General features: G+C 41.5%; 3 protein-coding genes across 4 annotated transcripts; 2 read left to right on the top strand and 1 right to left on the bottom strand.

Moving 5' to 3' along the window:
* Positions 1–12,716: 12,716 nt before the first annotated feature.
* On the bottom strand, positions 12,717–25,734 carry LOC124135049 (actin-related protein 2/3 complex subunit 2-like). Its single transcript, XM_046500215.2, has 11 exons — positions 25,584–25,734; positions 23,974–24,008; positions 22,862–22,920; positions 21,245–21,298; positions 20,632–20,677; positions 19,086–19,272; positions 17,650–17,743; positions 16,920–17,046; positions 15,978–16,078; positions 15,293–15,393; positions 12,717–14,892 (listed from the first exon to the last, which is right to left on the bottom strand). Exons 1-11 carry the CDS (start codon positions 25,655–25,657, stop codon positions 14,868–14,870), a joined length of 903 nt encoding a protein of 300 aa, XP_046356171.1. The 5' UTR covers positions 25,658–25,734; the 3' UTR covers positions 12,717–14,867.
* A 7,810-nt stretch (positions 25,735–33,544) lies between these two features.
* LOC124135048 (peroxisomal carnitine O-octanoyltransferase-like) lies at positions 33,545–75,500 on the top strand. 2 transcript variants are annotated; one of them, XM_046500213.2, is made up of 16 exons: positions 33,545–33,633; positions 36,356–36,406; positions 45,631–45,747; positions 52,733–52,857; positions 53,851–54,032; positions 55,131–55,258; positions 58,242–58,447; positions 60,561–60,674; positions 65,896–65,997; positions 66,404–66,487; positions 69,890–69,997; positions 70,767–70,897; positions 72,133–72,256; positions 72,443–72,615; positions 73,625–73,744; positions 75,093–75,500. In XM_046500213.2, exons 1-16 carry the CDS (start codon positions 33,600–33,602, stop codon positions 75,223–75,225), a joined length of 1,932 nt encoding a protein of 643 aa, XP_046356169.2. In that variant the 5' UTR covers positions 33,545–33,599; the 3' UTR covers positions 75,226–75,500. The 2 variants fall into 2 exon arrangements, with proteins under 2 accessions (XP_046356169.2, XP_046356170.2); XM_046500214.2 differs by lacking the exons at positions 33,545–33,633; positions 36,356–36,406 and adding an exon at positions 37,841–38,044 and having other exon boundaries at positions 75,093–75,499.
* Positions 75,501–86,017: 10,517 nt separating this feature from the next.
* Positions 86,018–113,829, top strand: LOC124135127. Its single transcript, XM_046500324.2, has 5 exons — positions 86,018–86,169; positions 92,721–92,835; positions 95,200–95,346; positions 97,886–98,080; positions 113,500–113,829. The coding sequence occupies exons 1-5, from the start codon at positions 86,050–86,052 to the stop codon at positions 113,577–113,579; spliced, it is 657 nt and encodes a 218-aa protein (XP_046356280.2). The 5' UTR covers positions 86,018–86,049; the 3' UTR covers positions 113,580–113,829.
* Positions 113,830–116,837: the final 3,008 nt, after the last annotated feature.

Below are 116,837 nucleotides of genomic sequence, written 5' to 3'. Positions count from 1 at the left end.
CCTGATTATGATTTTTGGTTTAGCAACAGTTTAAAAGTTTAAAACATAGACCTGCATCACTTCGGGTTTTCCTCCCACATTAAACTGACACACTAGATAAAACTGAAATGCAAAAATGTACTTTTGAAAGCGGCGATAACTGAACCCACCCACTCAATGTATTCATCATATAGATCCCACGTGGATTCAGAGCAGAATGGGTGCGATTCCCCCTCATGGGTACAATATCTGAAGCTCATCTATGGTGTCCCTCGCCGTGATATTGTTGGAATATGGGTTGGTGTGTTGTTTTACGCCGCACCCAGCAATATTCCAGCTATATGATGGCGGTCTGTAAATAATATCATAATAAATTAATATCATGAGCATTGATCCACGTTATTGGGATCGATGACATGCATCAACCAAGTCATCGAGCCTGACCACCCGGTCCCATTAGTCGCCTATTACGACAAGCTTCGTGTTAATGTCATATTCGTGTTAATGTCATACTATGTTTGGGTAAAAATCTCAAAACCGACAAATTTTCTGATATCAACTTGCAAAAATAAAAGTGTCCCTAATATAATTTTTCTCTTGATATTAGAGAATATGATACTTGAGAAGTACTTTCTAGTTCAATGCAGTGCAGTGATGTGTTTTATTAATTAGAAAATAATTAATGAATTAGCCTAATCTGCTAGGACATTCAACTCCGTTACGGATCACAAAATGAAAAGTAATTTTAATAGCGATAGGTTGCTTTGAAATATAAAATCGTATTCAGCAATTACCATTAAGTGTGAATACAATTCAGTGTTAAACAAATGCAAACTGGCTAAATAAAATGTATGATTGGACATTTGTAAGTGCTCGCTCCATATTTCAAAAGTTTGCCTAGACAACAAAGTCATTTACATGAAAGACGGTATCCAAAATATAGTATTTTTCATCTTTTGTCACAACATATATTATCATTAATCCTAATCTAAAGTTAAAACTCATAAAAACAACAAAGTTTTTCGTCAGTTGTCAAAAGAAGTCATCTATTAAAAAAATCCTGATGTAACAGAGTTGAGTTTGTTGTAACGGAGTTGTAACTCATATATTTTGTTATTGCTCTCTAGCATAAAATAACAACCTTTTCATCCCTTTTGAGATGAAATGTGAAAATACATGCACTGTGTTGTGTTACTTGTCAGGACTTTGATACTCATGGTTTATGAGCCAGTTACTGCAGTAATGGCATACAAAAGTGGGTCTACCAAATTACTAATGTTCAACCCTTTGTATAGACGTTGAAATAAATAAGCACAAAGTTGCTTAAAATGCCATTTTAGATCACTATAATATAGTTACAAAACTTCAATATCAAATTTCAGATCAATCATATCATCAACACTGTCAGAAAATATGTTGTTTATACATGCATAATGAAATTGCTTTCTGCAGCCAAAACACAATAGCCAGGCACTCCCATCAATGTAAAAGACAGCAGTTCTGTCTTCAATAATTAGTCCACTGTCTGAAAGAGCGCTATCAATAGTATCAAATCCACATTTTGCATAGGGTCCTAACATCTTGTTCATCCGAAACATCAGAGCAGTCTGAGTGACTATTTTAAAAAAAAGTTCTTACTACAGACTGTGGGAAAATTATTTGTCAGGTATAGGGTTAAAATAAAATAAAATATTCGTGAAGAACAAAGCTATGTACTGACAATAACTATCGAAATTGTGCAGATGCACAAATATTTCCTCTCCGTTACGCTGTACAGCATTACAGAGTTGAGTGTAACGGAGTTGAGAAACCTTACTATAAATGGCTCATATCCCAGCATGCTTTGCTTTTTATGGAAATTAAAATACTCACTGCTAACATGGTCTTGCTAACCAATTTCTCTTGGAAAAGTGAAGGAAATTAGAATGAGATATAGATCTATAGACAGTGTTACAGAGTTGAGGCTCAGAAAACATACTGTACTTAACAGACATATCTTGATGTCATTGGCTTGAACATTGTACATAAATGTGGCATCTATCTATCACCAGCAGATGAACTTCATACACATGTTTCCAAAAGAGGAAGCGTATGAGAGTTATCTCCCATAGCACAGTTATTTTTTTAGTATTGGTACGTTGTAACGGAGTTGAGTGCCTTTTGAGGGACATCTTTTTTTTCCTAATTTATTTTTTTTCAATTAGGTTTTAGATAATAATGATAGGATACATGTAATTAATGTTCATTTGAGAGTGTGAAAAACAAAATGTGTTACATTTTTAGAATATTTAGATATAGATTAGGTATTATTTTTTATTCTGGTCCAGCTGAGGGACAGCCATGTTTTTAGTAAATCCAGAAAATATTTGCTTATAAACAAACAAATATTAACTTGAAAGTAAATTTTTTAGCATTTTACATTTGAAGAAAGGTAATCTACTTGTAAATAGTCTTGAAAAGGAAATCAAATATTTTAAAATACATTTCTGCAAACAAACTACTGATGTACAGGTCAAGTGGGAAATTGTTACGGTGTTGAGATTTTCACCCGTTTACGACACTCGTGTATTGAACGTAGTATGACATGAACACGAATATAAAGTTCTATTTATTACCGAAGAAGATGTCTCAACACAGAGACGAACTTTAGTGTTTACCTGTAGACAGCAAGTCGCAACAGCAGCGGAACCACGATGACGTTGTTTCTACTGTGACGTCATTCCGACCTCACGTCACAATATGATTCGAATGACGTCAACAATGTCGTCTGGATGACGGAAACAATGCACTGTTGTCTCGAGACGTGATATGACCCTAGGGAACATATGGTTTTTATGAACCCCGATATGTTTGCCCTCCTAGGTAATAAGAGTATTTCTCATCTCAAACTGGCTTACTAGATGTTGCTACAATGGAATTGCATCACACTGCTTTCAGACCATTGTGACGCCATCGGTTACCATGGCACCACCAGTATCCCCCACTGGAGCTGGTTAGCTGTACATTTTACACCCAAGGCACTGGTTATTTAAGAAATAAACGACGTGTGGGAATTGTACATTATAACTAAAATGGATAGAACTATCATTAAACCACCCGCATGTTATCAGAAATGAGCGGGCCACTGTAACTTGATAATGCCCTCGTATTGCTTGACGACGAGCCATTATCACGCCCGTTGTTTGGTGACGTCATAGGATAGGGATAGGTGACGTTACGTTCAATATTGACGTCATCCGGTTTGTTCTATGACGTTGTCATATTTGTAAAAGTGGGTCAGTGACATTCGTGTTGATTGCAGTAAATGTTTCAAAACCGATATTGTTGTTTCTTTTAATTTGATAGCAAATTCCATCCATTTTAGCTATAATGACGTTAACGCTATTTTTCAGGGCATTATCATTTGTAGAAGCCCGAGGTCTCCCATTAACTGGCCGACGAAGGAGTATCTTAAAGGGCAAGTTCACACGGAAATGAACCTAATTTTCTTGTACTTTTTCCACAATAAAAGTGTTAACCTAGAAGTGTCATAGACAAAAATATAAAAATATCACAATTAATCAACATATGTTTTGCATTAAAACGATTTATATTTTTCACATTTACCAAGTGTTCTTTTTCCATAACAAAAACACCATGGCTTATGCCCCTTGCAATATGACGTCATTGGTGCCAATTGATAAACATTATGACGTCATCATGCTTTGTTAGAGCTGCTTCACGTGGTGTAGGTACAGGTGTGTGATTCTAGCGTCTCAGATGCCAGCCAGCATAGTGTTATGCAGAGTCACCACTGCGCCGGAGTGTGTCGTAGGCCATGTTGTTTTACCGAAAACTTGAACTTGATATCTTTTGCGTTCAGAATAGACAGGGACCCAGTTGAATTGGCACCAATTACGTCATAATCTAAGGGAGATAACTCAGGCCTGTTTAGCTCGAAAAACGAAGGCCTCATAACGGCATATCATTTTCACACTATTGTGAGCTTCCTACTTTCACTGTGAAAAAAATGAGTGTATATTTTCAAACACAGATACTAACTAATTCTAAAATTGCGTTTTGTTTAGAAAAAGAAAGAAAGTAATTTTTGCGTGTACACTTCCCCTTTAAGAATAAAACACTGCAGGGAGCATAAACCATGACAGGTCTTGCCAAGTAATGTCTACAAAGTCTGTGCATTCTACGACCGACCCGTGAAGATACGGGGTAGAATAGGTCTTCAGCAACCCATGCTTGCTGTAAAAGGCGACTATGCTTGTCGTAAGAGGCGACTAACGGGATCGGGTGGTCAGGCTCGCTGACTTGTTGATGAATGTCATCGATCCCCATTGCGTGGATCGATGCTCAGAATATTAATCACTGGATTGTCAGGTCCAGACTCGTTTATTTACAGACCGCCGTCATATAGCTGGAATATTGCTGAGTACAGCGTTAAACAACAAACCAACCAACCATTCTACGACCCGTTAGACCAGCCACGTGGTTTTGCAGGGGCTGTTGTAAAAATGTGCCTAATGTGAAATTAAAAACAATGAGGAACAAAACAATTTATACCTCTCCCCTCCGTTGACTTTATCATATGTTTGATTTTAAATCGAAAATATGTTACTTTAGGGATATCATATAAAGAGATGAACTGTACCAGAGCTTAGTCAGCACTGAAAGAACACTTCTGCATGGTTTATATTATAAAATCTAATTTGATTTAAAACATTTTTAAATTAAAAATGTTTTCGCAAAATACACCACTGCTGATGGGTAGTCAATACAGTTACTTTGTTAGGCACAAATTTAAAGGCGTGGTGGGGTAGCCTTGTGGTTAACGCGTTCGCTCGTCACGCCGAAGACCCATGTTCTATTCCCGACATGGGTACAATGTGTGAAGCGCATTTCTGGTGTCCCAAGCCGCGATATTGCTGGAATATTGCTAAAAGCGGTGTAAAATCATACTCACTCACTCACAAATTTACATTTCAAACATGGTAGAGGTCATGTGGTTGCAAATTCATTTCTTACCCCAGTCTTCATTGAACCAATTTGTTATTACACAGATTTACCAAGCCATATATTACTTTTTACGAACTGTTTCAGGAATGAGTGATGGTTTTAAGACAATCAAGTTTAACAACAGTTATTTCAATTTTCAAATACATAAACAATAAACAAACAAAAACACACAAAAAACTCGCTATACTATTTTTGCCCCTCGGTGTATTTTCATTCTTCTGTTTACAGATTCAACCGTCTGAAGCAAGAGTGAGTGAGTGAGTTGGGTTTAACGCTGCTTTTAACATTATTGCAGTTATATCACGGCGTGTCAGCTTAATGTGGGAGGAAAGCTCAAAGTCATGCACAGAGCTCCAGATAAGCTTTTGGTGTTACGGGTATTTTACCCATGCATTTTAAAATCATTGGGTATCAGTAATTCTATTTGGGTATTCAAATTTCTTTTACCCACTGGTTTTACACATGTGGGTATTTAAGTTAAATATTTAAAAACACTATTCATCTCTAGTCCCTGCAAACTGGTGTCGTGTGGGTTCGTGAGCTTTATAGGACTCAAAAATACCACGATACTTCCACAAGAAAGTGTGATGGCAAATGATCATGATGTGACTGTCATCGTGGAGTTTGGCAAGGTTGACGGAATGCCCGTTTATAATTTCAAAATAAGTTGGAATACGCAGTGTTACTTCACAATATTTTGATGATACGCACAAGTTTTATTTTTGTAGCGTATCTGTAATGTTCGTTGCGTATTTGATACGCTTGGATTTTATTTTACTGCGTATTTCTGCATTTCTGATGCGTATATTACGCAGATACGCAGCTTATCTGGAGCTCTGACTGATGCAGGTCTCGGACGTTTACCAATTCGGTGAAACCCACGAGCACGGGTATGATGCTGAAAAACCTAGAAACATAATTCGATTCGAACCCACAATCATAGGTTTCTGGCGTGCCCAAGGGACGCAACTCTGCACAGCGAATCGCGGCGCCTTAGACGACTGGGCCACCCGTGCCCCTCTGAAGCAAGAGGCCACGTCATCATGAATGACCACTGTAAACACCTTGACACAACACAACGTCCTTTAACAACAGGTAATACGCTTACAATATAAAACATCAAACAAAAAGCATATATTTTCTCCCACTTAACAAATGTATACTAATAATCCCCCAAGAAAACAGCGTTATCACTATCCCCTGCCATGGGACACATTGTTGTTTAACGCCGCATCCAGCAATGTCTCAGCTATATGACCGCGGTCTGTAAATAATTGAGTTTGGACAAGACAATCCAGTGATTGATACCATAAGCATCGATCCACGCAATTGGGATACGATGACATGCATCAACCAAGTCAGCGAGCCTGACCATCCGTAACCCGTTAGTCGCCTTTTATGGCAAGCATCGGTTGCTGAAAACCTATTCTACCCTGGTGGGCAATGATGCTGTGACAGCATAATGTATGGAGAGAAATTCCACAAGTCAACTCTTTCTGACAGCCCTCCGAGGAGGTTTTTCTGGATCGGTTGTAAATATTCAATGTGTAATTTCAAAATCTGATTTAGCACTCAGATGTTTTCAAGCACCAGAAGATGACTTGCCCATCCGTGTTGGGTTCTCGATGTCCTGGTCCTCAATGAAATACTTGTACAGCGAGTGACAACAAACGTTTATTAAAACTACAGCACTATCACCGCGGGGGACACCAGAGTGAGTGAGTGAGTTGGGCTTATCGCCGCTTTTAACAGTATTCCAGTCACGGTGTGTCAGTTTGATGTGGGAGGAAAGCCCGAAATGATGCAGGTCTCTGACATTTACCACTTTGGTGAAACCCACGAGCACGGGTATGGTGCTGACAAACCTAGAAACATAATCGGGGCGAAACTGGGATTCGAACCCACAATCATAGGTTACTGGCGTGCCCTAGGTACGCAACTCTGCACAGCGAATTGCGGCGCCTTAGACGACTGGGCCACCCATGCCCCGGGACACCCGAAATGTGCTTCACAATCTATCCATGAAGTGAATCGAACCTGTGGTGACGTGAGCAAGTTTTAACCACTAAGCTATCCAACAGTCCCTTCCTTGTACAGAGTAACCTCCCCCGTTGACAGTTCCCAGCATCACCCACCCATTTTAATGATTTATCATAGGACCATGGAGATAAACATGGATTAAGCCTTACTATCAGAGCACTAGCTGGTCGCAAAAAATGTTTTAGCCTTAATGAAAATGAACTAAATAAAGCTCTTCCCAGAGATATAGATCACCCAGACCCGTAAAGATCAGGGTTAGAATTTGTCTTCAGCAACCCATGCATGTCCTAAAAGACAAACCTGACTGACTCGGGTGGGTGGTCAGGCTCGCTGATGTGTCATAGAATCCTAAATGCATAAGTCGGTGCTCATAATGTCAATCACTGGATTGTCTGGTCCAGACTCGATTATTTACAGGCTGCTGTCATATAGCTGGAATATTGCCAGTGCAGTGTTAAACATCTAAACAAACGTCCAAGTAGAGGAAAAATGAACTTTTTTCCCCAAATGTGAAAATAATAAGTAAGTCTGAACCAGGCAATCCAGTGATTGACATGAGCATCAGTCAACACAGTGGCAGAGCTTGATCACTGATTCATTTAGATGTCTCTCACCACAAACATGGGGTGCTGGGGACCTATATTGTTGCCCATATCCCCCCAGTGTCAGCTTAGGAAGAGTATATCGCTTTAAACAGTATTCCAGTTATAATACAGCGTGTCAAGTTAATGTGGGAGGAAAGCCTGACTGATGCAATTTCCGACCACTTTGTGAGACCCGTGAAGATTCCGGGGTAGAATAGGTCTTCAGCAACCCATACTTGCCGTAAAAGGTGACTATGCTTGTCGTAAAAGGCGACTAACGGGATCGGGTGGTCAGGCTCGCTGACTTGGTTGATGCATGTCATCAATCCCAATAGTGTGGATCGATGCTCATGATATCAATCACTGGATTGTCTGGTCCAGACTCGATTATTTACCGACCGCCGTCATATAGCTGGAATATTGCCGAGTGCGGCGTTAAACAACAAACCAACCAACCAACCGGCCACTTTGTGGAACACGAGAGCACAGGCATGGTGCTGACTAACCCAGAAGCATTATCTGGACGAACCGGATTCGAACCCATGAACATAGGTTTCTGGCGCGCCAAAGGGATGCAACACTGTACAGCGTGACGCAGCGCGTCACTCAACTAGGCCACCAGTGACCCCCCCAGGCTTGTGAAGAACAGATGTGACTGAGGTCGTAGACATGTATCACACACAAGAAGACACCATCTCATTAGGCACTGGTTTTATTATGATATTATCAATATATATATACAAGACAGTATGTTCAATATAGGGACTACGGGTTAGACAGTGAACATATTCTGTAACAAGTTTATTATATTAAGCTATATCTTATTGTTTACAAAGGAATATTAAGTTAACAAAACCTTAAATTGGGCAACATTCCAGTGTTCAGAAAAACTGTTTACACGGGGAAAGAAATAGGTTCTTTTTTTCACTAGTCTGTAAAAAAGCGCGGCCAGTAATCCACCTATTGTAAAAGTGGTGGTCCACAAGAACATATCACTCTCCTTGAACTTGTCTAGGACAAGGAGTTCTGTTAATTTTGAACTCTGTTAACAACATCTCATGCAGGGTAGCTGCAGGTCAGGGTGCCATTGTACAAAGCGATCTTAGCGCTAAGGTGATCGTAACTCCCATACCTTAACATAGACTTACGGGTCGTAGCGCTAAGGTTGTTTTGTGCAATGGCACCCAGGTCACTAGTTCTGAGGAAACTGAAACAAAGTGAGATATATAATTCAGGAAAGTATACTCTGAGTCTGGAGTGTGGTGAGGCGAGGTGAAATGGGGTTTAACGCCACATTCAAGATCATGTCACTAACACAGTGATGTGCATGCACTGATTTTGTGACTGTTTGTACTAGTCCGGACAAATGCCAGTCTCATAGCTTGCCCACTGAGATACCGTACTGCAACATGAATACCCCACTCAGATAAAGTATTCAGACTCCGAGCCAACCAGTTAAGGAATGAGGCAAGAATCAAGCTAACAGAGACCCCAAGTTCGTGACACACACACAAATAATCGTATTCCGGGTACATGTGGGACTCAAACCAACGACTAGCAGATCCTGGCAAGACCTCAGGATGCTATACAACACTGGTGAAGGCAACCTGTGCCCCTTGATCAGCTTGTAATAGAGAGCTGATGAAATGTACCGGTAAGGGATAACATGGGTGGATCAGGAGGACCTCCCCCCCCCCTGAGAAAAGACCCCTCCCTTTTACAAATGCAGGATCCACTGATAACTGTGGTGGCTAACTACTCTATTCAGGGTTAGAACTAAACTTTAAAGCTTTATTAGCCTGAGTGAGGATAAAATGCCCATGTAATGTTAAAACAATGGGGAAATTTGTACTAGCCCTGTGTTAGCGTAAATTTCTAACCCTGCTGTTAGATGTGTATAATCATATAACAATTGGAATTTAAACGGTCTTGTTTACACCAAACAAAATAGAGGCAGCATGATTCATAATCTACAGACATTTAGTGATGTGTACTCACTCAAAAGTACTGGCAAGTCAAAATATCCTGATTTCATGACAAACAAAGCCTAAAAGAAATCCTTATTTGGGACTACAAGGCTTGTAAGGTAAGCAGATAGATTAAAGAGTAACATTGTAAAAGGCTACTTTAGAGAACCATGTATAAAATGGTTACATCTATGACCAATAACGAATCTGGTGCTACTACCAAGGGATGGGATAAACCCAGGGTCACCCATATTGGACTGACCAATTAACAGACACAACATGATTCATGTTGAATAAGTACAGTTATAACCTGACCATCTGGACAAAATATTTTTAAAAAGTTATACTGTGATAAATATATCATACAATAAACAAGTTAACATAATCGTGAGGTACACTTCCATCCTTTAAAAAGCACCCAGAACAATGTTAAAGTTTGCCTTCTAGTAATGGTTGTTATCTAGCCATCTTTAAGTATTTCATGTAACATTTGCCTATTTTGACCCATTCAAAAATTTTAGATTTAGGACTTTTTTTTCTTGTCTAGAAATATACCAATATTTCATATATTGTAAAAACACAAATCAACCTGAACCCAAACAATATGTCACATACAATTATTTCAATTATATGTTTGGATTAAGAAATAATTTCTGAAACAAAAAATTGTCACCAAACAATAAATGCATCCTTTATCTTGACCAATGAGGTCCTGCTGCTTGTCACACAATATGAGAGGAAATCTAAAGAACATGTAGGTAGCAACCCTTCGGGTATAAACCATTGATTAATGCTGCGTTTGTTGGTTAAACAAGTTTATTGCCGACTGGAGCATACATACAGGAGGGTCTGTGTTAGTGAATACATACTGATGGAGTAAAATAAGGGAACAGGAATAGTGCAGATCAAATACAAATATCTACAATGAATGACTGTGTTTGTTTGTTGTTTAATGTCACACTGAGCAATATTCCAGCTATATGACCGCAGTCTGGAAATAATCGAGTCTTGACAATATAATCCAGTGATTGATACCACAAGCATCGATCTAGGCAATTGGGATACGATGACATGCATCAACAAGTCAGCGAGCCAGGCAACCTGATCACATTAGTTGCCTCTTACGACGAGCATAGTCGCCTCTTACGACAAGGATAGTCACCTCTTACGACAAGCATAGTCGCCTCTTACGACAAGGATAGTCACCTCTTACGACAAGCATAGTCGCCTCTTACGACAAGGATAGTCACCTCTTACGACAAGGATAGTCGCCTGTGCATAACAGTGAATGAAATGTTTGGCCATGTATGTATTCACATGGACTTACTGTATTTCCTTTAATAATCACCCTTATTCTTTGAATAAACTTCAAAACCTGAAGAATCATTGCTAAATATTGCTAACTACAGTGTTGCCTAAGTTAATCACTTATAAATTGACATGAGCAACAGAATGTCAGGTTCTTGATCCAAAACTTATTTTAAGTGAACATAGTTATCCAACACACACACAACCAGGCCTCAAGATTAAATTTTTACCAAGTAGCCATATGGCTACAAGTATTTTTTCCAGGTAGCCAGTGGTAAAATCAAGAAGTCAAGCCAATATTGTAGGTAGCCAAAAGCATTTGAAATTAACTTATCAAATAACTTTTATATGTACAAGTCATAGCACTAGTCTTGGAATTGTATCTCAGTAGAAACTGCACATGCTGTACTTGAGTTATGTTATTTGAGACTCGAACAATGATGCAATTTATTTTACTAGATTATATGGGTACATATATCCTTGCTTATCCAATGAACTATCAACTAAAATAAAATAATAATTACATTAATATTTATGCATTTCGGTTCATTGTTGACTTTAGGAGGAATTATTTGTAAGTACAATCAGAAGCAGACATGTTTATTTTTGTGTCTACATATGTGTAGCAATAGAAGTAAGTCGCCACAAGATATTTTTGAATGTAGTCATTTGGCTACCTGTGAATTTTTGACAGAAGACAAATTTAAATTTAGGTCGCATTGGCCACCGTTTTAGTCGCAACTTTGAGGCCGGACAATGCTGAGTGGAAGCCAGCACCTAATACAGACCCAGCACGTAGAGGAAATATGGTATCTTCAGGGAACATACACACACTTCCTTCCAAATAGTTCCCTTATTTCTATTCCTCAGTACATATGTACCCAGTGACTAGCCAAAGGTCAATCAGCTGTATAATGCACATCTTCCCGAGGCAAGAGAGTTAACTGACTATAAAAGTTCAGTTTCCACCCTTGCCGAACTAGACTGGTATTATGCAGTTACATTTTGGCTGGACTAACGAGTCTATGCATAGTCCAATCAAAATCGCGCACCGAAATCGAAATCCGTTTGGTAAACCGTCGTGCAGATTTCGGTCGATTACAGGATTTGCAAAGCATGTGCACCGCCAACTCGTTGTCAGCAGATATTTTCCAAATCTTATGTTTTTAATCAAGGTGCTCACGTGATTTGATGCATTTCGCGATGTAAGACCCGTTTTATCACAATATAGATCTTGATTATTGATCAGTTCTTCCTGAATGGGCGCCACCATTTTGTGTGAAGCAAACACTAGTGATACGAGAGGTGGAATCTGATTGGTCCATAGGAGAGGCATAGAAGGGACATAACTGGTAATAGCCACTGGTGGCGCTACGATCGAGCCCAGTAATTCCAGCCTAGTTCGGCAAGGGTGGAAACTGGACTTTCAAAGTAAGTTAACTCTCTTGCCTCGGGAAGATGTATAATGCATTGATCTGGTAACATGGTAGCAACATCAGTTGGTTCAAGTAGCAGCAATATAAACCACAGCAATCACAGGATAGAATGCTATATAAAGATGTTGGCTTGCTTAAGTATACTCACCACCAAAAGAAACATGATCAATAGAAACATATGGAGAAGTATGTACGTTAAGCGAGTGAGTGAGTACGTTTTTATGCCGCTTTTAGCAATATTCCAGCAATATCACGGCGAGGGACACCAGAAATGAGCTTCACACATTGTACCCATGTCGGGAATCGAACCCGGGTCTTCGGTGTGACGAGCGAACGCTTTAACCACTAGGCTACCCGACCGCCCCATGACACTTAATGACAAAACTAACAATCAGTCAAGTGTTACCAGAGTGTCTTTATTCTTATCATGATATGCTGCACGTAACTTCCAGACTTTACACGCTTATCCTATACGAGACAAAATGGTGCATCTCGAGCCATGGATCTAAGGCAGGACATGTGCTGTGTTATGCTTATCAGTATGTTCGATTCAGCAGCAAAACAATCTAATATCTCTAATAAAGGAGTAATTCTTCGTATATTAACATGTATGGTGGTAGCGTTTCTTTTGGTAGTGAGTATATATGCAACCATCTTACATATTATTTAATAATACCAGGCCATGGTTACTTTGATCACACCTCTGAAGCTTTATATGTGCAAGCTTTGTTATAAACATACATATATATATATATATATATATATCCTTTACATTGAAACAAAAATAAAACTTTTTTCCTTGAGAAAAAGGAGCATTTTGAAGCTTGTATTTGTGAATGTACTATGCAATAACATTGAAATGATGATTTTGTTAACAAAATAAAGGCTCTTTTTCAAAAAAGGATATTGTGGTTGGTGTTATTTAAGATATTTATTTACAATCAAGTTTTACATACATGTTTTTAACACAAACACCAGAAATGTACACATATCAACAGTTCCGATCACTTTCATGTACTGTTTGTTCAACAAAACTAATGCATAGATTCTGTGTGAGAAGAAAGATTAAATGAAGAAAATCAACAATTAAAATAAGCTTTTAATCTCTCAGCATAGGAGAGACACGACAAAGGCTGAAATAACAAACAAATAATCTGTCTCTGCGTTACAAAGACGCCAAAGTAAAAATAGACAATTGCAATTTACCTTATACAAAGTTACCCGAGGTCTTGTAGAGAGTCGAATGTTTGTATTTATTCATGGCACCAACATGTGACCCAGCTAGAACACCATGTTCATTTGAAAATCAATCTTGTCAAGTACCAGCCTTAGAAATTCATTTTTCTTAAGATAGGGCTTGAGGATCAACGTAAGCCTTACTTTAGGTCCCCGAGATTGTTGATGGTCCTGTTTAAGTGAGTGAGTGAGTTAGGTTTAATGCCGATTTTAACAGCATTCCAGTTATATTGCGGCGTGTTAGCTTCATGTGGGAGCAAAGCCCAAAGTGATGCAGGTCTCAGATGTTTAGAACTTTGGTGAAACCCACAAGCACGGGTATGGTGCTGACAAACCTAGAAACAATCGGGGAGAACCGGGATTCGAACCCACAATCATAGGATTCTGGCGTGTCCGAGGGATGCAACTCTGCACTGCTAATTGCGGCGCCTTAGACGACTGGGCCACCCGTGGCCCCTAGTCTTGTTTGAAGACAGAAGTATTGACTATGCTTACATTGTCTGTCAGATTTATTCTGTTCAATTTACAGCAAAACTGAAGTATTGAAAACTGCTTCAGAATGATAGCCCTCAAATGCGGCTGGTCAATAAAGACAACCATCACTGGTTTATTATTTGTCCTCGCACAACGTAGTAATCTTGGGCTAGTGGAATAGCATGAACTTTGAAGGCTGAGTACCCGATTGTCTGAGTTGGGTTCTTTGTCTATGTAAGTGACACCCATTATACAACAGTAGGGTACACAAAAGGTATCTTCACCAGTACCAATATGGGGATTCAAACCTGATTTTTTGGAATGGCAGTTGAGTGCATGAACCGGTGAGCCAACCTTCAACACAGAAATCCCCTGCCTGTGTCCATAGATTATACATGATTATTTTAAATATCAAAACACACTCTCACTTCCAATTTATTCAAGTATAAACTACGAAAGTTAAACACCCAATTCTTTCATATCACCATAGTAATCTGTCATGGCCTGAGAGATTAACTAGAGTCATATTAAAATGTCAGTGTCCTTTAACTTCTAATAAAAATGTATATATCGTAAATACTTTTAGTGAGAAAATCTTAACAGAAAATTAAATGTCAGTTGCCAAGAATGAAATATCAGCAAACTGGTTTGTAAATTGCCCTCCCAAAAGCAAAGTATAATAATCCGAAGAGGGCGTTGAGCTACAGGATGGAAGCTCAGTAGTAACTATGGTAACAGAGCACTTTTCATGTCCAACCTATGCGGAACCTCAATCATACAATGATGTGTATATTATTATCACTATGATTGGAAAAATGGCTTAAACAAAATCTTCCTTAATTGGCCTTGAAGGTTCTACCCCTGAAAGAAAAGGAAAACCTTTGTTAGACCACCAGTTCAAACATAGAACATGAACTTCACATTTGCATATTAGTTGCATCAGTTTGTGCATCAATCCGGTTTTGGGAGAAACACTAAAAAACAATTTGATTTTTTTGCCTTAACGTGTTTTGAGAATCACAATAATATCAGAGTGAGTTACGTTTCTAAGCGTGCCAGCTAAATGTGGAAGGAAAACCTACAGTGATGCAGCTCTTTCACCTCTTGGTGAAACTTTAAGGGAGCTCAGAAACCTATAAGGGAAATCTGAAATTTAAACCCATAATCACAGGATTCTGGCACGCCTAAGGGAGGTAATATCACAAGAAATACAAATAGCACTTCAGTTGTGTAGTAGTAACCATGGTAACTGTTCACATACGTTATTGTCCTCTTTTCCTTGTCCTTGTTCTCAGGCCGGGCTCTGTTCAATACCTTCAGGAAGTCTGTCGTCTTGGCTCGCATCCTCTGGTGGATGTATGCCTGAAGGTCAAGGTCAGATCAAGGGAGGTAAAATGAGAGGACTTTTGAGAGGAATGTCTTCAGGAAGTCAGATGTCTACTCTTGCATTCACGAAATTAGCACAGAATTTTATCAAGGATGGTCAAGGGCCGTATGTTAATAACATAAGATATATGGGGTCCCTTGATTGTAAACAATAGCAGCCAACCTAAAGGACCCACCACCATATCGAAAACTTTTGACATATTTATGCCGCCATAAATTCCTCGCCTATTTAAACACTCTCTGAAATAAGGCTTAAAAAATATATAGGCAATGTTTCAAGCTAGTGTGTAAATGAACAGTTGTGTACCCACAACCTGGGAAAGGGCCATCCTACAAGCATACAAACTCCTATTGCCACCATGACCATAACACAAGATGTAAAGGGAAGTAACTGTGTGTTATATTGTTTGTTTCTAAGTGTTAGGATTTAAAAAAAATAATTACATGGAAATAAAAATGTAACATGCGGCGAACTTTTTGATGATGTGGGTGGTGTGGTGCCTGAGTATTTTTTAAGCCTAATATACGTCAATTTAAAACCAATGCCAGCTCCAACTCACCTTAGAGCACTTGATATGATAATGCAGGTAATCCCTAAGTGTGTGAATTAGGTTGATGGTATTATCCCGAGCTTTCTTGTTGGTGTGGCGAGGGAACAGAACTGAAAAAAACACAAGGAAACAAGTCAGTGAATATCATAACAAATAGACAGGTGTTAGCAAGTAATTGAAATAACAGAAAAACTGCTAATTCTCAAAAGCCCCAGAAATCATTATCACGCATTTCATGTGTCATACCAGGGCTCGATTGAAGCTACTTGATTTAAGGTGCATGTTGACATGAAAACCTAGTTGCACCAGACAACTCCAGGTTGTACCCTGGTCCCATAAATTTATCAAATTTGAAACACGTGCAGATAATCAACAGTTTGTACCAACAGTTTGATGACATCATGCCCCCAATAGCATGACAAATTAGACACAACAGGGATTGTTGATGTAGTATGGTAAATAAAGCTAAGAGATATTGAATGTGTTCAAAAAATCAATGTTGTGTGGACATGGAAGGTCTAACCGCAAATTTAAAAGATTTTGACATGCACTTAGTGTGTGTAGACATAAATCAGCTTCCATTTTCTTTTCTATTAGTGTTTTTAAAAATAAATACCTGTTACATAAAATGTGCTTCCGCCCAAGGTAGCAGAAAGCCCATGATATAAAGCACAACTGATCAGTACATATTAGTTGTTTTTTTACAGAAAATAACATACTTTCACTCACACATTTACTCTAGTAATACAAACATACTGAATATATCAAGTATGCATAAGGTTCCATTTTTAATAATAGGTTGAACTGGTGCATGTTTTATATCGATAAACCGAGCCCTGCATACAATTACCTTAACATTTCGCAATCTGATAAAATCTTAGGGCTTGCTACATAAAGATCTGAGGACATTCAATTACAGGTCTTGTCAGATTGTCCTGGATGGCCACTCACCGAAAGTGATGTATCCTATATTATCACCAGTTCTAGCGTCAGTGTTCTCGAGTTCCTGGGGCGGTTCCTTGTGGCTGAACAACACCTGAGGCGCCTGCTGGTATTTTCTACGACCTTCCTTGAATTCCTTGAAAATCAATTAAAAATAAGTATGTAGTGGTGTTAATATGGATATTGGTGCACATTTCCCCATACTCTACGTATCCCACAAGTCAGCACATCCTCAATATAAGATAACTCACGTATCTTACCTGAAGTCAGCTCTACAAGTTTGTTTGTCGGTTGTTTATTATTTAACACCACAATGAGCAATATTACAGCTATATGACATCAGTCATAACCAAGTCTTGGCCAGAACAATCAAAGAACAATATAATTAATACAGTTTAAAACATGGGCAATGGGCCACCAGTAACCAAAGCTAGGCCACATCGCTGGGGATCATGGGGACTTATGGTACCTCCAGTTATCAAAGTAAGACACATCTACTCTCATAAATATCTGGGATTTTAACCTACAGTATATCCTTGTGGTACAACAAAGTAAATTTCTACTTGAATTTGAGCCCGAACGAGACGGTAAGTTTCAAATAGGCTACCTACAAGATAAGAAAACCTTGATAGATTGTCAGGTTTGCTATTAGAATACCACATGAGTAATATATGAACCTAGATTGATCGGCTTATTTTATATGAGATATTACCAGATATTAGGTTGATAATGTCCTTACCTGCATAAACACTTTCCCTATCACAATGTCGTCGTCATCTTTGAAGATTGTACTGAAAATTACGGTTGTTCTATCTTTTTTAGCTTCTACATACCTGTCAACAGAAACAAAGATAATGAGTGTGTGGCACTCAGCTATATGCAACGGCCTGTATATAATATTGTCTGGGCCAGACAATCCAGTGATTGATATCATGAGCAATGATCCATGCTGTCAGGGTATGATGACAATCAACCAAGTCACTGGGCCTGACCACCTGATCCATTAAGTCGCCTCCAGGAAGGGAAATTAATCAAGAATGTCTACCAGCCCTTAGGCTACCTTGAACATTGACAATACTCCAGCAATATGATGGCTGTCTTTAGATAAATCTGGACCAGACAGTCTTGAAATTGACAACATTTGCATCAATCAACTCAACTGGAATGCATCAACCAAGTCAGCAAGCCTGACCACCCAATCCCGTTAGTAGCCATTTACGACAAGCATGGGTTGCTTAAAGCCAATTCTAACCCGGATATTCACAGGGGGAGACAAGCATGAGTACCTGAAGACCAATTCTAACCCGGGTCTTTATGGGGGAGACGAGTATGGGTTGCTGAAGGCAAAAGCCAAACCAGATCTTTACCATGTTTACTGGGGGAGACAAGCATGGGTTGCTGAGGACCAATTCTGATCCAGATATTCACAGGGGGAGACAAGCATGGCTTCCTCAAGACCAATTCTAACCCGGATCTTTATGGGGGGAGACAAGCATGGGTTGCTGAGGACCAATTCTGATCCAGATATCCCTAGAGGGAGACAAGCATGGCTTCCTCAAGACCAATTCTAACCCGGATCTTTATGGGGGGAGACAAGCATGGGTTGCTGAAGGCAAAATCCAAACCAGATCTTTACCATGTTTACTGGGGGAGACAAGCATGGAGTGCTGAGGACTTATTCTAACCCAGATATTCACAGGGGGAGACAAGCTTGGCTTCCTCAAGACCAATTCTAACCCAGCTATTCACAGGGGAGACAAGCATGGGTAGCAGCGGACCAATTCTAACCCAGATCTTCATGGGGGGAGACAAGCATGGCTCCCTCAAGACCAATTCTAACCCAGATCTTCATGGGGGGAGACAAGCATGGCTTCCTCAAGACCAATTCTAACCCAGATATTCATAGGGGGAGACAAGCATGGCTTCCTCAAGACCAATTCTAACCCAGATATTCATAGGGGGAGACAAGCATGGCTTCCTCAAGACCAGTTCTAAACAAGATCGTCATGGGTACATAAGCATGGCTTCCTCAAGACCAATTCTAACCAAGATCGTCATGGGTACATGAGAATGGCTTCCTCAAGACCAATTCTAACCCAGATCTTCATGGGTGCAAGGACCAATTCTAACCCACATCGTCATGGGTACATGAGCTGGAACACAGCTAGCACCTACATTGTTTCATCCTCCCTGTACTGGATGACAGCTCGCTTCTTGCTCTCTTCCCCCTGCTCCTGGAAGTCAAAGTATTTCTCAAACACCGACGCAAAGCAGTTGCGCTTGAGGAGTGCTGCCTTCTTCACCTGTTCTTCATGATCTGACGGAATGTTGTCAAGGTCAAACACAATTGACACGTTGTAGCCTGTCAAACATAACACATTGTGCTCTGTGAGTGAGTGAGTGAGTGAGTTGGGTTTAATGCTGCTTTGAACAGTATTCCAGATACATCACTGTCAGCTTATTGTGAGAGGAAAGCCTGAAGTTATGCAGGTTTCAGATGTTTACCACTTAGGTGAAAACTGCCAGCAAACTGACAAACATAGAAACAATCAGGGCGAACCGGGATTCGAACCCACATTCACAGGTTTCTGGTATGACCAAGGGGCGCAACTCTGCACAGCGAATTGAGGCGCTTTGACTGGACCACCCATGCCCCTCTCGTCCTATAAGTTAGAACATCATCATATCGTAGTCATTACGCGTCAGCTCATGATCATTACTTCATAAATGTTTCTTATCATACATCCAAAAGGAAAACTCAATAAAGTACTTTAAATAACAAAATAATTTCCCAAGTGACAACCCTTGTAAACCGATACATATGATACATGACATTACAGGTTATATTGAACGGTTATTGAACAGTAAATGAATGAATTTTGTTGATGTCCTGGCAACATCATTGTGATAAAAACGTAAACGAGTTTAAAGTGTTTGTCGTGTCATAAGCCTTGATTCAGGGTATTGATTCAACTGTAAAAAGTACTGTATTGGGATAGGTACCATATCACACCAACAGTATTGGGATATGTATCATATCACACCCACAGTATTGGAATATGTATCATATCAATCCCACAGTATTGGGATATGTATTGTATCACACCCACAGTATTGGGATATATATTGTATCACACCCACAGTATTGCGATACGTTTCGTATCACACCCACCATGCCCACGGTATTGGGATATGTATTGTATCACACCCACAGTATTGGGATATATATTGTATCACACCCACAGTATTGCGATACGTTTCGTATCACACCCACCATGCCCACGGTATTGGGATATGTATCATATCACACCCAGAGTATTGGGATATGTATCGTATCACACCCACAGTATTGGGATATGTATCATATCACACCCACAGTATTGGAATATGTATCATATCACACCCACAGTATTGGGATATATATCATATCACACCAACAGTATTGGGATATGTATCATATCACACCCACAGTATTGGAATATGTATCGTATCACACCCACAGTATTGGAATATGTATCGTATCACACCCACAGTATTGGGATATGTATCATATCACACCCACAGTATTGGGATATGTATCATATCACACCCACAGTATTGGAATATGTATCGTATCACACCCACAGTATTGGAATATGTATCGTATCACACCCACAGTATTGGGATATATATCGTATCACACCCACAGTATCGCTAGACGTCTAGTGACTATTCCACCTACCTGCTTCGGCTGTGGTGAGGTACGATCCATATACTCTCTTGATCAACTGGGGACAGAAAGGACTGTATTAAGCAAAAACGTACAGTGAAATCAGACCTGATCCAATCTCTGTCAATACAGGATCAAGGAAGGAGGTAGGATACAGGCCCCTCAGGGCCGACTAGAAATGTCAAATTTGAGTGTAACGGAAATCTTTGTAATAATGGTATCAGAATTATCAGAATGTTCAAACGGTTGAGAACTAGTCTTCTTTCCAACAAGTTTGAACTCCAGGAAAGAATGGCTAAATTCAGCATGATTTTTCCAAATCCAAGCGATAATCTAACTGAGCAAGTCTGTGACACAATATGAATTAACTATAGGGCTTTAAAAAAAAAAGAATTGATCCTCAGGCAATGACTTTTGATAGAAGTGTGGGCGGATGTTTTTTGTTTGTTTGTTTGTTCAAACTAGTATGTAAACAATAAACAGCAAAACAAGCAAACAAATTCCTTGGAGACTGAGAACCAAGACTATTATGTTTTTAACCTAGATTAGCAGTATCTAGGAAATCGGCCATTTCTTTGCCTCATTTGCAAGAATGGGTACAAGTGTTGAGTGTAAGGAAACTTACTGTGTCAGCTCCATGTTCCTGTAAATCCTTGTAGAATTTGAGGGAGATGCTGATCTGTAAATAACATGGAAATAAGTAATGTTATTGAGGCACATTCACCTCACAGGGGACACATTCAACACACACGGGACACATTCAACTGACAGGGGAGACATTCAACTGACAGGGGAGACATTCAACACACAGGTGACACATTCAACACACTTGGGAGACATTCAACACACAGGGGACACATTCAACTCACAGGGGCCACATTCAACTCACAGGGGAAGACATTCAACTGCACAGGGGAGACATTCAACTCACAGGTGACACATCCAACACACTGGGGAGACATTCAACACACACGGGACACATTTAACACACAGGGGACACATTTAACTCACAGGGGACACATTTAACACACAGGGGACACATTCAACACACAGGGGACACATTCAACTCACAGGGGACACATTCAACACACAGGGGACACATTCAACTCACAGGGGACACATTCAACACAAGGGACACATTCAACTCACAGGGGACACATTCAACTCACAGTGTACACATTCAACTCATGGGGAAGACATTCAACTCACAGGGGAGACATTCAACACACAGGGGACACATTCAACACACAGGACACATTCAACACACACGGGACACATTTAACTCACAGGAGACATTTAACTCACAGGAGACACATTCAACTCACAGGGGACACATTCAACTCACAGTGAACACATTCAACTCATGGGGAAGACGTTCAACTCACAGGAGACACATTCAACACACAGGGGACACATTCAACACACAGGGGACACATTCAACTCACAGGGGACACATTCAACTCACGGGGAAGACATTCAACTCACGGGGAGACACTCAACACACAGGAGTCACATTCAACACACAGAGTCACATTCAACACATAGGTGACACATTCAACACAAAGGTGACACATTCAACACATAGGTGAAACATTCAACTCACAGGGGAGACATAAAACTCACAGGGGAGACATTCAACACATAGGTGACACATTCAACACACAGGTGACACATTCAACAAACAGGTACCACAATCAACAAACAGGTAACACATTCAACTCACAGGTGACACATTCAAGGAAATCGTCATTATGGTTAGGGCATATTGACCTCTACAATTTCCAAATAAAATCCAAAATGTATGACTGATTAATATTCTTGTTGATAAAAACACCAGGAAACATTGAACTTCCCTGAAAACAATCCACTTTCAAAGCCATTAAACATGTTAAGCCATGTTAAACATGGAAACAGTGGGAAGTTTTATTTGCCATTTCAGTTGTGACAATATTGTAAGGTGATCCTGTTTTATTTGTTCAGTATATGGAATCAAATTCCAGAGCCAAACGACACAATAAACACACGTTGTTTTGATTGATTAAAATACATATACATGTATCCATAAATCTATAAACATCCTGCACATGACCTGCATAAACAGAATGAGTTCTTCACAAAACAACTGACTTAAAATACAATATAAAAATATTGAGGTACAAAACTTAACTGGTCAGCAAAATATTTCTTGAATGCAATCCATGTCATTCTGATATTGAAATAAAGATGATAAAGATGAACGTACCATGATTTTCCCCTTGTCTCCATCAGGGTTTGATATGTGGTACAGCACGCCATCGAAGTCTGTAAACCGGGTCAACACAAAGGATGAACATTTCTACTTTCACATTCTGTCACACAAACTTCAAGGCACATGCACTCATACTTTTGTTAGATAGAACTAAGAAATCAACTTCAAGGCTTGTAGATTACCAGGTACAGCCTTAGCAATCGTTTTAGTGCAAATGATGATGAAGCCTCCGGATTATATACGATTAACATATACCGTCTTCGGCGCAATAAGCGCCCAGGGCGCTCTCAAAATTAGAAATAGGGGGCTCTTATTAGAATATTATTTTGAGTTGAAAGATCGTAAATTTTTTGGTTTATGCTGACAGCCTTAAATGTTTATACAACAGATATATTTTTCCAGGATTTAATTGCCAATAATTAAGGGTGCATATAACATACGAGTGCGTATTATACATAAATAAATAGCGATATGACGACGGTCTGTAAATAATCAAGTCTGGACCAAACAATCCAGTAATTGACATCATGAGCATCGATCCACACAATTGGGATATGATGACATGCATCAACCAAGTCAGCAGGCCTTACCACTTGATCCTGTTAGTCGCCTTTTACGGCAAGCATGGGTTGCTGAAGATCTATTCTACCCCCGATCTTCACGGATCACTTGTTAACATGGTTAATGCAACAGAATTCACATATGTGATGCTTGCATTCATCACTGAAGAAAGATCAGCATGGAACAGTCCCAGACAAATTCTGCGATTCTATGATGGCGGAAGGATTTGCTCTTGCAGAAAATGTGACTTAGACAAATTCTGTGATTCTGCGAATTGCAGAAAATAAGTTGAATATGCCTTTTTTTAAATAACTTAAAACACTATTTGTCATTTCTTTCGCATTTTGACTCTAATGACGTGATTGAAACTTACAAAATCTATATTACCTTGGTAACTGATTAATTTTTGCATAATGTATGATCAAGATAATGTTTAGGCATATACAAAACTAATATATCATGTCTATTAGCACTGCCAAACCCACTAATTTTTAGAGTTATGCCAACATGTTAACCTAACAGCCATGATTTGTAGACACACATACCTGCAACTGTTATGTCCACACCATCAGGCTTCCCTCTGAAAAGACAACCAAAAATATGTTTGTGGTATTGTTGGTCTCCTTGCAGCTGAAATCGTTCAACAATTGTTTGATGAGAGTGAGTGTTGTTTGGAGGGTGCTGAAAGGATGTCCCATTACCAGGGATTTATCAAGACCTGCTCAGAGGCTGATGTTTGTTCCCAAGTGTCTACAGCAAATCTTTGTAACAGTGAGTGAGTTGGGTTTAACGCCGCTTTTAACAGTATTCCAGTTATATCGTGGTGTGTCAGCTTGATGTGGGAGGAAAGCCTGAAGCGACAGCACTTCGGTGAAACCCACGAGCACGGGTATGGTGCTGACAAACCTCGGGGCGAACTGGGATTCAAACCCACAATCATAGGTTTCTGGCGTGCCAAAGGGACGCAACTCTGCACAGCGAATTGCGACGCCTTAGACGACTGGGCCACCCGTGCCCCCAAATCTATGTAACAATTGTGAATTGAACACTTCTTTGCTAATCATAAATAATGTGATGACTTGGTCAAGGGGACTTATAAAAAAAATAATAATACACATATGGTCAAAAAAGAGGAAGAGATTTTAATGCTTATTTTAACAAATAGCCTTATGATCGCTTTATGAAACCGGGCCCTGTCGCTGTTCTTAGGGCGATGACATCTACACTCCAAATATCGGACTGGCTTTCTGGTTCACCTGACAGGACTTCCTAAGGAGAGGTATCGAACATGTCAAACTCCAGTAAACAAATCTTATTGGGATCAATTGTGAATTCAGCAAATTCACATTGATAGTTGTGTATGCAAATAAACCACACGATAGTACACTACTGAAAATCACACAACCACATGACTGTTTACATAAATTCACAAATGCACTGCTCCCCTCTGTGCCCAAAACTTTTGAGTCTACTACCCCAAACTTGGCTCTTGTCACCATTTTCAGTAGATTGTATTGGTGTGGAGTATTATTAGCAGCGTATACCAGACAAAACAGAATTTGACTGGACTTGGGACAAGTGACTAAAGTCACCAACTGTGCTCCAGTGCATGCTCTGCAGCTGGCAAACACAACACTCCATGAACCATCCCTGTGCCTCACAGGAAGCTGAGTCACAGGTTACTCCCCAGACTGTTAGTGTTAACTTCCAACAAACTAGATCCGACAGGAGGCAGTCTGTACCTCATCCGACAAGGACCATCGTTACAGACTGATAACGTACTCGTAAATACTTTTGACATAGAGGCTACACAGTCCATTTGTTAGTTTTTCTTCATGTTGATTACTGGGGCGTTGCGACACGAATGATAAGCGGTGCACGAAATACATAAGGAAAATGTATGTGTTATCGGTTAAAATATGCGATATTACGCAGACAAGGGTTCAGCAAGAAGCCTTAACTTAACAAAAGGAAACGTGCTTGCTTTTAAACACGCTAGTGGAAGAAAACTCCTAACTAAAGATCTTGAAAACTTTGAAAACCCTTGCCTTTAGCAATAATTGACATGCGGAAGTGGAATGAACGGGCACTGCCTCCGACCGTGTGACGCCGGCTACGACTTGTGTTGAATTTTAAAGCTTTGACAAACACTTACCCTTCTAAAACATTTCTGAATTTTGTTGCCAAAGTCTCTTCGACTATCCTATTGCTTATTTCGAGTAAAATCATCGCAATTTACGATGTTGAACTTCTTTCCACCCTCGCTCGTGCTCTCCAAAGAGGAAGTGACAATAAAAGATGGCGGAGTATCGGCAATTTTGATTGGCTGATGGCAGTTCACGTGATTCAAGAGAAACTCGCCGCTAAAACTTTCCTCCTGACACAAACAAAATGTATTTCGTATCACTCGTATCAAGTAAAAAGAACGGGACAGTGTAATTTTAAAGCAAGTTTTAAAACAAAGTAAAAAGTAACGATACATCTGTTAACTATTTTGACTGAGAAATCTAGTTTGACGTTTTTAGTGAAAATATCAGTATAATGACCATTCCATGTATATTTCAGTTCAATAGGTGTGTGATATATACAATACTGTTGAGGTAATTGCTGATTTACCGAAACCGTTATGTGAGTCAAGGGCCACAACCCATGTGTTGGCGGAAGAGTAAAAAGATTGACCAAGTTGAAAAAAAATGTGCTATCCACAGCTTCTGATCGACAGTGTCACGTATACGTGCAGACTGTTGAACGTACAGTAACTCAATGATAACTCGGTGTGTGTGTGGTTGTCGTTGTGGGGTGGTATGGAAGTGATGGGTGCCTGGTCTAGTTATGGGCGTTGTCATCTTTACCTTTTTTTCGATACCTCCCATTTGTTTGTTTGTTGTTTAAAGCCGCACTCAGCAATATTCCAGCTATATGACGACGTTCTGTAAATAACAATCCAGTGCATGATTGATGTCATGATCGAGCACCAATCAACGTATATTCGGATACGATGCATGGGCGGATACAGCTATTTTGAAAAGGGGGGTGCACAATTAAGATCTATTTATTGTCTTTGGTGGTAATTTAAACAGAAATAAAGTTTTTTTTCGAAATAAAAAGGGGGGTGCGCGACCCCCCCCACCACCCCTCTGTATCCGCCCATGCGATGACATGCATCAACCAAGTCAGCGAGCCGTACCACCCGATCCCGTTACCGTCGCCTTTTACGACAAGCGTGGGTTCTGAAGACCTATTCTACCCCGGATCTTCACGGGGCAACCATTTGTCATACCCCCAGAACTTTGGGATCTATATATTTGATCTTACAGCGTCACATACTGTACATATTTACACGTCAGTCAGTTCCCACTGTGTCCCTGAAGAGAATTAACAATACCCAGCGTCCTAAGGGCAATGGCCGGAGCACTTATTAAAACAATAAATGAACCATGTAAAATATATGAAAGACTAGTTATTATGTTGAATTAACATTGAGTTCTTCTGTTATTGATAAAACAGACCCCATTGGGATAGTCGCTCGCAATATTAATCACTGGGTTGCCTGTCCCTCCAGAGTCGATTTATTACAGAACACGTTGCTGAGTGCGGCGTTGAAAAGCAGCACATACACACACATACCACACAACCACACACACAACCACACACACGCACACATACACACATCACTCACCCACACCACACACACGTACACACACAATAATTAAATGAAGCACCAGTAAAATACACAGTGTCGACATGGAAAGTAGCCAACTTTTTGTAGAAATATTTTAAGCGTGATAAATTACGTATTGACTAACCTGTTGTTGATAAAGCAGATAGACGCGCGAACCACCAATAACTGTACAATACCCAAATACCCGTACGAACCTGGGTTATATTGTCATTTTATTGAGTACATTCTGTATAGACAGTGTCACATCAGACCCGTGCAGATCTGGGTTAGATGGTCTTCAGCAACCCATGCTTGTCGTAAGAGGCGACTGTGCTTGTCGTAAGAGGCGACTCACGGGATCGGGTGGTCAGATTCGCTGACTTGGTTGATGCATGTCATCGTATACCAATTACGTAGATCGGTGCTCATGATGTCAATCACTGTGTTGTCTAGTCCAGATTAAATCATTCACATTCCGCCGTCATATAGCTGGAATATTGCTAAGTGCGGCGTTAAACAACAAACAAAACACATGTCTTTTAGAGATGACGGTGTTCATCTTTCGGAGATGGAAAACGATATATTTCTTAACATCTTGTGAAGGGGATTAGAGACGTTTGTTTCCAGGTCTGACGTAAGTTTTAAGATCTAGTGGATGGGATGAACTTGCTATAGAGCGGGTTCATTGGAGAAGGTCATGGCGGGACTATCAGATGTGTGCGAAAATCCTGATTCTGAATACAGGACTAGTTGGATCACACGACATGTGTCATAAGCCACGGAGGTAATGTAGTAGCCACAATCTTTGTACGTGTGTGTAACCACGGAGGGTTCAGTGTGAGTAATTTCTGTCGTGAATAATGGGGGACATATAGGAGATAGTTACGCGATAAATCGCAAAGAACAATCTCACACGCACGCACGCACGCACGCACGCATGCACACACACACACACACACATACATACATACATACATACATACATACATTTAACAATCACATTAGAAAAACGAACCGAAAGGTTCACTCTTAGACCTTTACCTATGTTGTACAGTACTGGGGTGAGACGGTATCTGTCTGTCCGTGCCTTTGCCCCGCCAGCTCGTAACGTTGCTTAAATGGCCCAACCCCTGCAGGCCCCCGACTGGCTGTGCCGTTCTCTAGGTTTACCCCCTTGTAATAGGATTAGCTGTTAAGGCTCGTTAGTTTAGCAGCTTACGCGAGTTGGTCAGTTGTGGGTATCAGACTAAGTAAGTAGTAATAAGTAATTGTCATGGATCACTGGACCGTTAAGCTCTGATAAATCCATGACTATGTGGTCAGTATATGTGGAACCTTTTTTTGACATGATACACCAAACACTGACCATCATGTTGAGGGTTACCACACTCATTTGATGAAAAAAGCCTTAAAATCCAATCCAACTTGCACATTTGCATATATCATCAGTGAAGAGGCATCTTCTATGTTGACAGAGACATTAAACTTGTTTTTTTTGTGTGTTTTTTTTTGGTTTAACGCCGCACTCAGCAATATACCAGCTATATGACGGCGGTCTGTAAATAATCGAGGCTGGACCAGACAATACAGTGATTGACATTATGAGCATCTATTGGGATACGATGACATGCATCAACCCAAGTCAACGAGCCTGACCACCCGATCCCGTTAGTCGCTTCTTACGACAAGCTTAGTCAACTTTTACGGCAAGCATGGGTTGCTGAAGACAAGAGTTGCAAGCGTACCCTTGCATCCTAATCCTATACAGTCAATGGTTTGTCCACACTTGATTATTTATGGGGCATGATTGGTCCAGTCGTCGAAGGCGCCGCAATTCGGACACGCCAGAAACCTATGATTGTGGGTTCGAATCCCGGTTCGCCCCGATTATGTTTCTGAGTTTGTCAGCACCATACCCGTACTCGTGGGTTTCATCAAAGGGGTAAACGACTGAGACCTGCATCACTTCGGGCTTTCCTCCCACATTAAGCTGACACGACGCGATGTAACTGGAATACTGTTAAAAGCGGCATATTGATGACTGCGGTTATAAACAAAATTCACTCACATACTCATTTTTAGATTGCAACTTTATACAGCTGGATAACCTGAAAGTGGCAGATCTGTGGTCTCTAGTTCGTCCCTTTTTCATTAGACAAGTTATGTGCAGCCTTTGCAGTTATATGGTGAACAAACGACATGTGATTTACATATTGAATGTCAAATTAAATTTCCCAGTCGATTGTTCCCATCAATTATGGACTGTGCGCCGAGGACATGTGTAATGACTCGTAAATTACTGGTGTGTGTCCCGGTCCCAGCTTGGGTTGAGTGATTGTATAAATCGAACACCCAGGTACTAAAATATAGCATAACATCAAAACTCTGTACTAACGCAGGCGCAGGTGTCTTAAAGTGGGTCATATAATGTTACATGATCTCTTTTCACAATTCCTAGCCGCAACTCATTCCACCATGTACAAATTGCAGAGTCCACCCCTCCTAAGTGCCACTCTCTTTCCTATCACGTTGTAATCTATTCATAGTTTCATCTCAGTTATTACTTATTCTGTAGTTAAATCATTTGTGTGTATACGTGTTTATTATTTTTAATAGTATTTGATAGTTTTATGTACATTTGTGTTTCGTAAGCCTCATGAGCTAGCTTTTCCTATGTAATTATCATGTTTTCTATGTTATTATCATGTTTCCTATGTTATTATCAAGTTTCCTATGTTATTATCATGTTTCCTATGTTATTATCATGTTTCCTATGTTATTATCAAGTTTCCTATGCTATTATCATGTTTTCTATGTTATTATCATGTTTATATACATTGTAAAAGCAAAGTGTGACACAATGATAAAATAATTATCTTCTTCTCTTCCTCTTCTGCCATTTCGTTGGTTGGTTGAAGCACACTGTAGGAGCACTATGGTCTTGATATCATGTGTAATAACTAGTGGTTGGTTGAAGCACACTGTAGGAGCACTATGGTCTTGATATCGTGTGTAATAACTAGGGGTTGAAGCACACCGTAGGAGCACTATGGTCTTGATATCATGTGTAATAACTAGTGGTTGGTTGAAGAACACCGTGACAGCACTATGGTCTTGATATCATGTGTAATGACTAGTGGTTGGTTGAAGCACACTGTAGGAGCACTATGGTCTTGATATCGTGTGTAATAACTAGTGGTTGAAGCACACCGTAGGAGCACTATGGTCTTGATATCATGTGTAATAACTAGTGGTTGGTTGAAGAACACCGTGACAGCACTATGGTCTTGATATCGTGTGTAATAACTAGTGGTTGGTTGAAGCACACTGTAGGAGCACTATGGTCTTGATATCATGTGTAATAACTAGTGGTTGGTTGAAGAACACCGTGACAGCACTATGGTCTTGATATCATGTGTAATAACTAGTGGTTGGTTGAAGCACACTGTAGGAGCACTATGGTCTTGATATCATGTGTAATAACTAGTGGTTGGTTGAAGCACATCGTGACAGCACTATGGTCTTGATATCGTGTGTAATAACTAGTGGTTGGTTGAAGAACACCGTGACAGCACTATGGTCTTGATATCATGTGCAATAACTAGTGGTTGGTTGAAGCACACTGTAGGAGCACTATGGTCTTGATATCATGTGTAATAACTAGTGGTTGGTTGAAGCACACTGTAGGAGCACTATGGTGTTGATATCATGTGTAATAACTAGTGGTTGGTTGAAGCACACTGTAGGAGCACCATGGTCTTGATATCATGTGTAATAACTAGTGGTTGGTTGAAGCACGCCGTGACAGCACTATGGTCTTGATATCGTGTGTAATAACTATTAGTTGGTTGAAGAACCCTGTGGGGACACTATGGTCATGTGTGTACTAACTGTTGGTTGGTTGAAGCACGCTGTGGAAGCCCTATGGTCATGTGTGTACTAACTGTTGGTTGGTTGAAGGACGCTGTGGAAGCACTATGGTCATGTGTGTACTAACTGTTGGTTGGTTGAAGCACGCTGTGGAAGCACTATGATCATGTGTGTACTAACTGTTGGTTGGTTGAAGCACGCTGTGGAAGCACTATGATCATGTGTGTACTAACTGTTGGTTGGTTGAAGCACGCTGTGGAAGCACTATGATCTGAGATCTAGATTAAAAAAATAATGTGCGCTTTTGAAAAATTATGTCGAATTTTTGTTTTCACGCGTAACTCATCGAGGGAAAAGGTAGAATTGTCATAAGACGGAGGCACGATGTGAGATATGACATAAACATTTTTAAAATTTAATTTCCTACTGATCGTTACGATCTTTCTCCATAGTGTCATTGAGCATTGAGGCCGACTGAAAGTAGCTCCGGCATTTCACTCGACCGGGATATCAATTTTATGTTTTCAGAGAAATTGTTGGTTGGTTGAAGCACGCTGTGGAAGCACTATGATCATGTGTGTACTAACTGTTGGTTGGTTGAAGCACGCTGTGGCAGCACTATGGTCATGTGTGTACTAACTGTTGGTTGGTTGAAGCACGCTGTGGAAGCACTATGATCATGTGTGTACTAACTGTTGGTTGGTTGAAGCACGCTGTGGAAGCACTATAATAAACAAGGTGTGAGATCTTGATTAAAAAAATAATGTGCGCTTTTGAAAAATAATGTAGAATTTTTGTTTTCACGCGTAACTCATCGAGTGAAAAGGCAGAATTGTCATAAGACGGAGGCACGATGTGAGATATGACATAAACATTTTTAAAATTTAATTTGCTACTGATCGTTACGATCTTTCTCTGAAAACCATAGTGTCATTGAGCATTGGGGCCGACTGAGAGTAGCTCCGGCATTTCACTCGAGTGGGATATCAATTTTATGTTTTCAGAGAAATACAGTATTTTATAATAAAATTCATAATAAATAGTATAATTTAATTGTTACTACATTGGGGGTACATTGTGTATGTACAGGCTCTCTGATAAAACCGAGGTAAAACATATGTAGCTGGAATATTGCTGAGTGCGCTAAATGAGCAAACAAACTTGTCTACACAGTGCTTCAAGCATGCCCGGGGTATACTGAATGACCCTAGATGCAGTTTCTGTCCAAGTGAGATTATAGTTTTCAGGAGTGAAAATATAACATATCTGTTTCTCATATACAGACTCCTACATGACCAAATATGTACGTTGAATGTGCATTTTCGTTCAGAGTTTGAAACGTGTCGTGCATATACAGATATTTACACGTTTGTTTTTGCATGTGTTTGTGATGGGTGCTACAGGTGGGTCAGAACTTTGCGCGAACACCTGGCATCAATCTTTGATAGTGATTATAAACACTGCTCTTGATATAGTCGGAATCATACAACCAACTCCGCTTTTTGGAGAGATTTCTTATGAACATGGAAATGGTTTTGTCGCTCTTATTTTCGTTTGTTTTTGGCATCTCTCGAAAAACTAAAATATTCTCTTCTCGGATTTCATTGACAGGAAGTTCACTCATCCAGTTTAAGCTATTTTGAATACATGTTCTTCTTTTAACACATGTCATGTACCCCTTCATGTCTTTACATGCACTTCGAAAAACCGCTGGAATCTTTCAATGTTATGATTTCATAAGGTTGAAGAACTTTGAAAAAACTGTTAACGGAAGCGTTCATATATGACCAGGGAGTGAGTGAGTATGGATTTACGCCGCTTTTAGCAATATTCCAGCAATATCACGGCGGGGGGCACCAGAAATGGGCTTCACACATTGTACCCATGTGGGGAATCGAACTTCAACCACTAGACTATCTCACCTCCCCATATGACTAGGAAGACTGTACAAAGATACATAGACTCCCTGATATGACTGTCAGAACTAGCATTAGTTGAGTTCAGCTCTTAAGATTATGGATGATAAAAACATAAGTTAAGATCTGATTTATTTTCAGCAACCCATGCTTGCCGTAAAAGGCGACTATGCTTGTAAGAGGCGACTAACGGGGTCGGGTGGTCAGGCTCGCTGACTTGGTTGATGCATGTCATCGAACCCCATTGCGTGGATCGATGCTCATGATGTCAATCACTGGATTGTCTGGTCCAGACTCGATTATTTACAGACAGCCGTCATATAGCTGGAATATTGCTGAGTGTGGCGTTAAACAACAAACAAACAAACAAACAAAAAGATTTCAACGGGAAAACTATTAAAACATTCTAGAGCTAAGGAGACGGTTCTTTAATTCTCTACAATGTTGTAACTTACAACAATGGCTTACTTATGTTAAAATATTTATACAGCGTTATACCAAATATCCCCTCAAGCGTCCTCCCTGACGCATTTTAACAAATTTCTCTGCAACAACACAAACAAAACACAATTTTACAGGCACGAACGCGCGCATGGATAAATAAGTTGCCTGTGCTCATTGGGTCTTTAAAGTTTAGCACTGGTTCCAGACAGCCACAACCGGTCTTATCTTGTCTGTGTTGTGACCCTCACACCTGTATAACGGTATTAGGACGGCAGTCGGGATGGCGGAAATATGGGTCAGCACGGAGTTACAAGGTATGATTGTGCCAGCAATCGAATAACGTGTTTCAGACCTCTATATAAACACCTGACCATGCTTACCTCAAAGAGACGTGAGGCACCCGTGCACCTCGGCATTGGTCAGTTCGCGACATGTGTATTACATCATAACATAAATCTCACCTCAATGCATCGAAACGTTATTTAGAATTTGCTTCGCGTTTGCCAATGCTCCAATATCATTGTGGCGGGGAAAACCAAGAATGGGTTCATTGTATTCAAACATGAAGGGAATCTAACCCGACTCTTCAGTGTGGTGAATGAACGCTTTAAACACTAACCTACCTCATGGCCCTAAAATGCTGTTAAGCATGAGTGAACGCTTTAAACACTGACCTACCTCATGGCCCTAAAATGCTGTTAAGCATGAGTGAACGCTTTAAACACTGACCTACCTCATGGCCCTAAAATGCTGTTAAGCATGAGTGAACGCTTTAAACACTGACCTACCTCATGGCCCTAAAATGCTGTTAAGCATGAGTGAACGCATAAAACACTGGCCTACCTCATGGCCCTAAATGCTGTTAAGCATGAGTGAACGCTTTAAACACTGACCTATTTCATTGCCCTAAATGCTGTTAAGCATGAGTGAACGCTTTAAACACTGACCTACCTCATGGCCCTAAAATGCTGTTAAGCATGAGTGAACGCTTTAAACACTGACCTACCTCATGGCCCTAAAATGCTGTTAAGCATGAGTGAACGCTTTAAACACTGACCTACCTCATGGCCCTAAAATGCTGTTAAGCATGAGTGAACGCATAAAACACTGGCCTACCTCATGGCCCTAAAATGCTGTTAAGCATGAGTGAACGCTTTAAACACTGACCTATTTCATTGCCCTAAATGCTGTTAAGCATGAGTGAACGCTTTAAACACTGACCTACCTCATGGCCCTAAAATGCTGTTAAGCATGAGTGAACGCTTTAAACACTGACCTACCTCATGGCCCTAAAATGCTGTTAAGCATGAGTGAACGCTTTAAACACTGACCTACCTCATGGCCCTAAAATGCTGTTAAGCATGAGTGAACGCTTTAAACACTGACCTACCTCATGGCCCTAAAATGCTGTTAAGCATGAGTGAACGCATAAAACACTGGCCTACCTCATGGCCCTAAATGCTGTTAAGCATGAGTGAACGCTTTAAACACTGACCTACCTCATGGCCCTAAAATGCTGTTAAGCATGAGTGAACGCTTTAAACACTGACCTACCTCATTGCCCTAAATGCTGTTAAGCATGAGTGAACGCTTTAAACACTGACCTACCTCATGGCCCTAAAATGCTGTTAAGCATGAGTGAACGCTTTAAACACTGACCTACCTCATGGCCCTAAAATGCTGTTAAGCATGAGTGAACGCTTTAAACACTGACCTACCTCATGGCCCTAAAATGCTGTTAAGCATGAGTGAACGCATAAAACACTGGCCTACCTCATGGCCCTAAATGCTGTTAAGCATGAGTGAACGCTTTAAACACTGACCTACCTCATGGCCCTAAAATGCTGTTAAGCATGAGTGAACGCTTTAAACACTGACCTACCTCATTGCCCTAAATGCTGTTTAGCATGAGTGAACGCTTTAAACACTGACCTACCTCATGGCCCTAAAATGCTGTTAAGCATGAGTGAACGCTTTAAACACTGACCTACCTCATGGCCCTAAAATGCTGTTAAGCATGAGTGAACGCTTTAAACACTGACCTACCTCATGGCCCTAAAATGCTGTTAAGCATGAGTGAACGCATAAAACACTGGCCTACCTCATGGCCCTAAATGCTGTTAAGCATGAGTGAACGCTTTAAACACTGACCTACCTCATGGCCCTAAAATGCTGTTAAGCATGAGTGAACGCTTTAAACACTGACCTACCTCATGGCCCTAAAATGCTGTTAAGCATGAGTGAACGCATAAAACACTGGCCTACCTCATGGCCCTAAATTGCTGTTAAGCATGAGTGAACGCTTTAAACACTGACCTACCTCATGGCCTAAAAATGCTGTTCAGCATGAGTGAACGCTTCGAGAGGTCAACCCTCGCCCAGTGTTATATACCTGGTTTTCAACTGTATCAAGGCATGTCTTATAAACATTAGCAGGTTTTGCTTATTTCAGAGCTCTTTACTTGGAGAACAAAAAGCTCAATAATTTAGAGATCTCAAATCAAGGACGACATGTCTCACAATAAGAAACCCCCTTTTTTCCAAAATTGTTCCGAGTATCTCCAATATTCATGCAAAATAAAGCTTTGGTTATAGCATATGTATAAAACGGGGGCGGTGGGGTAGCCTATTGGTTATTGCGTTCGCTATTCACACCGAAGGCCAGGGTTCGATTCCCCACATGCATGGGTACAGTGTGTGAAGACCAATTCTGATGTCCCCTGCGATTATTTTCCTGGAATAATGCTAAAAGCGGCGTAAAACCATACTCGCTTACCTTGTCGCATCTGAGAGATATGTTGGCATCGGCAGAGTCTGATGTTTTAGAGAAGTTGTCCATTCGAGTTTTGGAATCACCAATTACGCAACATGCGCATAGAACTACTTTGAATACGCAAACATAATGAAATTTGAGTATACGTGTTAAGCTGCAATTTGCCTTCTCCTCAAGACAATCTGAATGAGGTACAGGCGAAATATTTATTATAATCATATAATTAATTATCTTACAATGAACAATATGAATTGTTTTTACAGAATATATCGGCCATCTCATGGAACAAGATGTGACTTCCAAGAAATACTCATGTGCGTATATTTACGGGAAGACTAACGCGTAGTTTATGAAAATATATAAGTTTGATAGAAACTCCATTTAAATTAAATAGAAGCTGCAGTAAGATGGAGATTCCTGTGGAAAAGTTAGACTTGATTCATTTAGAATTACAGCATTACAGTAAGGGCTGGGCGAAAGAGAAAATAATATTGTTCAGGGACTGTGAGACAGTCTAGTTTACTAGTTCAGCGGCATTCGTCACCACTCGCCCCTTTCCGTAACCTGCAAGTCGCTATTCGGCTTGTCCCGGAATAACACGAGTTGGTCACGAATGGTTCAGCGGAAGTTATTTTAGGTCCTGTCGTACAACTATCCTGGAGGCATTTCCTGTTATCGTATCGTTACTCTGAGCTAACATCCGCCCGAGGCAAGGGAGTTGACTGACTCTAAAAGTCCAGCTTGCAGTTAGTTAATTCCTTTTCCTCAGGAAGCTGTGAGCTCATGACTACCAACATGTCAAAGGTTATATATAGATAGTGCAGTCATTGCCAAGATCGACAGAAAGAGCTCTATGGTGATGTGAAATAGGGTTTAACGTCACGTCCAAGATTATTGCACTTATATAGCGATGTGCATGCTAAGTGTGTGTGTACTAGTCGGGACTGATTGCGATTTATAGTGCTAGCTCACTGAGATACCATGCCGCAGTTTAACATGAATACCCCACTCAGACACAGTATACTGATTCCGAGCCGACCAGTCCTTGTTTTAGCCCCTTAATGCCGAGCGCCAGACAGGGCAACAACAAGTTCCTTTTGGTATGACGCGGTCGGGGATCGAACCCCGGACCTTCCGCTCTCCGGGCGGACGCTCTACCATTAGACCACGGAGGCGGTCGTAGAGCATTATGGACTCGATGATAACAGTGTACTAATCTACGTCGAGACGTCGCTAAATGCAATAAACCAGAAGTTGTTATCCATAAACATGTATATTGTTTTTACTTACACACCAACTTGTAGAATGCTAGCCAGATATGTATTTTGATAAAACATGTTCTAAAGTAACATATTGATGTAGTTTCCACTTCGACGCAAATGACAAGACAGTTTGGTTGATCAACATTTGTGTCAACAAAATGTGACAAAACAACGACTTGAGGTCTTACATGAATTATTCTTTCTCTCTCTCTCTCGTGTATAGGGTAGCGTGAACGATGTCATTACATCAGCACTGACAAATTAGTTGTATACACATGGGATAACTATAGCAGGCCTGAGGGTTTATAATGCTAGAGTGGAGCAGGGATTTCGCAGTCGGAAGCCTGTAGTTACAAATATTTAGATGGTCAAGTGAATTCCCGACAAGCTGTGTTTAAAATTTATCATACGCAAGACTGGTTCGAACTCATGTTGAAACAGGCCGTCTTGATAGGGTTTCACTGAACGTGTGTGCATTGTTTAGAGTTACCTCCCCTGAAAAAGGAAGTAGACTTTGACCCACAGCTGTCGACTGTCAACACAAAACATGCCTGTTTATTAATGTGTTATCCGAGTAGGATACAGGTGAAGAGTCTACACAGTCCTTGAACGAGATTGCAGACACTTCGCTGATAATACTCCGTACATTCTTGTGACTTAGAGCTTCCCCTTGCTACAACAAATAAACAGGTAAAGTTGCATATATATTTGTCTATCAATCAAGTCGGTTACCATTGTTCATTTTTCATCATGCCGGTAAAAATTAATATGCGTGTATTTATTATCGACTTGTATGTCATGTACTAGCTAAAGTAATTTGGCATTAATCATCGGTTCGTTTGATCTTCTGTTATTTATTCAGCGATTGTGTAAACTGAGTAACTTGAATTATAATGAACTTCACGGCGAATGAATGATTCATGATTCTGTAAGGAATATGTGTATGATACTCTAAACTAGGGCTGGGACGGGTAACTCGGGTACTCGGGTCGGGTGGGTACCCACATGACTACCTGGACCCGTGGTTAGTTAGGTGACATACTGTTTAATGACCTTAACAATAAAACTCAATGGTTACACTACAAGTATGATCAGATTGTTTTATACATGTATCTAAATAGTTTTTGCCAGGGCTGCAGTAAAACAATTCCCATTCGGACATTTTGTACCCAACTCTTGAGACATATAGCGGGTATCCGGGTTGGGCCGGGTAATAGGGTGGCGGGTACCCGGGTAGTAAATTTGGACTTGTCCCAGCCCTACTTTAAACGATGTCTGAGTATATTACATACCCCAATCGCTTTAAAGCAACAACTAATATATGATATTTCATTTTGAAAATTTGTGTCGTGTGATTATTTAGTGAATTTCTCTCTACATAATTGCTACTGTACAGTGAATCTCACCTCTTAATTATGCAGGGTTTCACAAATGCTGCGATACCATGAATGTCGCGATACCACGGGGTCCGAGTAGATCTATATATGGTGATTGGGGGCAATACAGCAGATTTTTTAGGTTAAACCTTGATTGATTTTGAGTTCAGTATTTGCAGACAGATATGCTGACCACCATGGCGATTCATGCTTGGCTTGAAGATTATATTTTCACTACACAGGGATCTATCTGGGTCTATTTGCAAGTCCAGGATATTCTCAGTTGTCATTTTGGGGTTCCTTGGCAAGAACATGGGGATGCCAGGCAGGCCACATTTGGCAGGCTCCACTTGTTTACCAAGCATTTTACATCCTGCTTTGCATGTCATAGATTTGGATTTCAATGTTGAGTGTATTTGCAGGATAGAAATGCAAGTTACCTTATTCGACGTAATAAGCGCCCCGCTCTAATAAGCGCCCACAGGGATATTTGCTAATATATTGGCAAGTGAACAATCCCAATTAGCACCCCTTCTGATTTATCAATGTACACAAGACTTATTTATTCGTGTATAATTCGCACTCCTGTGTTATATGCACCCTTAATTATGGGCAATTAAATTCTTGAAAAATATATCTGTCGTATATAAACAGTTCAGACTGTCAGCATAAACCAAGAAATTTATCTTTCAACTCTGTTTTTTCCACCAAAATAATATTCTAATAAGAGCCCCCTATTTCTAATTTTGAGAGCGCCCTGGGCGCTTATTACGTCGAATATGGTACATATACAAGATTGTAACATGCAATCTAGAGATTTGATGGGTCTAAATGGCACAGACATTATGGAATTACAAGAAGCTGTTCATAAAATTTTATAGAGACTGTTTCAAATTCCTATGATTCAAACTGCCAGATGTAATTTTGTCCCCCAGGACTCGCAGTTTAAAGTATCTTTACCAACACAATTTGTTGCGTCTAGGATGCAATATTGTGCATCCTGTAAAACCCTGTACATATTACAATATATTGACTATGTTGTCTATGAATGTCAAGCCCTGCAGTGGATCACAAATATTTTCTAAATTCATTATTTTGTGGCAGCAGCAGTGTTTGAAATAAAATACATTGCCAGGCTGCCACCAGGACCCACCGACTTTGAACCTGCAGAGCCTGAATCAACTCTTCAGCAACCCATGCTTGCCGTAAAAGGCGACTATGCTTGTCATAAAAGGCGACTAACGGGATCGGGTGGTCAGGCTCGCTGACTTGGTTGATGCATGCCATCGATCCCAATTGCGTGGATTGATGTTCATGATGTAAATCACTGGAATTTCTGGTCCAGACTCGATTATTTACAGACCGCCGTCATATAGCTGGAATATTGCTGAGTGCGGCGTAAAACAACAAACCAAACCAAACCAAAACCAAAGGTTCACATTAAAAAAACTGCAGCTCATTGTGACAAATAAATCAACACATAAATTTTCGACAAATTTGAAATGAAGGGTCCGACATGAGATGTCACGGGCCATCAGGCAGGCGCTCATTTCGAACAGTGAACAGCAGGCATCATCACTACAACAGATGGAGCTGGCACTAGTGGCAGGTTCTGGAAACAATATTTATAACCAATATATAGTATCTTTCTGATCATGCTTGTGGGATATGGTACTTATGTATGCACACACTGTATGGTCACTGTAGTTTGATCATGACAGTAATGAGTTAGACATGTTCAGGGCTGTGGATGTATCATGTCAACAAAATGGATTGTATTTGAAAGTAAATTCATCACTTCATTTTATCACAAAATGAAGAAGACCTAGAGTTAAACCTACTTGTTATTAACAAAAAAAAACAGCTTCAGAAAAGTTCTAAAACTCGACGCAACGATCACTGTCATGCAGATATTTTACAAGTTCGTCAATCTGAAAATGATGTGTGATACAAAGATCGCAGAAGTGTTGTAGTAGCCAAGTTTTTGACTCCTCAAATGTCAACTGCCATTTTCATGATGAATAATGGTCCAGAGTTGATTATGATGTCATATAGCTGGAACATTGCTCAGTGATTCAACAAACAAACAAACAAACAATCAAACACTGTTCAAAGCACAACATATGTTTACCAGTAAGCTGTTTTTTTCCTAAACCAGTAGACAGTGATTGAGTGACTGGTGCTCAGTGATAATCGAAGTACAGCTCCCCCAAGTGCGTGTAGGTTCACCATGTTGACTGACCTCAATTATGATTTATCTATTTGACATTAGTAATGTAGGCCTTATGTCAGGATGTGAGGTGATACTGCAGATTACGTTTTTTTCACAATCTCATTAAAATCAGACCTTTTTTCTCGCTACCGCTAAACAAAGATCTGAGGACATCCCATTAGGGGTCACGTCAGAACGACCTTTCATCCGACTTATCAGAGCGTCGCTTACCAGATTATGAAAGTGACAGTCGGAATGTGATTTCTAATCTAGGGTTGCGACGGGTACTCGAGTACCCGATAACATAACAGGTCGGGTAGCTTAGGACTCGAGTCCAATTTTCAGGACTCGAGTACCCGTTCAGGGGAGATAACTCTAATCGCCTTTCGTAACTCGTAAGTCAATTCAAAATGGACGACAAAGCGGACAAGCTTTCAAATGTTTGGGCGTAAAGAAAAAGACCAAATGCCGTCTCTGTGGCATATGTATCAGCTACACAGGTAGTTCGATGAGTTCCATGAAAAAGCATCTAAGTTTTAAACACAAGAGCATTTCTCTTGCCGGCAGCGACAGCACGAAAGCCAAGAAACAATCAACTTTAACGCAAGGGGCGTTTGGATTGGATAATCTTAAACCGATGAATCAAAATTCTTATGAATTTCTCACTAAAAAGGCAATGCTAATGTGTGTGAATGACTTGCTGCCACTAAACCTCGTAAATGGCAGTGGATTTCGAGATTTTTGTCATGCCATGAACCCAAATTATGTTGTTCCCCACCCTTAAACGTTACACAAATATCTGATGAAAGAATATGATGACTGCAAATCTCTGTTGATTGAATATTTAAAGAAATGTTCAGCAGTCGCATTTACCACGGACATGTTGACGAGTTGCGCTACACATGGCTATATAACAGTGACTGGTCATTTTCTTACCGATGACTTGAACTTGCACTCTAGCATCCTGGCAACACGTCGTGTAGAGGAGTGTCACACAGGGGAGAACATAGCCGTCATTCTGGTACAAATTCAACATGAATTCGCGATCCAGAAAGTTTGTGGATTGACCACAGATAATGCCAGCAACATGTCAGTTGCAGCCAGGGTGACAGGGTACCCTCACATCAAATGTTTGGCACACACGCTGCAACTAGCGGTCAACGATGGACTCAAACTGGAAGCTATCGACAATTTGATCATCCATGCCAGGAAACTAGTGAGCTTTTTCTCAAAATCATTGGTGGCCTCTCAAGAGCTGGAAGATGTTCAAAAGAAGCTGGGCAAAGACATCAGACACCTCATTACTGATGTGCCAACTAGATGGAATTCGATCTATTACATGTTTGAACGTCTCATCTATCTGCATACTGATGTAGTAACCGTTCTTCATGATGAGAAGTTTAAAAAGCACAGATGTCTAAACTTGAAAGACAGGCACTGGGCACTTATGGAACACCTTGTACCAGCTCTGAAGCAACTTGTGTCTTCGACAGAAGTGCTCTGTGGAGAAGATTTCCCGACGTCTGCAGGAGTTTATCCATTGGTCTTTGCCCTCATCCGCAAGCACCTTGTACCTGGAGAACTGGGCACCAAGATAGTGTCTGACTTGAAACTAAGGATCAAACAGGGCCTTCAGTCATGACTTCAAGGCACAGATTTTCACTTGACGGCTGCAATGCTAGCTACTGCTGTTGATCCATGTTTTAAGCACTTGCGGTTCCTGGATGAAGATCAACGTTTAGCTGTCAGAAAACACCTAGTTGATCAGATAAAGGAGCCAACCAGCTCTGCATATGAGCCTGAGGAGGTCACTGAGCAGTTGGAACATGCCGTGGATTCTGCAGACGCTGCAGCAAACGCTGTAGTTGTGAAACAGGAAGAAGACCTGCCACCTCCCAGAAAAAAGCCGACGTTCAGAGGGAACCAAACTCTTGGGTGATATCATTGACATTGATGATGATACTGATACATGTAAGAGCGAAGAGCAAGAATATAATAGTTTCCTTGCTGCGTCAAGCAAGCTTTACAAGCCACAAACAGGAAAGTCCTTTTCTCTTAGCCGCTGGAGAGAAAACGATCATGCATTCCCCAGGATCGCAAAGCTAGCCAAGTGGTATCTGTCAATACCTGGCACAAGTGTTCCGTCAGAGAGAGCCTTTTCTACGGCTGGTCTTACAATTACACATAATCGTGCTAAACTTCTCCCCCAAACTGAAGATGCAATTATTTTCCTGAACAATAACCTGAGGAAAGTTTTTTAAAAAGCCAAACATTTCTGATGCCTCTCCCTCTACGTCGGCTGCAGCTGCGGACGTCAGCGTTTGTAATGACGCTCCATCAATTAAGACTGAACCCGGAACAGAGTCAACAGACACACAGCATACAGAAACTCCTATGTTGCCGGCCCTCCCATTGCTGGGCAGTCCCGGCAGTGGTGATGAGATTTAGTTATGCAATCATCATGAATTAAGTCCGTTCTCACTAGTCTAGATCTTATACTTACCAGATCTGATTTAGTAGTTTCCATTAGACAGGCGTACAATGAGAAAGTCCATGTTGTGGTGATAAGAAATCACAAATGACATTCCACAAGTGTTAGTTAAAATTTGTTTGATAACTTTTCATGATCACTGATTTTTAAAATTTTTGTTCGGTTAAAAAACAAATTAGGTTGTTCAAAGTTGCAAGTTTGTCTTTATGCTTCAGCACGATAAAAACAGAAAAGTTGTTCTGTTTGACTATTTTAACGTAAAACTAAACAGTTTTCAATAATTTGCTGATCTGTTCAATAAAAATGTGAAATCTAATGTTACTTGTGTTTGTCATTATTGTCAAAATTATTTTACGAAATACTGAAATAGTGCAATGTTACAAATTACAATACAAGCCTAGATCACTCAGACACATATCGATTTATTACCCATGTCACGACTCACGAGTCAGGCAGTCATGTGATCTTGCCGTTTCCCGCTCTCGCCTGTTTTGGTGACAGTGCTCAATGACTGGCGCCAGATTACTTTGATAATCTGCGTCACTTGTTGTTTTAGGTAAGCCATGCAGGCATTTAAAAAAACCCATAATACCTTAGAATAGATCAATAGATGTTTGATGACCTTTTATTCGCAAAAGCATTACAAACAAATGGGACAACATTGAACTACGGGTACTCGAGTCCGGTTCGGGTATTGTCTGACGGGTACTCGAGTTCAATTTTCGTACCTGGTCGCAACCTTATTCTAATCATGCAACTTAAACACGGGGTATTCCGAAAGATAGTTACGGGTTTAACAACTGAGTCCATACAATCTAGACCATCTAATAGCCATTCCAGAATGTTCTTTTGTTCAGGTTTCAAATTTGTAAATGTGAGTTTGCTGAAATATGTTTCGAAGCGTAGTTGCCAATTTGAAATTAGTGCCGTAAAGCACGAGAAACCTGCCTTCTGATTGGTCATTCTATTGGTCGGTCAAAGTTCGCACAGGGATGTCCTCAGATCTTTGTTTAGCGGTAGCTAGAACTAAGATCTGATTTCAATGAGATTGGTTTTTTTCACAGACTATTTAGCAGGGTTTGAGTGAGTGAGTTTGGTTTAATGCTGTTTTGAACAGTATTCCAGTTACATCACAAAGTGTCAGCTTAATCATTTTATGAATGGTTGAGGAAAGCCCAAAGTAATGCAGGTCTTAGATGTTCAGGACTTGATGAAACCCACGAGCACGGGTATGGTGCTGACAAACCTAGAAACATAATCAGGGTAAACCAGGATTTGAGTTATAGGTTATCTGGTGTGCCCACATCTTCCCGAGGGAAGAGAGTTATCTGACTATAAAAGTCCAGTTTCCACCCTTGCCGAACTAGGCTGGTATTATGGAGTTACATTTTGGCTGGACTAGCTGGAGTCTATGCATAGTCCAATCAAAATCGTGCAACGAAATTGAAATCTGGTAGGTAAACTGTCGTGCAGATTTCGGGCGATTGCAGAATTTGCAAATGATGTGCACTGCCAATGCCTTGTCAACATATATTTTCTAAATCTTTTTATGTTTTTAATCAAGGTGCTCAAGTGATTTGATGCACTTCACGATGTAAGACCCATTTTATCACAATATAGATCTTGATTATTGATCAGAACATCTTGACTGGGCACCACCATTTTGTTTGAAGCAAATGCAAGCGATACAAGAGGTGGAATCTGATTGGTCCATAGGAGTGGCTTATAAGGGACATAACTTGTAATAGCCACTGGTGGCGCTACGATCGAGCCCAGGAATTCAGGCCTAGTTCAGCAAGGGTGGAAACTGGACTTTTAAAGTCAGTTAACTCTCCTGCGTCGAGAAGATGGTGTGCCCAAGGGAGGCAACTCTGCACAGTGAATTGCGGTGCCTTAGACGACTGGGCTGCTAATGCCCCACGCAGCATTGACCTACTCGCAGGACCCAAATCTAGTACTCTCCTGCAGCAAGGTTATATAGCCAGCAATAAGTACCGAAGTATAGCTGTTGCTTCAATGGTGTGAGGAAATTTCAAATGGATGAGGAAATACTTGGTTGAAATGTTAGTGTTAACGTCTGTGTGTTCTTATCATTCTACTCTATTATGACTATGTTATGTTATGATCGCTGGTTAGATTCTCCGGTCTCATTTGTTTGAGGGTGACCATATCCATACAAATGTAATGTTATTTTCAGCCATGGTTGACGCATTGATGTTGTCGGACACCGAGAAGACGTTTCAGTACACGGATGAACTTCCTTCTCTCCCCATCCCTCCTCTGAAGCAGACCCTGGACAAGTACCTTGAATCAAGTAGGTCTCCCCCTCAGTCAAACTCTAGATAAGTACCTTGAATCAAGTAGGTCTCCCCCACAGTCAAACTCTATATAAGTACCTTGAATCAAGTAGGTCTCCCCTTCAGTCATACTCTAGACAAGTACCTTGAATCAAGTAGGTCTCCCCCTCAGTCATACTCTAGACAAGTACCTTGAATCAAGTAGGTCTCCCCCACAGTCAAACTCTAGATAAGTACCTTGAATCAAGTAGGTCTCCCCCACAGTCAAACTCTAGATAAGTACCTTGAATCAAGTAGGTCTCCCCCACAGTCATACACTAGACAAGTACCTTGAATCAAGTAGGTCCCCTCAGTCATACTCTAGACAAGTACCTTGAATCAAGTAGGTCACCCCCACAGTCAAACTCTAGATAAGTACCTTGAATCAAGTAGGTCTCCCCCACAGTCATACACTAGACAAGTACCTTGAATCAAGTAGGTCTCCCCTTACTCATAAACTAGACAAGTACCATGAATCAAGTAGGTCTACCCTCACTCATAAACTAGACAAGTACCTTAAATCAAGTAGGTCTACCCTCACTCATACACTAGACAAGTACCTTGAATCAAGTAGGTCTACCCTCACTCATACACTAGACAAGTACCTTGAATCTGGTAGGTGTCCATCTTACTCATACACTAGACAAGTACCTTGAATCAAGTAGGTCTACCCTCACTCATACACTAGACAAGTACCTTGAATCTGGTAGGTCTCCATCTTACTCATACACTAGACAAGTACCTTGAATCAAGTAGGTCTACCCTCACTCATACACTAGACAAGTACCTTGAATCTGGTAGGTCTCCATCTTACTCATACACTAGACAAGTACCTTGAATCAAGTAGGTCTACCCTCACTCATACACTAGACAAGTACCTTGAATCAAGTAGGTCTACCCTCACTCATACACTAGACAAGTACCTTGAATCAAGTAGGTCTACCCTCACTCATACACTAGACAAGTACCTTGAATCTGGTAGGTCTCCATCTTACTCATACACTAGACAAGTACCTTGAATCAAGAAGGCCTCCCCCTCACTCATACACTAGACAAGTACCTTGAATCAAGAAGGCCTCCCCCTCACTCATACACTAGACAAGTACCTTGAATCAAGTAGGTCTACCCTCACTCATACACTAGACAAGTACCTTGAATCAGGTAGGTCTCCATCTTACTCATACACTAGACAAGTACCTTGAATCAAGAAGACCCCCTCTCCTCATACACTAGAATCTTGAATCATTGTGTGTCACAGTATTGTGTGTGGGTGTGATGATCGTTTGTTGGGACGTAACTGCTACAGATATTACCGAACAAGCCACACATTCACTTAGTCACCGGGGTACTTTGGCCACATATTGAATATCACGGTGACCCACATTACTGGGTTATCCTCATGCTGATAACAGTGCAGCAGTTGTGGGTGAGTGTCACAGTGTGCCACACGCGGATTGTGTATCTAGTCAAGAATACGGCACTGATAGTGAACGTCTCAGGCAGGACATTTTACAAGTATCCCATGCTTGTTGTGTAACTATAAGCCTTCTTAAAGGAGGGGGGTGGTCGGGTAGCCTAGTGGTTAAAGTGTTCGCTTGTCACGCCGAAGACCCAGGTTCGATTCCCGACATGGGTACAATGTGTGAAGACCATTTCTGGTGTCCCCCGCCATGATATTGCTAGAATATTGCTAAAAGCGGCGTAAAACAATACTCACTCACTCTTAAAGGAGGATTGGATGGCTCCCCTAGGGCTTAGCGTTTGTTTGTTTGTTGTTTAATGTCGCAATCAGCAATATTCCAGCTATGTGACGGTGGTCCTTAAATAATCATGTTTGGACCAAACAATACAGTGATTGACATCATGAACATCAGTTTATGCATCTACCAAGTCAGCAGGCTAGGGCTTCATCTGCAACTTTTAGCAGTTATCTAATATCCGAGTTGAGAAATCATCTTTTCACTCTTGTAAGAACAGCTGATAATAGTCCATTTAATATACTCTAAAATCTACTAAGAATTCTTCTAAGGGCCATGTTCAGGCTAGTCATCTCAAACAAACAAACAGAAGTATTTAGCACATTCTGCAGCATGATTAGTGCTCCTACTTTTAAACAGTGATGTGTCTGCCCCGGGTTATCTATAGGTTCATGGTCATGGTTTTTCAAGGAAAGCTTGACGTATGACAAGGGCTCCGTGCTAGGACCCTTGTGATAGGAGTTAAAAATGAAGGGGTGTCACTGATTTGAAATTTTAGTGTGGATATTTCTACTGAAAAGTATCACAATATATTGATATATCGATTAATTATAAAATAATTCTTCTCTGTGTGTATGGATAAAAAGTACCTATGTAGAAATGCAATTAATCACTTTAAGCTACAAGTGGGGCGGTCGGGTAGCCTAGTGGTTAAAGTGTTCGCTCGTCACGCCGAAGACCAGGGTTCGATTCCCGACATGGGTACAGTGTGTGAAGCCCATTTCTGGTGTCCCCTGCCGTGATATTGCTGGAGTATTGCTAAAAGCGGCGTAAAACTATATTCACTCACTCACTCACTATAGGTTCTTGTGATGTAGCTGGAATATTGCTGATTGTGGCATAAATCAACATTTATGGATAGTATCCAGGGTTTGATTTAGCTATGTAAAACATGCAACCTATTGCAACCCAGTGCAACCTATTGTTGAATGCAGCCTTATATTTATGCCTTCAAGCACCTAGTGCATGTAAAAACAAGTTTCAAATTGTGTCTGCCTAAACCCTGCTTGTCAACACAACATTAGTCTTTGAACACATGCAATACCTCTAAGGTTATTTACCACACGACATCCCATACATCACTGATCCAGGTGTTACGTGTAATATGTCATGCTTTCGTGGGCTTGACATCATAAAACTGTTGGTACATCCACATAATGTGCACATATATGTTCCTATATCGTATTTCACTGATACGTCATAATTTGTTTGACACTGGCAGCAGACCGGCCTATGTTTCAACTGTAATAAATTTATGGAAACAGGGTAAAACTAGTTTTGTTTGGTGCAACTGGGTTTTCATGTCAGCATGCCTGATGAAAGTTAAATCAAGATCCTTAAGCAAGCCCAGGTATCAGAATGTTTACAGTGTTTAAAATCAATGGCCTTGTCACACTACAACGTATAGCAGTAGCGTATGGCGACGTATGAGAATTTTTGCCAAAAGGCCAGCAACGCTGACACATGCTATGAATGAGTTAGGTGTAAGTTGTATATGTTAAAAGCACGCTATTTGTACTATGCTGAGGCTTAAAAACATTTTTGTGCATGCACATAATATTCGGCGTATGGGAACGTATGAACCTTTTACTTATCTAGACTGCTCTCGTTTTTCGTGGTAATTTGATGAATGGGCATACACTACTAGTAATACTACCGCGGGGCCTTTCCCCTACGCTGAGTGCACTAGTCATACGTTACTCATACGCTGGGCATACACTGGCCGTACGTTGAACACGCCAGACACACGCTGGCAATACACTTTTATACGCTGTCATAAGTTATGTCTAAGTCAGTGATATGCCACTGATATGTCAGACATGCGTTACATATACAGTGAACTCGCTATGTATACGCTATGAAATCATTGTTTTTCAAGGAAAGCTTGATGTATGACAAGGGCTCCATGCTAGGACCCTTGTGATAGTAGTTAAAAATGAAGTGGTGTCACTGATTTAAAATTTTAGTGTGGATATTTCTACTGAAAAGTATCACAATATATTGATATATCGATTAATTATAAAATAATTTATCTCTGTGTGTATGGATAAAAAGTACCTATGTAGAAATGCAATTAATCACTTTAAGCTACAAGTGGGGTGGTCGGGTAGCCTAGTGGTTAAAGCATTCGCTCGTCATGCCGAAGACCCGGGTTCGATTCCCGACATGGGTGCAATGTGTGAAGCCCATTTGTGGTGTCCCCTGCCGTGATATTGCTAAAATATTGCTAAAAGCAGCGTAAAACCTCACTCACTCACTCACTTAAGCTGCAAGTGAACTAGGCTGTTCCATTAAATGTTTATAATTATATTTTCAGTCTTCTCATTGTTCATCTTAAACATATTAACCTCAATAAAAGTAAATTTCTCTGTGGCACTGAAAAGTTTCGTATCAATAACTTTTTTGTATGGGTATAGTATCAACATTAAAGGGCAAGTTCACACGGAAATGAACCAATTTTTCTTGTACTTTTTCCACATTAAAAGTGTTAACATAGAAGTGTCATAGACATAAATATAAAAACATCATATTTAATTAACATATTTTTTGCATTAAAACGATTTATATTTTTCACATTTACTAAGTGTTCTATTTCCATAACAAAAACACCATGGCTTATGCCCCTTGCAATATGACGTCATTGGTGCCAATTGATAAACATTATGACGTCATCATGCTTTGTTAGAGCCGCTTCACGTGGTGTAGGTACAGTTTTGTGATTTTAGCGTCTCAGATGCCAGCCAGAATTGTGTTATACTGAGTCACCACTGCGCCGGAGTGTGTCGTAGACCATGTTGTTTTACATAAAAACTGGTCCTTGATATCTTTTGCGTTGAGAATAGACAGGGACCCAGTTGAATTAGCACCAATTACGTCATAATCTAAGGGGGATAACTCAGGCCTATTTTGCTCGTAAAACGAAGGCCTCATAACAGCATATCATTTTAACACTATTGTGAGCTTCCTTCTTTCACTGTGAGAAAAAATGAGTGTATATTTTCAAACACAGATACTAACTAATTCTAAAATTGCGTTTTGTTTAGAAAAAGAAAGAAAGTGATTTTTGCGTGTACACTTCCCCTTTAAGAACTCATAGATACTTCAGTATACGAAAAGTTTCAAATACCCTATAGCAGGACACATCCACGTGCAGCCTGTCTTCTTCATGACGGGGTATAAAGCATTTATTCTCCAGCTCAGAAATTCATTTCCCTCCCAGGAGGGATACATTAGAAGTTGTAGCAGTATCACACAGGGTATATGTGGTTTTATGCAATCCACGTTTTGTTTTATACCATTAGCTGGAGGTGAGATAAATTGTTGACAAGATAAATTTGTTGTCGCAGTACCACTCAGGGTTTATTTGGTGAGGTTTCATACCACTTGCCTCCGGCTGGGACATGTTTTCATCTGCAATTGTAATTGAATTAAAACAAATTGAAAATTGATATAAAGCAGCTGTGCGATTGTGCTGAGGTTACTTGTGCAGTGAGACGTGACTTTCACTGACTCGTAAACAATGTGCAGCATTTTGCTTTGAAGCGAGGTATAAGGGATTTATTCTCCCACTCAAAAATACATGTGCTGCCTGTTTTCTTCTTGCCGGGGTATAAGAAATATATTATCTTCCCAGACGGTATGCATAATATTTTATTAAGATCACGTTAACCAATCAGATCTCAACATTCTGATATGGAGATAAGATAACCAATGTTAGACCTGAATTTAAGAAAATATGAATTTAACACTTTTTACCCCATTTGCATGCCAAATGCTCTTAGTTTGAAATCTATGATGAGTACTTGCTATATCAGCGCTATTTGTTTGATCCATATGAGCAAATAATTAATTTTAAATGTTCTTATTAGAGAGGACAATTATTTGTTCCGTGAATGCATAAACAAAATAAATACATCTGTTGCACAGTGTGAAAAAAATGACCTTACAGCGTTAGAAACTAGCAGTCCACTAGTCCTTATAATGATAACATATAGCAAAACCACTAGAAATGGCAAATTTCTACTAGTCCTTATGATACCGTAACTATTGGACAGTTTGGCAAGGACTGTAGGACTAGTGCTGATTTCTAACGCTGCCTTACTGGCCTTGACGCTTTGCTTGATTCGTGTATACTTTCTAAAGTTCATTCCACAAGGCGATCTTAATCCTGAGATGATCGTAACTCCCATACCTTAACATAGACTTACGATCGCTTTGTGGAAGGGAGCCTAGGACTGATTAGATGTGTTGGACTTAATGGTGGCAGATGTTGTTTTAGGAGGTGCATAAATTCTGAGTTGTGAACTGTCACTGAAAGAAATGGAAATTAATATCAGTCATGTATGGCAGTACCATGTAAGTGGAATAAAGCTTTGGGGGAACTTGGAGACAATGTTGTGATCACCAGTGTGATCTTTGGTTACCATGGTGACCAGGTAGCGGGCATCTATTGCCAGGTGCTACAACACCACAAATTACAATCAGTATCAATGTCAGATTTAATTAAGAATAAAAAATTACAATGTTGAAATGATTGATTAGGATAACGTTGATTTTCTGTGTGGTTTATGAATATCTACTGTCACATAAGGTCAGTTGGAAGCAATATGCAACCTGAAACATCTACATGCAGTGCATGTCCACAATTTAATACTCCCAACTTTCTTACACATCATAGATTTTTTAACACATTAGCATTAGTGGATGGGTGTGTGGGTGTGTGTGGATGTGGATGGGTGGGTATGGATGGGTATGGATGGGTTCATGTGGGGGTGGGTGGGTTTATGTGGGTGTGGGTGGATGTGGATGTGGATTGGTGAGTTTGGGTGGGTTGATGTGGGTGTGAGAAACAAAATATTTACTGTTACAACCATTATAGCAAATTGTCATGAATATTATTCACTGTTAAATTCCTTTGTGAGAAGCTGCATCTTAAACAGCCATAATCAAAATATGTTACTTGTATGAAGAAGGAGGAAGTCTTTGCATCTTGTCGAATTCCTTGTTAATGTGGTAATGATGCATTTGGGTTGGGTTGTATACTCCCCAGGGAGCTGAGAATGACAATTGAGTGCACGCTGATCCGTTGACCAGGATAACAATGTTAATGCTTTGAGCGTGCACCGGGACTTCAGAGGCTAGCTCAATATAAGTACACACATTGTTATTATAGACAAATTAAAAAAAAAATTTTTTTTCATTTTAGCCAAGCCCTTTGTGACAGATGAAGAATATGGAGAGACTGAGAGAATTGTGAGAGAGTTTGAAGCTGGTCTGGGCAAAGAACTTCATCTGAAACTTTCTGAGAAGGCCAAGTACAAGAGGAACTGGGTTTGTATAATTTGCTGCAGGAAGGCATGCGTCCAAGACCCCGGGATTCCGGGTTAGAATTGGTCCCCACCAACCCATGCTGGTCATAGAAGATCTGGGGTAGAATAGGTCTTCAGCAACCTATACTTGTCATAAAAGGCGACTATGCTTGTCGTAAGAGGCGACTAACAGGATTGGGTGGTCAGGCTCGCTGACATGGTTGATGAATGTCCCTCCTATCCCAATCAGTGGATCGATGTTCATGATGTCAATCACGTCATTGTGTGGCCCCGACTCAAATATTTACAGACCGCCGACATATCGCTGGAATATTGAGTTCGGTGTTAAACAACAAACTATGCTATGCTACTTCTGCCATTACGAGAGGTAACTCTATTTGTTCCTGTTCTATTTATAGCATATCGCGATCTCACATACTGCCGATTTAAGTATCATGTGCACCTAAGTATTGATGATATTGGAGGTATCAGTGAATCGTTACAGCCCTAAATATTTACATCATCATACTCATGGGTTTCACCATTGTGATTATTGTCTACGACCTGTGCCATATTCAGATTTCCTCCTACATGAAGCTTAAGTACTGTGCATCATGGACCTGTTCATCCATCCCTCGAGGAGGCAAGATTTATTAGCCAAATATTTAGGGACAGTCTCGAAATATATACTACACAGTTGCTTCGGACCAAATTAGTCAACTTTAGTCAAAGATGTGGTTTGAAATTATGAACCATGAAGGTTGATTTTGCACTTAATTTTATAAACTTTTGACTAAGTGGCTAGTGACCATCTGACTGAAGTGCAGGATCCCTGCTATTGAATACTAGTATGTTAGTGTTATAGTATTCCTGATGCCATCCCCAAATCTGTTGTCATACCAACACTGAATCTGTTGTCATACCAACACTGAATCTGTTGTCATACCAACACTGAATCTGTTGTCATGCCAACCCTGAAACTGTTGTCATGCCAACACTGAATCTGTTGTTCCAGTTGGAGAAGTGGTGGGAGGATTATGCGTACCTGGAATGGCGGATGCCGTCTGCTCTCCTGGTCAACATGGCGGGGCCCGGCCCGTACATGCGGGACATCTGGCCGGCAAAGGACGGTACCCAGTTGGAGCGGACGGCCCTGCTCCTGCATTACATGGTCAAGTTCTGGCAGATCCTCAGACAGTGAGTTCCTATGTTGATACTGACCTGGCATTGCGAGAGTATCTGGGGTAGAATAGGTCTTCAGCAACCCATGCTTGCCGTAAAAGGAGACGATGCTTGTCGTAAGAGGCGACTAATGGGATCAGGTGGTCAGGCGCGCTGACTTGGTTGATGCTCATCATCGTATCCCAATTGCATGGATTGATGCTCATGATGTCAGTCACTGCATTGTCTGGTCCAGACTCTATTGTTTACAGACCACTGTCACATAGCTGGAATATTGCTGAGAGCAGTGTTAAACAAAAAAATAAATATTTTGAGACTAGTTGATGTTTGATTCGTTTCCCAGCAACCTATGCTGGTTGTCAGAGGTGACTATGTGTATTGGGTGGTCAAGCTCGTTGACTTAGTTGAGTCCATGTCATCGAACCCTGACCGCAGGTTATCCTCCTCATTTTATCAATCACTTGTTTGCCTGGTCCAGGCTCCATTGTTTACAGGACACAGTGATGTGGTTAATAACTTGGTGGGGGCAAGGGTGTCCCAGTCGTCTAAGGCGGCGCGATTCGCTGTGCAGAGTTTCGTCCCTTGGGCACGCCAGAAACCTATGATTGTGGGTTCGAATCTGGGTTCGCCCCGATTATGTTTCTAGGTTTGTCAGCACCATACCCGTGCCCGTGGGTTTCACCGAAGTGGTAAACGTCTGAGACCTGCATCACTTCGGGCTTTCCTCCCACATTAAGCTGACAAGCCGCGATATAACTGAAATACTGTTAAAAGCGGTGTTAAACCCAACTCACTCACTTGACAGACAAGTGCTGCCAGTTTTGGATGTTTGAGACTCCCAGAGCCAGATAACTGAGGGTGGTCAGTTATTTATGGGTCATTAAAGATAGTTATTGTTTAAACATTCACATTTGCTGGTGTTGATAAAATTACACAAAAGGCTACATTATTATGATGATACCATCAGATACATGTGTGCCAAAAGTCATCCACAAATTTGGTATGTTTCTGTCATTTGATACCTCTGGTCTACCAATCAGATTTTGTTATACTCAACTCTCTTGGTAGAAACTATACTATGAATTTTTCAGCATATTTGGTGTGATTTTTCAGAGAGAAATTACGCCCACAGAAGGATGGCCAGGGGAAACCACTCTGTATGTTCCAGTTTCATCGTGTGTACAATACATGCAAAATACCGGGACTGACCATGGATAAAATACAGTATTACTTTCAAACAGGTGAATATGTAGTTTTCACATGACATTATTTTATTAAGATAATTCAGTTATGAAACATTTATGTACCATGTGTATGATGTGTTGATAAAAACAAGATACACTGAAATGTAGGTCTGGGACGGGTACTCGGGTGCTCGGGTACTCGGGTCGAGTGGGTACTGAGTAGGACCAGTATACTGGGTCTTGTGTGGGGTTTTCAAGTTAAACTGCAGCATGCTATATCTGTGGGCTAGCACTGTAAAATCGGCATTATTCCAAACTAGTACATGCAGCTACACACACACACACACACACTTGTGCATGCACGTCACTTTTTAAGTGCAATAATCTTGAATGCGATGTCAAACCTCACCTCACCTCACCACACCTCACCTCACCTCACCTCACCCAGCAACTCGGTGGTCTAGAATGGGCACCTGGTTGCATTGTTGCTATCATATCATGAGATACCTCACCTCACCTCACCTCTCCTCACCTCACCTCACCTCACCTCACCTCACCTCACCTCACCCAGCAACTCTGTGGTCTAGAATAGGCACCTGGTTGCATTGTTGCTATCGTATCATGACATACCTCAACTCACCTCACCTCACCTCACCTCACCCAGTAACTCTGTGGTCTAGAATAGGCACCTGGTTGCATTGTTGCTATCGTATCATGACATACCTCAACTCACCTCACCTCACCTCACCTCACCCAGTAACTCTGTGGTCTAGAATAGGCACCTGCTTGCATTGTTGCTATCGTATCATGACATACCTCACCTCACCTCACCTCACCTCACCCAGTAACTCTGTGGTCTAGAATAGGCACCTGCTTGCATTGTTGCTATCGTATCATGACATACCTCACCTCACCTCACCTCACCTCACCCAGCAACTCTGTGGTCTAGAATAGGCACCTGGTTGCATTGTTGCTATCGTATCATGACATACCTCACCTCACCTCACCTCACCTCACCTCACCTCACCTTACCCAGCAACTCTGTGGTCTAGAATAGGCACCTGGTTGCATTGTTGCTATCGTATCATGACATACCTCACCTCACCTCACCTCACCTCACCCAGCAACTCTGTGGTCTAGAATAGGCACCTGGTTGCATTGTTGCTATCGTATCATGACATACCTCACCTCACCTCACCTCACCTCACCTCACCTCACCTCACCCAGCAACTCTGTGGTCTAGAATAGGCACCTGGTTGCATTGTTGCTATCGTATCATGACTCACCTCACCTCACCTCACCTCACCTCACCTCACCTCACCTCACCTCACCCAGCAACTCTGTGGTCTAGAATAGGCACCTGGTTGCATTGTTGCTATCGTATCATGACATACCTCACCTCACCTCACCTCACCCAGCAACTCTGTGGTCTAGAATAGGCACCTGGTTGCATTGTTGCTATCGTATCATGACATACCTCACCTCACCTCACCTCACCTCACCTCACCTCACCTTACCTCACCCAGCAACTCTGTGGTCTAGAATAGGCGCCTGGTTGCATTGTTGCTATCGTATCATGACATACCTCACCTCACCTCACCTCACCTCACCCAGCAACTCTGTGGTCTAGAATAGGCACCTGGTTGCATTGTTGCTATCGTATCATGACATACCTCACCTCACCTCACCTCACCTCACCTCACCTCACCTCACCCAGCAACTCTGTGGTCTAGAATAGGCACCTGGTTGCATTGTTGCTATCGTATCATGACTCACCTCACCTCACCTCACCTCACCCATCTACTCTGTGGTCTAGAATAGGCACCTGGTTGCACTGTTGCTATCGTATCATGACATACCTCACCTCACCTCACCTCACCTCACCTCACCTCACCTCATGTGGTCTAGAATAGGCACCTGGTTGCATTGTTGCTATCGTATCATGACATACCTCACCTCACCTCACCTGACCTCACCTGACCTCACCTGACCTCACCTCACCTCACCTCACTTCACCTCACCTCACCCAGCAACTCTGTGGTCTAGAATAGGCACCTGGTTGCATTGTTGCTATCGTATCATGACTCACCTCACCTCACCTCACCTCACCTCACCCAGCAACTCTGTGGTCTAGAATAGGCACCTGGTTGCACTGTTGCTATCGTATCATGACATACCTCACCTCACCTCACCTCACCTCATGTGGTCTAGAATAGGCACCTGGTTGCATTGTTGCTATCGTATCATGACATACCTCACCTCACCTCACCTCACCTCACCTCACCTCACCTCACCCAGCAACTCTGTGGTCTAGAATAGGCACCTGGTTGCAATGTTGCTATCGTATCATGACTCACCTCACCTCACCTCACCTCACCTCACCTCACCTCACCCAGCAACTCTGGTCTAGAGTAGGCACCTGGTTGCATTGTTGCTATCGTATCATGACATACCTCACCTCACCTCACCTCACCTCATGTGGTCTAGAATAGGCACCTGGTTGCATTGTTGCTATCGTATCATGACATACCTCACCTCACCTCACCTCACCTCACCTCACCTCACCCAGCAACTCTGTGGTCTAGAATAGGCACCTGGTTGCATTGTTGCTATCGTATCATTACTCACCTCACCTCACCTCACCTCACCTCACCTCACCTCACCCAGCAACTCTGGTCTAGAGTAGGCACCTGGTTGCATTGTTGCTATCGTATCATGACTCACCTCACCTCACCTCACCTCACCTCACCTCACCTCACCCAGCAACTCTGGTCTAGAGTAGGCACCTGGTTGCATTGTTGCTATCGTATCATGACACACCTCACCTCACCTCACCTCACCTCACCTCACCTCACCCAGCAACTCTGGTCTAGAGTAGGCACCTGGTTGCATTGTTGCTATCGTATCATGACACACCTCACCTGTTGCTGACTGCCACAGTAAACAACTTATTGTAGAGTAGAGTAGCATATTGTCTAACCCTGCACTTGTCATGATATAGTTGTACAAGAGGGTCATTATGGGTTTTCAATACTTGCAGAGACTGAAGGCCCAGCCCCCTCCAATGTTATTGTGACATGCCGAGGTCACTACTTCACCCTGGAGTGTCTCGACTCGGAGGGTGAGGTCAAAACACAGCCGGAATTTCTTCATCATCTGAAGGCCATTCGAGAGAAGTGTGATCAGATGCCACGTGGGCAGGCCATCGGGAACCTCACCACAGACGACCGCACCGAATGGGCCAAGGTATACGGTCTCCACCATTGTCCCATGTATAAAACCCCCATTCCATTGTGGACTGGGTCCGTGGTTTAGTGGACCGCCTCCGTGGTCTAGTGGTAGAGCGTCCGCCCGGAGAGCGGAAGGTCCGGGGTTCGATCCCCGGCCGCGTCATACCAAAAGACGCTAAAAGATGGTACTTGTTGTTACCCTATCTGGCGCTCGGCATTAAGGGGCTAAAACAAGGACTGTTCGGCTCGGAGTCAGTATACTGTGTCTGAGTGGGGTATTCATGTTAAACTGTGGCGTGGTATCTCAGTGAGCTAGCACTATAAATCGATATCACTCCGGACTAGTACAAGCAGCCACACAAACACACACACGTACATGCACGTCGCTATATAAGTGCAATAATCTTGGACGCGACGTTAAACCCCATTTCACCTCACCTAACCATGGTTTAGTAGATAGACTGTCTGCCTGGAGAGATCGTGGTTCGATCCCTGGCTGCATCGTACCAAAAGACCTACTTGTCGTTACCCTGCCTGGCACTTGGATTTAAGGAATAAACAAGGACTGGTCTGTTCGGAGTCAATATGATGTATCTGAGAGGGGTATTATATAATAACTGAGGGATGGTATTTCAGTAGGCGAGCACTATAAAACTAGTCTGGACTAATACAAGCAGCCACACACACACATACATGCATGAACATCACTATATAAGTGCAATAACCTTGGAACGCACCGTTAAACCCCATTTAACCTCACATCACATCCTGGACCTATTCACCACCATCCTCTCCAGGACCTCGTTCCACAAAACAATCTTAGCGTTTAGACGATCGCAACTCCCATACTTTAACATAGACTAACGACAATCGTAACATTACGACGCTTGCGTTTTGGTGAACCTTCACTAACCCCTTGATCCATTCCATTGATTTTCATAAGCTATTTGATTTGCTGTGCTACTCAGTTGGATTATCTGAATACAATTGACTAAGCAGCCACAATGTTGGGTTGGCGACATCAACAACATGACAGCCAGTACCACTGATTACGATTGAGTTTGCAAAAAATACAACTTTTGAAAAACTGACTGACATGCAAATGAAAGCTCTAAAAAAAAACCCTTTTTGGGAAAAGATGTTTTCCTGAAGATATGAGGTGTGATGAAATGGTGTTAAATGTATTCAAGATTATTTCCCCTATATAGAGACTTGCATGCTTGTGTGTGTGTGTGTGTGCGTGTGTGTGTGTGTGTGTGCGTGCGCGTGTGCGTGTGCGTGAGCGTCTGTCTGTCTGCTTGGCTGCTTGTACTAGTGGTGGATTTATCGTCCTAGCCCATATGATGCAACAGTTCAACAAAGATGCCCCTCTCAGACACAGTATACTGACTGAGCCGACCAGTCCTTGTTTTTGCCATTTGATGCTGAGCACCATGGTAACGATAAGAACCATCTTTTAATGTAATTTGGTTTGACGCAGCTGGGGATTGACTCATGACCGTCTGCTCTATAGACATATCACTGCTTCATGTGACTTGCCTGTAGAATTGCCATACTAAGTGTATTTTCTTAGGCGAAACATACCATCAGATAAATCTTATTGTTGTTCGGTCGTCCTTCCATTAGTTGTTTAACGCTGCACTCAGCAATATGACAGCTATATGACGGCGGTCGGTAAATAATCAAGTCTGGACCAGACAATCCAGTGATTGACATCATGAGCATCAATCCATGCAATTGGGATATGATGACATGCATCAACCAAGGCGAGCCTGACCACACGATCCCGTTAGTCGCCTCTTACGAAAAGCATAGTCGCCTTTTAAGGCAAGCATGGGTTGCTGTCTAATTGGCCAAAAATCTTTGATGTCTTTGTAATGTTGAATTGAAAACATCTGGACAGATTGCTGTTGACTGAACAACGTTATGAAATATGCCTCATGCTCTTGAGTTCGCACCCTCACTTACTCACCGGTGTTCCACTCACTCACTCACTCACTCACTCACTCACTCACTCACTCACTCACTCACTCACTCACTCACTCACTCACTCACTCACTCACTCACTCACTCACTCACCCACTCACCCACCCACCCACCCACCCACTCACTCTGTGTATTATTGTCAGATGAGGAGCCGCCTTATTGCCAGGCATCCAAAGAACTATGAGAATCTCGAGAAAATCCAGCAGTCTATATTCCTGTTGGACCTGACTGACGAGAGTCCATCCGATGCCAGTGAGGTACGTGACACAGTCAAGCAGCTCCGAAATGAGGTACACTCAGTATGAATGCTAGGTTTGCCCCGCTAACAATCTCAGTTTGCCAGGGATGGAGGGGCAGCCTAGTGGTTAAAGTGAGTCCAATTTTACTACCCAGGTACCCTACCCCCTATTGCCGTACCTGGGTACCTGCTGTAGGTCTCAAGAGTTGGGTACAAAATATCCGATTGGGAATTATTGTCCCCTGTCACAAAGTGGAAGGGGGCTATAGGAATGGGTGCTGTCCATCCGTCTTTCCATCTGTCCATCAAGACTTCCGTCTGTCATGTTTCTTTTCCGGAGCATAACTCAAAAACCATGAAAGATATCTTAACTAAACTTGGCACATGGATGGGTCTAGTAGTGAATTGCTCCCTTTTGATAGTTTGGGATTTAATTTTTTTAATTTTTTTTTGAGTTTCCATAGCAATGACTTTGACTGTAAATAGTGGTAGCACACCTTTCCAGAGCTGATCTTGAAAACTGTACAATATTTCTTCACCAAGCTTGGCAGATAGATAGGTCTAGTGGTCAACTGGTGCCTTTTCATTTTTTTCCACAAAAAATTATTTTTCGAGTTTGAATTACACTGAAAATGGCTGTAGTGCTAGTTTCAAGAGCAGATCTTGAAAATCTTACAATATTTCTTCACCAAACTTGGCACATAGTTAGGTCTAGTGGTGAACAGGGGCCTTTTGACAGTATGGGATTTTTGTCCCCCGCCGCGTGAAGTGCGAAGCGGGGGATATAGTATTCACGACCGTCCGTACGTACGTCCGTCCTTCTGTACGTCCGTCCGTACGTCCCACCTGTTGCCGCGATATCTCAAGAACTAAACACTGGATTGTCTTCATATTTGGAACTATGGTGTATATACAGACTCCGCAGACACCAGTCGGTTTTGGTGACCTTGACCCCATTTTCAAGGTCACAGCAGGCATATCTGCTTTTGGAGTTGGAAAACGGTGTTGCCGCGATATCTCAAGAACTAAGCTCTGGATTGTCTTCCTATTTGGGACTAGGGTGTATATATGGACTCCGCAGACACCAGTCGGTTTTGGTGACCTTGAGCCCATTTTCAAGGTCACAGCAGGTAAATCTGCTTTTGGAGTTGGAAAACGGTGTTGCCGCAATATCTCAAGAACTAATCACAGGATTGTCTTCATGTTTGGAACTATGGTGTATATACAGACACCGCAGACACCAGTCGGTTTTGGTGACCTTGACCCCATTTTCAAGGTCATAGCAGGCAAATCTGCTTTTGGAGTTAGAAAACGGTGTTGCCGCGATATCTCAAGAACTAAACACTGGATTGTCTTCATATTTGGAACTATGGTGTATATACAGACTCCGCAGACACCAGTCGGTTTTGGTGACCTTGACCCCATTTTCAAGGTCACAGCAGGTAAATCTGCTTTTGGAGTTGGAAAACGGTGTTGCCGCGATATCTCAAGCACTAATCGCAGGATTGTCTTAATATTTGGAACTATGGTGTATATACAGACTCCGCAGACACCAGTCGGTTTTGGTGACCTTGACACCATTTTCAAGGTCACAGCAGGTAAATCTGCTTTTGGAGTTAAAAAACGGTGTTGCCACGATATCTCAAGAACTAATCGCAGTATTGTCTTCATGTTTGGAACTATGGTGTATATACAGACACCGCAGACACCAGTCGGTTTTGGTGACCTTGACCCCATTTTCAAGGTCACAGCAGGCAAATCTACTTTTGGAGTTTGAAAACAGAGTTGCCGCGATATTTCAAGAACTAAACACTGGATTGTTTTCATATTTGGGACTATGGTGTATATACAGACTCCGCAGACACCAGTCGGTTTTGGTGACCTTGACCCCATTTTCAAGGTCACAGCAGGTAAATCTGCTTTTGGAGTTGGAAAACGGTGTTGCCGCGATATCTCAAGAACTAATCGCAGGATTGTCTTAATATTTGGAACTATGATGTATATACAGACATCGCAGACACCAGTCGGTTTTGGTGACCTTGACCCTATTTTCAAGGTCACAGCAGGCAAATCTGCTTTTGGAGTTAGAAAACGGTGTTGCCGCGATATCTCAAGAACTAATCGCTGGATTGTCTTCATATTTGGTATTTTGGTGTATATACAGGCGGGGGACATTTCGTCACTTCTGTGACAAATACTTGTTTCAGAATGTTTCCTTGGCAAGAACTGGACTTCGGCTCAAATACATGTAGCATTCATTTTAGACTCAGAAACTGTTTACAGATTCTACAAAAGGATCTACGCAGGGTTGTCTGAGAACTATTACCATAATTACCTAATTGAGATGTATATCACTTGACATGAAGTTTAAAGCCCAGGTGGGTCAAGTGTATACAATGCTCAGTAGGGTCAAATCAAGGAATGAGATGACTAGAATGAGATGACTAGAATGTGGAATGAAATACTGTTCCCCTGGACACACCCTGTAGAGAACAGTCATGGTGATGGACTCCAGGTGGCTCACTTGAATGTATGATCACTCAATGCTCATTTTGAAGATGTGAAGAATTATAAGTTTATTGGTGTGGTTCCTGATTTGTGTTTCCCAGAAACTCACATCAATGATTACAGTGAAAGAGACCTCCAAGGATATAAAGGCTACCGTATATGTCCGCAGATCAGCCGAATTTTGAGGATCAGAAAAAAGATTCTGTAGAAAAGGTTTGGCTTATCCACGGGATACACTTTCATGATAGTATTTGTCTTGCAGTCCGACTTCGCAGTGTTTTTTTTTTGCCTATCACTTCCAGGTTCGGCTTATCTACGGGTCATATAATTTTCTTTCGTATTTCAATGTTTCAATTTCAAGTTAATACCTCGGCTTATCTACGGGGTCGGCTTATCTGCGGTCATATACGGTACACAGTATTGCTTTGTATGTGTTTCAAGAACAGTGTCCACCTGTGTGATATATCGTCATCTCACCGTATTGAATACATTTCCTTTCTTGTTGGCAAGTTCTGCATCTGTTAGGTCTAGTGGTGAACAGGGGCCTTTTGACAGTATGGGATTTTTTCAGAATGTTTCCTTGGCAAGAACTGGACTTCGGCTCAAATACATGTAGCATTCATTTTAGACTCAGAAACTGTTTACAGATTCTACAAAAGGATCTACGCAGGGTTGTCTGAGAACTATTACCATAATTACGGGTCATATAATTTTCATTCGTATTTCAATGTTTCAATTTCAAGTTAATACCTCGGCTTATCTATGGGGTCGGCTTATCTGCGGTCATATACGGTACACAGTATTGCTGTGTATGTGTTTCAAGAACAGTGTCCACCTGTGTGATATATCGTCATCTCACCGTATTGAATACATTTCCTTTCTTGTTGGCAAGTTCTGCATTGCTTGTGTGTATGTTCATCCAAAAGTGTGGTGGACACGGTTGCGACATTCACTTACTGATTTCATGCAGAAACTCATCACAAATATAGTTACATATTCTATATTAAACTGCACATGGCAAGATTAGTCCATTTACAAAAAGGTCCAGTGAACATAGTTTAAAGGGGCTAATGGCTTGCACACAACCAGACATGTCATATTGGCGGGGGATATGAGTATTTCATTCTTGTTTACTGGAGCCCCATCTTCCCGAGGCAAGGGACTTAACTGACTTTAAAAGTCCAGTTTCCACCCTTGCCGAACTTGGCTGGAATTACTGGGCTCGATCGGAGCGCCACCAGTGGCTATTACCAGTTATGTCCCTTCTAAGCCTCTCCTATGGACCAGTCAGATCCCACCTCTCGTATGACTTGCGTTTGCTTCACACAAAATGGTGGTGCTCAGTCAGGACGATCTGATCGACAATCAAGATCTATATTGTGATAAAACGGGTCTTACATCGCGAAATGCATCAAATCACGTGAGCACCTTGATTAAAAACATGAAAGGATTTGGAAAATATCTGCTGACAACGAATTGGCGATGCACATGCTTTGCAAACCCTGCAATCGATCGAAATTTGCAAGACAGTTTACGAACCGGATATTGATTTCGGTGCGTGATTTTGATTGGACTATGCATAGACTCGTTAGTCCAGACAAAAGTAACTCCATAATACCAGCCTAGTTCGGCAAGGGTGGAAACTGGACTTTTATAGTCAGTTAACTCCTTTTCCTCGGGAAGATGCTGGAGCCCTGGCAAAACGTATTTAGTATAAAACAAACTGGTAATGTATACACTGAAGTTGACAAAAAATGTATTTTTATTCAAACCTATAAAAGTCAGAAAGAAATATGGACATTAGAGACTTGAACTGAAACCATTGTGTTTCAGTGATTTGGGTCTTCGTGTATCTGAAAAACTGTTTGGAGCACGCTTTGAAATAAAAAACTTGCCATGAGGACCCGCAGACTTTAGAAACCTGATGGCCCAGACTGAACTCTTCAAGCACTCATTTTAAAAAGTTTAAATTTTTACCAAGTAGCCATATGGCTACAAGTATTTTTTACTTAGGTAGCTAGTGGTAAAATCAAGCAAATATTGTAGGTAGCTAAAAGCATTTGAAATTATTTTTCATAATATGTACAAGTCATAAGACTAGTCTTGGAATTGTATATTACTGGAAACTGTTCTTGATTTTTGTTATTTGTGACATAAACCGTTATGCAAATTAGGTTGCTAGATTACATAGGTACAATGTATATCCTTGCTTATCCAATGAGCATTGTCAGCCGAAATAACATTCATATTTCTGTATTTCTGTTCATTGTCGACTTGATGAGGGATTATTCCGCAAGTACAATTATTAGCAGACATGTTTTCCACAATCAGCTGTTATTTATTTTTGTGTCTACATATGTGAAGCTTTTGAATTTAGTTGCCACAAGATATTTTTCAAAGTAATCATTTGGTGACCTCTGAATTTTGGATAGTTGACAAATTTAGGTCGCAACTTCAAGACCTGAAACTGCAGCTCTTTGCGACAAATAAATCGACACATAAATTTACTGAAAGCCAGAAGGACCAATACAAATTTGAAACTAAGGGCCGGACACGAGATCTACCTGCCACGGGCCTATAGGCAGGGGCTTATTTCGAACACTGGTTCAAAGGGGCATTGAACCCAACAAATTTACTCACTCTGATTTCAAATTGCAGACGTTACTAAAATACTATTCACTCCCATTACCATGATTGACAAATCATTATAGTAACATACGTTCTGTTTTCAGCTTGCGTGGCGGGGACTAGGTGGTAATGCAGACAACAAGTTCTTTGATAAATCCCTCAACATTTCTGCTCACAAGAACGGACTGTTCTGCTCCAACTGTGACGTAAGTATAGTATATATTCTCTGTAAATCTTGTCGCTAGAGGCGACTAATGGGGTCGGGTAAAATATAAATCAACATAAACAGTCTCAGTTGGTCTGGCTGTTCTATAGTTGACTGGTGTGTACATTGGACCTGTAAAGATATAGGTCTTCAGCACCCATGCTGGCCGTAAAAGGCGACTATGCTTGTCGTAAGAGGCGACTAACGGGATCGGGTGGTCAGGCTTGCTGAATTGGTTGATGCATGTCATCGTATCCCAATTGCGTGGATCGATGTTCATGATGTCAATCACTGGATTGTCTGGTCCAGACTTGATTATTTACCGACCGCCGTCATATAGCTGGAATAATGCTGAGTGCAGCGTTAAACAAAAAACAAACCAAAAACCATGTCATACTGTGTTCCAGCATGCTCCGTTTGACGCCATGGTGCTGGTGGTGAGCACGTACTATGTCCATGTCAAGATGCAGGAGGTCGATGGCAAGTGGCAGGTCAGTAACACGCTCAGATGGGACAGTCGTCATGTAAGTGGCGAATATTTAAGGTTTTGACTAAATGAGGCAATTAAGTTTTCCGGCTCTCTGATTTGTTGGAATATTTTTCACGTATTTTCATGATTTTGTTCATAAAATCAACTTAAAAAAAAAAATTAAACTTTTTTTATAGTTTTATTTGGTATTTTATTTTATTATTTTGCCCCTTGGCATGCTGAAATGGAAAATATATGAGACAAGACATGAAACTGATCCAGCCCAGCAGAGTATCACCAAATTGTGTCAGATCCAGATAGTTGACAGGCACCTGATGCACCTTGACCTAGTTCCGCTATCTACCTGGTGTGATGTGTGGTATGTGGCGTGGACTCTGCCCTGTCTGCTGGTTTGCTTGAATTATGTCAGTCAGGCAGGGTCACTGCTTCGTCAATTGCCACTTGACTATTTTGGCAGTTCATGTGATATCCATGTCTAAAGTACGAACCCGTTATTCTCTGAAACTGAGACTTAAGCTTAAAAAAATAAAAGAATTCGTTCTCGGGCAATGACTTTTGAAAATATAGGGCGGGTGGGCGGGCGGGCGGTGCTTTTTTGTTGTTGCTTGTTCAGTATGTAACCAAATAAACAGTTGTGTACCATCAACCTGGGATAGGGCCTCCCTACATTAACAAACATACAAGCTCCTATAGCTGCTGTGACCATAACACGAGATGCACAGTGAAGCAGTGCGCATGTGAAGTGAAGTAACTGCATGCTATATTGGATCGCATTGTTTTTAAGTATTCAGACCTTTTAATTTGTTTTTAAAAATGGAAATAAAAACGAAACGTACGGCAGATATTATGATGAAACAAGACTATTATTTTTTTTAGGCTTAGAAATAGTGAGTGAGTGAGTGAGTATGGTTTTACGCCGCTTTTAGCAATATTCCAGCAATATCAAAGGGGGGGGACACCAGAAATGGGCTTCACACATTGTACCCATGTCGGGAATCGAACCCGGGTCTTGGACGTGACGAGCGAACGCTTTAACCACTAGGCTACCCGACCGCCCCAGGCTTAGAAATAAACATTTCAGCTATGATATCAGAGATTCATTGAAGCATTCTCAGGACGAGGATGATCGAACCACATGTTTGTTGTACCTGAACCACATTATGAAAGTGGTGAAATTAACCGACTCAATTTGATAAGACATATCCTCTTTAGGCTAAACAACATACCGTATTCGACGTAATAAGCGCCGCGCTCTAATAAGCTACCACAGCGATATTGGCTTATATATTGGCTAGTGAACAATCTCATTTAGCACCCTTCCAATTGATCAATGTACACAAGACTTATTTATTCGCGTATAATACGTACTTGTGTGTAATATGCACCCTTAATTATGGGCAATTACATTCTGGAAAAATATATCTGTCGTATATAAACATTGCAGGCTGTCAGCATAAACCACGAAATTTATCTTTTAACTTTTTCACAAAAGTAATATTCTAATAAGAGCCCCCTATTACTAATTTTGAGTGCGCCCTGGGCGCTTATTATATCGAATACGGTAGTACTGTTTCCATACAAATCTCTTAATACATCGTACATGAAAGAGTCCTATGCCTTATGCATGTCTGTGTAGGTACACCCCTCAACTTTTAGTCTCATGGTGTACCGGCCCCTCCAGCTTATAAAATCCTGTTCACCCTGCTACTGCGGTGTTAGAAATTGGCACTAGTCCTGTAGTCCTTGCCAAACTGCCCAAAAGTTAAGGTATCAAAAGGACCAGTAGAAATTTACCATTATTAAGGGTTTTTCTGTGTTATCGTTGTAAGGACTAGGGGAATAAAAGTGTTAGCTTCTACCACAGCTACTGACACAGGTTGTATTATTTCAGGGTCGGGGTAGCCTTGAGGTTAGAGGATTCGCTCCTTATACCAAAGACCCATTCCCACATGGGTCGACCGCCTCCATGGTCTAGTGGTAGAGCGTCCGCCCGGAGAGAGGAAGGTTCGGGGTTCCATCCCCGGCCACGTCATACCAAAAGACATTAAAAGATGGTACTTGTTGTTACCCTGTCTGGCGCTCGGCATTAAGGGACTAAAACAAGGACTGGTCGGCTCAGAGTCAGTATACTGTGTCTGAGTGGGGTATTCATGTTAAACTGTGGCATGGTACCTCAGTGAGCTAGCACTTTAAATCTGCATCAGTCCGGACTAGTACAAGCAGACACACACACACACACACGTACATGCACGTTGCTATATAAGTGGAATAATCTTGGACGCGACGTTAAACCCCATTTCACCTCACTACCACATGGGTACAATGTGTGAAGTCTTTTTCTGGTGTCACCTGCCATGATATTGTTAGAATATTGCTAAAAGTGGCGCAAATCACTCACTCACTCACATATTATTTGAGATTATTCACAACTTATGAGGGTACAGTTTGCATGCAGTAAAACCCGGAATGTATTCTCACCATCAAAAGAAACGCGAACCATAAAACATATGGAGAAGTATGTACGTTAAGAAGAGATGTTTCCAATGTGTACCACTTAAAGACAAAAGTAACAATAAGTCGAGTGTTACCACAGAGTGTCTTTATACTTATCACGATATGATCCACGTGATTTCCAAACTTTACACGCTAATCCTGCATGTGCATCTCGAGGTCATGGATCTATGACATCACATGTGATGTGTTCATGAGCATCGGTTCACACAACATACCTGTACAGTAAACTACGGTTATAACGAACACGCTTATAACGAACTAACGGATATAACGAACTAACTTTTTCGTCCCGACTATATGCTGTAGTTATGCTGTACATCTGCTTATAACGAATTATGGTTATAACGAACTAAAATTAGTAGTCCCTTTGAGCTCGTTTTAACCGTAGTTTACTGTATATTCATTTGTGCATCAAACCAATCTAATATCTCTTGAATATGAGTAATTCTTCCTATATTAACCAACATGAATGGTGTTCAAGTTTCTTTTGGTGGTGAGTATATATTGCAACGTCTTGCTACAGGTTCCCATCAAAGTTTATACATGTACCGGGGGCACGGGTGGCCCAGTCGTCTAAGGCGCCGCAATTCGCTGTGCAGAATTGCGTTCCTTGGGCACGCCAGAAACCTATGATTGTGGTTTCGAATCCCGGTTCGCCCCGATTATGTTTCTAGGTTTGTCAGCACCATACCAGTGCTCGTAGGTTTCACCGAAGTGGGAAACGTCTGAGACCTGCATCACTTCAGGCTTTCCTCCTACATTAAGCCGCGATATAACTGGAATACTGTTAAAAGTGGCGTTAAACCCAACTCACTCACTCACTCAATTATACATGTACCATGTGTAGTGGTGGTGTTGATAATATGGTCATGTGAATTATTTATGACAGGGCAGCACAGCTGTAAGACAGTTACCTCCCCCTGAAGAACTCACGTTTGACCTTGATGATGTCCTCCAACAGAGGATCAAGTTCACGAGAGATGCATTTAAAGAACTGGTATGTATATAATACGTAGGAAGATCTGGACACATGAGTTACCATGGTTACGTGTGTCATTGACGGATTGTGTGGCATTGAAATCTTCTCATACATCTCAAGACAATGTACAAGATGGATGCATGTAGTCCAATGATCTGAAGCACCAGAATCCATTGTGAAGAGTTGTGTCCCTTAGATTTGCCTGGATCCACTGACTAGGATTTGAATCACAACATTTGACCTGATTGTGATCCTTGTTCAGCACCATACCCATTCTCATTTGCTTTTCCAGTGATATTTGTAAACAGATCCCATTATGATGCCGTCCGCCCGGAGAGCGGAAGGTCCGGGGTTAGATCCCCTGGCCGCGTCATACCAAAAGACGTTAAAAGATGGTACTTGTTGTTACCCTGTCTGGCGCTTGGCATTAAGGGGCTAAAACAAGGACTGGTCGGCTTGGAGTCAGTATACTGTGTCTGAGTGGGGTATTCATGTTAAACTGCGGCATGATATCTCAGTGAGCTAGCACTATAAATCGGCATCAGTCCGGACTAGTACAAGCAGCCACACACACACATACATGTGCATGCACGTCGCTATATAAGTGCAATAATCTTGGACGCGACGTTAAACCCCATTTCACCTTACATCTACGCAATTTGACTCAAATATGTATACGATACGTATCGCAACCTTTAATACGTATCATATCGTGACTTGCTGTATCGTTTCACCTCTCCCACCAACCCAAACCCACTCACTCATTCACTCACCCTGTTCTCGCTAGTGTGCCACTGTGGAGGTGAAGACAGGGCTGTTTACAGACTACGGCAAACAATACTTGAAGTCGGTCAAAGTTCACCCCGATGCTCACGTACAGATGGCGCTGCAACTCACATACTTCAGGAAGTACAGAAAGTAGGTACCCCGTGGCATACAGTCTCACATCCTTCACTTGAGTGGAATCGCTGAAATATATCTGTACTCTTTATTTGTTTATTGTTTAATGCCGTGACCCAGCTAAATGGGGGGCATGGGTGGCCCAGTCGTCTAAGGCGCCGTGATTCGCTGCGTCACTTGGGTACACCAGAAACCTATGATTGTGGGTTCGAATCCCGGTTCGCCCCGATTATTTTTCTAGGTTTGTCAGCACCATACTGAAGTGGTAAAATGTCTGAGACCTGCATCACGTCGGGCTTTCCTCCCACATTAAGCTGAAATGCCGTGATATAACTGGAATAATGTTAAAAGCGGTGTTAAACCCAACTCACTCACTCACTCCAGCAAAATGATGATAGTATGTAACTAATTGAGTGTTTATGACCAGACTATTCAGGAATTGACAACATGAGCAACAATCTTCGCAATTGTCATGCATCAACTTGTGATACCCTGGCTACACATAGTTTAGTCATGCCTGCGTAATGGTGGCTATTGGTAATATACGACCTTGTTTATTTGAGACAACAACAGAATTATAACTAAAGTTCAAACTGCAGGGGAAGATTTTGTTTGTTTGTTGTTTATAGCTGCACTCAGCAATTGTCCAACAATATGACGGCAGTCTGTAAATAATCATGTCTGGACCAGACAACATTGATCAATATAGAGAGCATCTATCCACTAAATTGGGAAGTGATGATATGCATCAAACATGTCAGCGAACCTGACCACCTGATCCCATTACCAGTAGTTGCCTCTTATGACATGCATGGGTTGGTGAAGACCTATTGTCACTGATATCTGTAACTGTGCAAGCCTCACTGCTGTCATAATAGTGCAAGAACAACTGTAGGTTATACATGTGACATGTTCTTTATGCTTTTGACCCGTGAAGATTCCGGGGTAGAATAGGTCTTCAGCAACCCATGCTTGCCGTAAGAGGTGACTATGCCTGTCGTAAAAGGCGACTAACGGGATCGGGTGGTCAGGCTCACTGATTTGGTTGATGCATGTCATTGATCCCAATTGCGTGGATCGATGTTCATGATATTAATCACTGGGTTGTCTGGTCCAGACTTGATTATTTACAGACCGCCGTCATATAGCTGGAATATTGCTGAGTGTGGCGTTAAACAACAAACCAACCCACCAACCAATCTTTATGCTTTTCATTGCTTTGTTCAAAACCTTATGAAACATTTATTGAACAGACCTGCCCCGACATATGAGACGGCGACAACCCGGCGTTTCTACCACGCTCGCACTGAGACGATGAGGTCTTGCACAGTGGAGGCGGTAGATTGGTGTAAATCCATGCTGGATGCTCGTGTCAGTGTGAGTATCAACAGGAAACAGCGACATCATGTAGTAAAACATGGCAGTTAAAGACCGCGCCATGGTCTAGTGGATTCCCTTTACCTTCACTTTTATATTCATGGACTGACATGATACAGCTCGAATATTGCTGACTGCAGCGAAAATTAACAATCACTCTCTACTGTACTGTTGCCATGGTTACAGTCCCAGAAGCGCCTGCAGCTGTTTCTCCGAGCCGTGTCCCGACACCAGCAGCTGATGACGGAGTCCCAGGACATGAACGGCTGTGACCGCCATCTGTTTGGCCTCTACTTGACCGCCAAGGAGGAGGGACTGCCCATGCCCGACATCTTCACAGATGCTACTTTCTTCAAGAGGTATTCAATATGTAGCCCTTACAGGCGACTATGATTGTCGTAAGAGGCGACTAACGGGATCGGGCTCCCTGACCTCGTTGATGCATGTCATTGTATCCCAGTTGAGTAGATCGATGCTTATGATATCAATCACTGGATTGTCTGGTCCAGATTCGATTATTTACAGACCACCGTCATATAACTGGAATATTGCTGAGTGTTGTGTTAAACAACAAGCAAACAAACAAATGCAATACAAACTCACTCTCCTGGAAAGTGTGCTTTACCATGTGCTGGTGTCATGATTTTATGTCTTGGTACATTGTCCATCTGTTGTTAACTTTTGCAAGTTTGATATCTCTGAAACTACAAGGCCTATGAAACTGACAATGGTGTGTGATGTGATTTGCAAGAAGCACTTCAGCTATAGTCAGTGATGGTGTCTCTCATTTGTTCTGATCAAAGACTTCTGATAACCAAAATACTGTTTCAAACAGCACAAAATACAAACACACTCTGTCTTTGGTTTAACATTTTTTTCAATATTTTGTTTATTTTTCTAGAGCATTTACATGGTTTTGCATAACAATATATTCAAAGAAATAAAGCATGACAGCTTGACCATAGATTATGAAAGTAATCTCTATTACAATTATTGACGGAAGAATACTTTGTTAACTCATTGATCTCCAATATGAATTGGAATGTTGGATGATACTTGTTATTTCTTAAGTTGAAAATATAATTTGTTTTAACAAAATAATGATAAGGTTTATAGGATTGTTATTTTTTGATAAATAACAAAAAAGAACATTTTCTTTGGTTATTGTTACCAGGCTGTGCATTTTGTGCGATATCCAAATTTCCATGTCTCGTCAGATGGAGCTTACTTTGTTGCATTCCCAAAATATATGTATAACATCTTCTGTTTCGTTACATTTAATGATAAATTACTATGCCTGCAAAACCTATTCCATGAGATCTTTATAACCAAAAAGAATAACAGAAATGTAATATTTCAAATTTTCAGTGGCGGGGGAGGTAATTATGTGTTGTCGACAAGCAGTATCGGCTACACGTCTGTGTACGGCGGAGTGTCCCCCATGTGTAGGAATGGATATGGCTGCTTCTACAGAATGGATTCAGATGAGTGAGTATATCACAGGCCTATGCAAAGTAAATACCATGTAGTTTTTTTCAGGATTCTCCTGAAAAAGTCTTTTTGAAGATTATGGATCAGAATAGGTTTTCAGTATGACATGGTTGTAATGCAAGAGCTTTTTTTAAAGTTGGTTTACGAATCACAACTCCAAACAATTGAAATGTAAAAAATTAGAAGCAGTATATTTTTTATTCCGCTGACCAGAAATATATGAAATACAGTCAACTACGTTAATAACGAACATGCTTATAACAAACTGACTGATATAATGAAATGTGTTTTCACCCCGTCAATTTGCTGTATATTTGCTGTATATATGCATATAACAAACTACGGTTATAACAAACTAAAATTGGTGGTCCCTTGAGTTCTTTATAACTGTAGTTTAGTGTAAGTTAAATATTTGACAAAATATTCATTTACTGTTGCCAATGCAGCCTTGACACATATTGCTGTTTTCTGCCGCTAAACAAAGATCTGAGGACATCCCATTACGGGTCACGTCAGAACGAACTTTCGTGAACTTTGACCGACCACTGAAACAAATAACAAGAAGTCAATTTCAGCCAATGAGAAAGCAGCTTTCTTGAGCTTTACGGCACTCGTTTCAACCTGGCGACATCCATTTCAGACTATGCTTGAAAAATATGTTGACACAGTTCTCGATTAAAATTTTGAAAACTGAACAAAAGAACAATCCGGAATGTCTAATATATGGTTATGATTGTATGGCAGTGCTTACCACATACTGTGCCTCCGTACAAATGTTTAACCTACGGAAGCGAGAGACAGATGATAATTTTGACGGAATCAGTCGTACGGGCCGTAACTCGTTCGGAATAGCCGTGTTAATATTTTAGAGGTTGCATGTTTAGAAAACACATTCCGACTGTCACTTTCATGATCTGGTAAACGATGCTTTGATTGGTGGGATGAAAGGTCGTTCTGACATGACCCGTAATAGGATGTCCTCAGATTTTTGTTTAGCGATAGTGAGAACTAAAATCTGATTTTAATGAGATTTGTTTATATTCCTACCTACTTTACGACCTTAATTTCTATCGCCAAAATCTGTCAATGAAAAAATAAAGAGGGTCTGTGGTCCCATCCAATCTATGTTTGTAAGGGGCAACCATATGAATCGGGTAGTCAGCCCAGGTCTTGGACCCCAGAATTATTCAAAATCAGCCTCCATTTTTCCATGGGTCCCCTGGCCCCTGTATTTCTGATACCCAGCCAATCATATTCCAGGTTATGGGTCACATGACTCATAAGTACCGGTATTCGTATCGTTCTCAAGCACCCAACCCACTCACTCACTCTTTCCATGTTGCAGGATCGGCACATTTATTTCGTCCTGGGTGGAGGACGAGGAAACAAGTGCCAAGGAGTTTACAGTGGAGTTTCACCAGACCCTCAGGGACATGCAAACATTACTGGACCACCGCGCCACCTCTGCCAGATTGTAGGGCGGGCAACTCCTGGCCTACTTCACATCCTAGCTAAGATTATTCCAAGTCCCATGATGCCTTACGATAGCCGTAGCACTTTATAGAATGAGTGCAAGCTCATAGAAATGCCACTTGCAGAATAAGAGCAGATCATAGCCTTGGTCACTATCACACAAATTTATATTTATGCATCAAAGTGACCGTATCGCTAGCTCTCCTTTGGGCTTCGATGACAGCACGTGGAGCCGTACAACCAATGTAAACAAAGGATAACTACGCAAAAACAAGTAGATTTTCACATATGAGCACACTTTCTTAATGAACCGTAACCATTCTTTGACATTTGTTTATGAAAATGTGTAGACTTGTCAAACATGAAACGGATGAAAAGCATATGCAATATCTTGAATGGACTGTAAAAGATGTAACGAATTATCACATGGCGCTGGCCTGTGACAGAGGTACTATGCTGGCTGGCTGCCGGCCGCATGGAACTCTGGGTAGAGAGTGGAACTAGCCCGAACATTGTTTGGTTTGGTTGGTCGGAGTGGTACATTGGAGTAGTTGTTTTATTAAGATGTGAAGTTGTCATAAAAATAACATGTGACCCATCAGGACAAAAGGGACCTTATTGGTGCTAGGATACCATTGCGCTGTGACGTCATATGACGTTTGTCAACTTTCTTCAGTGAACATCGTCTATGTGTGGACCTTTCAGAAATATCTTATTTTTCTCTCGTTAGTTCATAATGTAATAAGAACATTATTTCAAAACCCATCAGCATACATGTCTACTTTCAGTTCATCAGACATACCGTATTCGACGTAATAAGCGCCCAGCTCTAATAAGCGCCCACGGCGACATTTGCTAAGATATTGGCTAGTGAACAATCCCAATTAGCACCCCTTCCGGTTGATCAATGTACACAAGACTTATTTATTCGCGTATAATACGCACTTGTGTGCTATATGCACCCTTAATTATTGGCATTTAATTTTGAAAAATATATCTGACGTACATAAACATTTCAGGCTGACAGCATAAACAACGAAATTTATCTTTCAACTCTGTTTTTTTCACAAAAATAATATTCTAATAAGAGCCCCCTATTTCTTATTTTGAGAGCGCTCTGGGCGCTTATTACGTCGAATACGGTATGTCTAAAATCTGCAATTATTACATAAACAGCTATAAGTTGGAAAATAAGTCCACCGTTGCTGACATGTATCTCTGTAACAAATATGAAACAAAGCTCGTGGATTAAATTTTTTGTGTTCCTAAGATCCTGTAATTTTAAAATATAATGAAAAGTCAAAATGTGATTTTTCACCCATAAGGTCCCTTATCTCATGGATGGTCACATATGCTTCTCAGCTGTTGTTAAGTCACGAATCTGTTCATCAAGAATTATTATTTACCTTCAACTTAAATCATATAATAATTACTCCCTTCACTTAATAATGACCGTTTCCTGCAAATGTACCCTTTGGATGACTGTAGAATGTGGGATTCTGTGAGGTAGTAAGTTGCCACTGTGCCATCATTAAACAGAATAGATGCCAGGCCTCTAATAGATGGACCTTTAATAGATGCCGGGTCAACGTTTTGCGTGAAATTGATAGACGCTAGGGCATCTAGTAGAAGGAATACGGTACTCACCTGTTGATTACCAACATAATGTCACACCTGTTTAAACTTACCATTCCTATTAGAACTATTTTGCATGGTTTGAAAGATGATCTCAGGTTTTACATGTTGATGTAAGTACATCATCGAATGCATATCAAGCATTTGTTACTCACGTATAATTGCAGGATTAGATTCACAAATGTTTTTATACATTTTCCGTTATTTTGTTTGTTTTCAAATATCATTGAATTATTATGCAATTTTAAAACCATAGTCCAGTCAAAAATCTTCAGATAGTCTAATTTTAGTTGGCTTAGAACTTTGATAGGTAGTTTGATCTTATTTTAGAAAATGTACACCTGTACATATAGCATGGTAGTGATGATGATAGTGCTAGAAACTCGTATTTTATTCAGTTTGTTTGACTCTTATTTATCTAGCAGTGCTGTGGAGTGTTCCGGTGTTTAATTGGATTTTAAATCTGCGTTTTAGTTAAGTTTTACCTATATCAGCCCATCATACATTACCTTAAGCAGGTTGATATTTACATCATCAGTTCAGGGCCTCGTTCCTCAAAGCGATCTTAGCGCTACGATGATCGTAAGCCTATGTTAAAGTATGGGACTTACGATCACCTTAGCGCTAAGATTGCTTTGAGGAACGGGGCCCAGCTGTGTGGGTAAGATAGACGAAGGAAGCAATTGCCTACTGTTTCGAAGCAATTCCAGACCATTCTGAGAAAAACTAATCATGTCGCAGTTAGACATCATACGCAGTAAACATAGTTGTGATAGCAATTTGTGGAACGTACTAGTTAACATTTGATAGGGTACCTGAAACGTACTTCATACTCTGGCGTAGCTTGACGACTTATTGACCTGTGTATTTATGTGTAATCAACTTGCACATGCTTAAGTTCCATTGCAATATCTAATACTATTCGTATGACAACATATCCGAGCAATCAGTCAAGTTCAGACTTGAGAGTTATTTATGTCACCATATTGCAACACATACCTCTTTCCATCTTCCCAAGGCAAGTGTGTCCACTAGCCTATATCAAAGCCTAGTTTCTACTCTTTCCACATCAAGGCCACTTTTCTTGGCTCACGTAGACCACAAGTTGTGCCCCTTGTAATGAAAACACGATATCCAATCTGATTGCTGTTCGTATCTCGTATAGCTTCACAAATATGGCGCCTACCTAGTCGATGAGATAACGAAAAGATTCGTGATTTCATCCCGACACAGAAACATAGGCAATCGTTGAGGGGTTGAAAGATGAAAAAGACATATTCGTGTCTACAAAGACAGACAGTGGTAAGTCACTTTCATACGAAGGTGTACCAGTCGTGGATGTTGATTTTGTGAAAAGGTCTCTGATTGGACTATTGATATGTGCGATAGTCCAATCATATTTAGCACAGGAAAGTGGGCTTGATTTGGCAAGGGTGGAAGCAAGACTTTGATGATAAGGCTAGTGGACGCTCTTGCCTCGGGAAGATGACCTCTTTCCTGAGTTATTGTGTTGGAGCAGTTGACTTCAGCGGAACTGTTCTTCCTCAATATGCAAATGCTTCTCCCAGGAGAGCTGCAGAGTTCTTAGTTCTGTTACTGTCAGTTGGAAATGGACTTCAGTCAGGCTCGAAGACTTGGTTGATGCAAGTCATCGTATCCCAATTGCGTAGATCAATGCACATGATGTCGATCACTGGATTGTCTGGTTCAGACTCCATTATTTACAGACCGCCGTCATATAGCTGGAATATTGCTGAGGGCGGCGTTAAACAACAAACCAACCAACCAACTTGACATTTAACACTATTTTGCATGTATTTTTACAAAAATATACTACTCATTAGAAAGTAAAGAAACCCAACCCTCTCATATTACTATGGTATGTCATAACACATTAACTTAAATAATATGTAAGAATCGGTGTTCTTTAACTCCTTTTGAGTAGTATTAATACCATCACTTTGTTAATTCACTGAAATCGGCACTTCAGGACATTTTTAACTGAAACATCTTTTTATTTTTTTATCCCCCGCAGCGGGGGATATAGTATTCACGACCGTCCGTACGTCCGTCCGTCCGTCCGTCTGTCCGTCCGTCCGTCCGTACGTCCCACCTGTTTGTTGCCGCTATATCTCAAGAACTAAACACTGGATTGTCTTCATATTTGGAACTATGGTGTATATACAGACTCCGCAGACACCAGTCGGTTTTGGTGACCTTGATCCCATTTTCAAGGTCACAGCAGACAAATCTGCTTTTAGAGTTGGAAAACGGTGTTGCCGCGATATCTCAAGAACTAAACACTGGATTGTCTTCATATTTGGAACTATAGTGTATATACAGACTCCGCAGACACCAGTCGGTTTTGGTGACCTTGATCCCATTTTCAAGGTCACAGCAGGCAAATCTGCTTTTAGAGTTGGAAAACGGTGTTGCCGCGATATCTCAAGAACTAAACCTCTCGATTGTCTTCATATTTGGAACTATGGTGTATATACAGACACCGCAGACACCAGTCGGTTTTGGTGACCTTGATCCCATTTTCAAGGTCACAGCAGGCAAATCTGCTTTTGGAGTTGGAAAACGGTGTTGCCGCGATATCTCAAGAACTAATCGCTGGATTGTCTTCATATTTGGAACTATGGTGTATATACTGACACCGTATACACCTGTCAGATTTGGTGACCTTGATCCCATTTTCAAGGTCACAGCAGGCAAATCTGTTTTTGGAGTTGGAAAACGGTGTTGCCACAATATCTCAAGAACTAATCGCTGGATTGTCTTCATATTTGGTACTATGGTGTATATGGCGGGGGATATTTCGTCACTCTGTGACAAATACTTGTTTTTATCCCATCTACACACCAAGGACCAAGGAATCAGTAAGCAAATAAATAAAACAAAACATTTTGGTAATTATGTGTACAAACATTGATCATACACATGACGAGATGCTAATGAGGCAATATGAATCAATGTCGCCTCGAAGAAACTGAAGGGTATTTGTGTTTGAGGAAAGTGTTTTGATATATATATGGCTCATTATTATGTGATATTCAATGTATTTCCTGTGAACACTTTTATTATGTTAGCCCATGTGCAGTGAACCTCCAACTTCAAGTGTATGTATGGACCATGAAGTATATTGGCCGACTCTCCTGGGTTTAGAGTGAGTGAGTGAGTGAGTTTGGTTTTACGCCGCTTTTAGCAATATTCCAGCAATATCACGGCGGGGGACACCAGAAATGGGCTTCACACATTGTACCCATGTCGGGATTTGAACCCGGATCTTCTGCGTGACGAGCGAACGCTTTAACCACTAGGCTACCCGACCGCCCCCTGGGTTTAGAGATGTTTACTTATTGAATGTGACATGGGATTTATACCAACAGACAACCAACTTTCCTCAACCTGCCCCATGTGTGTGCTACTGTGTTATTAAAATCAGGTCTTTTGCTCCGTTTTGCTGCATGAAAAACTCCCAATGAAAGCACATCTTTAGTCAGCTTTCTAACATGTTAGACCTTTATTTCTTTACATCTTGATTCAGACATTTCACTGTTTGCAAAAAATACTGAACAAAAAAACATATCCTTTATCAGTGCCAGATGAATTATATGGTAAAACTAAAAATTTTGCTCTAAAATTACCAAATTCTATACAAAATTGTTCTATATGTAACCTTTTTCCCCCTCAGAAATTAGTACCTCATTGTCTTTCTTTAAATTTTTTGCATTTAGACATTTCAAGACATAGAATTATGCAAATAGATATGCATACAAGAGTCACTGATATTTATTTATGGTAAACATGGTTTATGTAGTGGTAATACCACAGGAACATTTAAAAATGAGAATTATTTATTTCAAATTTTGTTTTATTGTAGGACTCATAATTTGTATGTTTGAATCACATGTTGCATGTTTGGGCATCATTCAAGAGCAAAATTTGATATATAAGTTTGAAAATAATGAAAAATAGTGTATTGTTTGATAAAAAAGACAAATTCCGTGATTTTTCTGCAATTCTGTTTTGATTAACATTTTCTGTAAATCTTTCTGCGATTGTGGAATCGCAGACTTTGTCTGGGAAACAATGCAATCAGAAAATAGCTCACCCTTTTATATGTTCCATTTGGAACTGCCCATTCATGTTCGTCTTTAGGATACAGATATGCTGCTCTGAATGCCTCGTGACTGATTGGCTGATGGGAGAGTTCACTTGATACTACTTCCTGTGAAGAGTCTGTCAGGACTTCACTTAGAGAGATATTGTAACGGAGCGAACGATCCGATTGGAATGAGACTTTGTGTGCTCAAAAATGTAACTATTCCCATGAAGATACAGTAGGCGATATGTGGAGTTTCTCATGTTGGAGTCAGTGAGGTTCTGCTGTGTAAAATTCTTTGGTTACCGTATTCGACATAATAAGCGCCCAGGGCGCTCTCAAAATTAGAAATAAGGGGCTCTTATTAGAATATAATTTTGGTGAGAAAAAAAACAGAGTTGAAAGATTGTAAATTTTGTGGTTTATGCTGACAGCCTGAAATGATATAAAAGAAGAATCTGTGTGTATTATACACGATAGATATATTTTTGAGAATTTAATTGCCCATAATTAAGGGTGCGTATAACACACGAGTGCGTAATTATACACGAAAAAATAAGTCTTGTGTACTGGATCAATTGGAAAGGGTGCTAATTGGGATTGTTCACCAGCTAATATATTAGCAAATATCACCATGGGCGCTTATTAGAGCGGGGCACTTATTACGACAAATACGGTATGTCAGATGAGGCAACAACAAATTGATCATTTTTTTTCAGTAGATTTCCAGAACACAGAGATGCTTTTTTGTCATTTATAAAAGGACAATATTTATTGTTTTTAAAGTGTTAGTTGATCATAAGAATATCAGTGATTTTATTTTAGTGACTTTAGATTCATGGGATGTTTAGTCGAGTGTAGAGATGATTTTAGACAATAATACAGATAACAGTTAAAAATGGTCATCCATGTTTTACAAGCAAGGCACATGTACTAAACAAAAAAAGTCATTTTTCCCTGTGGGGGCACGGAGGGCCCAGTCATCTGAGGTGCCATGATTCGCTGTGCAGAGTTGCTTCTCTTGGGCACAACAGAAACCTACGATTGTGGGTTCGAATCCCGGTTTGCCCCGATTATGTTTCTAGGTTTGTCAGCACCATACCCGTGCTTGTGGGTTTCAACAAAGTGGTAAACATCTGAGATCTGCATCAATTCGGGCTTTCCTCCCACTTTAAGCTGACACACCGCGACATAACTGGAATACTGTTAAAAGCGGTGTTAAACCCAACTCACTCACTCACTCATTTTTCCTGTAGTTAAGAGCACACAGTCTCATGGTCACTAACTTTTTTTGTTTAGTATAGGTATCTGAATGATGAAAGTTGTTCATGATGAATAATGATAAAGACAACCGTTTTAAAAGACGAGATTGAGAAGAAATAATTAATTTTTTGTTGCCACTATTATGCCAAAGATATGGCCCAGGTGACATTGTTTATCAAAGAAATTGTGTTCACTAGCAATGTTGTATTATCTGCGCACGCATTATGATATTTACACCTTAGCTCGGTGCTGTTTCCTCCTACCCGTGATTAGATGTTAGCGATGTTGATTGTATTAAATTGTTATTTTATACCATGTCGTATTCATGTAAAGATTTAGCACAAGAATGCAAGAATATAATGACCAGTGCATGTAAATAGTTGTTGGGTATTTCTACAGCTAATAAAGACGGTTTTAATTACTTTGTGTCAAATTGTGTGTCTTGTCTATTCATGACAGATAGTGACATCAATAGTTTAAGCAGTCTGTTATACTGACAAAACTATTTTATGTCCGCTTTGAACACTGTGTTTTTAATACATTCTCAGAAAATCACTGAACAACAAGCTGGTAGTTTTGGTATGCTGTTGAAGATTTGCAAAAACGCATTTTGTGAAATCTGTTCTTGCATCAGTGACAACCCCAACATATTTGAGAGGATGATTAGTTCTCATCCATGCATCAAGGCTCAAACAGCTATGCAAGTTCTCAGGTCGGTTTCAGCAAATACTCAAGTACTTGCTAAGGGGAAGTAACTCTAAACTTTGGACCCAATGAAGCCTCACATGTATCTTGTCACTCAAATCATTTCAAGGGGATCATTTTATGTTCTATTTCTACAAGGAATATTTGTTGGTGATCAGATTTGTAATTTATATAGAGAATCTCACCCGAGTGGTTTTTGATATCAAATATATCAACACAAGTTGATAAAAGTGGGAAAACGTGGACGTTTGCGGGGGAGTTTTTTCCACTTTCATCAACGAAGGTGAGATTTTATTTATCATCCAAAATAATTCTTCCACCTTTACAATTGTGATGCAATTTCATTGCTGCGATATCTCCTGTGGGGGCCAGTTTTAGATGATAAAATAGTATCTCCTCTTACATAGCAAATAACTTTAAAATTATTATTTTTCAGTCTTTGAAGATGTTAATTTTTTGGTTTAATCAGAGACCATATGGTCTCTGGTTTAATGAATCATTTGCTTTCATTCTTGCAAATTGTTTTTTGGGGGAGGAGAGGGTATTTTTATTTCTTAAAAGAAAAAATCGAAACCAGCTCCTTAGTTTTGACCCAAAAGGTACAGACAAACAACAAAGGTACAATACTATCACAGGTGGGGGGCGGCGTGTGTGTGTGTGTGTGTGTGTGTGTGTGTGTGTGTGTGTGATAAATACATTGAGTTTAATACATTGTGAATTCATCATTCATACTCGAGTAATCAAGTCACATGGGGAGGAAGAAGTTTTCAATTTAAATCTATTAAAACTCTTTAAAAGTCTCGGCGTCTTCTGCATGACCAAGAAAATCAGTAATTTGGGACTTGAAGACCGCCTCCGTGGCTTAGTGGTAGAGGGTTCGCCCGGAGAGCGGAAGGTCCGGGGTTCGATCTCCGGCCGCGCAAAACCAAAAGATGTTAAAAGGTGGTACTTGTTGTTACCCTGCATGGCGCTCGGCATTAAGGGACTAGAACAAGGACTGGTCGGCTCGGAGCCAGTATACTGTGTCTGATTGGGATATTCACGTAAACTGCTGCATGGTAGCTCAGTGTGCTAGCACTAAAAAATCAGCAGTAGTCCGGATTGTACAAGCAGCCACACGCACGCACGCACGCACGCGCGCATGCACGCACGCACACACACACACACACACACACACACACACACACGAGAGATAACTCAGCTTGTAAGGGTATTTCAGTTACGTCACAGTCTGTCCGCTTGATGTGGGAGTAAAGCCCTAAGTGTTGCAGATCTTGCCACTTTCGTGATACCAACGAGCACATGCATTGTGTTGACAAACCAAGAAACATAATCAGGGCATACCTGCAAAACCTGACTCGAACCAAGCGCCATAGGTTTCAGGCATGGACCTATCCTGATAGTGTGTTAGTGCCCATACACAATGTTTTGTTTGTTGTTTAACGCTACTGCGCACTCAGCAGTCTTCCAGTTATATGACGGCGGTGTGTAAATAATCAAGTATGGACCACACAATCCAGGGTTTGACATCATGAGCATCGATCCACGCAATAGGGATATCATGACATGCATCAACCAAGTCAGCGAGCATGACCAACTGATCCCGTGGGTCGCCTCTTACGACAAGCATTGGTCGCTGAAGACCGATTCTATCCCGGATCTTCACAGACACAATGACTTCTTAGATACTATTAACAACTACGTATAGAAATTATTAACATCTAAGCCACATTTAATCATCATTTGCGGAAACAGGTAGTCGATGCATACTGCATAACCCCATTTTTAATTTAACGGTTTGCGAGTTCGACAGTAGACCGGAGCCAAGAAATTCAGTAGTAATCGTTTGTTTGTAAGTAGAAGTAGTTTTTTTAATGTAGAAGTCGTAGTACCGTTTGTAAGTAGAAAGTAGTTTGTTTGTAAATAGAAGTAATTGTAGGTAGAAGTTTGTAAGTAGAATGTAGTTTGTTTGTAAATAGAAGTAATTGTAGGTAGAAGTCGTTTGTAAGTAGAAAGTAGTTTGTTTGTAAATAGAAGTTATTGTAGGTAGAAGTTTGTAAGTAGAACGTAGTTTGTTTGTAAATAGAAGTAATTGTAGTTAGAAGTTTGTAAGAAGAACGTAGTTTGTTTGTAAATAGAAGTAATTGTAGGTGGAAGTAGTTTGTAAGTATAACGTAGTTTGTTTGTAAATAGAAGTAATTGTAGGCAGAAGACTGCTATATCTTTGGTTAGGGCTACAACATAAATATACTCTCCCCTGAAAGACAAACGAGTTTGTGGACCAAGAACATGTTCACAACGTGCAGCCTGGCCCGAAAACAAAGCTTTTGTAAAAGCTGAGGACAAATTATTTTCATCTAGAAGTACGGAACATACCCCCTACCCCCTCTCCTGCACATCGACTATCAGTGATCATCACGTGATTACCACGTCAACATTTTAAAGGAAATATTGATTGGTAAAATTCAATGTATGCAATCTGTGATCCCTGCAAACATTGTTGTACATGTTACTGTAAGCCACAGAAGTCTTTTAGTACGGAAGCTTTTTAGGGCCTTTATATAAAAAAGAATGTATATTTCCCCTCTTGATTGACCGACAAGACTATTTCGTGCCCAGTTCAACAGTATGCCCAATTTTACAAGAAACAAAATCCCTATACAATATATGTGTGGCCTTAATCCCTGTACAATAACTGTGTGGTCTCGATAGATACATGGAATTACATTTTCAAAGGGTCTTCGAACATCAAACTGAAAATGAATGCGCTAAGTTTTATTTTCTAGGTCCAATAAAACACTTAAATGTTGACGTCTTTGATACAAGCACTTCTTTGACGAAAACGGCTTTATAATCCATTCTTTGGGATTCATCAAATTCAGAAACCTAATCCGACCACAGATCGATATGTTTACACGTTGCTATGACAACTGACTTCTCGCTTAAGTGGCACGAGCTGCCATTTACATCAATAGCATTTGTCACAGATATCGAACGCTTTCGGTAACTATGAAAATCACTCCCCCGAGAATACCCAGTTATATCGCTACCTAACCAGTGCGACACCTCAATCCCTTACATTAATATTCTCTCACGGTGAGGTAGACTGCAAGGTGGTATGGGGCGCCATTTTGAAGGCGCTGATATGGCGGCGAGTGGCAAGATGTTACGGAGTATCGGCTGTGTGTTATTTCATTGCCACCTCGTGCTGTCGCAGACGACAACAGGTCTTAACGAGGTATAGTTGTCCTATTCATCTACACGCTGCCCATTTGAGTGACGCATTATCGACCTTACCAGGTGTAGCTAGCGTTAATACCCGACCTTTGATTTTACGTTTTTTGAGGACGGAGATGTTTGACCGACTTTTGTCCATTTTAAGTAATTATTTGCCAAAATATCACCACTCTCCGTATATAATATTTTGCGAATCATATATTCAGTCACTTATGCTGCGTCGTTGGTTAAATTAAAATTAGAAAGACTACCTTTCGGCTGTAGGGGCTTTGCGGAAGCCAAGTGGTTAAAGCGTTCGCTCGTAACTCCGATTTCCCACATGGGTAGAATGTGTGAAACCCATTTCTGGTGATATTGTTTAAACCACACTCGCTCATTTTGACTGAAACTTTTTGCATAATTGTGTTTACTATATACTGTATTGCGATTCAATTATCTTAAGCATGCACATACTATTTGACTATTGTTTAACGCCACACCCAGGAATCATCCAGTCAAATCAGTGATTAATATTGCGAACAACTATCCGCGTCGTCGGAGTACAATGACACGCCATCAACCATGTCAACGAGCCTGATCACCCGATACATTAAGTCCCCTAATGGAAGCAAGGTTTAGGTTATAGGATACTAAATCCAACACCGAATCCCTACGGGGGAAGGCACACATTAAGTCACTTTGTTTTGATTGCTACAGTCTATGTTAATGTTACATTAGAAAGACAACGCTTGGTCTTTGATGTGACTCCTCCATTACGACCTCCCTTGGGTCATACCCAATTAGTCGTGCCCCATTTTGTCATACTATCATTTGTTCTACGAGGGCGGGTCAAAATCTTCTAAGCCTAACAAACAAAACCAACAATTGTGAAAGTGTTTTTAATTTTATTTTGCAACATAATCTCCCTGCTTTTCAATACACTTCTTATGTTGGTAGTGAAGCTATGTTTCTGAAGCAACCATGACAGCCTATTCAAGGCAGCTTTGAGGTCGTCGTTGTCGTCACAGCGCTTTCCACGAAGGGGTGTTCTTTCAGTTTAGGAAACAGGTGGAAATCACATCGTGCCAGGTCTGGCGAGTATGGAGGGTCAGGAAGCCCTTCGAACTCACATTGTCGCTCAGCAGCCTTTGCAAGTCGTGAGGTGTGAAAAGAGGCATTGTCATGAAGTTGTAGAAATCCATCAGTCAGCATTCCTCGCCGCTTTTCTAGGATAGAATCTCTCAGGCGATGAAGCAAATCAGTATAGTAGGCACCGGTTATCGTATTTGGATTATCTGGATTTATACCCTTTTCATCCCAGAATACAGTGGACATAACTTTCTTCACTGATTTTGAAGACTTGAATTTCTTTGGTGCCGGAGAGGTGAAATGGTGCCATTTCATGGATTGACGTTTTGACTCTGGATCTTAGTGGTAGACCTATGTTTCATCACCTGTTACTAATCTTTTTTTGAATTTGACGAAATCCTCCAACATTAGCTCTAAATTTTCTCTGGCAATGTCAGTTCTTTTTTCTTAACATAAAAAGTTAGAAACTTTGGCGCCCAACAAGAAGATGTCTTATTCATCTGTAAATGTTCATGAATAATAGTTTCAATGGATCCATGGCTTAGACCTGTGTCTTCCTCAAAATCAGCAATAGCAATACATCTATCGGTCATTAGAAGTTTTTCGGACTCCTTGATTAAATCTTCATTGATGGAAGTTGAGGGACGTCCAGACCTTGGGTCACCATCAAGGCTTGTTCTCCCAGCCTTAAACAGAGCTGCCCAACGTTTAACAGTTGAATAGCTAGGGCACTTATCCCCATACATTTGTGACATGTTGTCATGGATTTCTTCGGGAGTACTTTTCTCTAAAGTAAGAAACTCGATGACTGCTCGGTACCCGTTCTTTTCCATTTCTGTCTCCATTTGGACTCCAATCACAAACGGCCTATAGGCACGACCTCAACAGACCAAATGCACTTGCAATGAACTTCTCAAACAAGAGGCTGTATTGGTTCGTTCACTTTGTTATGGCCCAAAGTTAGTCAGGCTTAGAACTTCGTAAACACGGTCACCATTACGCAAGACTAAACTACGTGTAGCCAGGGAATCACAAGTCACGTGTGCAGGCGTGGAACTACATGTGATAGGCGTTCAACTTTTCGAAGACTGACACAAAAAGTAGCAATTCAATGTTAATATTATCAATTAATAATTATATCACAAAGACGTATTTTTAAACAGTTCAACTTGTTAGTTATTTTAAAGTATATATATCATTGTGTTTTTTAAAATTTTATAGATAATTTTGTTAAATATTTATGTATGTGTATGTGCGTGTGCGAGCATGTGTGCAAGCGTTTGTGTATGTATGTATGTGCGCGCGCGCGCGCGTGTGTGTGTTTGTGTGTGAATGGTGTCCACATGTGATTTTCAAAAGATGTGGTTCGCACTGGATGGACATGTAACTGAAATATCTTCCTTGATCACGAAGTACACCATGGGATATAATATCATATTACCTATAATGGCAAGGATATCAACATCGAAAGTTATTATTTTCTGTATTTCTCGCCGAGTATGATTATTTTGCTTCTTTCTGATTGGCTAATTCACCAATAGTTCCACGGTTTTTAATGTTTGTGAGGAGGCCCTTAGTAGTGTGGCGTCACAACCACGCATTTTCGCAAATAACATGACGTCATCCATTGTTCATGACGTCATTTCAACAGTGGATTGACTGAGTTGATCAATCGACAAACCACACCCCAAAGGCAATTTTCAAAGACAATGGCCGATCCTCTTCAGAGTGTGAACCGATATATCCACTAGTGATCACAATGCCCACAGTTGCTACATTTTCTCAAAAAGACAGACTATGGGTAATACAAAAATAGCTAATCGCAACTCGTAATTACGGATTATATGTCCATCATGAAATAATGTTGACAGTCTTAATTACAAAATGAATTCACCCGAGACAGTTAATCCGCAAGTCCTCATAAAGCCAGCAGGTAAGTCTGGAAGTACACACTCCGAGCTATATATAAGATGCAAATAGTTTTTTGTAGTGTCGCGTGTCAGAATGACATAGTAGTGCGGACGGGTGAGGCTATGGCGTTACACGTGATCCACCTGTCTCGCGCTGCAGCACGTGCAGGTCAAACACGTGACTCAAAACTTAACGGCCATGTTAAAGCTGGCACAAGGTGGATATTAATACTAGATTTTTGAGGTCCTAACTCCCGGGTATCTTTTGGTGACGCTGCAAGAGGTGCCTTATGTCACCTTCCCACCAAGGCCCCTGTTTATGGAACTCTGCATTTAATCCGTAGACAGAACCGATTGCAATCACGTGTCATTGTTCACGTGCCTGACAGGGTGTTTGAAGTCCATGTTATCGATAGTTGCAGGGGATGTAGCATGGATAATATCCAGTCATGCAAACGTTTGGTTACGCGTGCCCAGCAATGATGGCCTCATTTATAATTTATCATTATCGTGATTTTAATTTCATATATAGGGAGTGAAGCGGGATTAAAATGCCCAGTTCACAGACGTTGTGAGACAGCGGGACAAGAAACTGTAGCATTTAAGTTATCTCATGACAAGATAAAAATTACCATACTCAAATGCTATCCATCCACATACGTATTTAGACCAGGTACATCGTTAACCCGTTCCTCTGATTATGTTTCAAGGTTTGTCAGCACCTTCTCTGTGTCACTCCCCTCTCTGTGTGTCTCTCTCCTCTCTCTGTCGCTTCCATCTCTGTGTGTCTCTCCCCTCTGTCTGTCTCTCCCTTTCTGTGTCTCTCCCCTCTGTTTCTTCACTCTCCGTGTCTCCCCTCCTCTCTGTGTGTCACTCCCTCTCCTCTCTCTGTATGTCTGTCCTCTCTGTGTGTCCCTCCTCACTCTGTCTCCCCCTCTCTGTGTCTCTCCCCTCACTGTGTCTTCCCCTCTCTCTATGTCTTTCCTCTGTCTCTCCCCCTCTATGTGTTCCCCTCTCTCTGCGTCTCTCCTCTCTATGTGTCTCCTCTGTGTCCCCTCCTCTCTGTGTATCTAACCTCTCCTTGTCTCTCAACTCTCTATGTGTCTCTCCCCTTCTCTGTGTCTCTCCTCTGTGTCCCTCCTCTCTGTGTATCTAACCTCTCCTTGTCTCTCAACTCTGTGTCTCTCCCCTTATCTGTGTCTCCCCTTCCCTGTCTCCACCTCTGCGTGTCTCTCACCGTCTCTGTGTGTCTCTTCCCCTCTCTGTGTGTCTCTCTCCTCTCTCTGTCTCTCCCCTCTCTGTGTCTCTCCACTCTTCATGTGTCTCTCTCCTCTCTTTGTGTCTCTCCCCTCTCTGAGTGTCTCATCTCTCTCTGTCTTTCTCCCTCCCTCTCTGTATGTCTCTCCCCTCTCTGTGTCTCTCCACTCTTCATGTGTCTCTCTCCTCTCTTTGTGTCTCTCCCCTCTCTGAGTGTCTCATCTCTCTCTGTCTTTCTCCCTCCCTCTCTGTATGTCTCTCCCCTCTCTGTGTCTCTCCACTCTTCATGTGTCTCTCTCCTCTCTTTGTGTCTCTCCCCTCTCTGAGTGTCTCATCTCTCTCTGTCTTTCTCCCTCCCTCTCTGTATGTCTCTCCCCTCTCTGTGTCTCTCTCTCCCCTGTGTGTCTCTCCTCTGTGTCGCTCCCCACTCTGTGTCTCTCTCCTCTGTCTTTCCCCTCTCTGTGTGTCTCTCCCCTCTCTGTGTTTCTCCTCCTCTGTCTGTCTCTCCACTGTGTGTCTCTCCTCTGTGTCTGTCTCGCCCCTCTGTGTCTATCCCTCTCTCTGTCTTTCCCCTTTCTGTGTCTCTCCACTCTCCGTGTCTCTCCCATCTGTCACTATCCTCCTCTCTGTGTGTCTCTCCTCCTCTCTCTGTGTCTCTGCCTACATCCCCCCCCCCCCCCCCCCCCCCTCTCCCCCTTCTCTCTTGTTCTCTCAACATACATGTACATGGGGTATTCTGTGTGTCATATTGTGATGCATTCATGAAACCCAGTGAATCACACCAGTGTTGATCTGTTTTGAGGACACTGGTTTTGAAGTCTCACAGGAAATTATATTTGAAACACCTCCCTCGTGTCCACTTAGAATATATCCATTTCCTTAGTATAGGTACTTTAATGCACGGAGTAGAGTGTCTCGCCTCTACCTAGCCACGCAGAGACGACAATAACATAAAATCTGTTCCCCGTTGACTCGTGTTTACTCCTACCACGCTTGCTATTCATGTCTTGGATACACATGTACTCACAAACAACCCACATAATAACCGCCAGGTGTCAGCAGACTGGAGCAGCATGGGGCGCGGATGCGGTGGGGGCTGACTTGATTGATGCATGTCATCGTATCCCAGTTGCGTAGATCTATGCTCATGATGTCAATCACTTGATTGCCTGGTCCAGATCGCCGCCACACAGCTGTTAAAATTTCTCAGTGCGGCGTTAACAAAAAATCAAAATTAAAAAAAAAAAAATCTCCACTGTCCTTGAACCCCGATGACGGACGCAAACACGAAGTGTACTAAGGTTCTGAGTCATATTGGCTCCCGGGACTCCTACTCGTAACTGTGGGGAGAGAATTAAAATCTACCTGCAAAGCCCACGAAGGACGTTAATACGTGCACGTACCAAAACGTGTCCTCGTGCGCGTGTACTTAAAGCTAATCGGAGAGTACAAACTTAGTGAAGGGACATAAAATCAACCACACCACGCGACAACATGTTCACGCCGCTCTCAGCAATATTCCAGCTGTAATATGTCAGGCTGTATATAATCGAGATCTAGATTACGACACGACCCATATATATAAGGGAAACAACTATGTATGTTTGAAATATGTATTTCAATGGAGCCAAACACATTTCCTGACCCATAACTCATTATTTTTCAGGGCAGCCAGCGTTTCCACGATACGATAAAATGTTAAAATCTGAGAACTGAATTATTCTTTTCAAGGATTTTCGGGTACCCGTTATCGTATAGAAGACCCCCTCCCTTCTTAATGACAGAAATGGAGTGCTGCACATTATTTTTATGGCTTTCATTTGTCAGTGGTCGATTTGTCAGGCTCAGTGAGTGAGTGAGTGAGTTGGGTTTAACGCCGCTTTTAACAGTATTCCAGTTATATCACGGCGTGTCAGCTTAATGTGGGAGGAAAGCCCGAAGTGATGCAGGTCACAGACGTTTACCACTTCGGTGAAACCCACGAGCACGGGTATGGTGCTGACAAACCTAGAAACATAATCGGGGCGAACCGGGATTCGAACCCACAATCATAGGTTTCTGGCGTGCCCAAGGGACGCAACTCTGCACAGCGAATCGCGGCGCCTTAGACGACTGGGCCACCCGTGCCCACCGTCAGGCTCAGTGACTCGGTTGCCATCGTGTCATCGTATCCCGACTGCGTGGATCATTGCTCAAACTATATGTTCACACTCGATAATTTACAGGCCACCATCATACAGCTGGAATGTTGCTGCGTGGAACTACAAACTGTCAAATTAACAAAATACTTGAGTAATTATGTTTGCTTCTGTTGCAGGTGAACAAGGCCCAAATAAACAGCGACAACGGCATTTCCATAGAAACCAAGGTGTTAGGCCCTCTTCGGGTGTGGCATCTCGTGTTCGCGATAGCGTCATTCCTGTTGACGATCAGTGAGTACAGGACTCGTCTTTCTAAACACCTGCATGGTCTAGTAAATAGAGCGTCGGTGGCTTGATCCCCGGCCGCGTCATACCAAATGACGTGAAAAGGTGATAATTGTTGTAACCCTGCGTGGCGTTTGGCATTAAGCTTTTAAAACAAGAACGGTCGGCCCGGAGTCAGTGTACTGTGTCTGGGTGTTGAACTGCAGAATGGTTTCTCAGTGAGCTTGCACTAGAAAACCGTACTAGTATACAAGCAGCCACACACGCACGCACGCACGCACGCACGTACGCACACACGTGAATAATTGAAATATTCTTTTTCACCTCACCGTCTATCTAATGATGAGGGGGCGGTGGGGTAGCCTAGTGGTTAAAGGATTCGCTCTTCACGTTGAAGGCCCGGGTTCGATTCCCGACATGGGTACAACGTGTGAAGCCCATATCTGGTGTCCTCCGCCGTGATATTGCTGGAATATTGCTAAAAGCGGCGTAAAACCATACTCACTCACTCACTCTAATGATGAAAACGTTAGTGCTTTCGTTCGATGTAAGAACCTTGGACCACCCTGGTGAACCGCGCCGACGGTGGACCCCAAGTTAACTTTGATTGACCATTGTCAGCACGTGTTAACTGAATTACGTCATACATCGGTTGCCCTTACCTATTGCTTCTGGGGGTGCGACACTCTGGTTATAGTAGCACCCTCCAAGTGACGTCAACATTATAGCTGATTGATAAAATCATAAATAAAATCGTTTTAAGGAATATTATTAACTAGGCATTGATCGTATTTATGTATTCTGCCAGGTGTATTCTGTGGGTCAGGGAAATTTCACTTTCGATTTTTGATATAATGGGTTTCCAAGAGAATTGTTGTTGGTTTGTTGTTTAACGCCGCACTCAGCAATATTTCAGCTATATGATGGCGGTCTGTAAATAATCGAGTCTGGACAAGACAATCCAGTGATTGATATCATGAGCATTGATCCACGCAATCGGGATCGATGGCATGCTTCAAGCAAGTCAGCGAGCCTGACCACCCGATCCCGTTAGTCGCCTTTTACGACAATCATAGTCGCCTTTTACGGCAAGCAAGCATGGAAGATAAACCGTTTTTTACAGTATTTTTTCGGTCACGGCTCCAAGATATATATTCTTCGTCTCAAAGAAAGAACCAAACAATTATCAGTTTCTGGACAGTGAAATAGAAATTGGTGATAATATCAGTAAAATATTTCACACAATTCGATTAACTCTCCTTGTCCAAGTAGAACTTTCGGTGAGTAGTAACCTATCCGGGATAAACAGTTTTGTTGAGGAAAGCTTTTAGCATAAGGTCCATTTTGATATCTTCGAACATTAACAGCTAGCCTATAAGCCTACTGCAACTACACTTGGTACATGTATAGGTCGGGTGAAGTAGTTTCACTGGCGCGAGAGACCCAGTCGTATAAGACGCCGAAATTCGCCCTTCAGAGTTGTCTCCCTTAGGAATGTCAGAAACCTATGATTGTGGGTTTGAATCCCAGCTTCACCCATGAGTTGGGTTTTACGCCGCTTTTAGCAATATTCCAGCAATATCACTGAGGGGGGACACCAGACATTGGCTTCACACATTGTACCCATGTGGGGAATAGAACCAGGGTCCTCGGCGTGACGAGCGAACGCTTTAACCACTAGGCTACCCCACCGCCCGACATACTGTTGAAAGCGGCGTTAGGACTCACCCTCTCTTGCTGGATGCTGCTTGTTTCGGACACCTTACATGTCAGTCTGTGTCAGCTCCCATGTGTGGCTTGAGTAGATCCCGAATCGTCTTTGAGTATATACATGCATGGAGGCTGAATAGTCAGTTGAGGTGAGGTGAAATGGGGTTTAACGTCGCGTCCAAAATTATTGCACTTATATAACGACGTGCATGTACGTGTGTGTGTTTGTGTGGTTGCTTGTACTAGTCCGGACGGATGCCGATTTTATAGTGCTAACCCACTGAGATACCATGCCGCAGTTAACATGAATTTCCCACTCAGACACAGTATACTGATTCCGAGCCGATCAGTCCTTGTTTTAGCCCCTTAATGCCGAGCGCCAGACAAGGTAACAACAAGTGCCATCTATAAACGTCTTTTGGTATGACGCGTACCTTCCGCTCTCCGGGCGGACGCTCTACCACTAGACCACAGAGGCGGTCAGACTGTATATCAGGCTTGTCATGGAAGATTAAAGCTGAACTTGTTTCATCAGAAATTCTATATTTCTAGCATACATCAAGGATTTTGAGTATAATCACACCACAACACAGAATACAGATTTAGCTACCAGTTTGTTTATGCCATGCGTCTGCACTGTGTGATATTTTGATATTTCAGCCACAATCGTCTGCTGCTGTTGCGACTTCCGGATTCCCAGAACGAGGCAGGAAATTGAAGAAAGCTACAAGAAGAGAGTTGATAACTCCAACTACATCAAATACCTGGATCAGCTCCCACAGAATGTACTCAAGAACAGACCTAAAGGTAAACAGACGTTTGTAAAGTCATTCTGAAGAAAGACGTTGAGGTTGTGTTTACAGCAGGGACCGGCCATTATGCATTCTGGTGATGGAGGGGGCTAAGAATTTTAGAAAAAAAATTCTTTCAGAAGGAGGAATATTTTCATTTGCCCACCGAACAATATTTTTCAGACAAATGTCATGTCCCGTGATTTAATTTTGGGAAACACCTGATGCTATTTTCAAAACAATCCCACCCAACCCAGAATATGAAATGGTCGGCCCCTAAGTGATATAGAGACCACAGGACTGTCAGGCTGATTGATAGCAGATACAGCTACACGCTTCATTCGGAGAAAAGGCTTTCTTTTTAAGTCTTGAAAAAACAGGAAGTGAACATTCATTACAGCACTAATCAAATGACTCACAAAACCACCCCTCTTTTCCAAAGATGTGTCCACGTTTGCTTCCTTCCTCAGAACATTCCAACACGTGGAGTGTTTCATTGAGTTAAATTGCATTGGCAGGCCCTTGGTCTCTCTTATTTTGTCTGTAATCTGGATGTTGTAGTCTGTTGTCTGTTTCAGTTTTAGAGGCAGATTTTTATGTACATTAATTCCAAGTCTTTGAAAGGCATTTAGAAGTGGGGGTAGAAAAGGTCTTCAGCAACCCATGCTTGCCGTAAAAGGCGACTATGCTTGTCGTAAAAGGCGAATAACGGGCTCGGGTGGTCAGGCTCGCTGACTTGGTTGATGCATGTCATTGGTCCCAATTACGTGGATCGATGCGCATGATGTAAATCACTGGATCGCCTGGTCCAGACTCGATTATTTACAGGCCGCCGTCATATAGCTTGAATATTGCTGAGTGCGGCGTTAAACAACAAACCAACCAACCAACCATTTAGAAGTGATACAAACAAGGAAGAGAATTTATGGATTTTTTTTATTATGAGGAACACAATGTTACGGAGTACATACGGAGTTCCTCAGTTGTGTTCCTCATAAAGAAGTTGACATCCATAAATTCTCTCCCTTACAATAATTCTGTCTAATAGGCTTGTCAGCGTTGGACTGGGTGCTCTTTGTATTCAGTATTCATACTCTATTAACTATAATGGAGAAATACCATAATGGATAAAGATGTTTGAAGTAAACGCTATGTCCCCTTTACGCCTATTTACATAAATCTAAAGCTACTTGACCATTGAACAGCACCCAAATGCTTTAGGTCTAAAGTGACAAGTGACCTACATACGCCACTATTGACGAATACTAAACCAATTTCATTACTGGCGACCCGTGAAGGTCCGGGGTAGAATAGGTCTTCAGTAACCCATGCTTGTCGTGAAAGGCGACTATGCTTGTTGAAAGAGGCAAGTAATCGGGTGGTCAGGCTCGCTTACCTGTTTTATGTATGTCATCGCATCCCATGGGTCGATGTTCATGATATCGATCACTGGATTGTCTAGTACAGACTCGATTATTTACAGAGTGCCGTCATTTAGCTTGAATATTGCTGAGTGTGGCGTTAAACAACAAACAAACAAACAAAAAGCATTGCTAGGCCTGTTGACGTGGGAGGAAAGCCTCAGGTGGCGGGTGTCCCCCGTCGTGATATTGCTGGAATATTGCTAAAAGCGGCGTAACACCATACTCACTCACTCACTCACTCTTGTTCTGCGCACGCCTAGTCTGGAATGTTGCAGCCTGTGTCTTCTAGTGCTGCCGTTTCCATGTTTTCGGCAGCGTGCTCTCAGATTTATGATGGTGTTTCTCAGTTGCATCGATTCCTTGTGTATTGTAGACATATGACATTTTTTTTGTGGCAGTATGTCAGTTTTCATTGGAAGGCCTGATCAAGTAGACACGGGGTGATATAGCTGAAGTAGTGTTCATAGAGGAGTTATACCATCCAAACACTATCTTCCTCTGACAGCCTTAGGTGGATAGTGTATAGATAGTGGATAGTCTGCCCGGAGAGCCGAATGACGAGGTATCTCAGTGGGCTAGCACTATAAAAACCGCTCGCAGAGAGACATACACAATTCACTTCGCACGTTAAACCCCATTTTACCTCACCTAACTTTCTCTTAAGATTCCCATGAGTTCCCAGTAAGATTAATATCTTCTCAATGGAGTGAGTGAGTGAGTGAGTTAAATTTTACGTCGCATCGGCAATATTTCAGCTATATAGCGATGGAACCTAGGTATGAGATTTAAGATATCTGTCGAGAAAGGACAGTAGAATAGTAAGGTATATTACAGTTTTTAAAAAAATAAAACAAACCAGATCAAAAATTTAAAAAATCATATAGTTATACATAGATTAAGTCTTTTCAATTCAAACAAGGCCATAAACCACCAATAACCAAAGTTAGACCACGTTACTGGAGATCATGGGGACTTACAGTACCTATGCTTCCTGCATGATTCCCCAGCAGGGTTTATGCCATCACTTTGGCTGAGTGGAAGGATGGTGGGTCTTGCTGAGGTATATATCTGAAGGGGATGTCCACCAACATGTTCCACATCAACACCACCAACATGTTATGTCTGTTGCAGATCGGGGCAATAGAAATAATTCAGAAGACGAAACAACCCCCGAAAGGCCGAAGAGGACATCGCGAGTCGCAGATTCCTCCCAGAACGTTGGTATCAAGACAAAACTTACTAAGGGGGGACACCTCGCCGTGGCTACACCTCTTGCAGTTCACCCCGGAAGTGTCATGGAAGCCATGTCGAAAATGAGAAGGAACGGTGAGTTATAAAAACTCTCGGTGACCCCGCGTACTGGCGTCAGGTTGATGATATTTGTAGTTTCTAGTTTGTAGTCAGCACGTTACGAGATCAGAATTAATGGTAGCCATCGACAACTCATTCCAAGAGCTGCTTAATCTCTACACGTGGTTTACATTATCGTGCTAATTTTAGAAAGACTCGGTTCTTCTAATAATCATAACATGTTCCGACACTGGTAACATGTGCAGAAAGGGAGCTCCACTGTGTCACGTGTTACTGTAGGTCTTCCGTCCGTTGGGTATCGCTCGATGAAGTCCTTTAATTAGGGGACACCATAATTAGATCTCTGACATAGTCTCGCTGGTTCATAGGGTGTGCAGTAACCGAAGGGCTGCAAACCTCATATTCTGCTATCAGATCATCAGAGAGTCAATGTTCATCGTATGTGTTAAGTATTGATCAGAAGCCATATTGTGTGATCTACGTTTCCCACTTAAAAGACTATTCTCAATGATCTGACGCCCATGTCTGCTTAGATCTAGCATTGACATGTGTGAGACTAAGGCATTGTCTTTTTGGTGCCACATGGTCACAAATCAGGTGGATTTAAACATTGGTCGCGGAGTGTAGTTGCATGGGTCAGCCTGAGTTTATAGAGCTTCGGCCATGTGGTGTATCCTTTTTTTTCATAACTTTGTTCTAAATATGCCTCTGTTCAACCAGCAGTGAATGGGAGTGTTAACTTTCTAGCGTCTCACGGGCAGCTTGGGTTCCATACTCCCCAGGGAGCTGAGAATGCACATTGAGTGCACACCGGTCCATTGACCGGGGTAATAATAATGAAGCGTCTTTGTGTATGTAATCTGGCGCAATATAAACAGACTTCTTCTGCTAAATTGATGTACGACATAAATTGACATCAGCCTACGTTATGTTTGAGAGACTTGAATCAATCTTGCTGGGCCTGCCAATTAGCCGAGTTTAGTCCCCCTTTAAGGGGTTAGTGTAATCCTCACAGAACAGATCCAGGATTTCGGAAAAAAAACATGTCTGCTAAGTAAACAAAAAACACATGCCATTTTAGGGTTTGGATACGTCAGTACCACGAAGTTAGATGTCTAATTCCAGAATTTCAGTTGAGCTGAATGAAGTGGTTGAATGGAATACATTGAAATTGTTTGAGCAAGGTATAAACGCGTCTCATGAAATTTATAGCTACCATACAGTCGCCTCTCCATGTTGGTTCCAGCAAAGACGTATATATTTATATACTTTTTGGGTCGCGGTTCCGAACCTAGATCACCATCCTGTTATCTGTTATCTGTTATCACCTTGCCGCGCTTGTTGATTACACCAAAGTGATAAACATCGCATTACTTTGAGTTTTCAGTCAAGTGTAATCAGATCCATCGTGACCAGTGAAGATCCGGAGTAGAATTGGTCTTCAGCAATCCATGTTTGCCGCAAACGGCAACTGTGCTTGTAAGAGGCGACTAACGGGATCGGGTGGTCAGGTTCGCTGACTTTATTGATGCATATCACCGTATCCCAATTGCGTGGATCGGTGCTCATGACGTCAATCACTGGATTGTCTGGTCCAGACTCGATTATTTACAGACCGCTTTCATATAGCTTGAATACTGCTGAGCGCGGCGTAAAGTAACAAACAAGCAAACAAACAAATCAATCGTGGAAAAACTGAGATACTATTCAAAGCACCATTAAACCCGACTTCCATACAATATTTTAAAGCCCAAGTAGTTATTTCAGCATTCCAGAACCCGGCCCAAAATACATGATGAGTTTGGATTATCTGATATAAATTTATTTGCATATATTCACAAAATGTACTATACATATCCTTTACTCCTATTGAGGCAAAAGACACATTACGATTAACCCTTTTGAAATATGTAAACGTGATATTTTAATAATTACGATATTTGACAAGGTAAACGTCACACCAGAAAGACAAATCTACACGTATGCACTCATGAGACCCGATAAAAACTAAAATTACACGAAATCGCAGAAATTCACAAGAAACGTCTCAGCCCTTCAAGGTTAGTTTATCTGATTGAAATTCATTGATTGGCATTTTCGGGAAACATTGAACGCCTTTCGTATTTCCACTATCAGTCCTTTATTAAATATTTGCATTCTTCATCTATGATGCTACAGTGTCCAAATATTCTCTTCGACCTCTAAAACAGTGCTTCCGACATATCTTCCTGGCCGTCACATCGTGTCACATCAGCCCGCCAATGAAGACCCGTCTCCCACGACCTCACCGGCGCGTGGGTGGGTGACATTGTCCCGATCACGTGAAAATAAATCTTGAGCTTCATTTAATCTTCCACTTAATCGGATCCTAATTACTAAGCCGAAGGGTTGATTGATCCGGTGGGACTAGCCACGTTTGGTCGTCAGCTCATCCTGTCTCTCAACACACAATCTGCAAGTGCTGCTAATCATAGCCCGAAACTGCAGGCCTGCATCACTACTGTCGGCGCTCCTGTACATGCAGACCCTCGTTAATCCGGAGTGAGTGAGTGAGTGAGTATGGTTTTACGCCGCTTTTAGCAATATTCCAGCAATGTCACTGTTGGGGATACCGGAAAATGGGCTTCACACATTGTATCCATTTAGGGTATCGAATCCGGGTCTTCGGCATGACGAACCAACGCTTTAACCACTTGGCTACCCCACCACCCCCGTTAATCCGGACCTTATTTTTCTATTTTGAAATGAATCATTTGGGTGATTATATTATCATTCCTTTCATTGCTGTAGATATAGAGCGGGGTTTTGTGAGTGAGGTGATTTCGTCCCTTGGTAGAACCAGAAGCCAAAGATCGTGGTTCGAATCCCAGATGGGCCATAACTGTTGTCATGGGATTTACCATAGTGTTTAGCGTCGAGTGTGGTTTGTGGTTTCCTCCCAAAACAGGCTGGAACTAAACTCACTCACCCACCCACCCACTCACTCACTCACTCACTCAGATCGGCTGTCCAAGCTGGTTTGATTTTCCCAAATACCACTTTGTCTTGTAAATTAAGGCACAGCCAACGTATTTCAGACTGCCATCACATATTGCTGAGACAACAACCAAACGTCATGCTGGATGGCCAGTTCAAAAGAAGCGCAGTTCGCTAACCACTCTAAATGGTGATCCCAATAGGAGCGCAACATACGTAGCTCGTTGTCTTTGTCAAAGCGGTAACCGTCTGAGACCTGCATCCTTTCGGGCGTTCCACCAGCATCAAGCTGACACGCCGTGATAAAATTGAACTACTGTTTAAGCGGCATCGAAACAGCTCACCTACAAACTCACATAATACAGAACGGCCTTTCCCTGTTGTGTCTCTCTAAGCAGTGTTGGTTCATGGAACTAGGCGTCACACTTCGCTGTACAGAGTTACGTCCCTTAACCGTGCCAGAAGCCTGCGCTGGTTGGTTTGAATCCTGGTTCCCCGATCACGTTACTAGGTTTTTCACCAAAGTGGGAAAGGTTTACCGCCTGCACCACTTCGGGCTTTCCTCCCACATCAAGCTGACACGCCCCAGTCGTCTTAGGCGCCACGATTCGCTGTGCAGAGTTGCGTCCCTTGGGCACGCCAGAAAACTATGATTGTGGGTTAGAATCCCGGTTCGCCCCGATTATGTTTCTAGGTTTGTCAGCACCATACCCGTGCTCGTGGGTTTCACCGAAGTGGTAAACGTCTGAGACCTGTATCACTTCGGGCTTTCCTCCCACATTAAGCTGACTCGCCGCGATATAAATGGAATACTGTTAAAAGCGGCGTTAAACCCAACTCATTCACTCACTCACTCACTCGCCTTGGCAGGAATATTGTTGAAAACCGCTGTCAAACTCAACACACTCTCTTAAGGGAAAAAGTAAAGGCAAGAACAACCAAAAACAAACGATCGCGATCTATCATTTTGACGACTTTTGACGATAAATGTTTGACAATGTTGTGTTAGTACAACCGAAATCAATGCTGCAGAGTTTGTACCCTGTGAATTCTCTGAGTCATAACGCCCCCGACAACAATCTCCTTTGTCCCTGACAAACCATTTAGCACTGTTTCATCCTTTGAACCTTTTTACGGACAATTATAAAGGAATGGCATCAAAGAAACTCAAATCGAATCTCATTCTAAATTAGATTTTCGAGTGTAACGATCGATTTGTGAAGCCAGTGCACAAAACATTGCAGCTAGCACTGTCGTGCTTCCCATTGATGTAGACGAACTGACAGTAGCTTTAACACTAAGATCATTTGTTAATACGGACCCCTAGGACCCACTCAGCGTCTCTAGTGTCAAAACTCCCACTGTCAAATGCTGGAAACCCGTGAGTAACATGTGACCCAAATACATAACAAATTGACTTTGTGCACACGTTCCACAAAGCGATTTTGTCGCTACGACTGTCGTAAGGCGAGGTGAGGTGAAATGGGGTTTAACGTCGCGTCCAAGATTATTGCACTTATATAGCGACGTGCATGCACGTGTGTGTGTGTGGCTGATTGTACTAGTCCGGACTGATGCCGATTTATAGTGCTAGCTCACTGAGATACCATGCCGCTGTTTAATATGAATACCCTACTCAGACACAGTATACTGACTCAGAGCCGACCAGTCCTTGTTTTAGCCTTAATGCCGAGCGCCAGACAGGGAAACAACAAGTACCATCTTTTAACGTCTTTTGGTATGACGCGGTCGGGGATCGAACCCCGGACCTTCCGCTCTCCGGGCGGACGCTCTACCACTAGACCACGGAGGCGGTCTTGACTGTCGTAAACCTATGGTTTGGGAGTTAAGCGCTGAGAAAGCTTTGTCGAACGGGGCCCGGTCAACAACTTTTGTTTTGTTTGTTCGTTGTTTGACCCGCACTCAGCAATAGTCCAGCTATATGACGGCGGTCTGTAAATAATCGAGTCTGGACCAGACATCATGAGGATCGATCCAAGTCAGCGAGCGTGACCACCCGATCCCGTTAGTCGCCTCTTACGACAAGCATCGTCGCCTTTTACGGCAAGCATGGGTTGCTGAAGACCTATTTTACCCCGGATCTTCACTGGTCCAGTGTCACAACTATCGGCACAGCTTCTTCACTGAATGTATCGCTCAAAATAAACTAGTTATTCTAAGAAAATATAATACTGTTTGACACAAAGCCTCCAGCCAAACGTATTTAATTCATTTGTGTCGCTTATATATCTCATTGTGAAACGAGTGTGTGGCGGCATGATCTTGACCTCTAGATGAGGTGAAATGGGGTTTAACGTCGCGTCCAAGCTTATTGCCCTTATATAGCGACGTGCTTGCAAGTGTGTGTGTGTGGCTGCTTGTACTACTCCGGACGGATGCCGATTTTATAGTGCTAACCCACTGAGATACCATGTGGCAGTTAACATGAATTTCCCACTCAGACACAGTAAACTGATTCCGAGCCGATCAGTCCTCCCGTTCCACGAGTGAGTGAGTGAGTGAGTATGGTTTTACGCCGCTTTTAGCAATATTCCAGCAATATCACGGCGGGGGACACCAGAAATGGGCTTCACACATTGTACCCATGTCGGGAATCGAACCCGGGTCTTCGGCGTGACGAGCGAACACTTTAACCACTAGGCTACCCGACCGCCCCTCCCGTTCTACGAAGCGACCTTAGAACAACCACTATCCTAAGCCTATGTTAAAGTGTGGAAGTTACGATCATCTTAGAGTGAAAATCTTCGTGGCACGGCGCGCTGGGCTCTGTGAGAAATGCTGTCTTAGCATTCAGTTTCGTGATTGGGGGTCGTGTCTGAGGCCTGCTTTGTCGGTCTTCTCCCCTCTCAGCCGCGATTATCTGGTTTCTCTCGCGCCTCTAGTTGTTGTGGACAGACTGATGTGTCTCGGATAGAATCAGATTTGTTCCACTCGTGAGCAGCTTGTTGAGGATTGCCACACCGACATACCTTCGTACGTAAATTGGTATTTCTGGAACCGATTTTTGCTTGCAAATATTTTGTTTACCACAGCTTTGATTGGACGCCACTGATTGTTACGCACCTCTTATACAGTCAACACATGGCATGATAGTACACAAAGGTGGGCTTTAGTCAGTAAATGAGTTAATGAAACGTTGCATTTACATAACATTGCATAATTGTTAATTTATCTTTTTATGATTATGAGTTATTTAAAAAAAGAAAAAAAGAATCTTCTCTCCTGTAATAGAGGGGACCCGTGGAAGATCCGGGGAAGAATAGGTCGTTAACAACCCATGCTTGCCGAAAAAGGTGACTATGCTTGTCCTAAGTGGCGACTAACGGGGTCGGGTGGTCAGGCCCGCCGACGTGGTTGATGTATGTCATCGATCCCAATTGCGTGGATCGATGCTCATGATGTCAATCACTGGATTGTCTGGTCCAGACACGATTATTTACAGACCGCCGTCATATAGCTGAAATATTGCTGAGTGCGGCGTTAAACAACAAACAAACAAACACAAACCAACACACAAACAAACAAACAAATGTAACAGAGGGCTGGGGGCATCTTCCCGATGCAAGAGAGTTAACTGACTTTAAAAGTCCAGTTTCCACCCTTACCGAACTAGGCTGGAATTATTGAGTTACATTTTGGCTGGACTAACGAGTCTATGCATAGTCCAATCAAAATCGCGCACCGAAACTTTTTTTGCAAAGTAAGAATTAAACTTATGTCATAACTTTCAGATACACGACTAAGAGTCTTACATAAACTGAAAGGGTATATCCAATCTGATTGAATTAGATCTGTCCCTACCATACGATACCCCCCTCCATGGTACATGTTGTATATCGAACTAAATAAACAAACAAATAAATAACCGAATTGTGTAATAATTCAGCAAAGTTAGATTACAAAGTCATTTGAAACATTTTGCTTAGACGCAGGAGAAACGCCTCCTGGTTAAACAGCGTCATAGATGAGGTTTATCGAAGAGCAACTGAATAGCTACCATAGGGGGTACTTTAGAAATAGCGGCGAGGCATTAAACATGCGGCCCCGCTTGACGCTGAGGGGATCACGTTACGGGCACCTGTCGGCAGTGGCTGATATAAACGAGCGCCCCTCTTCCTATTATCTGTGCTAATCATTGTTCCTGCTGCTTCCACACTGCAGCGAGGTGATTACAAGGCGGCAGATGTAAAACGCGGGTTGTGTGGGGGCCTTCAAACACACAGCTAGGATAGGCCACATTAGGAACAGATCAGTTGGCTTTCTGGGGATTAAAAATAATCATTAAATAGTGTTTGTTGGACATGCTGGATGTGTTGTGAGAAAAAAAGAAATTAATTTATGCGGCTCCTACTTTTAGAGCAAAATAACAATGTCTTGAAGCATCCCTAGTCCTGTCTTGAAGTACCCTCAGTCTAGCCTTGAAGCACCCCCAATCATGTCTTGATGAATCCTCAGACTTGTCTTGAATCCCCTAGCCTTGTCTTGAAGCACATCAGTCTTGTCTTGAAGCGCCCCCAGTCGTGTCTTGAAGCACCCCGTCTAGTCCTGAAGCACCCTCTGTTTTGTCTGGAAGAATCTCAGTCCTGTCTTGAACCCCAAGCCTTGTTTTGAAGCATCACAGCCTTGTTTTGAAGCACTCCCAGTTTTGTCTTAAAGATCCTCGTCCAGTCTTGAAGCATCCCCAGTCTTGTCTCGAAGAACCCCGTTCAGTTTTGAAGAACCCGTCCAGTCTTGAAGCACCCCCAGTCTTGTCTTGAAGAACCCCCAGTCTTGTCTTGAGGCATTGCGTTTACACCCCCCCCCCCCCCCCAACACCCCCCCAGATAATAAATTGCCGGCCTGGAAAGTTGTTATTTGTTTCTCATAATGTACGTTTTGAATGTTTTGCATGCGAAATTCGGCTCCGCAGCTTTAGAGTTATTTTCATTTCCGGTATTGTATTTGTTCCACTCAAACTCATAACGTGACCTGTAAAGGGATGTCCTCAGATCTTTGTGTAGCGGTAGCGAGAACTAAGATCTGTTTTAATTGGATTATTGTTGCTCCCGGCTTACCTCAATCGCCCTATTCACATCGGCCAATATTGAGATATTGATTTATCTGTTTCACGTTACACGATTTGGAGGCAGTCGTGACGTTTCTCGATATTAAAAAGTATACCTTATTTCCGTAAATCACGATGGCCTCCTTTGTCTAGTGGAAGAGAGCTGAAGGTCAGAGGTTCGATCCCCGGCCGCGTGATACCAAAAGACGTTAAGAGATGGTACTTCTTGTTACCCTGTCTGGCGCTCGGCATTAAGGGGCTAAAACAAGAACAGGTCGTCGCGGAGTCAGCATACTGTGTCTGAGTGGGGTATTCATGTCAAAGTCAAAGTCAAAAGAAGTTTATTGTAAAGGCCACCGGCCCATATACAAGAAAGAGTTACGCATATAGATACAATCATACATGTTACTCATTGGAATATACACGTTGTTTGATTAATTCATTTCTTTTGGCTAATGCATGCTTAATATAAAGAGAAAGATTTAATATATTTGATTCGTTCTTTGTCGTCAGCATAACTACAAAGGCGTTTATCGGTGACATTGCTATTAAATAATCTTTTATATTTTTTTTCGGAGATCATTGTAAAATGGACAGACAAACAAAAAATGAATTTCATTTTCTATCTCTAGATTACACAATGGACAAATTCTTTTCATTTTTTCAATGGACAGTTTACTTCCTTCATTTACAAATAGGTCTAGCAAACCAAATCGATATTCAATTAACTGTTTTCTTAAGTTTTCCGTAGTGAGTACTGATAAATATATTTCTGGTTGAAGTAAAGTCTTGAAAGTTTTGTAATATTCATAACGTGAACTATCCTCTAAAGTGGAGTGTCATTCTTGGTAGAACATAGTTATACACCGATTCCGAAATTCATTAAGAAACATATTTACATTTCCAACTGACTGACATAGCCATATAAGACCAAAACCATGCGAAAATAAAGATTTCTTATATGCGATGTCCAAGTATTCTTTACCATGTTATCTAAATGTAGAAGCATGTTATAAGCTAATTTGGGGAGACGTTGTTCATGCATAGGAAGAATTTTAAACCAGTACTTTGAATATCTGATCTGAGAGTTAATATATAATGGGTATCTACCACATTCACCATAAACCATGCAATTTGGTGTAGAAGATCCGACATAAAGAAACTTTTTACATGCTAATAAGTGAACCTTCTCCAAACAGTCATAACGTTGAAATCCCCATACTTAAGAACCATACAATAAAATTGGTTGTATCTGGGTATCAAAAAGCTTAAAGAAGATATTAGGTGACATCGATCCCATTTTAAGAGAAATAGACATTACACTTATTAAAGAATTCTTTGCACGCAAGGACAAGTCAAGGGCACATTTTTTCCAATTCATTGTGTGTGAGAACCAGATTCCTAAATATGAGTAGTGATCTTCTATATTGACTATCTGACCATCGAATGATTATCTCTCTTTCGACGCTATTGGACCACCTTTTCTGAAGATCACAATTTTAGTTTTTTCCAAAGTTACTGATAATTTCCATTCTTTCGTGTATGTACTTATTTAATATTTAATTGCCTTTGAAGACAAACAACAGTATCTGACACTAGAACGACATCATCTGCGAAAAGTAACATTAATATTTCTATCAAATCTGGAAACATTTGGATACCATTTTACCACTGGCAGCTATTTCGTAATATAATTCATTAATGAAAAGTGAAAATAAGATCGGACTCACAATACAGCCTTGTCTTAGGGCCAAAGGACAATAAAAAAATCTGTTAAACTATCCCCACAACGAACACATGATCTCACATTAGAATACATTGATTTTAGAATAGTAAACATTTTCCCACGTAAACCGGCTTTTCGTAAACATGTCCATAGCTTAAAGCGATTGACAGAATCAAAAGCCTTTTTAAAATCTACAAATGCTACATACAGTTTATGCTTACGCCGTGACAAGGTTTTTTGAATAAGTGCATAAAGTGTAAATACATGATCCAGCTTGAAATTCAGGAATTTTATCACGCATGGTCGCTCATTTTGAAATTCTATTGTTTAATATTGTAGCAAAAACTTTTCCTCAAATGCTCATTAATGAAATACCTCTATAGTTATCTGGGTCACTCCTGTCTCCATTTTTATGCAGGTGAATTATTATAGAACATGACCAATCGCTGGAGAAAACTCCATTTCCAAATAGCTTATTGATGTTAAACTGCGGCATGGAATCTCAGTGGGTTAGCACTATAAATCGACATCAGCCCGGACTAGTACGAGCAGCCCTCTCTCTCTCCCCCCCCCCCCCCCCCCCCCCCCCCGCAGGTTTTGCAAAGTACGTGAACCGTGATTTGAAGCACTTCGCAAGGTAAGACCCGTTGTTATTACAATATAGAATCATGATTATCAATCAGATCATCATGATGACTGGCCACTGCTATTTATATTAAGTAAATACAAGTGAAATGGAAGGTGGAATCTGATTGGTCAATAGGTGGGACATAGAAGGGACATAACTCGTAATAGCCACTGGTTGCGCTACGATCGAACCACGATCGGCAAGGTTCGGTAAGGGTAAGAATGGGATTTTATTAGTCAGTTTACCCTCTTAACCCTGGAGGATGTACATGGCCGATTCAGTATTATGTTCTATGGTTGGTGTCGCTGGGACATGGATCTTAAAATTAAAACTCGACTTACCTACCCAATTTTATTTATAAAAAAACCTTAATGAAATTAGGACCACTTGGGGTATTCACGAAAAATGAGTCCTAAGAGGACACGGAAATGACATCAGAGCAGCTAAAAGGCATTTCACGCATGCACAAAAGTCTTTTCCGGCAGTTGACCACTTTCATGTTATCGCCGCCATGCCTTTTGTCATAAAACTATTATTGGATCGGACACAGGTTAACTTACATGGTCGTCTTAAATATACACATTGTTTCATTGCATAATCATTGCATGATTTCAGAATCAGAGAGCAAGATAAGCATCACAGTTGAAAAAAGTGCACCAAAATGGCAATATACTCACTGATAAAATCATTTTTAATCCAATATTACTCATTTAGTAATGGTTTTATTGTCCCAAATCATGTTTGTTGAATAGATCGTAAGAGTTGTAGAATGAATGGGATGGCGTCAGTGGCAGATCCTTGATTTTGAAGAAGGGGGGCCGGGGGAGGAGCACATACTACTACTACTACTACTACTACTACTACTACTATACTACTACTACTACTACTACTACTACTACTACTACTACTGTTCACGATGTGCGGCGTTAAACAACAAAGAAACGAACAAACAAACACGAACGGTCTTGTCCGAGTGCGCTGTTAACGTGTAAGGTGTCAGAAATGAAGGGAGCATCCCTCCCCTCTCTGGGTCCGCCAGAGCACTTTATTGCTTGTCATAACGCAAAATAACGCTGCTCATGATATCACGGGGTTGTCTGATCAAGACGCGATTACTAAGGCCCCGGGATGTAGCGGGACAATTACTGACCTCGGCGTTAAACAAAGAAAGAAACAAACAAAAAATATATAGTATTCTGAACCGGGTCCCACATACAACTAAATCTGCTTCTTCTTGTATGGACAAATAACCACATTTTTCGAGACGACGGTATCAATTTCCATCAAATTGTTCGAAAACGGATGCAAACAAAAGCGCTGGTTATTTTCGCCACGACATAAATTGCTAAGAGTATTTCGATGCCCAGTGACTGAAAGCCAGTCTAAATAGAGCTAGATACCTCCGTCAATATACCGGACAATCAAAGCCGGAATGTACACCGACGCATTTTATATATCACGTTTTACGACGCCAAACATGCCACGTTTTAAGACCGAGACGCTATTGCACACGTCACAGTAGAGATTCATCTGCAAGTGGTGTCGAGACAGGTTGTACTCTGGTTCTCCAACCTAGCTCATTTGATGAATAATTACACCCCCGCCGTTAACCTACTTCAAGTTACAGTTTTAACCCTTAGAGCGCGTTCAGTCGGGACAGCTTTATTACAGCGATGCCACACAGTGGCAAATATTCTGGGAAACCATTAATCCGGAAACGTCTCGTGGGGTTATTTTGGTCCTTTTATTACGGTCTATGGTGGGTTGATTTAATTTTGCTATTAACAACGGAGTGTAAAAAGCCATGTTGAACTCGACTCGAAGTTTGTAGCTGGAAAACTTAATATCAGGACAGAGAATCGTATGTACGGAAATTAACATCGCTCGATACGTCTTACTGCTCCATCAGCTGACGAAGCTGACGACGCGCGGTGATCTGATAACGTAAGGGAATGGATGCTATGCGCCCCAAACTGCGTGAAACTGAAGTGCCATTAACATTGAAGCACGTGTAGCACCTGTAGCACATGTGGTGTCACCTTGGGCAAGTGACTCCGAAATGTGCCTCTGTTCACCCAGCAGTGAGTGGGTACCCGGTAGGATCAGATGGTATTGTGGCTGTTAACCTTAGATCGCCTGACAGGCAGCTTGGGTTGTATACTCCCCATGGAGCTGAAAATGAAAATAAATCGAGTGCACACTGTTTCTTTGACCGGGGATATAAGAATGTAGCGCCACGAGCATTCACTAGCTGAAGAGTGAGTGAGTGAGTGAGTTGGGTTTAACGCCGCTTTTAACATTATTCCAGTTATATCACGGCCTGTCAGCTTAATGTGGGAGGAAAGCCCGAAGTGATGTAAGTCTAAGACGTTTACCACTTCGGTGAAACCCACGAGCACGGGTATGGTGCTGACAAACCTAGAAACAAAATTGGGGCGAACCGGGATTCGAACCCACAATCATAGGTTTCTGGCGTGCCCAAGGGACGCAACTCTGCACATCGAATCGCGGCGCCTTATACGACTGCCCCCCCCCCCCCCCCCCCCCCCCCCCGTGCCCCCCGTGCCCCCCGTGCCCCCTGTGCCCCCTCACTTGCTGAAGAGAGTTTGGGGCATTATAAATGGACTTATTATAAGTGAGTTTGGTCTACCGACGCTTGGTGTGGCAGTGATAGCTATAGGTGGGAGAAAATCCGAATTTTATGCAGCCTTAGACGTTTGACGTTCTGTTGAAACGTTGTCTGATGCTGACAAACCTAGAGTGAGTATGGTTTTATGCCGCTTTTAGCAATATTCCAGCAATGTCACGGCGGGGGACACCTGATATGGGCTCCACGCATTGTTACCATGTTGGATATCAAACCCGGGTCTTCGGCGTGACGAGCGAACGCTTTAACTATAGGTATCTGACACTGGTCGTAGATATTTACCGTTTTCATAAAAGCAAACGAGCACTGGCATTGTGCCAACAATAATAACATGGAATTCGAACATTGAATTGGCGGATCCTGACGACCGAGGGAACAGGTTCAGGAAAGCCACAGTTGCAGCGCATCAGTCTACTCGGCCACCTCGATGAGCCGAATGAAACGTCACTATGTTTTCAGTGGCTTTATTGTTATACTACGGAAGCGTAGTGGGGCCACGGTGAAATTTTGTTGTTGTCTAAGTATCTCCTACGTAGGACTTAATATCTCCAACGTAGGACTTAGTATCTCCTACGTAGGACTTCGTAACTTCTGCGTAGGACTTAGTATCTTCTGCGTAGGACTTAGTATTTCCTACGTACATGTAGGACTTACTATCTCTTACGTAGGACTTAGTATGGCCTAGAATTACTATCTCCTACGTAGGACTTACTATCTCCTACGTAGGACTTAGTATTTCATTAGGGTTTGTTTGTTGTTTAACGCCGCACTCGGCAATATTCCAGCTGTATGACGGCGGTCTGTAATAGTCGAGTCTGGACCAGACAATCCAGTGATTGACATCATGAGCAGCCTGACCACACGATCCCATTAGTCGCCTCTTACGACATGCGTAGTCGCCTTTAACGGCAAGCAAATGTTGCTGAAGACATATTCTACCCCGGATCTTCACGGGTCCGATCCGTTAGTGATCAGAGAGCTGGGCCTGGTAACGTCACTTTCCAAATGAAGACGTTGTAGAAAATGTGTCCACGGTATGTACCAAAATAGAAAAACGATATGACACACTGGATGATATAGTCCACTCCAACCCCATCATTCAGATGGTATCACTTTCTTTAGGTATCTATAATTATCTCCCCTCCCACCCACCCCTGCCGCTAGGGAGAGCAGATTAAATCACTTACTGCTATTTACCGAACGTTTTGTCTGGCTTTGGCCTATCCTTGCCAGTGTTTCAGCATTCTCATTAGAGCCAGGCCGTAGATTAAAGATGGAAACCTTGAATGAGATGCTCTTCAACAGACGAACTCGAGAACAGAAGCTCAGACCAATGTGACCCAGCGGATTGATAGATCGTTATAGCTAGGAAGTACATCCACACTTGCTTGACATTCGAGGCCTGCTTTTGGATCGAGAATCTCTACAAGAGTGGACGTTCAAATATGAGTTGAACAAATTGCAGCTATTTCTACTTGTTCCATTACATATTGACTCAGGAGAATGGTGTGGGTCTGATTAACAGAAGGTTGGGGGACACAGCCGACTGTGCGTTTGTCGTTGGACAACTGTCATTATGCAATCTGTTTAGTTAACGTAATATCGGGCCATGTCCCATGACACTCATGATACAAGCCCCCCCCCCCCCCCCCCCGGAGATACTGGGTTGGAATAATTTTTATTGGTCCCCAGTCCATGCTTGTTAGAAAGAATTGGTCTGTTGTTAAGAGTCTGGGGACTGGCTGATTGCGTGTCTTACAATATCAATCACTGGGTTGTCTGATTCAGACATACAGGCTGGGATATTGGTGAGTGTGGCGTTAAACATCAGACAAGCAAATCAAACAAATAATTAATGCTAGAGCTTGAGCGGTGACAGGTACCAGACCACGGTATTTATTCCCTGTTTAACGCGTAGTGACATAAAATCCATGTTAAACTGTGGTATGGTGTCTCCGTGGGCTCGCACTGTAGAATAAACTTAATCCGGATTAGTACACACACACAGAGACACAGACGGACACACAGAGACAAAGACACACACACATAAACATATACACACACAGACAGGCACTGATACACACACAGACCGACAGACAGACACACACTCGATAATTTACTGACCACCGTCATATTGCTGGAATAATGCGGCGTTTAACAACACACACGCACGCACGCAGGCACGCGCGCGCACACACCACACTCACACAGAGTGTTAAGTATATATACCACATAAAAGAAGTTGAAGCAAACTCGATTCTTTCAGACGACTAGAGTTAATCTGTCATGCCATTGTCTAGTCATAGTCGGGTGTCATTTTTGAGTAGCATATAAAAACTAGTGTTCGAAACATTTTCCTAACTATCACTAATGTTAATATTTTTCTTTTCAGCTCGATCCAGGCCTAAACAAACAGCAATGGCGAAGGCAATGACAACACTTCCGGAAACAGATATGAATGAAGACACGTGACACCTCACGTCCAAAGTCGGCATAGGAATTATTGATGTTCTATCCCGACTTATTGCTTTACTCATCTAATACCAATAGGATATTGTGGGTTCGAATCCTGAAATGATTCGTCATGATCATGATCGACCCTTGAAGTAAAATAGGTCTTCAGCAACCCATGCTTGCCGCAAAAGGCGACTATGCTTGTCGTAAAAGGCGACTAACCGGATCGAAAGGTCAGGCTCGCTGACTTGGTTGATGCATGTCATCGTATCCCAATTGCTTGAATCGATGCTCATGATGTCAATCACTGGATTGTCTGGTCCAGACTCGACTATTTACAGACCGCCGTCATATAGCTTGATTATTGCTGAGTGTGGCGTTTAACAACAAACAAACAAACACACATAATCATGATCATTGTTTTATCAGCACTATTCCGGTGCTCGGGGGTTTCGTCAAAGTAATACAAGTAAAAAACCTGCAACAATTTCCGGCTTTCCTCCCACATGAAAGCTAACTGCAGTGATATAACTGGAATACTGTTCAAAGCGGCGATAAACCCAACTCACTCACTCATGCAGACTTGATGAGGCAAATGCCAGTCATTACGTCACAAGTCAGCAACTCACATGATGTTTTTTTGCCTAAGGGAGGAAGTGTGATGACGTTTGTACAAGTTTATATATGTGACATTCAAAAAACAATGTGACCCACAAGGAGAAAAGGGACCTTAGGGGCGCAAGGATACAACTGTGCTGTGACGTCACAAAGAGGTACGTTTGACGTCAACTTACTTCCGTGAAAAGCGCCATGTGTGCGGATTGTACAGAAAGGCTTATTTTTCACTCGTTCGTTTGAAATGTAATAAAAACATTTTTTTTTCAATTTTATTATTATTATTATTATTATTATTATTATTATTATTTCAGCATACACGTCTACTTTCAATTAATCAGACATTATATAAAAAACTTCAAACAATACAAAAATAGTCTGAAAATGGACTTTGCAGATACTGAGTCCGTCTGTATCTCTGAAATAAATATGAATTGAAGCTTGTGAATTGTATTTTTGTGTTCCTAAGATACTGTAGCTTTAAAATATAACAAGTGTCAAAATGTAACGCATGTCCATTATAGATCGTGTGCCAGATGAATGGAATCACATTTATTCTAATTTCCTTATCGTTTACTCATAAATATGAATGCAATGCTTAACTTGAATATTTGGGACTCCCAGGTGAGTGGGGATTCCACACATCCTGTTGGACAGATCCGAGTATGAATGATAAATATAGAGGGAATTTGCAGGGACCAGAAGGTGTGTTCGAGACAACCAGTTATTCGACACATCCAGCTGACAGATCCGAGTATAAATGATGATAGATATATAGAAGGAATTGGTAGGAACTAGGAGATGAGTTCGAGACAACCGGGAATTCGACACATCCAGCTGGACAGATCCGAGTATAAATGATGACAGATATAGAAGGAATTGGTAGGAACAAGAAGATGAGTTCCAGACAACCAGTAATTCGACACATCCAGCTGGACAGATCCGAGTATAAATGATGACAGATATAGAAGGAATTGGTAGGAACTAGAAGATGAGTTCCAGATAACCAATAATTCGACACATCCGGCTGGACAGATCCGAGTATAAATGATGACAGATATAGAAGGAATTGGTAGGAACTAGAAGATGAGTTCCAGACAACCAGTAATTCGACACATCCAGCTGGACAGATCCGAATATAAATGATGATATATATAGAAGGAATTCGTAGGGACCAGAAGGTGAGTTCGAGACAACCAGTAATTCGACACATCCAGCTGGACATATCCGAGTATAAATGATATATATAGAAAGAATTCTCAGGGACCAGGAGGTGAGTCCGAGACAACCGGGAATTCGACACATCCAGCTGGACAGATCCGAATATAAATGATGATGAATATATAAGGAATTCGTAGGGACCAGAAGATGAGTTCGAGACAACCGGAAATTCGACACATCCTGTTGGACAGATCCGAGTAAAAATGATGATATATATATATAGAAGGAATTGGTAGGCACCAGAAGATGAGTTCGAGACAAGCGGGAATTCGACACATCCTGTTGGACAGATCCGAGTGTAAATGATGATGAATATATAAGGAATTGGTAGGCACCAGAAGATGAGTTCGAGACAAGCGGGAATTCGACACATCCTGTTGGGCAGATCCGAGTATAAATCATGATGAACGTATAAGGAATTCGTAGGGACCGGAAGTTGAGTTGGAGACAACCGGGAATGCGACACATGCAAGTTCACATCGAGGTTCGACTGTATAATCAAACCTTATCTTGCATACAAGCAGTGGTGTTTCGCCGAATGAATTCTTAGGAAGTCTAAACAGATATGAGAAGTTGCAACACAGGTTCTAAATGGAATTCCAGGCAAGGTATTCCAGTACTTGTGGATACTCTTTTTGATTTCACCTTCGAAAACATTCAGAAAAGCAATGCGACCCGCCAGGAGAAAAGGGATCATATGGGTGCTAGGATACAGTTGTGCTGTGTCTTTTGAAGAGGTACGTTTGACGTCAACTTACTTCCGTATAAATCGCCATGTGTGCGGATTGTGAAAAAAGTATCGTACTTTTCTCTCGTTCGTAATGTAAAAACACATTATTTCAAAGCATTTCAGCATACACTATACCTAAAAACTGCAATTATAACATAAACAGTAATAAGCCTGAAAATGGGAACTTTCAGAAAATGAGTCCAAATGTTTGATGCCATGTCACTCTGTAATAAATATGAATTGAAGCTCATCAAATGTATATTTGTGGTCCTAAGATACTGTAGTTTTAAAATACAGCAAGTAGTCAAACTGTGACTTTCACCCTTATCTCATGGTTGGTCACATATTTACATTTATTCTCTACTGGCTTGCAAGAACCTTTGCATCTGTGTGAACACTCATGACTTTGTTGACAACACTATCGGAACCACCCACTGCCACGCGCACAAAGCGATCTTAGCGCTACGACTATTGTAAGCCTATTTTAAAGTATGGGGGTTACTATCATCTTAGCGTTAAGATTGCTTTTTGCAAGTGGGCCCTGGGGCGGTATTCATAAACATTCTTAGAGTGCTAGAGAGGTCTTAAGCCTGAGAAAATTCTGAAAATACGAAAAGTTACTCTTAAATCGAAGAATTTTCTCAAGTCATATTCATAAAAACTTTTAGCATTAAGATTACTCCTAAAGTTAAGAGAACTCAAGAGGGCTT

The sequence above is a fragment of the Haliotis rufescens genome, unplaced genomic scaffold, assembly GCF_023055435.1.
Source record: "Haliotis rufescens isolate VD_foot unplaced genomic scaffold, xgHalRufe1.0.p SCAF_10, whole genome shotgun sequence".
NCBI classification, from domain to species: domain Eukaryota; kingdom Metazoa; phylum Mollusca; class Gastropoda; order Lepetellida; family Haliotidae; genus Haliotis; species Haliotis rufescens.
Note: the sequence above shows the minus strand (reverse complement) of the source record. Positions and strands in the feature narration are given on the sequence as shown.

What these genes read in the sequence shown, in the direction of transcription:
- LOC124135049 (XM_046500215.2), bottom strand. Translation starts at nt 25,657, where the DNA reads ATGATTTTACTCGAAATAAGCAATAGGATAGTCGAAGAGACTTTGGCA. An exon ending in AGGAACATGGAGCTGACACA is followed by an intron (nt 20,678 to 21,244) that starts GTAAGTTTCCTT and finishes TTCTGTCCCCAG; the next exon opens with TTGATCAAGAGAGTATATGG. An exon ending in TATAGGATACATCACTTTCG is followed by an intron (nt 16,079 to 16,919) that starts GTGAGTGGCCAT and finishes TGTTTTTTTCAG; the next exon opens with TTCTGTTCCCTCGCCACACC.
- LOC124135048 (XM_046500213.2), top strand. Translation starts at nt 33,600, where the DNA reads ATGGCGGAAATATGGGTCAGCACGGAGTTACAAG. An exon ending in GGACAAGTACCTTGAATCAA is followed by an intron (nt 45,748 to 52,732) that starts GTAGGTCTCCCC and finishes TTTTCATTTTAG; the next exon opens with CCAAGCCCTTTGTGACAGAT. An exon ending in TGTTCTGCTCCAACTGTGAC is followed by an intron (nt 65,998 to 66,403) that starts GTAAGTATAGTA and finishes ACTGTGTTCCAG; the next exon opens with CATGCTCCGTTTGACGCCAT.
- LOC124135127 (XM_046500324.2), top strand. Translation starts at nt 86,050, where the DNA reads ATGGGGCGCCATTTTGAAGGCGCTGATATGGCGGCGAGTGGCAAGATG. An exon ending in CGACAACAGGTCTTAACGAG is followed by an intron (nt 86,170 to 92,720) that starts GTATAGTTGTCC and finishes CTTCTGTTGCAG; the next exon opens with GTGAACAAGGCCCAAATAAA. An exon ending in GTCATTCCTGTTGACGATCA is followed by an intron (nt 92,836 to 95,199) that starts GTGAGTACAGGA and finishes TTGATATTTCAG; the next exon opens with CCACAATCGTCTGCTGCTGT.